The sequence below is a fragment of the Gopherus flavomarginatus genome, chromosome 12 (genome assembly GCF_025201925.1).
Source record: "Gopherus flavomarginatus isolate rGopFla2 chromosome 12, rGopFla2.mat.asm, whole genome shotgun sequence".
NCBI classification, from domain to species: Eukaryota; Metazoa; Chordata; order Testudines; family Testudinidae; genus Gopherus; species Gopherus flavomarginatus.
Window position 1 is genome coordinate 1,664,640 of NC_066628.1, and position 130,932 is coordinate 1,795,571.

At 66.1% G+C, this 130,932-nt stretch overlaps 9 protein-coding genes and 6 long non-coding RNA genes across 55 annotated transcripts in view; 7 read left to right on the forward strand and 8 right to left on the reverse strand.

Annotated features, from left to right (window-relative positions):
• Positions 1-2,331: 2,331 nt before the first annotated feature.
• Positions 2,332-13,456, reverse strand: AGPAT1 (1-acylglycerol-3-phosphate O-acyltransferase 1). Its single transcript, XM_050919660.1, has 6 exons — positions 13,233-13,456; positions 9,276-9,409; positions 6,594-6,769; positions 6,330-6,425; positions 5,238-5,310; positions 2,332-2,918 (listed from the first exon to the last, which is right to left on the reverse strand). Exons 1-6 carry the CDS (start codon positions 13,415-13,417, stop codon positions 2,758-2,760), a joined length of 825 nt encoding a protein of 274 aa, XP_050775617.1. The 5' UTR covers positions 13,418-13,456; the 3' UTR covers positions 2,332-2,757.
• A 4,562-nt stretch (positions 13,457-18,018) lies between these two features.
• LOC127032423 (uncharacterized) lies at positions 18,019-20,965 on the reverse strand. 11 transcript variants are annotated; one of them, XR_007768795.1, is made up of 5 exons: positions 19,784-20,965; positions 19,182-19,636; positions 18,724-18,877; positions 18,336-18,571; positions 18,096-18,181 (listed from the first exon to the last, which is right to left on the reverse strand). It is a non-coding gene; the product is annotated as an uncharacterized LOC127032423 (long non-coding RNA). The 11 variants fall into 11 exon arrangements; XR_007768796.1 differs by lacking the exon at positions 19,784-20,965 and having other exon boundaries at positions 18,724-18,883; positions 19,111-19,202; XR_007768797.1 differs by lacking the exons at positions 19,182-19,636; positions 19,784-20,965 and adding an exon at positions 19,105-19,157.
• On the forward strand, positions 18,049-19,246 carry LOC127032430 (uncharacterized). 2 transcript variants are annotated; one of them, XR_007768816.1, is made up of 3 exons: positions 18,049-18,151; positions 18,306-18,552; positions 19,169-19,246. It is a non-coding gene; the product is annotated as an uncharacterized LOC127032430 (long non-coding RNA). The 2 variants fall into 2 exon arrangements; XR_007768815.1 differs by lacking the exon at positions 19,169-19,246 and adding an exon at positions 18,865-18,925.
• A 13,161-nt stretch (positions 20,966-34,126) lies between the features above and the next one.
• RNF5 (ring finger protein 5) lies at positions 34,127-44,429 on the forward strand. Its single transcript, XM_050919680.1, has 6 exons — positions 34,127-34,313; positions 37,709-37,727; positions 37,963-38,075; positions 40,670-40,724; positions 41,220-41,328; positions 43,906-44,429. The coding sequence occupies exons 1-6, from the start codon at positions 34,177-34,179 to the stop codon at positions 43,995-43,997; spliced, it is 525 nt and encodes a 174-aa protein (XP_050775637.1). The 5' UTR covers positions 34,127-34,176; the 3' UTR covers positions 43,998-44,429.
• A 2,544-nt stretch (positions 44,430-46,973) lies between these two features.
• PBX2 (PBX homeobox 2) lies at positions 46,974-59,122 on the reverse strand. 19 transcript variants are annotated; one of them, XR_007768785.1, is made up of 11 exons: positions 58,919-59,122; positions 58,309-58,382; positions 55,472-55,716; positions 55,137-55,327; positions 53,016-53,254; positions 52,853-52,888; positions 52,728-52,758; positions 51,085-51,133; positions 49,224-49,312; positions 48,564-48,650; positions 48,088-48,186 (listed from the first exon to the last, which is right to left on the reverse strand). XR_007768785.1 is itself a non-coding variant. In XM_050919632.1 (10 exons), exons 3-10 carry the CDS (start codon positions 55,664-55,666, stop codon positions 48,094-48,096), a joined length of 1,077 nt encoding a protein of 358 aa, XP_050775589.1. In that variant the 5' UTR covers positions 55,667-55,709; positions 58,309-58,382; positions 58,919-59,122; the 3' UTR covers positions 46,974-48,093. The 19 variants fall into 19 exon arrangements, 14 of the variants coding, with proteins under 14 accessions (XP_050775589.1, XP_050775576.1, XP_050775584.1 ...); XR_007768786.1 differs by lacking the exon at positions 52,728-52,758 and adding an exon at positions 52,759-52,789; XM_050919632.1 differs by lacking the exon at positions 52,853-52,888 and having other exon boundaries at positions 46,974-48,186; positions 50,980-51,133; positions 53,018-53,254; positions 55,472-55,709.
• Positions 59,123-61,310: 2,188 nt separating this feature from the next.
• GPSM3 (G protein signaling modulator 3) lies at positions 61,311-67,182 on the forward strand. Of its 4 annotated transcripts, none has more exons than XM_050919654.1 (5): positions 61,311-61,464; positions 62,242-62,463; positions 62,684-62,867; positions 63,468-63,670; positions 65,040-65,936. In XM_050919654.1, exons 2-5 carry the CDS (start codon positions 62,245-62,247, stop codon positions 65,382-65,384), a joined length of 951 nt encoding a protein of 316 aa, XP_050775611.1. In that variant the 5' UTR covers positions 61,311-61,464; positions 62,242-62,244; the 3' UTR covers positions 65,385-65,936. The 4 variants fall into 4 exon arrangements, with proteins under 4 accessions (XP_050775611.1, XP_050775610.1, XP_050775612.1 ...); XM_050919653.1 differs by lacking the exon at positions 61,311-61,464 and adding an exon at positions 61,501-61,667 and having other exon boundaries at positions 65,040-65,931; XM_050919655.1 differs by lacking the exons at positions 61,311-61,464; positions 65,040-65,936 and adding exons at positions 61,804-62,166; positions 65,977-67,182.
• NOTCH4 (notch receptor 4) lies at positions 67,175-79,828 on the reverse strand (the record flags this gene model as incomplete). Its single annotated transcript, XM_050920894.1, is given in 22 exon segments — positions 67,175-67,576; positions 68,110-68,207; positions 68,364-68,511; positions 68,948-69,150; positions 69,153-69,197; positions 69,587-69,741; positions 70,035-70,142; positions 70,144-70,863; positions 71,420-71,703; positions 71,705-71,990; positions 72,224-72,282; positions 72,437-72,631; positions 72,782-72,894; positions 73,015-73,303; positions 73,746-73,972; positions 74,178-74,455; positions 74,743-74,750; positions 75,900-76,086; positions 76,171-76,497; positions 76,698-76,989; positions 78,631-78,807; positions 79,531-79,828. Coding segments are annotated over 22 exon segments (4,899 nt in total), but the record flags the coding sequence as incomplete, so codon positions are not given.
• Positions 74,657-75,319, forward strand: LOC127032437 (uncharacterized). Its single transcript, XR_007768831.1, has 3 exons — positions 74,657-74,676; positions 74,915-75,004; positions 75,252-75,319. It is a non-coding gene; the product is annotated as an uncharacterized LOC127032437 (long non-coding RNA).
• A 6,282-nt stretch (positions 79,829-86,110) lies between the features above and the next one.
• On the reverse strand, positions 86,111-97,445 carry ATF6B (activating transcription factor 6 beta). 5 transcript variants are annotated; one of them, XM_050919613.1, is made up of 17 exons: positions 97,324-97,444; positions 96,700-96,776; positions 96,406-96,487; positions 95,844-95,935; positions 95,604-95,745; positions 93,787-93,963; positions 93,473-93,660; positions 92,235-92,420; positions 90,868-90,959; positions 90,398-90,562; positions 90,216-90,323; positions 89,558-89,645; positions 89,246-89,322; positions 89,019-89,130; positions 88,288-88,372; positions 86,786-87,054; positions 86,111-86,746 (listed from the first exon to the last, which is right to left on the reverse strand). In XM_050919613.1, exons 1-16 carry the CDS (start codon positions 97,406-97,408, stop codon positions 86,819-86,821), a joined length of 1,992 nt encoding a protein of 663 aa, XP_050775570.1. In that variant the 5' UTR covers positions 97,409-97,444; the 3' UTR covers positions 86,111-86,746; positions 86,786-86,818. The 5 variants fall into 5 exon arrangements, with proteins under 5 accessions (XP_050775570.1, XP_050775571.1, XP_050775569.1 ...); XM_050919614.1 differs by having other exon boundaries at positions 86,111-87,054; positions 89,246-89,316; positions 97,324-97,445; XM_050919612.1 differs by having other exon boundaries at positions 86,111-87,054.
• LOC127032428 (uncharacterized) lies at positions 87,368-88,281 on the forward strand. Of its 2 annotated transcripts, none has more exons than XR_007768811.1 (3): positions 87,368-87,546; positions 87,604-87,734; positions 87,980-88,281. It is a non-coding gene; the product is annotated as an uncharacterized LOC127032428 (long non-coding RNA). The 2 variants fall into 2 exon arrangements; XR_007768812.1 differs by having other exon boundaries at positions 87,604-87,677.
• Positions 97,446-98,825: 1,380 nt separating the features above from the next.
• LOC127032425 (uncharacterized) lies at positions 98,826-100,806 on the reverse strand. Its single transcript, XR_007768804.1, has 3 exons — positions 100,744-100,806; positions 100,480-100,569; positions 98,826-99,095 (listed from the first exon to the last, which is right to left on the reverse strand). It is a non-coding gene; the product is annotated as an uncharacterized LOC127032425 (long non-coding RNA).
• Positions 100,807-101,619: 813 nt separating this feature from the next.
• On the forward strand, positions 101,620-103,387 carry FKBPL (FKBP prolyl isomerase like). Its single transcript, XM_050919656.1, has 2 exons — positions 101,620-101,684; positions 102,272-103,387. Exon 2 carries the CDS (start codon positions 102,366-102,368, stop codon positions 103,281-103,283), a length of 918 nt encoding a protein of 305 aa, XP_050775613.1. The 5' UTR covers positions 101,620-101,684; positions 102,272-102,365; the 3' UTR covers positions 103,284-103,387.
• An 11,135-nt stretch (positions 103,388-114,522) lies between these two features.
• PRRT1 (proline rich transmembrane protein 1) lies at positions 114,523-123,985 on the reverse strand. The gene is made up of 5 exons (XM_050919694.1): positions 123,928-123,985; positions 117,016-117,156; positions 116,731-116,918; positions 115,730-115,900; positions 114,523-114,935 (listed from the first exon to the last, which is right to left on the reverse strand). Exons 1-5 carry the CDS (start codon positions 123,944-123,946, stop codon positions 114,759-114,761), a joined length of 696 nt encoding a protein of 231 aa, XP_050775651.1. The 5' UTR covers positions 123,947-123,985; the 3' UTR covers positions 114,523-114,758.
• Positions 123,986-126,051: 2,066 nt separating this feature from the next.
• Positions 126,052-130,932, reverse strand: part of LOC127032379 (carnitine O-acetyltransferase-like) — a 10,779-nt gene continuing 5,898 nt past the window's right edge. Inside the window, exons 7-14 of one of the 3 annotated variants that reach the window (XM_050919609.1) lie at positions 130,733-130,911; positions 130,344-130,444; positions 129,550-129,669; positions 129,205-129,327; positions 128,990-129,125; positions 128,251-128,313; positions 127,790-127,927; positions 126,052-126,624 (exon numbers count right to left, since the gene is read on the reverse strand). In XM_050919609.1, coding sequence (XP_050775566.1) covers positions 126,376-126,624; positions 127,790-127,927; positions 128,251-128,313; positions 128,990-129,125; positions 129,205-129,327; positions 129,550-129,669; positions 130,344-130,444; positions 130,733-130,911 — 1,109 coding nt within the window. In that variant the 3' untranslated portion in view covers positions 126,052-126,375. The remainder of the gene's footprint in view (positions 126,625-127,789; positions 127,928-128,250; positions 128,314-128,989; positions 129,126-129,204; positions 129,328-129,549; positions 129,670-130,343; positions 130,445-130,732; positions 130,912-130,932) is intronic. The other 2 variants (XM_050919610.1, XM_050919611.1) reach the window with 2 other exon arrangements.
• LOC127032433 (uncharacterized) lies at positions 126,651-127,668 on the forward strand. Of its 2 annotated transcripts, none has more exons than XR_007768827.1 (3): positions 126,651-126,969; positions 127,066-127,149; positions 127,578-127,668. It is a non-coding gene; the product is annotated as an uncharacterized LOC127032433 (long non-coding RNA). The 2 variants fall into 2 exon arrangements; XR_007768826.1 differs by lacking the exon at positions 126,651-126,969 and adding an exon at positions 126,970-127,060 and having other exon boundaries at positions 127,092-127,149.

The following is a 130,932-nucleotide window of genomic DNA, read 5'->3' on the forward strand; positions in this document are numbered from 1 at the left end:
CGTGGCAATGGGGCTCTACACAGGCCCCCACCCCCTCCATGATCCAGGGGTAGGATGTCACCCCAGAGCTATGACATCATCCTTTGCTGCGTGACATCACAGCCTGCTGTCCCTGCCAGGCTCAGAGGGCATGTGATCATATCACTCCCTGGGTGACATCATCATCCCTGCATGATGTCACAGTCCTCTGCGGAGATCATGCCCCCAAACTCCCTCACCTCCTCAGCCTTTCCCCAGGCAGGCCCAACCATGGCATGACATCATCCCCCATGTGTGACATCACCAGTCTGTGTGTAATGGCAGCACTCCCCTCCTCTGGGCCAATGAGGTCATCACTCTGCATGACCTCAGTGCCCCACCCCCTCTGACATCATCAGCCTCTTTGCCCCCCCCCCCCCCCGACAGTGCTTCATCATTGTGATGTCACAGTCTCCCTTGGACCTTGGAGACAGGGACTGGAACAGAACTCAAGAGGCCACGCCCTTTCCCCTGGGGTGCGCCCCACAGGGGAGGAGCCAGAAGGCCAGGGCCCCACCCCCTCAGGTGACTGCCCCATATTGGCCTGGGATGGACATGAAGGGGAGTGACCAAGGGGGGGGGTTTCTGTAACAATTCTAATACCCCTAAGCGTGCCTCAGTTTCCCCCCTCGGTACTCACCACTGCAAAGGCTCTGGGGGCAGGTGAGGGGCAGCGTGTGGGCCCTGCCACTGGCAGGGGCCATTAACAGCCAGGCTGGGACTGACCCCAGGGGGCTGGAAAGCCAAGGGAGCCCCCCTGGCCAGGCCGGCATCCCTAGCCCAGGAAGCAGAGCAGGGCCCTGACTGGGGAGTGAGGGAGGAAGGCAGAAGGGTGACAGGGCTCCAGGGACATGGCCCAGCCCATTCGCTGCAGCAAGCCCCACAGCCGGACCCTGGGCAGCAGTGGGGCACAGGGGGTCAGTCTGCTATCCTAGGAGCCTGGGCACAGACCAGAGCCTGGTGGTCCACTACCAGGGGGAGGAGCTCCTGGTCCAAGCCCCACCCCCAGTGACCAGAGGGAGGAGCTCCCAGCCCTACCATGCCCCCACCCCACCTGCAAAGACCAGGGGAAGGAGATCCAGGCCCAAGCCCCACCCCCACCCCTCCCACAGTGACCAGGGGGAGGAGCTCCCAACCCAAGCCCCACCCCCACCCCACCCCAGTGACCAGGGGGAGGAGCTCCCAACCCAAGCCCCACCCCCACCCCACCCCAGTGACCAGGGGGAGGAGCTCCCAACCCAAGCCCCACCCCCACCCCCACCCCACCCCAGTGACCAGGGGGAGGCACCGTGGGGCAGCCACGTTCTATGGTGTTTATTAAAAGCAGAACGGTCACGGGTGCAGGGACCCAACACCCCCCCGATAACCCCCCCAGGAGAGGGTGCCCTGGGGGATCCCTAGGGCGCTGGGTGCCCCCCTCACCCCAGGTCCCCCCATGGAGCAGATGGGGCAAGGAAAACAATTGGCAAGTTCCTCCCTCCCCCCAAGTTACAAAGAAACAGTTAATAAATACATACCATGGCCCCCTACTCTTGGGGGCGTGGCCTATCCTGACAGCCAATCAGAAGCTAGCACTCCCCCCCCCCCCCCCGCCAAAATCTGAACCAAGGAGCCCCGGCACAAATGAAAAACCTCCATCAGAAGCCAGGGTTCCCGGCCAGCCCCCATCACCCCCTCTCTGCCCCCCATCAGCCCCCCATTCCCCCAGCCAGCCCCCACCAGCCCGCATCACCCCACTCAGCCCCCCATTGCCCCAACTTCCCTCCCCATCCCTCCCCCACCAGCCCCCACATCCTGAACTCCTGCCCTCCACCAGCCTCATAACCCCCTCCAATCCTCTTCCCTCCCCCCCCACCAACCCCCTTCCTTCCTCTGACCCTCCCGTTCATGGCGCAAACCCCTCCCCCCAGCTAGGGGGGACTCCAGGGCCACCCTCCCCATTGCCCCGGGGGGGGGATTATGCCACCTCCCCTCAACCATCCCGCAGCATGTCCGCCTCTGGGGGCATCGACAGGGGGCACAACACCCCCTTCCTGGGCAGGACCCATGGGGGGGGTAATAAACATCCATGCCTCCCTGGGGAAGATTCTTCCACTGATGAGCAAATCTGGGGGGGGGGATTTGTCTCTCGTGTCCACTCCCCCCCACCACATGGCACCATCCATCGTGTCCCTGGCACGGACTCCCTTCCAGGGAGTGCCACAGCTGGGGGGCAGAGGGCACATGGGGGAGGAACAAACGTCTCTTCCCTGGCTTCCCCCCCCCAGCAGGAGGGTGGAGTGGAACAGTCCCTGGCTTTCTTTCGCTGCTCCCCCAAAGGCTGAAGTGGAACAGTCCGCAGCTTACTTTCTTCCTGGGGGAGGTTGTAGTGGAACAGTCCATGAGGTCCTTTTTTTTTCCCCCGGCTCCCCCGAGTGGGAGGCAGGAATGGGTTGGTCCACAGCGTCTGTTCTTCCTCCCAGCAGGAGGCTGGAATGGATTATTTAATCCTCCTCCCCCCCATAGGAAACTGGAATGGATCAGTCCATGGTTTAGGCTGGAGTGGATCAGTCCATGTTGATAAGACTGGGGGGAGGTGATGGGGGAGGGAGCAGGAGATACCAAGTGGCTAAGGCAGGAGGGGGGTGTCAGAATGCTGGGTTACTCCATCTGGTCCGTGGCTGCCCAGCTTGGTGGGCGTGGCTGGAGCTGGCTCCGCCCACTCCGCAGAGGCTCCGCCCCAGCTGGCTGGTGGGGGTGTCACTGTGGGGCGGGGGGGTCCCGGCCGGGGCTCAGCTCCCCCGACAGGCTGTCGAAGGCCTCGAGCATGGCCTGGCGCACGCGCTCCGTGAGCTCCGGCACCGCCTCCGGGCCCAGCCCCCGCGTGGGCATCGGCGCCAGCACCCGGATCAGACAGCGCCCTGCGGGGGAGGGGGCACGTCAGGGGGGAGGGGGCCGGCCCGCCCCACCTCCGGCGCCCCACCCCGCCCCACTGCGCACGGCCCCTTCCCCCGCCTACGGCCCCCCACGGATCCCTTCCCCCGACCCTGCGCGCACGGCCCCTTCCCCCCCCTCCGGCCCCCCACGGATCCCTTCCCCCGACCCAGCGCGCACGGCCCCTTCCCCCGCCGCCGGCCCCCCACGGATCCCTTCCCCCGACCCTGCGCGCACGGCCCCTTCCCCCCCTCCGGCCCCCCACCGCGCACGGCCCCTTCCCCCGCCGCCGGCCCCCCACAGATCCCTTCCCCCACCCCACCGCGCACGGCCCCTTCCCCCGCCGCCGGCCCCCCACCTCCGACCCACCACGCACGGCCCCTTCCCCCGCCTATGGCCCCCCACGGATCCCCTCCCCTGACCCAGCGCGCACGGCCCCTTCCCCCCCCTCCGGCCCCCCACGGATCCCTTCCCCCGACCCAGCACGCACGGCCCCTTCCCCCGCCGCCGGCCCCCCACCGTGCACGGCCCCTTCCCCCGCCGCCGGCCCCCCACCTCCGACCCACCACGCACGGCCCCTTCCCCCCCCTCCGGCCCCCCACGGATCCCTTCCCCCGACCCAGCACGCACGGCCCCTTCCCCCGCCGCCGGCCCCCCATCATGCACGGCCCCTTCCCCCGCCGCTGGCCCCCCACAGATCCCTTCCCCCGCCCCACCACGCACGGCCCCTTCCCCCGCCTACGGCACCCACGGATCCCTTCCCCCGACCCAGCGCGCACGGCCCCTTCCCCCGCCTACGGCCCCCCACCCCCGACCCAGCGTGCACGGCCCCTTCCCCCGCCTACGGCCCCCCACCCCCGACCCAGCGTGCACGGCCCCTTCCCCCGCCTACGGCCCCCCACAGATCCCTTCCCCCGCCCCACCGCGCACGGCCCCTTCCCCCACCCCCGACCCACCGCGTACAGCCCCTTCCCCCGCCTACGGCGCCCCACCCCCGCCCCACCGCGCACGGCCCCTTCCCCCGCCTCCAGCCCCCCACAGATCCCTTCCCCCGCCCCACCGCGCACGGCCCCTTCCCCCACCCCCGACCCACCGCGTACAGCCCCTTCCCCCGCCTACGGCGCCCCACCCCCGCCCCACCGTGCACGGCCCCTTCCCCCGCCTCCAGCCCCCCACAGATCCCTTCCTCCATCTCTGGCGCCCCACCCCCGACCCACCGCGCACGGCCCCTTCCTCCGCCTATGGCCCCCCACAGATCCCTTCCCCCCAACCCACTGCGCACGGCCACTTCCCCCACCTCCGGCCCCCCACAGATCCCTTCCCCCCAACCCACTGCGCACGGCCACTTCCCCCACCTCTGGCCCCCCACAGATCCCTTCCCCCCAACCCACTGCGCATGCCCCCTTCCCCCACCTACTGCCCCCCACAGATCCCTTCCCCCACCTACAGCCCCCTATAGACCCCTTCCCCCCCACAGCCCCCCATAGATCCCTTCCCCCGTGTACGGCCCCCCACAGATCCCTTCCCCGCGACCCACCGCACACACCCCCCTTCTCTAACCTCCGGCCCCCAACAGGTCCCATTTCCCACCGCACACCCCCTTCCCCCACCTATAGCCCCTCACAGATCCCTTCCCCCACCTACAGCCCCCTATAGATCCCTTTCCCCACCTACAGCCCCCCACAGATTCCCTTCCCCGCGACCCACCACGCACGCCCCCCTTCTCTAACCTCCGGCCCCCCACAGCTCCGATTTCCCACTGCAAGCCCCCTTCCCCCCCCTACAGCCCCCCATAGATCCCTTCCCCTGTCTACGGCCCACCACAGATCCCTTCCCCCCGACCCACCGCGCATGGCCCCTTCCCCCACCTCCGGCCCCCCACAGATCCCTTCCCCCACCTCCGGCCCCCCACAGCTCGTTTCCCCCGACCCACCACGCACGCCCCCCTTCTCTAACCTCCGGCCCCCCACAGCTCCCTTCTCCCACCGCACACCCCCTTCCCCCACCTCCAGCTCCCCACAGCCCCCTTCTCCCGCATACAGCCCCCCACAGGCCCCTTCCCCCCAACCCACCCCGCACAGCCCCCTTCCCCCGCCTCCAGTACCCCACAGCTCCCTTCTCCCACCGCACGCCCCCTTCCCCCATCTACGGCCCCCCACAGATCCCTTCCCCCCTGACCCACCACACACGGCCCCCTTCTCTAACCTACAGCCCTCCACAGCTCCCTTCTCCCACCTACAGCCCCCCACCAAGTCCCCCCCCAACCCCCCTCTATCAGCCCCTCCCTGACCCCTGGGGTCACTCACCAGTTGTGAATCTTCTCTCCTTCTTGCTGTAGAAATCGTGGTACGAGGACATCACGATGGGGATCACGGGCACCTGGGAGGGGGGGGGGGGTCAGAATCCCAGCCCGTACCTCAAAGCAGCGCCCTGTACCCCCGTCTCCGTCACCTCTCACCCAGCGCCCGTGAGCTGCTGAGCCCCCTGGCCTGGCCCGGCGTGGGCAGCGCTGGGGGGCTACGGGGACCAGCGCTGACCCACCCCCAGGCAGCTGGATTTGCAAGTCCCCGACGGCTGCCCAAGCCCCACACGCCGGGGCTGCTCCGTGTAATAAACCTGCTTCTGCCTGTCCCTCAAGCAGGGGGTTTGCTGGGGATCTCGGCTCCAAACCAGGGCTGGGGCGTGTCCTCCCCACAGCGAGGGGGGGGACGGGTGGCCAGGCTCTGGGGTGCAAGGCCGGGGCGTGTCCTCCCCACAGCGAGGGGGGCGGACGGGAGGCCAGGCTCTGGGGTGCAAGGCCGGGGCTGGGGCGTGTCGTCCCCACAGCGAGGGGGGCAGACGGGAGGCCAGGCCCTGGGGCGCAAGGCCGGGGCGTGTCCTCCCCACAGCGAGGGGGGCGGACGGGAGGCCAGGCTCTGGGGTGCAAGGCCGGGGCTGGGGCGTGTCCTCCCCACAGCGAGGGGGGGAAGGGTGGCCAGGCTCTGAGGTGCAAGGCCGGGGCGTGTCCTCCACACAGCGAGGGGGGGGACGGGTGGCCAGGCTCTGGGGTGAAAGGCCGGGGCTGGGGGGCACTGGCTGGGGCCTGTCTGTGTGTGTCGGGAGGGGCTCAAGCCGCGTGTGGGGCTCCCCATCGGGCTGAGTGATCACAGCCCCCGGGGGGGGGGGTGCTGCAGGTCACTGGCCTAGCTCTGGGGAGGGAAGGGGGCCCAGCGGTGCCACGGGCCCAAGCTGCACCCTGGGGACCCCGTCACCCCCCCGCCACCCCAAGTAACTCACTGCAACCAGCCCAGCCAACATGGGGCTGAGAATCTCTCCGGTACTCGCCTCCCATCAACCTGCTACCTGCCCAACGGGGGGCAGACCCCCACACCGCGATGGGGGGCGCTCAGAGGACGTACCTGGGCCTGCACGGCCAGGTGGAAGGCCCCACGTTTGAAGGGCAGCATGGAGCCGTTGTGGTTCCTGGTTCCTTCGGGAAACACCCAGACCCGGACCTGCCAGAGAGCGTGCGGTGAGAGCAGGGACACATGCAGCACAACCCCCCGAGTGCCCCCCAGACCTCCCACCTCCACACAGATACCCCCACAGAGCCTCCCCACCCCAGAAACCCCACGGTGCTGCGCCCCCCCTGCCCACATGCGCCCCCCGACTGTGCACCCTACGTTGTCGCGAAGCATGGTCTGTGCCGTCTCCGACATGACGCCGATGGCGTCGTCCGTCTTCTTGCGGTTGATGAAGATGATGCCGCCGAGCCAGCAGGCCAGCCCCACGGAGCCCATGTACATCAGCTCCTTCTTGGCTATGGGCACGCAGCGGTCGGGCAGCACCTCCATCATCCCTGCAGGAAGCGCGGGGTTAACAGGCTGGGAGACCTCCCCCACCACCAGCCCTGTGGGGAGCGCGGGGTTAATGGGCTGGGAGAGCCCCCACCGCTTCCACCAGCCCTGCGGGGAGCGCAGGGTTAACAGGCTGGGAGACCTCCCCCACCACCAGCCCTGTGGGGAGCGCGGGGTTAACGGGCTGGGAGACCCCCCACCGCTTCCACCAGCCCTGCAGGGAGCGCAGGGTTAACAGGCTGGGAGACCCTCCCCCCACCGCTTCCACCAGCCCTGCGGGGAGCGCGGGGTTAACAGGCTGGGAGACCTCCCCCACCACCAGCCCTGTGGGGAGCGCGAGGTTAACGGGCTGGGAGACCCCCAACTACCACCAGCCCTGCGGGGATCGCGGGGTTAACGGGCTGGGAGACCCCCCACCACCACCAGCCCTGCGGGGAGCACGGGGTTAACGGGCTGGGAGACCCCCAACCACCACCAGCCCTGCGGGGAGCGCGGGGTTAAAGGGCTGGGAGACACCCCCCCACCAGCCCTGCGGGGAGCACGGGGTTAACGGGCTGGGAGACCCCCAACTACCACCAGCCCTGCGGGGAGCGCGGGGTTAAAGGGCTGGAAGACCCCCCCCCACCAGCCCTGCGGGGAGCGCGGGGTTAACAGGCTGGGAGACCTCCCCCACCACCAGCCCTGCGGGGAGCGCGGGGTTAAAGGGCTGGGAGCCCCGCCCCCACCAGCTGGCCCCACCCAACCGCTCCACCAGCCCTACGGAGACCCCCCACCAGCTGACCCACCCCACTCCCCACAGTGCCCTCTGTTGGGCCCAGCAGGGACTGCAGTAGCTGGGAGCTCCCAGCCCGTAGCCCCGCCCCAGCCCAGAACCCCGCCCCCAGCCCCATCCCTGCCCCTAGCCCAGAACCCCATCCCTGCCTGCAGCCCAGAGCCCCGCCCCCAGCCCAGAACCCCGCCCCCAGCCCGCAGCCCCACCCCAGCCCAGAACCCCGCCCCCAGCCCGCAGCCCCGCCCCCAGCCCGCAGCCCCGCCCCCAGCCCGCAGCCCCACCCCCAGCCCGCAGCCCCACCCCCAGCCCAGAACCCTGCCCCCAGCCTGCAGCCCCACCCCAGCCCAGAACCCCATCCCTGCCTGCAGCCCAGAGCCCCGCCCCCAGCCCAGAACCCCGCCCCCAGCCCGCAGCCCCACCCCAGCCCAGAACCCCGCCCCCAGCCCGCAGCCCCGCCCCCAGCCCGCAGCCCCACCCCCAGCCCCCAGCCCCACCCCAGCCCAGAACCCCGCCCCCAGCCCGCAGCCCCACCCCAGCCCAGAACCCCGCCCCCAGCCCGCAGCCCCACCCCAGCCCAGAATCCCACCCCCAGCCCCATCCCTGCCCCCAGCCCAGAACCCTGCCCCCGGCCCACAGCCCCGCCCCCAGCCCAGAACCCCATCCCTGCCTGCAGCCCAGAGCCCCGCCCCCAGCCCGCAGCCCCACCCCCAGCCCAGAACCCCATCCCTGCCTGCAGCCCAGAGCCCCACCCCCAGCCCGCAGCCCCGCCCCAGCCCAGAGCCCCGCCTCCAGCCCGCAGCCTGTAGCCCCTCCCCCAGCCCAGAACTCCGCCCCTTCCTGCAGCCCAGAACCCCACTCCTGCCCCCAGCCCAGAGCCCTGCCTCCAGCCTGCAACCTCACCGCTGCCCCAAGTCCAGAGCCCCGCAGCCCCACCCCCCAGCCCGTAACCCCACCTCCAGCCCCCAACCAAGAGCTCCACCCCCAGCCCGGAACCCCACCCCTGCCCGCAGCCCACAGTCCCGCCTCCAGCACTCAGCCCAGAGCCCCGCCCCCATTCCCAGCCCTGCCCCAGCCCATAGCCCCAGCCCCAGCACTCAGCCCATAGCCCCACCCCCATTCCCAGCCCTGCCCCAGCCCATAGCCCCAGCCCCAGCACTCAGCCCATAGCCCCACCCCCATTCCCAGCCCTGCCCCAGCTGGTAGCCCCACCCCCAGCACTCAGCCCATAGCCCCACCCCCATTCCAAGCCCCGCCCCAGCCCGTAGCCCTGCCCCCATTCCCAGCCCCGCCCCAGCCCGTAGCCCCACCCCATTCCCAGCCCCGCCCCAGCCCGTAGCCCCGCCCCCATTCCCAGCCCCATCCCAGCCCGTAGCCCCACCCCCATCACTCAGCCCATAGCCCCACCCCCATTCCCAGCCCCACCCCAGCCCGTAGCCCCACCCCCATTCCCAGTCCCACCCCAGCCCATAGCCCCACCCCCAGCACTCAGCCCAGAGCCCCACCCCCATTCCCAGGCCCGTCCCAGCCCGTAGCCCCGCCCCAGCCCGTAGCCCCGCCCTCATTCCCAGCCCCGCCCCAGCCCGTAGCCCCACCCCCAGCACTCAGCCCATAGCCCCACCCCCATTCCCATTCCCACCCCAGCCCGTGGCCCCGCCCCCATTCCCAGCCCCGCCCCAGCCTGTAGCCCCGCCCTCATTCCCAGCCCCGCCCCAGCCCGTAGCCCCGCCCCGGCGCACCCAGCAGGTCCAGGGAGCTCTGGTGGTTGGACACCACGACGAAGGGCTCGGGCAGGTTGAAATGCTCCAGGCCGCGCACCTCGATGCGGATGCCGTACAGATACTTCACATGGTGCAGCATGAACCGGATGATCCTGGGGGGGAGCAGAGACACATTGGGGGGGCTGGGAGGCCCCCAAACAGCCAGAGCCTGTGGTCACCAACCCCCCCCGGGCTAGATTCCAGCCCCAGGCTTCACCAAGACGGGGCCCCATCCCTCCGCCGGCTACAGCCCTGCCCCCACTGTATCCCGCCTCCGAGCCCCCGATCCCTGAGACATGGCCCCTCCCACCCACAGATCCCCCGAGCCCTGAGACATGACCCCTCCCACCCATAGATTCCCCCCCGAGCCCTGAGACACGGCCCCTCCCACCCACAGATCCCCCCCGACCCCTGAGACACGGCCCCTCCCACCCACAGATCCCCCCCGACCCCTGAGACACGGCCCCTCCCACCCATAGATCCCCCCCTGAGCCCTGAGACACGGCCCCTCCCAGCCCCCCCGATCCGAGACACAGCCCCTCCCACCCATAGATCCCCCTGATCCCTGAGACACGGCCCCTCCCACCCATAGATCCCCCTGATCCCTGAGACACGGCCCCTCCCACCCATAGATCCCCCCCGAGCCCTGAGACACGGCCCCTCCCACCCATAGATCCCCCCCGAGCCCTGAGACACGGCCCCTCCCACCCATAGATCCCCCCGAGCCCTGAGACACGGCCCCTCCCACCCATAGATCCCCCCGATCCCTGAGACACGGCCCCTCCCACCCATAGATCCCCCCTGATCCCTGAGACACGGCCCCTCCCACCCATAGATCCCCCCCGAGCCCCGAGACACGGCCCCTCCCACCCATAGATCCCACTCCAAACCCCCGATCCCTGAGACACGGCCCCTCCCACCCACATATCCCCCCCCGATCCGAGACACAGCCCCTCCCACCCATAGATCCCCCCCGAGCCCTGAGACACGGCCCCTCCCACCCATAGATCCCCCCCCGATCCCTGAGACACGGCCCCTCCCACCCATAGATCCCCCCCGATCCCTGAGACACGGCCCCTCCCACCCATAGATCCCCCCCCGATCTGAGACACGGCCCCTCCCACCCATAGATCCCCCCCCCGATCCCTGAGACACGGCCCCTCCCACCCATAGATCCCCCCCGATCCCTGAGACACGGCCCCTCCCACCCATAGATCCCCCCGATCCCTGAGACACGGCCCCTCCCACCCATAGATCCCCCCGATCCCTGAGACACGGCCCCTCCCACCCATAGATCCCCCCCGATCCCTGAGACACGGCCCCTCCCACCCATAGATCCCCCGAGCCCTGAGACACGACCCCTCCCACCCATAGATCCCCCCCTAGCCCTGAGACAGCCCCTCCCACCCATGGATCCCCCCGAGCCCTGAGACACGGCCCCTCCCACCCATGGATCCCCCCGAGCCCTGAGACACGGCCCCTCCCACCCATGGATCCCCCCGATCCCTGAGACACGGCCCCTCCCACCCATAGATCCCCCCCGAGCCCTGAGACACGGCCCCTCCCACCCATAGATCCCCCCCGAGCCCTGAGACACAGCCCCTCCCACCCATAGATCCCCCCCGATCCCTGAGACACGGCCCCTCCCACCCATAGATCCCCCCCGAGCCCTGAGACACGGCCCCTCCCACCCATAGATCCCCCCGATCCCTGAGACACGGCCCCTCCCACCCATAGATCCCCCCCGAGCCCTGAGACACGGCCCCTCCCACCCACAGATCCCCCCCGACCCCTGAGACACGGCCCCTCCCACCCACAGATCCCCCCCGACCCCTGAGACACGGCCCCTCCCACCCACAGATCCCCCCCGACCCCTGAGACACGGCCCCTCCCACCCATAGATCCCCCCGAGCCCTGAGACACGGCCCCTCCCACCCACAGATCCCCCCCGACCCCTGAGACACGGCCCCTCCCACCCATAGATCCCCCCGACCCCTGAGACACGGCCCCTCCCACCCATAGATCCCCCCCGAGCCCTGAGACACGGCCCCTCCCACCCATAGATCCCCCCCGAGCCCTGAGACACGGCCCCTCCCACCCACAGATCCCCCCCGACCCCTGAGACACGGCCCCTCCCACCCACAGATCCCCCCCGACCCCTGAGACACGGCCCCTCCCACCCATAGATCCCCCCCTGAGCCCTGAGACACGGCCCCTCCCAGCCCCCCCGATCCGAGACACAGCCCCTCCCACCCATAGATCCCCCTGATCCCTGAGACAAGGCCCCTCCCACCCATAGATCCCCCTGATCCCTGAGACACGGCCCCTCCCACCCATAGATCCCCCCCGAGCCCTGAGACACGGCCCCTCCCACCCATAGATCCCCCCCGAGCCCTGAGACACGGCCCCTCCCACCCATAGATCCCCCCGATCCCTGAGACACGGCCCCTCCCACCCATAGATCCCCCCTGATCCCTGAGACACGGCCCCTCCCACCCATAGATCCCCCCGATCCCTGAGACACGGCCCCTCCCACCCATAGATCCCCCCCGAGCCCCGAGACACGGCCCCTCCCACCCATAGATCCCACCCCAAACCCCCGATCCCTGAGACACGGCCCCTCCCACCCACATATCCCCCCCCGATCCGAGACACAGCCCCTCCCACCCATAGATCCCCCCCGAGCCCTGAGACACGGCCCCTTCCACCCATAGATCCCCCCCGAGCCCTGAGACACGGCCCCTCCCACCCATAGATCCCCCCCCGATCCCTGAGACACGGCCCCTCCCACCCATAGATCCCCCCCGATCCCTGAGACATGGCCCCTCCCACCCATAGATCCCCCCCCGATCTGAGACACGGCCCCTCCCACCCATAGATCCCCCCCCGATCCCTGAGACACGGCCCCTCCCACCCATAGGTCCCCCCGATCCCTGAGACACGGCCCCTCCCACCCATAGATCCCCCCCCGATCCCTGAGACACGGCCCCTCCCACCCATAGATCCCCCCGATCCCTGAGACACGGCCCCTCCCACCCATAGATCCCCCCGATCCCTGAGACACGGCCCCTCCCACCCATAGATCCCCCCCGATCCCTGAGACACGGCCCCTCCCACCCATAGATCCCCCGAGCCCTGAGACACGACCCCTCCCACCCATAGATCCCCCCCTAGCCCTGAGACACGGCCCCTCCCACCCATATATCCCTCCCGAGCCCTGAGACACGGCCCCTCCCACCCATATATCCCCCCCGATCCGAGACACGGCCCCTCCCACCCATAGATCCCCCCGAGCCCTGAGACACGGCCCCTCCCACCCATGGATCCCCCCGATCCCTGAGACACGGCCCCTCCCACCCATAGATCCCCCCGATCCCTGAGACACGGCCCCTCCCACCCATAGATCCCCCCCGAGCCCTGAGACACAGCCCCTCCCACCCATAGATCCCCCCCGATCCCTGAGACACGGCCCCTCCCACCCATAGATCCCCCCCGAGCCCTGAGACACGGCCCCTCCCACCCATAGATCCCCCCCGAGCCCTGAGACACGGCCCCTCCCACCCATAGGTCCCCCCCCGATCCCTGAGACACGGCCCCTCCCACGCACAGATCCCCCCCCCGAGCCCTGAGACACGCCCCCTCCCACCCATAGATCCCCCCGATCCCTGAGACACGGCCCCTCCCACCCATAGATCCCCCCCGATCCGAGACACGGCCCCTCCCACCCATAGATCCCCCCCCGATCCCTGAGACACGGCCCCTCCCACCCATAGATCCCACCCCAAACCCCCGATCCCTCAGACACGGCCCCTCCCACCCACATATCCCCCCCCGATCCCTGAGACACGGCCCCTCCCACCCATACAGCCTCCCCAGCTGTATCCCAGCCCCTGGGACCCCCAGCACTTTGACACCCAGCCCCCCAGCCACACTCACTTCATGTTGCCCACGCTGCGGCCCCGCAGGGCGCACAGCGGGATGACCAGCACGGCGAGCGTCAGGATCCAGCCGTTGTAGAAGCCCATCTTGCAGAAGTACCTGAAGGTGGCGCTGCACTCGTAGAGCAGGGGCACCGCCAGCAGGAGCAGGGCGAGCGCCCACTGGGACAGCGACAGCTCCATGGCCCTGCGGGGACACGGCCGTCAGCCGCCTGCCGGGGGCTGCGGGTCGGGGGTGAGGGCCACCGGCAGAGCTGGGGGGGCAGGGGACTGTGGGTCAGGAGTGAGGGCCACCGGCAGAGCTGGGGGGGCAGGGGACTGTGGGTCAGGAGTGAGGGGCACCGGCAGGGCTGGGTGGGCAGGGGACTGTGGGTCAGGAGTGAGGGGCACCGGCAGGGCTGGGGGGGGCAGAGCTGGGCTGGCAGGGGGCTGCAGGTTGGGAGTGAGGGGCACAAGCGGTGGGGGGGGCAGGGCTGGAGTAGCAGGGGCTGCGGGTCGGCGACTCTGTCAGCCGCGAGGCTCTGTGGAAAATCGTTTCCAAAAGTTTGGCTGCCCGAGCAAACATATCAGCACGGTAAGTCTCCTGCGAGGCCAGATGCCTGCCTCCATCCCGGGCAGTGGCTCTGCCCTGAGCCCTGTGTCAGACCAACTGGCGTGAAACCTTCTCTCCATTTTCTTAGCAGCAATGAAAACACCGACACAAGCCTGCCTACCGTAGGGCATTGGCAGCCAACGACGGATAGACGGCCACCTCTTCAGCCTCTCTCATCTCTGGGCCAGAACTAATATCGGCAACAATGACCCAACTCCGGTACACAGGTGGTTGTGCTGTAGTTGCACACTCAAAGGAGGACCTACAACCAGCCCGTAATTGCTTCTCTGAAGCTTACAAAAACCTCGGGCTGACTCTGAACATCGGCAAACCAAAAGTTCTCCACCAGCCAGTCTCCGGTCAGGCATCAGACCCAGCTAGGAAGAGCGATCCTGACAAAGAGGAAGTGGAAAATGTCGAATTCTTTGCCTATCTTGGCAGCCAGCTCTCAGAGTGGGCAGAGAGAGACGTCGACACTCAGCACAGGCCGGCCCGCCGGGCGTTCAACAATCCCAACCTCAGAACACACCCAAGACTTCTAGTGCACAAAGTGGTGGTCACCCCAACTCCTCTCTCCAGCTGCGAGACGTGGGTGACCGACAGAAAACACCTGGACAACCTGGACCGTGAGCACCAGCACTTCCTTCGGAAGATCCTCCACACAACGTGGGAGGCTTGTTGCACTAAAGTCAGTGTCTTCACTGATTATCCAGCCCCGGCTGAGGCGGAGTGGGCCCCGCACGCGCACGCCTGAGGTGCGCTCACCAGAACAATGACTGTACGCCCAGCTCACCAGGAGAAAGGACACGGAGAGGCCAAAGAAATGCTTCAAAGACACCCACAAGATAAACATCAAGAGATGTGGCATCGGCACAGCACGCGGGACACAGCAGCCCAGGAGAGGGGTAACTGGCCAAGACTTGTCAGGGAGGAAACATCCACTACTGAGGAAAACCGCCTTGCCCTAGTCGCAGAAAAACACTGTCCAAGAAAGGAAACACAACGGTCACGCAGCGATCGCGGGCCAGCCCGGGCTTCCAACACTACCCGCAATGTCTGCCACGGATCAGACTCCTCAGTCACCACAGGACCCATGAAAACTAAAACCTGTGAAAGATCATCCTAGAGGGATTGCCAACGAGTACACGTACATACGGTGTGTACAACTGTACACATGCACAGCTTGTCCGGAACATGTGTACACACCATGTGTACAACTGTACACACGCACGGCTTGTCCGGAGCACGCGTACACACCGCCTGTACAACTGTCCACAAGCACAGCTCGTTCGCACTATGTGTACACATCCTGTGTACAATTATACACACACACAGCTTGTCTGCAGTACATTACACACGGTGTGAGTAATATTGACACCACCGGACTGTGCCTGCACTGTATGCACATGCACGGGGGGCGTGCCCTAGAAGGCAGATTGCACACCCAGAGTGTGGCTGCAGCGTCCATGCTCACGCGGTGTCCCCATAATCCTAGAATATCACGGTTGGAAGGGACCTCAGGAGGTATCTAGTCCAACCCCTGCTCAAAACAGGACCAACACCAACTAAATCATCCCAGCCAGGGCTTTGTCAAGTCTGACCTTAAAAACCTCTAAAGTAGGAGATTCCACCCCCTCCCTAGATAACCCATTCCAGTGCTTCACCACCCTCCTAGTGAAATAGTGTTTCCTAATATCCAACCTAGACCTCCCCCACTGCAACTAGAGACCATTGCTCCTTGTTCTGTTATCTGCCACCGCTGAGAACAGCCGAGCTCCATCCTCTTTGGAACCCCCCTTCAGGTAGTTGAAAGCAGCTATCAAATCCCCCTCATTCTTCTCTTCTGCAGACTAAACAATCCCAGTTCCCTCAGCCTCTCCTCAGAAGTCATGTGCTCCAGCCCCCTAAGCATTTTTGTTGCCCTCCGCTGGACTCTTTCCAATTTTTCCACAGCCTTCTTGTATTGTGGGGCCCAAAACTGGACACAGTCTCTAGATGAGACCTCACCAATGTCGAATGATCACGTCCCTCGACGTGCTGGCAATGCCCCTACTTATACAGCCCCAAATCCCGTTAGCCTTCTTGGCAACAAGGGCACACTGCTGACTCCTATCCAGCTTCTCGTCCAGTGTAACCCCCAGGTCCTTTTCTGCAGAACTGCTGCCGAGCCACTCGGTCCCTAGTCTGTAGCAGTGAATGGGATTCTTCTGTCCTAAGTGCAGGACTCTGCACTTGTCTGTGTTGAACCTCATCAGGTTTCTTTTGGCCCAATCCTCTAATTTGTCTAGGTCCCTCTGTATCCTATCCCTACCCTCCAGCATATCTACCACTCCTCCCAGCTTAGTGTCATCTGCAAACTTGCTGAGCGTGCAGCCCACGCCATCCTCCAGATCATTAATGAAGATATTGAACAAAAACGGCCCCAGGACCAACCATTGGGGCACTCGGCTTGATACCGGCTGCCAACTAGACATGGAGCCGTTGATCACTACCCACTGAGCCCGACGATCTAGCCAGCTTTCCATCCACCTTATAGTCCATTCATCCAGCCCAGACTTCTTTAACTCGCCGGCAAGATACTGTGGGAGACCGTGTCAAAAGCTTTGCTAAAGTCAAGGAATAACACGTCCACTGCTTTCCCCTCATTCGCGGACCCAGTTATCTCCTCATAGAAGGCAATCAGGTTGGTCAGGCATGATGTGTCCTTGGTGAATCCATGCTGACTGTTCCCGATCACTTTCCTCTCCTCTAAGTGTTTCAGAATTGATTCCTTGAGGACCTGCTCCAGGATTTTTCCAGGGACTGAGGTGAGGCTGACTGGGCTGGAGTTAAAGACGGGCACTACATTAGCCTTTTTCCAGTCATCCGGGACCTCCCCCGATCGCCAGGAGTTTTCAAAGATAATGGCCAATGGCTCGGCAATCACATCCGCCAACTCCTTTAGCCCCTCGGAGGCAGCACATCCGGCACCATGGACTTGTGCTCGTCCAGCTTTTCCAAATAGTCCCGAATCACTTCTTTCTGCACAGAGGGCTGCTCACCTCCTCCCCGTGCTACGCTGCCCTGTGCAGCAGGCTGGGACCTGCCCTTGTCTGTGAAGACCGAGGCAAAAAAATCATTGAGTCCATTAGCTTTTGCCACATCCTCTGTCACTAGGTTGGCTCCCTCATTCAGTGCGGGGCCCACACTTTCCTTGACTCTCCTCTTGCTGCTAACACACCTGTGGAAACCCTTCTTGTTACTTGTAACATCTCTTGCTCGCTGCAACTCCAAGTGGGATTTGGCCTCCTGATTTCACTCCTGCAGCCTGAGCAGGATTCTTATCTCCTCCCTGGTCATTTGTCCGACCTCCCACTTCTTGGAAGCTGCTTTTCCGCGTTTCAGACCAGCGAGGATTTCACTGCTAAGCCAAGCTGGTCGCCTGCCAGATTTCCTGTTCTGTCTGCACAGCGGGATGCTTTGTCCCTGCACCTCACTAAGGAGTGTTTGAAATTCATTTAAAACAATGCAGGGAACGTCACCCCGCAGCCGATCAGTCCGTCGGAGCACGTCCCTTTACAGTGCACTATGCACTCACGGGCAGGATGTTCACAAGCGCCTCTCGCACGCTGGATCTGCACACGCCGTGCGTCTCCACTGCAAAGGCCCAGTGCAGTTTAAACTCACTGTGAATTCCCACGCACGCAGCGTGTACATCCGGAGCCGGTGCCATCGACACAGCCTGTGCCCAGCGGCCTGTAACCCCCCGTGTGTCGCCAGCCCTGAGCTCTGGGGCGCCCCAGGGACCCTTCCCCAGCCCCTTGGCTCTCTCCCTGCTAGGACCCTCCACGGGCCATGGCCCCAGCGATCCCCCTGTGCCAGAGGCTGTGTGCTGGCCTGTGCCCGCTGGCAAGGCAGGCAGACGGTGGGGGTTCCCGGGGGCCGGACGTGCAGTCAGCTGCCCCCCTTGCAGCACCCCCAGCGTTCCCAGGCGCGGAGGCTGCCCTGGAATCTGGCTCTGTTCGGGTCAGCGCTCACGTCCAGCTCGCCCTTTGCCCGGACCCCCAGAGCACCACGGGGGGGATGGGAAAACAACGCCTGGCTTTAACACTCGCTGTCAACCGGAGCTGAGAGTCTGTACGTCCCCCCGTCCCACCACGGCCTCCTGCTCAGTACAACACACCCACGGGGCGTGTAACACAATGTGAGTGTACAGACACACCTCACACCCGTACCTAACACACAGAGCGTGGCTCACACCCCTGGGGCGTGCAACACACTGTCAGCGTACAGACACACCTCACACCCGTAACTAACACACAGAGCGTGGATCACACCCCTGGGGCGTGCAACACACTGTCAGCGTACAGACACACCTCACACCTGTACCTAACACACAGAGCGTGGCTCACATCCCCGGGAGGTGCAACACACTGTGAGTGTACAGACACACCTCGCACCCGTACCTAACACACAGAGCGTGGCTCACATCCCCGGGAGGTGCAACACACTGTCAGAATACAGACACACCCCACACCCGTACCTGACACACAGAGCATGGATCACACCCCCGGGGCGTGCAACACACTGTCAGCGTACGGACACACCTCACACCCGTACCTAACACACAGAGCGTGGATCACACCCCCGGGGCGTGTAACACACTGAGTGTACAGACACACCTCACACCCGTAACTAACATACAGAGCGTGGATCACACCCCCGGGGCGTGTAACACACTGTCAGTGTACAGACACACCCCACACCTGTACCTAACACACAGAGCGTGGATCACACCCCTGGGGCGTGCAACACACTGTCAGTGTACAGACACACCTCACACCCGTAACTAACACACAGAGCGTGGATCACACCGCCGGGGTGTGTAACACACTGAGTGTACAGACACGCCTCACACCCATACCTAACACACAGAGCGTGGATCACACCCCCGGGGCATGTAACACACTGTCAACGTACAGACACACCCCACACCCGTACCTAACACACAGAGCGTGGATCACACCCCCGGGGCGTGTAACTCACTGTCAGCGTACAGACACACTTCACACCTGTACCTAACACACAGAGCGTGAATCACACCCCAGGGGTGTGTAACACACTGTCAGCGTACAGACACACCCCACACCCGTACCTAACACATAGAGCGTGGATCATACCCCCGAGGCGTGCAACACACTATTAGCGTACAGACACACCTCACACCCGTACCTAACACAGAGTGTGGCTCACACCCCCGGGGCGTGTAACACACTGAGCGTACAGACACACCTCACACCCATACCTAACAGACAGAGCGTGGCTCACACCCCTGGGGCGTGCAACACACTGTCAGTGTACAGACACACCTCACACCCGTACCTAACACAAAGAGCGGGGATCACACCCCCGGGGCGTGTAACACATTGTCTATGCACATGGTATATATAATATGTTGACACTTTCTCACACACGTGCTCACACACATACAAACATACAGAGTATGTCATATTGTGTCAATACACACAGCGGGTAGGTAATATACTGATGCTATACATACGTCTCCCCCCGCCTGCACACATAGTATACAATGTACACACAAACACGCAGGGTGTATATTGTCTACATACTCACACACAAGGTTTGCATATAGCACACTATCTATACAGCCATCTGCACAGTATGCTATATACACCCATGTGCGTATCTAGAGACAGCACAACACACTGCCATCAACACGCCCAGAAGATATATAATATACTGTCTCTACACACGCCCACAGTGTAACATACCACACTACACACTATGTGCGAGTGTAACACACACACACACTGAACAGCCAAACGCTCTCAGTACTTGCCCAAATGAGGGTGTGTATACAACAGAGACTGTACACAACCCCTCCACACACACGCTGTAACATACCACCCTACACACTGTGTGCGAGTGTAACACACACACACACACACACACTGAACAGCCAAATGCTCTCAGTACTTGCCCAAACGAGGGGGTGTATACAACAGACAGAGACGTACACAACCCCCAGCCCACAAACTCGCCCAGCCACACCAAGTTGTTGGGCTGAGAATTTCCTACGGTTTTTCTAATCCCAGCGGGGTGACACCAGGGGCGTGGCCGGCTGGAAACACGGCTCGGAGCGGGACCAAGCGAGCAGAGGGGCAGGGAATTTCCTCGCCTGGGGCTGGAAGAAAGCCCGATGCTGGCGCAGAAGGGGGCCAGCCGGGGATGGAGACGGGGGTAAGTCAGGGCGCTCTGGGGAATGGCGCGAGCAGCTCGCACTGGGCCAGGCGACCGCCCAAGTCCCGCCGGGAAAGCCTGGCTGGCCACATGGTCCACATTCACGAGACTCCAAATTCCCGAGATGGGGCTGCCGGCCACGAGAGCGTCTCATCCGCGCGTGGGCCTCTGTCGGGCACGCTGCCAGGCCGCGCCCACAGCCTGCAGGGCTAGAAACTTTGGGAAGGGAAAGCAAGAGGTGCCGCCCGCAAGCCCTGACTCCAGGATCTGGGGCTTCCAGGGACGCTGGGCACCCCACGCTATGAGCACCGCACAGGACTGGAGAGAAACCAAGTGAAGGAGCCACTCCCGGCCGGGCAGCACCTCGTGCCAGTCCCTGGCAGTTCCACCGTGAGACGGGCAAAGCCACACCGGGCTTTGCCAAATGCAGAGCCGGGGGCACGTCGCAGCCTGGCACACGCACCCCCGCCCCGGTGTGCAGGGGAGAAGGGCAAAGCCGCACCGGGCCTTGCCAAACGCAGAGCCGGGGGCACGTCGCAGCCTGGCACACGCACCCCCGCCCCGGTGTGCAGGGGAGAAGGGGAAAGCCCCACCGGGCCTTGCCAAACGCAGAGCCGGGGGCACGTCGCAGCCTGGCACACACCCCCCCTTGGTGTGCAGGGGAGAAGGGCAAAGCCCCACCGGGCCTTGCCAAACGCAGAGCCGGGGGCACGTCGCAGCCTGGCACATGCCCAGCCCGTCTGGTACAACAGTGTGTCCATCGCACAGACTGTGCCACAACCCCCGGCCGTGGGGCAGCAGGGGCAGCAGAGCTGTCACCCACACACAGGCCCCGGCCCCTGTCTGCACCCCCAGCTCCCACCCGGCACAGCCCCTGTCCCGCACCCGGGGCACCAGCCGGGCCGGGGGGGGCTCTGTGCCACAGGCCCGTGGGGCAATCGCCGAACGGGGGCAGGAAGAGATAAAAGGGGGGAGGTGAGGGGGAGCGAGGGGGGATGGGCTGACAGTGACCCCCCCAGTCCCAGCCCCTCCGCCCCCAGGGACATGCCCAGCTGGAGGGACCCCCGAACTCCACACCTCCCCAGCCCCCAACCCCCCCCACAGCCCGGCCTCTGCCACCAAGGCCCCCACAGCCCCCCCGCCCGGCCTCTGCCTCCAACCCCCCGCCCGGCCTGTGCCCCCCACAGCCCCCCAGGCCTCCTCCAACCCCCCGCCCGGCCTGTGCCCCCCCACAGCCCCCCCGGCCTCCTCCAACCCCCCGCCCGGCCTGTGCCCCCCCCACAGCCCCCCCGGCCTCCTCCAACCCCCCGCCCGGCCTGTGCCCCCCCCACAGCCCCCCCCGGCCTCCTCCAACCCCCCGCCCGGCCAGTGCCCCCCCCACAGCCCCCCCGGCCTCCTCCAACCCCCCGCCCGGCCAGTGCCCCCCCACAGCCCCACCGGCCTCCTCCAACCCCCCGCCCGGCCTGCGCCCCCCCCACAGCCCCCCCGGCCTCCTCCAACCCCCCGCCCGGCCTGTGCCCCCCCACAGCCCCCCCAGCCTCCTCCAACCCCCCGCCCGGCCAGTGCCCCCCCCACAGCCCCCCCAGCCTCCTCCAACCCCCCGCCCGGCCAGTGCCCCCCCCACAGCCCCCCCGGCCTCCTCCAACCCCCCGCCCGGCCAGTGCCCCCCCCACAGCCCCCCCGGCCTCCTCCAACCCCCCGCCCGGCCAGTGCCCCCCCCACAGCCCCCCCGGCCTCCTCCAACCCCCCGCCCGGCCAGTGCCCCCCCACAGCCCCCCCGGCCTCCTCCAACCCCCCGCCCGGCCAGTGCCCCCCAACAGCCCCCCCGGCCTCCTCCAACCCCCCGCCCGGCCTGTGCCCCCCCCACAGCCCCCCCAGCCTCCTCCAACCCCCCGCCCGGCCAGTGCCCCCCCACAGCCCCCCCGGCCTCCTCCAACCCCCCGCCCGGCCTGTGCCCCCCCACAGCCCCCCCGGCCTCCTCCAACCCCCCGCCCGGCCTGCGCCCCCCCACAGCCCCCCCCGGCACCTGGGGCTGGTGGGTCGGGCGCCCCCCGCCGGGCTCTACCCCCCGCGCCGGGATCGGGGCCGGGATCGGGGCCGGGCCATGGCGCCGGGGCGGATGCTGCGGCCGATGGAGGATGCGGAGGATCCGCTCCGGCTCCGGCTGCTGCGGCCCCTCCCCCCGCGCCTGGGGGGCCCGCAGGAAGTGGGGGGGCGGGTGACGGGCGGCGCCGGCAGCCAATCAGCCCCGCGCCCGCCGGCCCCGCCCCCGGACCCCCTGGGCCCCCCACCCCCCGCCTGTATCCCCAGCCCCCGCCCCCCCTTGTGTCCCCCTCCCGCCCCTTCCTCCACCCCCCAGCCCCCTTCCGCCCCCCTGTGCCCCCCTCTTCTATCCCCCACCCCCCGGGCCCCCCACACCCCGTCCTCCACCCCCTCCCTGTATCCCCAGCCCCCGCCCCCCCTTGTGTCCCCCTCCCGCCCCTTCCTCCACCCCCCGCCTGTATCCCCCGCCCCCCCCCCGGGCCCCCCACCCCCCGCCTGTATCCCCAGCCCCCGCCCCCCCTTGTGTCCCCCTCCCGCCCCTTCCTCCACCTCCCAGCCCCCTTCCGCCCCCCTGTGCCCCCCTCTTCTATCCCCCACCCCCCGGACCACCCACCCCCCGCCTGTATCCCCAGCCCCCCCGGGCCCCCCACCCCCCGCCTGTATCCCCTGCCCGTATCCCCCGCCCCCCGGACCCCCCACCACCTTGTGTGCCCCTCCCGCCCCTTCCTCCACCCCCCATCCCCCTTCCGCCCCCCTGTGCCCCCCTCTTCTATCCCCCACCCCCCGGGCCCCCCACCCCCCGCCTGTATCCCCAGCCCCCGGACCCCCCTTGTGTCCCCCTCCCGCCCCTTCCTCCACCCCCCATCCCCCTTCCACCCCCCTGTGCCCCCCTCTTCTATCCCCCACCCCCCGGGCCCCCCACCCCCCGCCTGTATCCCCAGCCCCCGGACCCCCCTTGTGTCCCCCTCCCGCCCCTTCCTCCACCCCCCATCCCCCTTCCACCCCCCTGTGCCCCCCTCTTCTATCCCCCACCCCCCGGGCCCCCCACCCCCCGCCTGTATCCCCAGCCTCCGGCCCCCCCCTTGTGTCCCCCTCCCGCCCCTTCCTCCACCCCTCATCCCCCTTCCGCCCCCCTGTGCCCCCCTCTTCTATCCCCCACCCCCCGGCCCCCCCCAGCCGCTTGTGTGCCCCTCCCGCCCCTTCCCCCACCCTCCGCCTGTATCCCCCCTGGGCCCCCCACCTCCCCTTCCTCCACCCCCCACCTGTATCCCCCACCCCCCGGCCCCCCCACCCGCTTGTGTGCCCCTCCTGCCCCTTCCCCCACCCTCCGCCTGTATCCCCCCTGGGCCCCCCACCTCCCCTTCCTCCACCCCCCGCCTGTATCCCCCGCCCCCCGGGCCCCCCACCCGCTTGTGTGCCCCTCCCGCCCCTTCCTCCACCCCCCATCCCCCTTCCGCCCCCCTGTGCCCCCCTCTTCTACCCCCCGGGCCCCCCACACCCCGTCCTCCACCCCCTCCCTGTATCCCCAGCCCCCGCCCCCCCCCTTGTGTCCCCCTCCCGCCCCTTCCTCCACCCCCCGCCTGTATCCCCCACCCCCCTGGGCCCCCCACCTCCCCTTCCTCCACCCCCCACCTGTATCTCCCGCCCCCCCTGGGCCCCCCACCCCCTTGTGTCCTCCTCCCGCCCCTCCCTCTTGTATCCTCCTCCCACCCCTTCCTCCACCCACCATTCCCCCTTCCGCCCCCCTGTGCCTCCCTCTTCTATCCCCCTCCCCCAGCCCCCCTGGGCCCCCCACCCCCCCTTCCTCCACCCCCTGCCTGTATCCCTCGCCCCCAGCCCCCCCTGGGTCCCCCACCCCCTTGTGTCCTCCTCCCTCCCTTTCCTCCACCCCCCATCCCCCTTCCGCCTCCCACCCCTCTCCTTCCCCTTGTATCCCCCCCTTCCACCCCCCCACCCTCTACCCCCCTCCTCTCTTCTCTCCCCCGCCCCTCTCTCCCTCCAGCCCTGCTCCAGGCCCCCATCCCTCCAGCCCCCTTCCTCTTATCCCCGCAGCCAGCCAGCCCCCGTCCCCCTTCTATCCTCCCACCTCATCCCCCCAGCCCCCAACCCTTCCCCACTCTGTCGCTCCTCTGGCCCCATCCCATCCCTCCATCATCCCCCTCCCCCGATCTGTCCATTTGCCCAACCCCCTTCCCACTGCCTGGCCCAGCCCGATGTGGCTTCTGCCCGTCAAGACCTAGGGCCAGACTGGGCCAGCACAGCCGGCCTCCCACCCGGCCTCCGCTCTGGCAGCACCGGCGCCAGACGCCTCCGAGGGCAGGACCGGAGCAGGGCAGTTCTGGGGCTCCCCGTCCCGTCAGCCTCCGCTCGGTCTGTGTCCTTCGGGTCCAGCCTGCATCCTCGCCCGGTCTGTGTCCTTCGGGTCCAGCCTGCATCCTCGCCCGGTCTGTGTCCTTCGGGTCCAGCCTGTATCCTCGCCCGGTCTGTGTCCTTCGGGTCCAGCCTGCATCCTCGCCCGGTCTGTGTCCATGGGGTCCGGCCTGCATCCTCGCCCGGTCTGTGTCCTTCGGGTCCGGCCTGCATCCTCGCCCGGTCTCTGTCCTTCGGGTCCAGCCTGCATCCTCGCCCGGTCTGTGTCCTTCGGGTCCAGCCTGCATCCTCGCCCGGTCTGTGTCCTTCGGGTCCGGCCTGCATCCTCACCCGGTCTCTGTCCTTCGGGTCCAGCCTGGATCCTCGCCCGGTCTGTGTCCTTCGGATCCAGCCTGCATCCTCGCCCGGTCTGTGTCCTTCGGGTCCAGTCTGCATCCTCGCCCGGTCTGTGTCCATGGGGTCCAGCCTGCATCCTCGCCCGGTCTGTGTCCTTCGGGTCCAGCCTGTATCCTCGCCCGGTCTGTGTCCTTCGGATCCGGCCTGTATCCTCGCCCGGTCTGTGTCCATGGGGTCCAGTCTGCATCCGTGCCCGGTCTGTGTCCTTCGGGTCCAGTCTGTATCCTCGCCCGGTCTCTGTCCTTCGGGTCCAGCCTGCATCGTCGCCAGGTCTGTGTCCTTCGGGTCCAGCCTGCGTCCTCGCCCAGTCTGTCCTTCGGGTCCAGCCTGCATCCTCGCCCGGTCTGTGTCCTTCGGGTCCAGCCTGGATCCTCGCCCGGTCTGTGTCCTTCGGGTCCAGCCTGCGTCCTCACCCGGTCTGTGTCCTTGGGATCCAGCCTGCATCCTCGCCCGGTCTGTGTCCTTGGGGTCCAGCCTGCATCCTCGCCCGGTCAGTGTCCTTCGGGTCCAGCCTGCGTCCTCGCCCGGTCTGTGTCCATGGGGTCCAGCCTGCATCCTCGCCCGGTCTGTGTCCTTCGGGTCCAGCCTGCGTCCTCGCCCGGTCTGTGTCCTTCGGGTCCAGCCTGCGTCCTCGCCCGGTCTGTGTCCATGGGGTCCAGCCTGCGTCCTCGCCCGGTCTGTGTCCTTCGGGTCCAGTCTGCGTCCTCGCCCGGTCTGTGTCCTTCGGGTCCAGCCTGCATCCTCGCCCGGTCTGTGTCCTTCGGGTCCGGCCTGCATCCTCGCCCGGTCTGTGTCCTTCGGGTCCGGCCTGCATCCTCGCCCGGTCTGTGTCCTTCGGGTCCGGCCTGCGTCCTCGCCCGGTCTGTGTCCATGGGGTCCAGCCTGCGTCCTCGCCCGGTCTGTGTCCTTCGGGTCCAGCCTGCGTCCTCGCCCGGTCTGTGTCCTTCGGGTCCGGCCTGCATCCTCGCCCGGTCTGTGTCCTTCGGGTCCGGCCTGCATCCTCGCCCGGTCTGTGTCCTTCGGGTCCGGCCTGCATCCTCGCCCGGTCTGTGTCCTTGGGGTCCAGTCTGCATCCTCGCCCGGTCTGTGTCCTTCGGGTCCAGCCTGCATCCTCGCCCGGTCTGTGTCCTTCGGATCCAGCCTGCGTCCTCGCCCGGTCTGTGTCCATGGGGTCCAGCCTGCGTCCTCGCCCGGTCTGTGTCCATGGGGTCCAGCCTGCATCCTGGCCCGGTCTGTGTCCATGGGGTCCAGCCTGCATCCTGGCCCGGTCTGTGTCCTTCGGGTCCAGCCTGCGTCCTCGCCCGGTCTGTGTCCATGGGGTCCAGCCTGCATCCTGGCCCGGTCTGTGTCCTTCGGGTCCAGCCTGCGTCCTCGCCCGGTCTGTGTCCATGGGGTCCAGCCTGCGTCCTCGCCCGGTCTGTGTCCATGGGGTCCAGCCTGCATCCTCGCCCGGTCTCTGTCCTTCGGGTCCAGCCTGCATCCTCGCCCGGTCTCTGTCCTTCGGGTCCAGCCTGCATCGTCGCCCGGTCTGTGTCCATGGGGTCCAGCCTGCATCGTCGCCCGGTCTGTGTCCTTCGGGTCCAGCCTGCATCCTCGCCCGGTCTGTGTCCTTCGGGTCCAGCCTGCATCCTCGCCCGGTCTGTGTCCTTCGGGTCCGGCCTGCATCCTCGCCCGGTCTGTGTCCTTCGGGTCCGGCCTGCATCCTCGCCCGGTCTGTGTCCTTCGGGTCCGGCCTGCATCCTCGCCCGGTCTGTGTCCTTCGGGTCCGGCCTGCATCCTCGCCCGGTCTGTGTCCTTGGGGTCCAGCCTGCATCCTCGCCCGGTCTGTGTCCTTCGGATCCAGCCTGCGTCCTCGCCCGGTCTGTGTCCTTCGGGTCCAGTCTGCGTCCTCGCCCGGTCTGTGTCCTTCGGGTCCAGCCTGCATCCTCGCCCGGTCTGTGTCCTTCGGATCCAGCCTGCGTCCTCGCCCGGTCTGTGTCCATGGGGTCCAGCCTGCGTCCTCGCCCGGTCTGTGTCCATGGGGTCCAGCCTGCGTCCTGGCCCGGTCTGTGTCCATGGGGTCCAGCCTGCATCCTGGCCCGGTCTGTGTCCTTCGGGTCCAGCCTGCGTCCTCGCCCGGTCTGTGTCCATGGGGTCCAGCCTGCGTCCTGGCCCGGTCTGTGTCCTTCGGGTCCAGCCTGCGTCCTCGCCCGGTCTGTGTCCATGGGGTCCAGCCTGCGTCCTCGCCCGGTCTGTGTCCATGGGGTCCAGCCTGCATCCTCGCCCGGTCTCTGTCCTTCGGGTCCAGCCTGCATCGTCGCCCGGTCTGTGTCCTTCGGGTCCAGCCTGCATCGTCGCCCGGTCTGTGTCCATGGGGTCCAGCCTGCATCGTCGCCCGGTCTGTGTCCTTCGGGTCCAGCCTGCATCCTCGCCCGGTCTGTGTCCTTCGGGTCCGGCCTGCATCCTCGCCCGGTCTGTGTCCTTCGGGTCCGGCCTGCATCCTCGCCCGGTCTGTGTCCTTCGGGTCCGGCCTGCATCCTCGCCCGGTCTCTGTCCTTCGGGTCCGGCCTGCATCCTCGCCCGGTCTGTGTCCTTCGGGTCCGGTCTGCATCCTCGCCCGGTCTGTGTCCTTGGGGTCCGGTCTGCATCCTCGCCCGGTCTGTGTCCTTCGGATCCAGCCTGCGTCCTCGCCCGGTCTGTGTCCTTCGGGTCCAGTCTGCATCCTCGCCCGGTCTGTGTCCTTCGGGTCCAGCCTGCATCCTCGCCCGGTCTGTGTCCTTCGGGTCCAGTCTGCATCCTCGCCCGGTCTGTGTCCTTCGGGTCCAGCCTGTATCCTCGCCCGGTCTGTGTCCTTCGGGTCCGGCCTGCATCCTCGCCCGGTCTGTGTCCTTGGGATCCAGCCTGCATCCTCGCCCGGTCTGTGTCCTTCGGGTCCAGCCTGCATCCTCGCCCGGTCTGTGTCCTTCGGGTCCAGCCTGCATCCTCGCCCGGTCTGTGTCCATGGGGTCCGGCCTGCATCCTCGCCCGGTCTGTGTCCTTCGGGTCCAGCCTGCATCCTCGCCCGGTCTGTGTCCTTCGGGTCCAGCCTGCATCCTCGCCCGGTCTGTGTCCATGGGGTCCGGCCTGCATCCTCGCCCGGTCTGTGTCCTTCGGGTCCAGCCTGCATCCTCGCCCGGTCTGTGTCCATGGGGTCCGGCCTGCATCCTCGCCCGGTCTGTGTCCTTCGGATCCAGTCTGCATCTTCGCCCGGTCTGTGTCCTTCGGATCCAGCCTGCGTCCTCGCCCGGTCTGTGTCCATGGGGTCCAGCCTGCATCCTGGCCCGGTCTGTGTCCATGGGGTCCAGCCTGCATCCTGGCCCGGTCTGTGTCCTTCGGGTCCAGCCTGCGTCCTCGCCCGGTCTGTGTCCATGGGGTCCAGCCTGCGTCATCGCCCGGTCTGTGTCCATGGGGTCCAGCCTGCATCCTGGCCCGGTCTGTGTCCTTCGGGTCCAGCCTGCGTCCTCGCCCGGTCTGTGTCCATGGGGTCCAGCCTGCGTCCTCGCCCGGTCTGTGTCCATGGGGTCCAGCCTGCGTCCTCGCCCGGTCTCTGTCCTTCGGGTCCAGCCTGCATCCTCGCCCGGTCTCTGTCCTTCGGGTCCAGCCTGCATCCTCGCCCGGTCTGTGTCCATGGGGTCCGGCCTGCATCCTCGCCCGGTCTGTGTCCTTCGGGTCCGGCCTGCATCCTCGCCCGGTCTGTGTCCTTCGGGTCCGGCCTGCATCCTCGCCCGGTCTCTGTCCTTCGGGTCCGGCCTGGATCCTCGCCCGGTCTCTGTCCTTCGGGTCCGGCCTGGATCCTCGCCCGGTCTGTGTCCTTCGGATCCAGCCTGCATCCTCGCCCGGTCTGTGTCCTTCGGGTCTAGCCTGCATCCTCGCCCGGTCTGTGTCCATGGGGTCCAGCCTGCATCCTCGCCCGGTCTCTGTCCTTCGGGTCCAGCCTGCATCCTCGCCCGGTCTCTGTCCTTCGGGTCCAGCCTGTATCCTCGCCCGGTCTGTGTCCTTCGGATCCGGCCTGTATCCTCGCCCGGTCTGTGTCCATGGGGTCCAGTCTGCATCCGTGCCCGGTCTGTGTCCTTCGGGTCCAGTCTGTATCCTCGCCCGGTCTCTGTCCTTCGGGTCCAGCCTGCATCGTCGCCAGGTCTGTGTCCTTCGGGTCCAGCCTGCGTCCTCGCCCAGTCTGTCCTTCGGGTCCAGCCTGCGTCCTCGCCCGGCCTGTGTCCTTGGGGTCCAGCCTGTATCCTCGCCCGGTCTGTGTCCATCGGGTGCAGGCTGCGTCCTCGCCCGGTCTGTGTCCATCGGGTGCAGCCTGCGTCCTCGCCCAGCCTGTGTCCTTGGGGTCCAGCCTGCGTCCTCGCCCAGCCTGTGTCCTTCGGGTCCAGCCTGCGTCCTCGCCCGGTCTCTGTCCTTCGGGTTAGTCTGCATCCTCGCCCGGTCTGTGTCCTTGGGGTCCAGCCTGCATCCTGACCCGGTCTGTGTCCTTGGGGTCCAGCCTGCATCTTCGCCCGGTCTCTGTCCTTCGGGTCCAGCCTGTATCCTCGCCTGGTCTCTCTCCTCCACCCGGTCTGTGTCCTTCGGGTCCAGCCTGCATCCTCGCCCGGTCTGTGTCCTTCGGGTCCAGCCTGCATCCTCGCCCGGCCTCTGTCCTTCGGGTCCAGCCTGCGTCCTCGCCCGGTCTGTGTCCATGGGGTCCAGCCTGCATCCTGGCCCGGTCTGTGTCCTTGGGATCCAGCCTGCATCCTCGCCCGGTCTGTGTCCTTCGGGTCCAGCCTGCGTCCTCGCCCGGTCTGTGTCCATGGGGTCCAGCCTGCATCCTCGCCCGGTCTGTGTCCTTCGGGTCCAGCCTGCATCCTCGCCCGGTCTGTGTCCTTCGGGTCCAGCCTGCATCCTCGCCCGGTCTGTGTCCATGGGGTCCGGCCTGCATCCTCGCCCGGTCTGTGTCCTTCGGGTCCGGCCTGCATCCTCGCCCGGTCTGTGTCCTTCGGGTCCGGCCTGCATCCTCGCCCGGTCTGTGTCCTTCGGATCCGGCCTGTATCCTCGCCCGGTCTGTGTCCTTCGGGTCCGGCCTGCATCCTCGCCCGGTCTGTGTCCATGGGGTCCAGCCTGCATCCTCGCCCGGTCTGTGTCCTTCGGGTCCAGCCTGCATCCTCGCCCGGTCTCTGTCCTTGGGGTCCAGCCTGCATCCGTGCCCGGTCTGTGTCCTTCGGGTCCAGGCTGCATCCTCGCCCGGCCTCTGTCCTTCGGGTCCAGCCTGTATCGTCGCCCGGTCTGTGTCCTTCGGGTCCAGCCTGCATCCTCGCCTGGTCTCTCTCCGCCTGGTCTCTGTCCTTTGGGTCCAGTCTGTATCCTCGCCCGGTCTGTGTCCTGTGGGTCCAGCCTGTATCCTCCCCCAGTCTCTGTCCTTCGGGTCCAGCCTGCATCCTCGCCCGGTCTGTGTCCTTCGGGTTCAGCCTGAATCCTCGCCCGGCCTGTGTCCTTCGGGTTCAGCCTGAATCCTCGCCCGGCCTGTGTCCTTCGGGTCCAGCCTGTATCCTCGCCCGGTCTGTGTCCTTCGGGTTCAGCCTGTATCCTCGCCCGGTCTGTGTCCTTCAGGTCCAGTCTGCATCCTCGCCCGGTCTCTCTCCTCCGCCTGGTCTCTGTCTTTCTGATCCAGCCTGTATCCTCGCCCGGCCTCTGCCCTTTGGGTCCAGCCTGTATCCTCGCCCGGTCTGTGTCCTTCGGATCCAGCCTGCATCCTCGCCCGGTCTGTGTTCTTCGGATCCAGTCTGTATCCTCGCCCGGTCTGTGTCCTTCGGATCCAGCCTATATCCTCGCCCGGTCTCTCTCCTCCACCCGGTCTCTGTTCTTCGGGTCCAGTCTGCACCCTCGCCCGGTCTGTGTGTTTCGGTTCCAGTCGGTATCCTTGCCTGGTCTGTGTCCTTCGGGTCCAGTCTGTATCCTCGCCCAGTCTCTGTGTTTCGGGTCCAGCCTGTATCCTCCTCGGTCTGTGTCCTTGGGGTCCAGCCTGTATCCTCGCCCGGTCTGTTTCCTTGGGGTCCAGCCTGTATTCTCACCCGGTCTGTGTCCTTAGGGTCCAGTCTGTATCCTTGCCCGGTCTCTGTGATTCGTATCCAGCCTGTATCCTCGCTCGGTCTGTGTCCTTGGCGTCCAGCCTGCATCCTCGCCCTGTCTCTGTCCTTCGGGTCCAGCCTTTATCCTCGCCCGGTCTGTGTCTTTCGGGTCCAGCCTGCATCCTCGCCCGGTCTGTCTCCTTCGGGTCCCGCCTGTATCCTCGCCCGGCCTCTGTCCTTTGGGTCCAGCCTGCATCCTAGCCCGGTCTGTGTCCTTGGGGTCCAGCCTGCATCCTCGCCCGGTCTGTGTCCTTGGGGTCCAGCCTGCATCCTCGCCCGGTCTGTGTCCTTCGGGTCCAGCCTGCATCCTCACCCGGCCTCTGTCCTTCGGGTCCAGCCTGCGTCCTCGCCCGGTCTGTGTCCTTGGGGTCCAGCCTGCATCCTCGCCCGGTCTGTGTCCTTCGGGTCCAGCCTGCATCCGTGCCCGGTCTGTGTCCTTCGGGTCCAGGCTGCATCCTCGCCCGGTCTCTGTCCTTGGGGTCCAGCCTGCATCCGTGCCCGGTCTGTGTCCTTCGGGTCCAGCCTGCATCCTCGCCCGGTCTCTGTCCTTGGTGTCCAGCCTGCATCCTCGCCCGGCCTCTGTCCTTCGGGTCCAGCCTGTATCGTCGCCCGGTCTGTGTCCTTCGGGTCCAGCCTGCATCCTCGCCTGGTCTCTCTCCACCTGGTCTCTGTCCTTTGGGTCCAGTCTGTATCCTCGCCCAGTCTGGGTTCTTCGGGTCCAGTCTGTATCCTCGCCCGGTCTCTCTCCGCCTGGTCTCTCTCCTTTGGGTCCAGTCTGTATCCTCGCCCGGTCTGTGTCCTGTGGGTCCAGCCTGTATCCTCCCCGGGTCTCTGTCCTTCGGGTCCAGCCTGTATCCTCGCCCGGTCTGTGTCCTTCGGGTTCAGCCTGAATCCTCGCCCGGTCTCTGTCCTTCGGGTCCAGCCTGTATCCTCGCCCGGTCTCTGTCCTTCGGGTCCAGCCTGTATCCTCGCCCGGTCTGTGTCCTTCGGGTTCAGCCTGTATCCTCGCCCGGTCTGTGTCCTTCAGGTCCAGTCTGCATCCTCGTCCGGTCTCTCTCCTCTGCCTGGCCTCTGTGCTTTGGGTCCAGTCTGTATCCTCGCCCGGTCTGTGTCCTTCGGGTCCAGTCTGTATCCTCGCCCGGTCTGTGTCCTTCGGATCCAGCCTGCATCCTCGCCCGGTCTGTGTATTTTGGGTCCAGTCGGTATCCTTGCCTGGTCTGTGTCCTTCAGGTCCAGTCTGTATCCTCGCCCGGCCTCTCTCCTTCGGGTCCAGTCTGTATCCTCGCCCAGTCTCTGTGTTTCGGGTCCAGCCTGTATCCTCGCCCGGTCTGTGTCCTTGGGGTCCAGCCTGTATCCTTCCCGGTCTGTGTCCTTCGCGTCCAGCCTGTATCCTCACCCGGTCTGTGTCCTTGGGGTCCAGTCTGTATCCTAGCCCGGTCTCTCTCCTCCGCCTGGCCTCTGTGCTTTGGGCCCAGTCTGTATCCTCGCCCGGCCTCTCTCCTTCGGGTCCAGTCTGTATCCTCGCCCAGTCTCTGTGTTTCGGGTCCAGCCTGTATTCTTCCCGGTCTGTGTCCTTGGGGTCCAGCCTGTATCCTCGCCCGGTCTGTTTCCTTGGGGTCCAGCCTGCATCCTCGCCCGGTCTGTGTCCTTCGGGTCCAGCCTGCATCCTCGCCCGGTCTGTTTCCTTGGGGTCCAGCCTGTATCCTCGCCCGGTCTGTTTCCTTGGGGTCCAGCCTGCATCCTCGCCCGGTCTGTGTCCTTCGTGTCCAGCCTCCATCCTCGCCCGGTCTGTGTCCTTCGGGTCCAGCCTGCATCTTCGCCCGGTCTGTGTCCTTCGTGTCCAGCCTCCATCCTCGCCCGGTCTGTGTCCTTGGGGTCCAGCCTGCATCCTCGCCCGGTCTGTGTCCTTGGGGTCCAGCCTGTATCCTCGCCCGGTCTGTTTCCTTGGGGTCCAGCCTGCATCCTCGCCCGGTCTGTGTCCTTCCGGTCCAGCCTGTATCCTCGCCCGGTCTGTGTCCTTGGGGTCCAGCCTGTATCCTCGCCCGGTCTCTCTCCTCCGCCCGGTCTGTGTCCTTCGTTCGTTCTCTCTCCTCTGTCACGTCTGTCTCTTTCGTTCTCTCCCCCCGGCCGGCCGGGGGCCCCAGGCAGACAGAGGGCGCTGAGGTTGCTGGAGGTTTGGGGGGGGGGGGTACCATGACAGGTGGGGCGGGGGCGCAAGGAGTGGAGCGGCCGGTTACTCTAAGGGTGTTGGCCTGGTTGCCGCAGACCATGGCGATAGGGCTGGGTTGATGGGCATGGGGCTGGTAGTTGTCACGGTAACGGCGATGAAGGTGACACGGTGGTGTTGGTGGTTGCCCTGGCATGGTGGGTGGTTGCTATGGTGACATGGACCGGATGACCGGTTGCCATGTTGGAATTGGTGGTTGCTGTAGTGACACACCAGGCTGGGTGTGGTTGCCATGGTTGCACAGTGGCCATTTTACTCAGGCCACTCTGGCCACTGAGGGGCTCAGGCTTCGCGCTGGGCACTAGGCCCCAAACCGGAAGTGTCTCCCACCCTATCAGAGCATCTCCCAACACACACCCCCTCCCCGCCATCAAGTCCCTCCTCCTGTCTCTTCTGCGCCCCTGAGGCAGTTGACGCTGATTGGATCAAGCGAATGTCGATCAATCCTTATCCCGGCCTTTTACCCTGCCGCAGCCAATTAGTCTTCTTGCTGGTAGAGTGACAGAAGCAAAGTCCAATAACAATTCGTCTGGCTGCGGCAGGACCCGCCTCTTGGTCGGTGATGGCCGGCGGATCGGTACTGTCAATCAAGGTTTCACCCGCCTAGCGCCAATGCCTGCCTCTTTCCTGTCAGCCAATCAAATACAGCGGAGTTGAGAGACAAGAGTAGAAGCCAATAGTGATTTTCTGTGTCTCCGTTCTCTAGATAAGGGTCTAAACAGCTTTGCCCAATAGGCGATAGACAGTCTCTGATTGACAACTACCAGACCCAATAGAAATGTTAGTGGTTTTAAAGCACGTTATAAGGGCAGCAGCCAGTGGATTACGGCTCTATTTTTGATTGACAGCAGCTGTGTCCATTGAGCGATAGGGACAGTTGATTGGCCGTCTCCGTGGCCAATGGGAATATCTAGAGGAAGGAGGAAACGTTCCCGTTCAGGAGGGGGGGAAAATGGCGGCTGGAACGGGCCCGGGGGTCCCGGACGGGGGCCCCGAGGTGCCAAACCGCGACCGTGGCGCCTTCGAATGTAACATCTGCCTGGAGCCGGCCCGGGAGGCGGTGATCGGGCTTTGCGGGCACCTGTACTGGTGAGCGGGGCACGTGGGGGCGGGGCGAGTCAGGGGGCGGGGCTGGGTGAAGGGGGGCTGGGGAGGGGTGTGTCGGGGGCGGGGCTGGGTGAAGAGGGGCACGTGGGGAGCGGGGCGTGTCAGGGGGCGGGGCTGGGTGAAGGGGGGTTGGGGAGGGGTGTGTCGGGGGCGGGGCTGGGTGAAGGGGGGGCTGGGGAAGGGTGTGTCGGGGGCGGGGCTGGGTGAAGGGGGGGCTGGGGAAGGGTGTGTCGGGGGCGGGGCAGGGTGAAGGGGGGCTGGGGAGGGGTGTGTCGGGGCGGGGCTGGGTGAAGGGGGGCTGGGGAGGGGTGTGTCGGGGGCGGGGCAGGGTGAGGGGGGGCTGGGGAGGGGTGTGTCGGGGCGGGGCTGGGTGAAGGGGGGCTGGGGAGGGGTGTGTCGGGGGCGGGGCTGGGTGAAGGGGGGCTGGGGAGGGGTGTGTCGGGGCGGGGCTGGGTGAAGGGGGGCTGGGGAGGGGTGTGTCGGGGCGGGGCTGGGTGAAGGGGGGCACGTGGGGAGGGGTGTGTCGGGGGCGGGGCTGGGTGAAGGGGGGCTGGGGAGGGGTGTGTCGGGGCGGGGCTGGGTGAAGGGGGGTTGGGGAGGGGTGTGTCGGGGGCGGGGCTGGGTGAAGGGGGGCTGGGGAGGGGTGTGTCGGGGCGGGGCTGGGTGAAGGGGGGGTTGGGGAGGGGTGTGTCGGGGGCGGGGCTGGGTGAAGGGGGGCTGGGGAGGGGTGTGTCGGGGGCGGGGCTGGGTGAGGGGGGCTGGGGAGGGGTGTGTCGGGGCGGGGCTGGGTGAAGGGGGTTGGGGAGGGGTGTGTCGGGGCGGGGCTGGGTGAAGGGGGTTGGGGAGGGGTGTGTCGGGGGCGGGGCTGGGTAAGGGGGGTTGGGGAGGGGTGTGTCGGGGGCGGGGCTGGGTAAGGGGGGCTGGGGAGGGGTGTGTCGGGGGCGGGGCTGGGTGAAGGGGGGGCTGGGGAGGGGTGTGTCGGGGCCGGGGCTGGGTGAAGGGGGGCTGGGGAAGGGTGTGTCGGGGGCGGGGCTGGGTAAAGGGGGGCTGGGGAGGGGTGTGTCGGGGGCGGGGCTGGGTGAAGAGGGGCTGGGGAGGGGTGTGTCGGGGGCGGGGCTGGGTAAGGGGGGCTGGGGAGGGGTGTGTCGGGGGCGGGGCTGGGTGAAGGGGGTTGGGGAGGGGTGTGTCGGGGGCGGGGCTGGGTAAGGGGGGGTTGGGGAGGGGTGTGTCGGGGCGGGGCTGGGTGAGGGGGGGCTGGGGAAGGGTGTGTCGGGGGCGGGGCTGGGTGAGGGGGGGCTGGGGAAGGGTGTGTCGGGGGCGGGGCTGGGTGAAGGGGGGCTGGGGAGGGGTGTGTCTGGGCGGGGCAGGGTGATGGGGGGTTGGGGAGGGGTGTGTCGGGGCGGGGCTGGGTGAAGGGGGGCTGGGGAGGGGTGTGTCGGGGGCGGGGCTGGGTGAAGGGGGGCTGGGGAGGGGTGTGTCGGGGGCGGGGCTGGGTGAAGGGGGGCTGGGGAGGGGTGTGTCGGGGCGGGGCTGGGTGAAGGGGGGCTGGGGAGGGGTGTGTCGGGGCGGGGCTGGGTGAAGGGGGGCTGGGGAGGGGTGTGTCGGGGCGGGGCTGGGTGAAGGGGGGCTTGGGAGGGGTGTGTCGGGGCGGGGCTGGGTGAAGGGGGGGCTGGGGAAGGGTGTGTCGGGGGCGGGGCCGGGTAAAGGGGGGCTGGGGAGGGGTGTGTCGGGGGCGGGGCCGGGTGAAGGGGGTTGGGGAGGGGTGTGTCGGGGGCGAGGCTGGGTGAAGGGGGGGCTGGGGAAGGGTGTGTCGGGGGCGGGGCTGGGTAAAGGGGGGCTGGGGAGGGGTGTGTCGGGGGCGGGGCCGGGTGAAGGGGGGCTGGGGAGGGGTGTGTCGGGGGCGGGGCTGGGTGAAGGGGGGCTGGGGAGGGGTGTGTCGGGGGCGGGGCTGGGTGAAGGGGGGTTGGGGAGGGGTGTGTCGGGGCGGGGCTGGGTGAGGGGGGGCTGGGGAGGGGTGTGTCGGGGGCGGGGCTGGGTGAAGGGGGTTGGGGAGGGGTGTGTCGGGGGCGGGGCTGGGTAAGGGGGGTTGGGGAGGGGTGTGTCGGGGCGGGGCTGGGTGAGGGGGGGCTGGGGAAGGGTGTGTCGGGGGCGGGGCTGGGTGAGGGGGGGCTGGGGAAGGGTGTGTCGGGGGCGGGGCTGGGTAAAGGGGGGCTGGGGAGGGGTGTGTCGGGGGCGGGGCTGGGTGAAGGGGGGCTGGGGAGGGGTGTGTCTGGGCGGGGCAGGGTGATGGGGGGTTGGGGAGGGGTGTGTCGGGGCGGGGCTGGGTGAAGGGGGGCTGGGGAGGGGTGTGTCGGGGGCGGGGCTGGGTGAAGGGGGGCTGGGGAGGGGTGTGTCGGGGCGGGGCTGGGTGAAGGGGGGCTGGGGAGGGGTGTGTCGGGGGCGGGGCTGGGTGAAGGGGGGCTGGGGAGGGGTGTGTCGGGGCGGGGCTGGGTGAAGGGGGGCTGGGGAGGGGTGTGTCGGGGCGGGGCTGGGTGAGGGGGGGCTGGGGAAGGGTGTGTTGGGGGCGGGGCTGGGTGAAGGGGGGCTGGGGAGGGGTGTGTCGGGGGCGGGGCTGGGTGAAGGGGGGCTGGGGAGGGGTGTGTCAGGGGCGGGGCTGGGTGAAGGGGGGCTGGGGAGGGGTGTGTCTGGGCGGGGCAGGGTGATGGGGGGTTGGGGAGGGGTGTGTCGGGGCGGGGCAGGTTGAAGGGGGTTTGGGGAGGGGTGTGTCGGGGGCGGGGCTGGGTGAAGGGGGGCTGGGGAGGGGTGTGTCGGGGCGAGGCTGGGTGAAGAGGGTTGGGGAGGGGTGTGTCGGGGGCGGGGCTGGGTGAAGGGGGGCTGGGGAGGGGTGTGTCGGGGCGAGGCTGGGTGAAGGGGGGCTGGGGAGGGGTGTGTCGGGGCGAGGCTGGGTGAAGGGGGTTGGGGAGGGTTGTGTCGGGGGCGGGGCTGGGTGAAGGGGGGCACGTGGGGAGGGGTGTGTCGGGGCAGGGCTGGGTGAAGGGGGGCTGGGGGGGGTGTATCGGGGGCGGGGCTGGGTGAGGGGGGGTTGGGGAGGGGTGTGTCGGGGGCTGGGTGAAGGGGGGCTGGGGAGGGGTGTGTCGGGGGCGGGGCTGGGTGAGGGGGGGTTGGGGAGGGGTGTGTCGGGGGCGGGGCTGGGTGAAGGGGGTTGTGGAGGGGTGTGTCGGGGGCGGGGCTGGGTGAGGGGGGCTGGGGAGGGGTGTGTCGGGGTTGGGCTGGTGAAGGGGGGGTTATCGAGGGCTGTGTTGGGGTGGGGGGTTGGGGACGGTGTGTTGGGGGGCAGGACACACATAATTCCTTCTCTCTCTCCCCCCCCCCCGCAGCTGGCCCTGCCTGCACCAGGTGAGTCCGGGGGGGGGCAGGTTTCGGGAGGGTGGGGCCGGAGCGAGGTCGTTAGACGGGGGAATCGGCCTAAAGCCGGCGCTGTCCCCTCCCGTAATCCTTCAGTGCCCCCCAGCAGCCCCTCTGCCGGGAACTCCCTCGGGCCCCCCAAAGCCTGTGCCTGCCCCTTGAACTCCCTTGGGGGGGCAAGCGGAAACGGTGGGGGGCTGCTGCTAACCTCCCCCCCCCCCCGCAGTGGCTGGAGACCCGCCCCGAGCGCCAGGAGTGCCCCGTCTGCAAAGCTGCCATCAGCCGCGACCAGGTCATCCCGCTGTACGGCCGGGGCAGCGCGGGCCAGCAGGACCCCAGGTGCGGGGCGGGGGGGCAGGACCCCAGGTGCGGGGCGGGGGGGCAGGACCCCAGGGGCGGGGCAGGAGAGGGGGCAGCAGGACCCCAGGGGCGGGGCGGGGGGCCAGGACCCCAGGGGCGGGGCAGGAGAGGGGGCGGCAGGACCCCAGGGGCGGGGGGGCCAGGACCCCAGGGGCAGGGCAGGAGAGGGGGCGGCAGGACCCCAGGTGCGGGGCGGGGCGGCAGGGCCCCAGGGGCGGGGCAGGAGAGGGGGCGGCAGGACCCCCGGGGCGGGGGGGCCAGGACCCCAGGGGCGGGGCAGGAGAGTGGGCGGCAGGACCCCAGGGGCGGGGCGGGGGAGGGGGCGGCAGGACCCCAGGGGCGGGAGAGGGGGCGGCAGGACCCCAGGGGCGGGGCGGGAGAGTGGGCGGCAGGACCCCAGGGGCGGGGCGGGGGGGCCAGGACCCCAGGTGCAGGGCGGGGCGGCAGGGCCCCAGGGGCGGGGCGGGGGAGGGGGCGGCAGGACCCCAGGGGCGGGGCGGGGGGGCAGGACCCCAGGGGCGGGGCAGGAGAGCGGGCGGCAGGACCCCAGGGGCGGGAGAGGGGGCGGCAGGACCCCAGGGGCGGGGCGGGGGGGCAGGACCCCAGGTGCGGGGCGGGAGAGAGGGCGGCAGGACCCCAGGGGCGGGTCGGGGGAGCAGGACCCCAGGTGTGGGAGGGGGGGGAAGGGCTCCAGGGGCAGGGCAGGAGAGGGGGCAGGACCCCAGGTGCGGGGCGGGGGAGCAGGACCCCAGGGGCGGGGCGGGAGAGGGGGCGGCAGGACCCCAGGGGCGGGAGAGGGGGCGGCAGGACCCCAGGGGCGGGGCGGGAGAGAGGGCGGCAGGACCCCAGGGGCGGGGTAGCAGGACCCCCGGGGCGGGGCGGGAGAGGGGGCAGCAGGACCCCAGGTGCGGGGCGGGGGAGCAGAACCCCAGGGGCGGGGCGGGAGAGAGGGCGGCAGGACCCCAGGGGCGGGGTAGCAGGACCCCCGGGGCGGGGCGGGAGAGGGGGCGGCAGGACCCCAGGGGCGGGGCGGGGGAGCAGAACCCCAGGGGCGGGGCGGGAGAGAGGGCGGCAGGACCCCAGGGGCGGGGTGGGGGAGCAGGACCCCAGGGGCGGGGCGGGGGAGGGGGCGGCAGGACCCCAGGGGCGGGGCGGGGGGGCAGGACCCCAGGGGCGGGGCGGGAGAGAGGGCGGCAGGACCCCAGGGGCGGGGCGGGGTAGCAGGACCCCAGGGGCGGGGCGGGAGAGGGGGCAGCAGGACCCCAGGGGCGGGGCGGGGGAGCAGAACCCCAGGTGTGAGGGGGGGGAAGGGCCTCAGGGGCAGGGCAGGAGAGGGGGCAGCAGGACCCCAGGGGCGGGGCAGGAGAGTGGGCGGCAGGAGCCCAGGTGTGGGTCGGGGGGGCAGGACCCCAGGTGTGGGGGGGGAAGGGCCCCAGGGGCAGGGCAGGAGAGGGGGCAGGACCCCAGGTGCGGGGCGGGAGAGAGGGCGGCAGGACCCCAGGGGCGGGGCGGGGGGGCAGGACCCCAGGGGCGGGGCGGGAGAGAGGGCGGCAGGACCCCAGGGGCAGGGCGGGGGGGCAGGACCCCAGGTGCGGGGCGGGAGAGAGGGCGGCAGGACCCCAGGGGTGGGTCGGGGGAGCAGGACCCCAGGGGCGGGGCGGGAGAGAGGGCGGCAGGACCCCAGGGGCGGGGCGGGGGGGCAGGACCCCAGGGGCGGGGCAGGAGAGAGGGCGGCAGGACCCCAGGGGTGGGGCGGGGGAGCAGGACCCCAGATGTGGGGGGGGGGGAAGGGCCCCAGGGGCAGGGCAGGAGAGGGGGCAGCAGGACCCCAGGGGCGGGGCAGGAGAGTGGGCGGCAGGAGCCCAGGTGTGGGTCGGGGGGGCAGGACCCCAGGTGTGGGGGGGGGGAAGGGCCCCAGGGGCAGGGCAGGAGAGGGGGCAGGACCCCAGGGGCGGGGCGGGAGAGAGGGCGGCAGGACCCCAGGGGCGGGGCGGGGGGGCAGGACCGCAGGGGCGGGGCAGGAGAGAGGGCGGCAGGACCCCAGGGGTGGGGCGGGGGAGCAGGACCCCAGATGTGGGGGGGGGAAGGGCCCCAGGGGCAGGGCAGGAGAGGGGGCAGCAGGACCCCAGGGGCGGGGCAGGAGAGTGGGCGGCAGGAGCCCAGGTGCAGGATGGGGGTCAGGGCCCCGGGGGTGGGGCAGGAAAGGGGGTGGCAGGGCCCCAGGTGTGGGATGGGGGGGCAGGGCCCCAGGTGCGAGGTGGGGGGGCGGCAGGACCCCATGGGTGGGACGGGGGGCAGACCCTGGAGGCAGGGCAGGAGGCGGGCAGCAGGAGCGAGGGGGGCAGCGCGGTCCAGGAGGACCCCAGGTTCGGGGTGGGGGGGGTGGCAGGACCTAGGGCCGGGGGGGGCAGGATGTGAGTAGGGGAGGCGGGGCTGAGGGAGGGGGGCAGAACCCAGATATGGGGCAGGGAGGGCGGGAGAGGAGGGGATAGATGGGAGGCATTGGGGAGATGGGGGACAGAGAGGGGGGTGTTATTCTGACCCATCCCCCATGCTGTCTCTGCCCTCCCCAGGTTGAAGACCCCCCCTCGGCCGCGGGGGCAGCGCCCAGAGCCCGAGAGCCGTGGGGTGAGTGCGAGGCAGCAACCCCCCCCATGCTCCTAACGCCCCCTCTCCGCAGGGCTGTGCCCCCCAGCCCCCCCACGGTGCTAACGCCCCTTTCTCCCCGCAGCCGTGCCCCCCAGCCCCCCCACGGTGCTATCACCCCCCTCTCTGCTGAGCCGTGCCCCCCAGCCCCCCGACGGTGCTAATGCCCCTTTCTCCCCGCAGCCGTGCCCCCCAGCCCCCCCCACGGTGCTATCACCCCCCTCTCTGCTGAGCCGTGCCCCCCAGCCCCCCGACGGTGCTAATGCCCCTTTCTCCCCGCAGCCGTGCCCCCCAGCCCCCCCACGGTGCTATCACCCCCCTCTCTGCTGAGCCGTGCCCCCCAGCCCCCCGACGGTGCTAATGCCCCTTTCTCCCCGCAGCCGTGCCCCCCAGCCCCCCCACGGTGCTATCACCCCCCTCTCTACTGAGCCGTGCCCCCCAGCCCCCCCATGGTGCTAACGCCCCCTCTCTCCATAGGGCCTGCGCCCGCCCTACCACGACGCCGGCTTCCACATGGCCTTCGGCATCGGAGCCTTCCCCTTTGGGGTCTTCACCACCGTGCTGCGGGGGCCCGAGGCCAGAGCAGGTACGGAGCCCCCCAAACGCACACCACGACCCCCCGATCCCTACCCCACTGCCGCTACCCTCTGACCCCCCAGATCTCCCTGCTGCTACCCCCAGATCCCCATGGAGCCCCCCGCCGCTACCCTCTGACCCCCCAGATCTCCCTGCTGCTACTGCCAGCCCCCCCATCTCCCTGCCGCTACCCCCAATCCCCATGGAGCCCCCCAAACGCACACCACGACCCCCCGATCCCTACCCCACTGCTGCTACCCTCTGACCCCCCAGATCTCCCTGCCGCTACCCCCAGATCCCCATGGAGCCCCCCAAACGCACACCACGACCCCCCGATCCCTACCCCACTGCCGCTACCCTCTGACCCCACAGATCTCCCTGCCGCTACGCCCAGATCCCCATGGAGCCCCCCAAACGCACACCACAACCCCCAGATCCCTACCCCACTGCCGCTACCCTCTGACCCCCCAGATCTCCCTGCCGCTACTGCCAGCCCCCCCATCTCCCTGCCGCTACCCCCAGATCCCCATGGAGCCCCCCTAGATCTCCCTGCCGCTACCCCCAGATCCCCATGGAGCCCCCCAAACGCACACCACTACCCCCAGATCCCTACCCCACTGCCGCTACCCTCTGACCCCCCAGATCTTCATGCCGCTACCCCCAGATCCCCATGGAGCCCCCCAAACGCACACCACTACCCCCAGATCCCTACCCCACTGCCGCTACCCTCTGACCCCCGAGATCTCCCTGCCGCTACCGCCAGCCCCCCCAGATCTCCCTGCTGCTACCCCCAGATCCCCATGGAGCCCCCCGCCGCTACCCTCTGACCCCCCAGATCTCCCTGCCGCTACCGCCAGCCCCCCCAGATCTCCCTGCTGCTACCCCCAGATCCCCATGGAGCCCCCCGCCGCTACCCTCTGACCCCCCAGATCTCCCTGCCGCTACCGCCAGCCCCCCCAGATCTCCCTGCTGCTACCCCCAGATCCCCATGGAGCCCCCAGCCACTACCCCAGATCACCCCAGATATCCCTGCCGCTACCCCCAGATCGCCACAGAGCCCCCTGCCTCTACCCCCAGCCCCCATATCTCCCTGACACTACCCCCATATCTCCCCGCTACTACCTCCAGATCCCCACAGAGCTCCCCACCGCTACCCCAGCCCCCCATATCTCCCTGCCACTACCCCCAGATCTCCCTGCCACTACCCCCAGATCGCCACAGAGCCCCCTGCCGCTACCTCCAGCCCCCCATATCTCCCTGCCACTACCCCCAGATCTCCCCACTGCTACCCCCAGATCTCCCTGCCACTACCCCCAGATCCCCACAGAGCCCCTAGCCGCTACCCCCCGATTTCCTTGCCGCTACCCCCAGATCCGCACAGAGCCCCCTGCCGCTATGCCCAGATCCCCACAGAGCCTCTAGCTGCTATCCTCAGATCTCCCTGCTGTTACCCCCAGATCCCCATTGAGCCCCCAGCCAAAACCCCAGATCCCCCCAGATATCCCTGCCGCTACCCCCAGATCGCCACAGAGCCCCCTGCTGCTACCCCCAGCCCCCCATATCTCCCTGCCACTACCCCCAGATCTCCCCACTGCTACCCCCAGAGCCTCCTGCCACTACCCCCAGATCTCCCTGCCGCTACCCCTAGATCGCCACAGAGCCCCCTGCCGCTACCCTCAGCCCCCCATATCTCCCTGCCACTACCCCCAGATCTCCCCGCTGCTGCCCCCAGAGCCTCCTGCCACTACCCCCAGATCCCCACAGAGCCCCCAGCCCCCCCAGATCTCCCCACTGCTACCCCCAGATCCACAAAGAGCCCCCAGCCGCTACCCCCAGCCCCGCGATCTCCCTGCCGCTACCCCCAGATCCCCACAGAGCCCCCAGCCGCTACCCCCAGCCCCCCATATCTCCCTGCCACTACCCCCAGATCTCCCCGCTGCTGCCCCCAGAGCCTCTTGCCACTACCCCCAGAGCCCCCTGCCGCTACCCCCAGATCGCCACAGAGCCCCCTGCCGCTACCCCCAGATCTCCCCACTGCTACCCCCAGATCTCCCTGCCACTACCCCCAGGTCTCCCCGCTGCTGCCCCCAGAGCCTCCTGCCACTACCTCCAGATCCCCACAGAGCCCCCAGCCCCCCCAGATCTCCCCACTGCTACCCCCAGATCCGCACAGAGCCCCCAGCTGCTACCCCCAGCCCCCCCAGCTCTCCCCACTGCTACCCCCAGATCCCCACAGAGCCCCCAGCTGCTACCCCCAGCCCCCCCAGATCTCCCTGCCGCTACCTCCAGATCCCCACGGAGCCCCCAGCCGCTACCGCCAGCCCCCCCAGATCTCCCTGCCGCTACCCCCAGATCCCCTACCCTCCATGGACCCCCAATTTTTCCCCAGCTTCCCACCATACGCTGCTCATTCCAACTCCTCCTATCCCAACCCCCCGCAACTTTCCACTTCTCCCTGCTACCCCCCCTGTGCCCCCCACCCCCTCCATTGCACCCCATGCTGGACCCAGCCCACCGCTTGGCATGGGGGGGCACAGAGCTGAATTCCCCCAGCCCCCCCCTTCCACTTACCTCTCTCTCCCCCCAGATGAGGCCGGTGCCCCCCGCCCCTCGGGCTGGCAGGATTCGCTCTTCCTCTTCCTGGCCATCATCATCTTCTTCTGGCTTCTCAGCGTGTGACCCCGGGGGGGCCTGGGACTGCCGGACTCACTCCCTGCCCTGCCCAGCCCCACCCACAGAGATGGGGAGGGGGTCTCCCCCGGGGCAGCTCTGGAGTTTGGGGAGGGGGTGAGAACGGGGGACTGATGGCTGGCTTGGGGGTGATGTGGGCCCCCAGCAGGCTGGGCTGACACCCCCTTACACTACACAGTATAAATGCCCCCCCCGGATTGAGCCCGTCTGTGGCACCCCCTGCGGGCAGGCCTAGGAACTGCAGCTGGACAGGATCACAGCCGGGGGATGCCCCGGGTTGGGGGGCAGCAGGAGCCCGGCAGGGGGGCCTCTGGCCATTGATACAATGGTGGTGAAGAGCAGCTGGGAACGGGGGGTGGGGGAGATTTGGGGTTCACAGTGTACGTTCCCAGCGCTGATTAAAACACCAGTGAGTCTTCAGTCCCCTGCGAAGTGTGGGGGGAGGGAACGAAGGGGGCTGGGGGGCTCGGCCCCCGTGCCCGAGAAACTGTGAACTGTCAGGCCTGGGCCCGAGGAAGACGAGGCTGGAGCCAGGGTGGGGGGGGAAGCGGGGGGCTGGAGGGAGGAGAGAGGAAAGTGGGGGGCTGCAGGGAGATGGTGAGCAGGGGGCAGTGGGGGGGCTGTAGGAGGCCAGGAGGCAGGGGAACATGGGGGGCTGGAGGGAGGAGAGAGGAAAGTGGGGGGCTGCAGGGAGAGGGTGAGCAGGGGATAGTGGGGGGCTGTAGGAGGCAGGGGAACGTGGGGGGCTGGAGGGAGGAGAGAGGAAAGTGGGGGGGCTGCAGGGAGAGGGTGAGCAGGGGGTAGTGAGGGGGCTGTAGGAGGCCAGGAGGCAGGGGAACGTGGGGGGCTGGAGGGAGGTGGCCGGCAGGGGAAAGCAGGGGGTGGTGGTGGGCGGGGGGGCCAGAGGAAGGCCGGGGGCCGAGAGGATCTGTGACCGGCCCAGGGCAGCCCGAGATGGAGCTGAGCCGGGGGGTCCAGCAGTGCCCACGGGGGGGGGGGGGCAGGCAGCTCCCCGGGGAATCTCAGCCTTGGCCCCCGGGGCAAAGGGCTGCGACCGGCCAGCACAGGGGGGACGTGTCTCTGGCTGGGGAGCACCACGGGGGAGCTGGAGAAACGGGAACAGCAGGGGCTGCGGGTCAGGAGTGAGGGGCACCAGCATGGCTGGGGGGGGCAGGGCTGGGCTGGACTGCCAGGGGCTGCGAGTCGGGAGTGAGGGGCACTGGCAGAGCTGGGGGGAGGGTGCAGGGGCTGCGAGTCGGGAGTGAGGGGCACTGGCAGAGCTGGGGTGGGCAGGGCTGGGCTGGCAGGGGCTGCGGGTCAGGAGTGAGGGGCACTGGCAGAGCTGGGGTGGGCAGGGCTGGGCTGGCAGGGGCTGCGGGTCAGGAGTGAGGGGCACTGGCAGAGCTGGGGTGGGCAGGGCTGGGCTGGCAGGGGCTGCGGGTCAGGAGTGAGGGGCACTGGCAGAGCTGGGGTGGGCAGGGCTGGGCTGGCAGGGGCTGCGGGTCAGGAGTGAGGGGCACTGGCAGAGCTGGGGTGGGCAGGGCTGGGCTGGCAGGGGCTGCGGGTCAGGAGTGAGGGGCACTGGCAGAGCTGGGGGGGGCAGGGCTGGGCTGGGCTGCCAGGGGCTGCGAGTCGGGAGTGAGGGGCACTGGCAGAGCTGGGGTGGGCAGGGCTGGGCTGGCAGGGGCTGCGGGTCAGGAGTGAGGGGCACTGGCAGAGCTGGGGTGGGTAGGGCTGGGCTGGCAGGGGCTGCGGGTCAGGAGTGAGGGGCACTGGCAGAGCTGGGGTGGGCAGGGCTGGGCTGGCAGGGGCTGCGGGTCAGGAGTGAGGGGCACTGGCAGAGCTGGGGTGGGCAGGGCTGGGCTGGCAGGGGCTGCGGGTCAGGAGTGAGGGGCACTGGCAGAGCTGGGGTGGGCAGGGCTGGGCTGGCAGGGGCTGCGGGTCAGGAGTGAGGGGCACCGGCATGGCTGGGGGGGGCAGGGCTGGGCTGGGCTGCCAGGGGCTGCGAGTCGGGAGTGAGGGGCACTGGCAGAGCTGGGGGGGGCAGGGCTGGGCTGGCAGGGGCTGCGGGTCAGGAGTGAGGGGCACTGGCAGAGCTGGGGGGGATGCAGTTCCCCTCACCCCAGTGTCCCCCCACCAGCTCTCCCCCAGCTATGCCCAAGTTGGGGGGCTGGTAGTGAGAGCAGATGTGCCCCCTTTGGGCAGCCTGGGCTCTAGGGTCCAGGTTGGAGGAATTGATTTAGAGACACAGCAAGTTTCAGGGAACACCCCCCCCCCCCGAAATCCATGGACCTGAAATAAGCAGCAGGTGGAAAAAATATATTTTATTATATAGGCAAAAAAGTCTGTACAACAGCAAAGGGGGGAGGCAGAACCCCGGGGGGGACCCCCAAACCAACACAGCTGGCCTGTGCTGCGCCCCCTCCCCCACTAATTCATTCCAGGCCTAGTTCCCCCAAGAGGCCCCCAGGTTGCTCCTGGGCTCCCCCCCATGCAATGGCCTGCGTGTCCCCCCCCACACACACACACTTCCAGCCTCCCCAAAGTGGCCCAGGCGCCAGCATTGATGCGAGACAAGATGGCTGCCCTCAGCCATGCAAAACAGGATGGGGGGAGGACCCAAAGGGGTTGGGTAGGGGACAGACCCCCCCCTCACTAACTGATAGAGGGGGCAGGGTCCCCCACACACAGCTGGGGGGGGCATTTCTCAAGGAGAGAAACATGGACAATGGCCCCATGACAGGGATGGGGAGCGAGTTGCTGGGGGGGAGAGATCAGAGGGGAAGGAGGGTGATGGCTCAAGGCAGGTCAGCCACGGGGAGGGGGGGTTGGCAGAACGGGAGATCCAAGGGGTTGGGGTGATGGGGCATTGTGTGGGGCGGGTGAGGATTGGGGTGATGGGAGGGAGGTCTGAGGGGGGAAGCAGCGGGGGAGGGGGTTACATTCCAACCAGCTGCCCCCAAACCACAGTAACTCCTGGGGAGAAGCCAGGGACCACCCCCCCGCCAAGAGCCACAGGGGGACCCCCAGAAAAACATTAAGAAAAATGACAAAAAAGTTTTTTTTTTTTTTACATTCTAAACGTTCCCCCTCCCCGCACTGCGGGAGACACGTCAGGTGTGATGAGCCCCCCAATCACTGAACTCGCCCCACAGCCCCCATCCAGTCCTGCCCCCTTAGCCAAGAACCCCCTCCTCCCCTCCAGCCCCCTTCCCTCAACTATCCCCCTCTCCAGCCTCCCCCCTGGCAGACACACACTGTAGCTGCAGACCCTGGACAGGGGCGGGGGAAGGAGTGGGGGCCCAGCACCCTCCACCTTGCTGTGGGGCTGGGGGTCAGAGGTAGAAGATCCCATGGTCTCCGGCTCAGAGTCCGAGTCTCTATTGGTGTCGCACTGAGGTAAATGAACAGGGGCCGGCGGTGCCGGGCGAATCCCAGTCCCCTTCCTGCTCCTTGGGGCTTCGGCCCGGCACTGGCGCCTGGCTCGCGCGGGCCGGCCCTGCGCCCGTCACCGGCCTGCAATGGCTAGAGTTCAACCGGTCGGTCTGACGCCGTCTGCGCTGCTCCTCTTCTCCCGCCGGCCCGGCTCCGCGGGGCAGCCCCCCTCCCCATCCTGTCTTTCCTTCCCCCACTCCCCCATTTCCCGCGGTGGGCAGGTTGCTGAGGCTCTGCTCCCCCAAACATCCTGCCCTGCAGCCCCACGTGCTCAGGGGCTTGGGGGGGCACAGTTGGCAGCCGGCCAGAGCAGGTGGGGGGGGGGCTAGCGAGAGACGGCTGCACACGGGCCGCGCCAGGGAGCTGAGAAAGCGGGGAGAACCTGGCCGAAACGGGAGTGAAAACGGCGAGGCCGGCGCACGGGGCGAGAAGGGAACACCCTGAAGAGTGAGAAATCTTGGGGGGGTCTTGGCCCCACATGGGGGGGTCGGTGTTGCTCATTCAATACCAAAATGCCCAGGGAGCCTGGATTCAGCCCACAAAGCGACGCCAGCGAGGGGTCCCCATGGGCACCACTTTGGCTTGTTTCCCACGGCGAGACGCCAGCCCCCCGCCCCCCATGGGACTGGGGCTCGGCCGGGGGGCGGGATCAGTTGGAGGTGTCAGAGTGGACACTGCCGGGTCCTTCTGTGGGGGACGTCACCGAGGAGGGGGTAGCGGCTTCCTGCCACCCGCCGTTAGCCTGGGGGGTCAAAGGTCACAGGTCACGTTGGGCCAAGCCCCTACCTCCCCCAGTGGTTATGGGGGATCCCCTGCCCCCCACCCCACTGAGAGCAGCGAGCTCTGGAGCAGGGATCAGCCCTGGGATGCACAGGAGGCAGCAAGTGGGGGGCGGGATGGACTGGGGGGGCAGGAGGCAGCGGATGTGGGGGTTGGGGGTTGGATGCAGCAGCTGGGCAGGGGATGGAGGCAGGACAGATGGGGGGCGAGAGGCAGCAGCTGGGCAGGGGATGGGCAGGAGGCAGCAGCTGAGTGGGGTATGGGGGGCAGGAGATAGTAGCTGAGTGAGGGATGGGGGGCAAGAAGCAGCAGCTGGGGGGTTGGGGGGCACGGACTCACCCTCACGTCACGGGGGCTGTACAGCTGGCCGGACGCCAGGCCCTCCCCATACGGCCCCTGGCTCATGGAGTGACGCAGAGACTCCACCTGTGGGGGGGGCGGGGAGACTGAGGAGCCGGACCCATGGGGGGGAGGGGGAGCAGGTACATGTCCCCAATCCAGGGGGCTGTGACGGGGGGTTCACCTGGGAGGGGGAGGTTCGTGACCCTGATCTGGGGGGGCTCACCTGGGAGGGGGGTTCATGTCCCCAATCTGGGGGGGCTGCGATGGGGATTACCTGTCCCTAATCTGGGGGGGGGGTCCCTGGGAGGGGGGGTAAGTGTCCCTGATCCAGGGGGGCTCACCTGGGAGGCAGGGGGTACATATCCCCGATCTGGGGGTCTCCCTGGGGGGATGTGTCCCTGATCCGGGGGGGGCTGTGACAGGGGGTTCACCTGGGAGGGGGAGGTTCGTGACCCTGATCTGGGGGGGCTGCGATGGGGATTACCTGTCCCTAATCTGGGGGGGTTTCCATGGGAGGGGGGGTAAGTGTCCCTGATCCAGGGTGCTGTGATGGGGGGTACGTGTCCCCGATCCGGGGGGGGCTGTGATGGGGGTTGTGTGTCCCAGATCTGGGGGGGCACCTGGGAGGGGAGGTGTCCCCAATCCGGGGGGCCTCACCTGGGAGGGGGGGTACGTGTCCCCGTTGAGTCCCGGTAGCCCCAGGAACATGTCACTGGAGCTGGAGAGGTTGAAGGAGCCGCCGGACCCTGGGGGGGGGGCACAGAAACAGGAGGGAGACGCTCAGAGCTGGACGCGGATTAAACACCAGTAGCGCCTGGCCAGCAGGGTCCTATGGGGGGGCTCCCAGCCTGGCAGGGCAATTGCCTACGGGGGGGGGGGCGGGGCAGCCGGTGGGGGTGGAGCAGTTACCTGCAGGGGAGGAGGGGGTGGGCAGGGCAGCTGGCGGGGGCAGAGCAGTTACCTATGGGGGGAGGGGAAGCCGGTAGGGGCGGGGCGGTTACCTGCAGAGGAGGGGTGGGTGGGGCAGCTGGTGGGGGCAGGGCAGTTACCTGGGAGGTGGGGAGGGCGGGGCAGTTACCTGCAGAGGAGGGGTGGGTGGGGCAGCCGGCAGGGGCGGGGCAGTTACCTGCGGGGGAGGGGTAGGCGGGGCAGCTGACGGGGACGGGGCAGTTACCTGTGATGGAGGAGTGGGTGGGGCAGCCGGCGGGGGCAGGGCAGTTACTTGCGGTGGGGGGGTGGGCGGGGGTGGGGCAGTTACCTGCCAAGGAGGGGTGGGTGGGGCAGCTGGCGGGGGCGGGGCAGTTACCTGGGAGGTGGGGAGGGCGGGGCAGTTACTTGCAGAGGAGGGGTGGGCGGGGCAGGCGGCAGGGGCGGGGCAGCTACCTGCGGAGGAGGGGAGGGCGGGGCAGTTACCTGCGGAGGAGGGGTGGGTGGGGCAGCTGGCGGGGGCGGGGCAGTTACCTGGGAGGTGGGGAGGGTGGGGCAGTTACCTGCGGAGGAGGGGTGGGTGGGGCAGGCGGCGGGGGCGGGGCAGTTACCTGCAGAGGAGGGGTGGGCGGGGCAGGCAGCAGGGGCAGGGCAGTTACCTGCGGAGGAGGGGTGGGCGGGGCAGGCAGCAGGGGCGGGGCAGTTACCTGCGGAGGAGGGGTGGGCGGGGCAGGCGGCAGGGGCGGGGCAGTTACCTGCGGAGGAGGGGTGGGCGGGGCAGTTACCTGCGGAGGAGGGGAGGGTGGGGCAGGCAGCAGGGGCGGGGCAGTTACCTGCGGAGGGGGGGTGGGCGGGGCAGTTACCTGCAGAGGGGGGGTGGGCGGGGCAGGTGGCAGGGGTGGGGCAGTTACCTGCGGAGGAGGGGTGGGCGGGGCAGGCGGCGGGGGCGGGGCAGTTACCTGCAGAGGAGGGGTGGGTGGGGCAGGCGGCAGGGGCGGGGCAGTTACCTGCGGAGGAGGGGTGGGTGGGACAGGCGGCAGGGGCGGGGCAGTTACCTGCAGAGGAGGGGTGGGTGGGGCAGGCGGCAGGGGCGGGGCAGTTACCTGCGGAGGAGGGGGTGGGCGGGGCAGTTACCTGCGGAGGGGGGGGTGGGCGGGGAGTCGCCCCCGCTCTGGGTCCCGTGGGTGACGCTCATGGCGGTGGGCGGGGCAGTTACCTGCGGAGGAGGGGAGGGAGGGGCAGGCAGCAGGGGCGGGGCAGTTACCTGCAGAGGAGGGGTGGGCGGGGCAGGCGGCAGGGGCGGGGCTGTTACCTGCGGAGGAGGGGTGGGTGGGGCAGTTACCTGCGGAGGAGGGGTGGGTGGGGCAGGCGGCAGGGGCGGGGCTGTTACCTGCGGAGGAGGGGAGGGTGGGGCAGGCAGCAGGGGCGGGGCAGTTACCTGCAGAGGAGGGGTGGGCGGGGCAGGCGGCAGGGGCGGGGCAGTTACCTGCGGAGGAGGGGGTGGGCGGGGAGTCGCCCCCGCTCTGGGTCCCGTGGGTGACGCTCATGGCGGTTTTCACGGTGTAAATATTCGCCTCCTCCTGGAACTTACCAACGTTCTTCTTGTAGCGAATGCGCTTGTTGCCAAACCAGTTGGAGACCTGGGGAGGGCGGGGGGGGGCAATAGACACAGGAACCGCTGAGCAGGGCACGACCCCCCCCCCCGTCCGCACCCACGCTCGGCTGAGGCAGCCCGCCCCCCCGCCGCTGGGAGGTGGTGATCCTGCCCCCCCACACACACCTGGGAGATTGTGATCCCAGTCCCCCCCTGCACACCTCGGAGACGGTGATCCCCCGCTGCACACACACCTGGGAGACGGTGACCCCCCCCGCACACACACACACCGGGGAGATGGTGACCCCCCCGCACACACACACCGGGGAGACGTGACCCCCCCCCTGCACACACACCTGGGAGACGGTGACCCCCCCCCGCACCCGCACACCTGGGAGTCGGTGATCCCCCCCCTCACACCTGGGAGATCGTGACCCCCCCCGCACCCCTGGGAGACGGTGATCCCCCCCCCCGCACCCCTGGGAGACGGTGATCCCCACCCCCACCCGCACACCTGGGAGACGGTGATCCCCACCCCCCCTGCACACCTGGGAGACGGTGACACCCCCCCCCCGCACACACACACCTGGGAGACGGTGATCCCCACTCCCCCGCACACCTTGGAGATGGTGACCCCCCCCGCACACACACACCTGGGAGACGGTGAAACCCCCCCCCGCACACACACCTGGGAGACGGTGACACGCCCCCCGCACACACACACCTGGGAGACGGTGATCCCCACCCCCCCGCACACCTTGGAGATGGTGACCCCCCCCGCACACACACACCTGGGAGACGGTGACCTCGCCCCCCCTGCACACCTGGGAGATGGTGACCCCTCCGCACACACACACCTGGGAGACGGTGATCCCCACCCTCCCCGCACACCTGGGAGACGGTGACACCCCCCCCGCACACACACACCTGGGAGACGGTGACACCCCCCCCGCACACACACACCTGGGAGACGGTGATCCCCACCCTCCGCGCACACCTGGGAGATCGTGACCCCCCCCGCACACACACACCTGGGAGACGGTGACTTCACACACACACACACACCTGGGATACAGTGATCCCCACCCCCCCGCACACCTGGAAGACGGTGACCCCCCCGCACCTGCACACCTGGGAGACGGTGACACGCCCCCCGCACACACACACCTGGGAGATGGTGACCCCCCCGCACACACACACCTGGGAGACGGTGATCCCCACGCCCCCCGCACACTGGGAGACGGTGACCCCCCCCCCGCACCCGAACACCTGGGAGACGGTGACACCCCCCCCCCGCACACCTGGGAGATGGTGACCCCCCCCGCACACACACACCTGGGAGATGGTGATCCCGCCCCGCACACACACACCTGGGAGACGGTGATCCCCGCCCTGCACACACACACCTGGGAGACGGTGATCCCCACCCCCCCCGCACACCTGGGAGACGGTGACACCCCCCCCGCAAACACACACCTGGGAGACGGTGACCCCTCCCCGCACACACACACCTGGGAGACGGTGACCCCCCCGCACACACACACCTGGGAGACGGTGACCCCCCCGCACACACACTGGGAGATGGTGACCCCCCCGCGCACACACCTGGCAGACGGTGACCCCGCCCCGCACACACACACCTGGCAGACGGTGACCCCCCCGCACACACACCTGGCAGACGGTGACCCCCCCGCACACACACCTGGCAGACGGTGACCCCCCCCGCACACACACACCTGGCAGACGGTGACCCTGCCCCGCACACACACCTGGCAGACGGTGACCCCCCCCGCACACACACCTGGCAGACGGTGACCCCCCCCGCACACACACACCTGGCAGACGGTGACCCCCCCCGCACACACACACCTGGCAGACGGTGACCCTGCCCCGCACACACACCTGGCAGACGGTGACCCCCCCCGCACACACACCTGGCAGACGGTGACCCCCCCGCACACACACACCTGGCAGACGGTGACCCCCCCGCACACACACCTGGCAGACGGTGACCCCCCCCCGCACACACACCTGGCAGACGCTGATCCCGCCCTGCTTGGCCAGCTGCTCCTTGGCCCGCTCGCTGGGGTAGGGGTTGCTCAGGTGGGAGTAGAAATACTCGTTCAGCAGCTCGCTCGCCTGCTTGCTGAAGTTCCGGCGCTTCCGCCTGCGGGGCGAGGGGGTGAGGGCGGGGCCAGGCTCAGGGGGCGGGGCCAGGCTCAGGGGGCGGGGCCGGGGGCGGTACCTGACGTCCAGGAAGCGGGAGCGCAGGATCATGACGGCCTCGTACGTGCTCTGGGGTCAGTGGGGGTGGAGGTTGGGGGCAGGGCTGTGTGATGGGGCGGGGCCAGGCACAGGGGGCGGGGCCAGGCTCAGGGGGCGGGGCTGGGGGCGGGACCTGGCGTCCAGGAAGCGGGAGCGCAGGATCATGACGGCCTAACACGTGTTCTGGGGTCAGAGGAGTGGAGGCTGGGGGCGGGGCTGTGTGATTGGGCGGGGCCAGGCTCAGGGGGCGGGGCCGGGGCCGGTACCTGGCGTCCAGGAAGCGGGAGCGCAGGATCATGACGGCCTCGCATGTGCTCTGGGGTCAGGGGGGTGGAGGTTGGGGGTGGGGCTGTGTGGTGGGGCGGGGCCGGGTGCGGGGCCAGGCTCAGGGGGTGGGGCCAGGCTCAGGGGGCGGGGCCGGGGCCAGGCACAGGGGGCGGGGCCAGGCACAGGGGGGCGGAGCCGGGGGCAGTACCTGGCGTCCAGGAAGCGGGAGCGCAGGATCATGACGGCCTTGCACGTGCTCTGGGGTCGGGGGGGTGGAGGTTGGGGGCAGGGCTGTGTGATGGGGCGGGGCCAGGCTCAGGGGGCGGGGCCAGGCTCAGGGGGCGGGGCCAGGCACGGTACCTGGCGTCCAGGAAGCGGGAGCGCAGGATCATGACGGCCTCGCATGTGCTCTGGGGTCAGGGGGGTGGAGGTTGGGGGCGGGGCTGTGTGATGGGGCGGGGCCGGGGCGGTACCTGGCGTCCAGGAAGCGGGAGTGCAGGATCATGACGGCCTCGCACGTGCTCTGGGGACAGTGGGGGTGGAGGTTGGGGCGGGGCCAGGCTCAGGGGGCGGGGCCATCCTCAGGGGGCGGGGCTGGGGGCGGTACCTGGCGTCCAGGAAGCGGGAGCGCAGAATCATGACGGCCTCGCACGTGCTCTGGGGGCGGGGGGGGTGGTGGAGGTTGGGGGCTGGGCCAGGCTCAGGGGGCGGGGCCAGGCTCAGGGGGCGGGGCCGGGGGTGGTACCTGGCGTCCAGGAAGCGGGAGCGCAGGATCATGACGGCCTCACACGTGCTCTGGGGTCGGGGGGGTGGAGGTTGGGGGCGGGGCTGTGTGGTGGGGCGGGGCCGGGGGCGGGGCCAGGCTCAGGGGGCGGGGCCAGGCTCAGGGGGCGGGGCCAGGGGCGGTACCTGGCATCCAGGAAGCGGGAGCGCAGGATCATGATGGCCTCGCACGTGCTCTGGGGACAGTGGGGGTGGAGGTTGGGGCGGGGCCAGGCTCAGGGGGCTGGGCCAGGCTCAGAGGGCGGGGCCAGGCTCAGAGGGCGGGACCAGGCTCAGAGGGCGGGGCAGGGGGCGGTACCTGGCGTCCAGGAAGCGGGAGCGCAGGATCATGACGGCCTCGCACGTGCTCTGGGGTCAGGGGGGTGGAGGTTGGGGGGGGCTGTGTGGTGGGGCGGGGCCAGGGGCGGGGCCAGGCTCAGGGGGCGGGGCCAGGCTCAGGGGGCGGGGCCGGGGCGGTACCTGGCGTCCAGGAAGCGGGAGCGCAGGATCATGACGGCCTCGCACGTGCTCTGGGGACAGTGGGGGTGGAGGTTGGGGCGGGGCCAGGCTCAGGGGGCGGGGCCAGGCTCAGGGGGCGGGGCCGGGGGCGGTACCTGGCGTCCAGGAAGCGGGAGCACAGGATCATGACGGCCTCGCACGTGCTCTGGGGGCGGGGGCGGGGGGGGTGGAGGTTGGGGGCGGGGCCAGGCTCAGGGGGCGGGGCCAGGCTCAGGGGGCGGGGCCGGGGGCGGTACCTGGCGTCCAGGAAGCGGGAGCGCAGGATCATGACGGCCTCGCACGTGCTCTGTTTCAGCTGTATCTGGATGGAGCTGAACTTGCGGTGAATGATCCCAACCATCCGCTCGATCTCCCGGGGCGCCACCGGGCGCGTGCGGCTCTGCTCCCGCAGCAGGTTCATCACGTGGGTCGTGAACTCGTTACACGCCTGTGGGGGGCGGGGCTCAGCACAGCACCGACTCCGCCCCCGTCAGGCTCCTGGCCCCGCCCCAACTCCCCCCACAGCCCCACCTGCCAGCAGGCAGGCCCCCCCATGGTTCCAAGCCCCGCCCCCAAGCCAGGCCCCGCCCACCTGCTCGTATTTCTCCAGCTCGGCGTGGTAGATCTGGCGGATCTGCGCCAGCTTGTGGCGATAATCCGAGTGCTCGATGGAGCTATCGGGGGAGACGCCCCCCGAGGCCGCCACCACCGCCGCCGCCGCCACCAGGCCGCCTCCCTTCTCGGGCCCGGCCACCCCCTCGGCCAGCAGCATGTTGTCCAGGCGCATCAGCTGCGGGTCCACCGGCTCCTCCTCCTGGCTGCTCCGGACGCTGAGCCCTGCCGGGAGGGGCAGGGGGTGAGACACACGGCGCCCCTCCCTCCCGACCCACAGCCCCCGCCCGGCCAGCGCCCCTCACTCCCGACCCGCAGCCCCCTGCTCCATCGACGCCCCTCACTCCCGACCCGCAGCCCCCCGCCGGGCCGGCGCCCCTCACTCCCGACCCGCAGCCCCCCGCCTTGCCAGCGCCCCTCAGACCCGCAGCCCCCTGCTCAATCGGTGCCCCTCCCTCCCGACCCGCAGCCCCTTGCCCTGCCGGCGCCCCTCCCTCCTGAGCCGCAGCCCCCCCCCCCCGGCCCAGCCAGCACCCCTCACTCCCGACCCGCAGCCCCCTGCTCCGCTGGCGCCCCTCACTCCCGACCTGCAGCCCCTTCAGCTGCTGCTGTCAAAAGTTGTGCCCCCCCCTCGCTGGCCCCATGGTCGCCATGGTGACGACCTCACAATGACTCTTCCTCTCCTGAACCTGACAAAATGGGAATGGGGGAGGGGTTGAGGGGGGCTGTGTCCTGAGCTCATCGCCTGCCCCCCCCCGTGCACTCAGGGGACCCCCAGTAACTCCCTGGGTGAGTTGTAGGGGGTCAGGGGGGCTTCACGTACAGATCCCAGGCCCGGAGACCTGTGTAAACAGGCACACGTGGAACCGATGCCAATTCCCCCCCAAACACACATCCCTCCTGTGCCCCCCCGTGGTTCCCCCGCTCGCTGCCACACCCTCCCATGGCCACACCCGGCTACTCCGTGTTTCTGTGTACGACCGACACCCCCCCCCCGAGATCTGCGAGGCTGCGTGTGTGTCTGTGTCCGTGCAACACGTGTGCATCCGTCTATTAGAACAGTGTGTGTCACACACACACAACCAGCTGTGACACGAGCAACATTGTTGTCCATTCACCTCCCCTGCCCCCCCGTATGTCTTTAGACCCCTGGGCCCGATCTCAGGTGGGCTCTGGACAGCGCCGGGCCCTACAGAGCCCCCGCCCCGGCTGGGTAGCACCCGGCCCACCCGGCTGGGGGGTCTGGGCAGTGCCAGGCCCCACAGAGCCCCCCCCCGCACCCGACCAGGGGGTCTGGGTAGCACCCGGCCCACCCAGCTGGGGGGTCTGGGCAGCGCCCAGCCCCACAGAGCTCCCCCCCCGGCTGGGTAGCACCCGGCCCACCCGGCTGAGGGGTCTGGGCAGTGCCAGGCCCCACAGAACCCCCCCCCCCCCGCGCCCAACCAGGGGGTCTGGGTAGCACCCGGCCCACCCAGCTGGGGGGTCTGGGCAGCGCCCAGCCCCACAGAGCCCCCCCCCGCGCCCAACCAGGGGGTCTGGGTAGCACCCGGCCCACCCGGCTGGGGGGTCTGGGCAGCGCCCGGCCCCACAGAGCACCCCCTCGCCCCTGGCGCCAGGCCAAGGGGTCTGGGTAGCACCCGGCATGGCAGGGCCCCAATCACGGACCGGGGATGGCGGGTCTGGGCAGCACCCAGGGTATTTTCTCTTCCCGACACCAGCCCGGCAAACAGCCCCCCCACACACACACCGTTCGGGGGACAGGACTCTGGCCGGGTTCGTACAACACCCAAAACCAGCCCGATCGACAGGCCCCAGCCGAGAGCTGGAAATAGCTGAACCCACAACAACCCCCGTGCCAGGCATCCAGAGACACATGCGCACACTAGGAAACGGGGGTGTAACACCCCCCCACACACACACACGGTTTCCTACAGACACAAACACATAAACCCCATTTATTCCCTGAGATTTTCTACACACTTGCACGTACCCGCTCGCACACGTTTCACCCACACGATTGTACGCACACAGACCGGGCCCAGGTATCTTATGGAAATACAGCCACACAACACCCCTGTAGTATAGACACCCCCGACACAGACACACAAAATATTACACGTTGTATAAACAGCAGCTGCAGATAAACACCCACATCGACACACACGGTGTTACTCATGTTCCCTGAGACGCTCACACACGGTACCTCCATGGACTTCCACGCACACAGCAACGCACGTGAATCCCGCGTCCCCCATATGGACACACGGGATTTCTGTGTTTTAAACACCCCCGCCACAGAACATCCGTGCACCCCGTGCCCCCCCACCAGTGACCCGCACACCCCTGGGGGCACGTTCAACATACAAACAAAAATCTCACATTTCAGCAGCCACGGACTGGCTCAGGGGCCCCCGGCCTGGGCAAACTCCAGGCAAATTTCACCCCCCAGGCCCGAGCCAGGAACACCCCCCCAGGCCCCCCAACACAGGGCGCTGCCTGCCTGGCTGTGAGCACGCACACACACACACACACACACACACACACACACACACACACACACACACACACACACACACACACACACACACACACACACACACACACACACACACACACACACACACAGAGAGTTTAATTCAGGGGTGTGCAGGGTCCTGTTGCACACGCAGACCCAGCTGCCCAGCCCCCCCCCCGGCATGTGGGGCAAAGGGTGCGGGGGACAGATGCTCAGTGCCCGGAGCCCCCCAGGCCTTGCTCTGGCTCCAGGCAGGGGCTGCCCAGGCTGAGGGGGGCAGGGGGGCCCGGGCCCTCCCCCACCTGTTTTCTCCTTGATCTCGCACAGGACGGAGTACAGGGCCGGCTTCATGCGCTGGCAGTTCAGGGCGTGTTTCCTGCGGGGGGGGGGACGAGAGAACAGATAAAGCAGCTTTATGGGGGGGCCACAAAGGGTTAACTCAGCTCCAGCCCCCCCAGTAATTCCACACTAAGACCCACAATCCTTTGGTCCAGGACTCCTGGGTCCTCTCCGCAGCTCTGGGAGAGGAGTGGGGGCGGGGTGAGCCCGGACTCCTGGGTCCCTGCCTGGCTCTGGGAGGGGAGTGGGAGCGGGGGGCGGGGTGAGCCCGGACTCCTGGGTCCCTGCCTGGCTCTGGGAGGGGAGTGGGGGCGGGGGGAGGGGTGAGCCCGGGCTCCTGGGTCCCTGCCTGGCTCTGGGAGGGGAGTGGGGGCGGGGGGAGGGGTGAGCCCGGACTCCTGGGTCCCTGCCTGGCTCTGGGAGGGGAGTGGGAGCGGGGGAAGGGGTGAGCCCGGACTCCTGGGTCCCTGCCTGGCTCTGGGAGGGGAGTAGGAGCGGGGGGAGGGGTGAGCCCGGACTCCTGGGTTCCTGCCCGGCCCAGAGCGGGGAGGGGGGCACCGGGACCCCCCATACTTGGCCTGCGCCTCGTCCAGGCTCTGCTCCGCGATGCCCACGATCTGCTGCAGGATCTCGCCGAGCTCCTGGCGCCGGGGCTCGCCGGGCTCGGGCCGGCCGGGGGGGGGCAGCAGCCGCCCCTGCTCCTCCATGGCCCGACGCGCGCCGGGGGGGCCCCGGGAGACTCCGGGGCTGCCAAGATGGAGCCGGGGCGGGAGGCGGAGCAGGGGGGTCGGGGCTCGCCGGGCTCGCTGCAGCCGCCGCGTATCGGTGCTGCCCCCTGGCGGCCGCGCGGGGAACGGCGGGGGGGGCCTTAAAGGGACAGGCCAAGAATGTCCGGGGGGCGGCCAGGACTCCTGGGTTCTCTCCCCAGTGCTGGGGCCGGCAGCCAGGACTCCTGGGTTCTCTCCCCGGCTCTGGGTGGGGGAGGGACCGGGATCCAGGACTCCTGGGTTCTCTTCCCAGTGCTGGGAGGGGGAGGGGCCGGGATCCAGGACTCCTGGGTTCTCTCCCGGCTCTGGGTGGGAGAGAGGCCGGGAGCCAGGACTCCTGGGTTCTCTCCCCAGTGCTGGGAGGGGCCGAGAGCCAGGACTCCTGGGTTCTCTCCCCAGTGCTGGAGCCGGCAGCCAGGACTCCTGGGTTCTCTCCCCGGCTCTGGGTGGGGGAGGGACCGGGATCCAGGACTCCTGGGTTCTCTTCCCAGTGCTGGGAGGGGGAGGGGCCGGGTGCCAGGACTCCTGGGTTCTCTCCCCAGTGCTGGGGCCGGCAACCAGGACTCCTTGGTTCTCTCCCCGGCTCTGGGTGGGGGAGGGACCGGGATCCAGGACTCCTGAGTTCTCTTCCCAGTGCTGGGAGGGGGAGGGGTCGGGAGCCAGGACTCCTGGGTTCTCTCCCCAGTGCTGGGAGGGGCCGAGAGCCAGGACTCCTGGGTTCTCTCCCCAGTGCTGGGGCCGGCAGCCAGGACTCCTGGGTTCTCTCCCCAGCTCTGGGTGGGGAGGGGCCGGGAGCCAGGACTCCTGGGTTCTCTCCCCGCTCTGGGTGGAGGAGGGGCCGGAGCCAGGACTCCTGGGTTCTCTCCCCGGCTCTGGGTGGGAGAGAGGCCGGGAGCCAGGACTCCTGGGTTCTCTCCCCAGTGCTGGGGCCGGCAGCCAGGATTCCTGGGTTCTCTCCCCAGCTCTGGGTGGGGGAAGGGCCGGGAGCCAGGACTCCTGGGTTCTCTCCCCGGCTCTGGGTGGGAGAGGGGCTGGGAGCCAGGACTCCTGGGTTCTCTCCCCTGTGCTGGGGGGAGGGGCCGGGACCCAGGACTCCTGGGATCTCTCCGCGGCTCTGGGTGGGGGAGGGGCCAGAGCCAGGACTCCTGGGTTCTCTCCCTGCGCTGGATGGGGGAGGGGCCAGGAGCCAGGACTCCTGGGTTCTCAGCCAGCTGGGACCAGCGGACAGAAAATTTCCTTTCATTTCCTCCAGAGGAGGGTGGGGACCAGGGCCCCTTATCACTCCCCACCAGCAGCGATTGGGGGAGGGGAGAGCAGGGAACAGCCAATCACGAACAATGCAGCGAGGGCCCCTCCCCCCCGCGGCCCCCTGGAGGGGGAGGGCCTGTAACCGGACCCCTCAAAGGCGCCTGGGAAGGACGGGGAGGGGGGGGCGCTGCTCCCTGGCCTCCTCCCTGCCATAGGGGAAAAGCCGGGGGGGGCTGAGCTGTGGGGCTGTCTCTAGTTCACCCCCAGATTCCATGGAGAAGCTACTTGGGGATCCAACGCCCCCATAACCACTAGACCCCACTCCCCTCCCAGGGCTGGTGCCCCTCACTCCCGACCCGCAGCCCCGCCCTGCCGGTGCCCCTCACTGCCGACCTGCAGCCCCCTACTAGCCAGGCCTATCCCACCCAGCTCTGCCGGTGCCCCTCACTCCCGACCCGCAGCCCCCTGCCAGCCCAGCCCTGTCCCCCAGCTCTGCTGGTGCCCCTCACTCCCGACCCGCAGCCCCCTGCCAGCCCAGCCCTGCCCCCCAGCTCTGCTGGTGCCCCTCACTCCCGACCCGCAGCCCCCTGCCAGCCCAGCCCTCCCCCCCAGCTCTGCTGGTGCCCCTCACTCCCGACCCGCAGCCCCCTGCCAGCCCAGCTCTCCCCCCCAGCTCTGGCGGTGCCCCTCACTCCTGACCTGCAGACCCTGCCAGCCCAGCCCTGCCCTGCCCAGCTCTGCCAGTGCCCCTCACTCCTGACCTGCAGCCCCTGCTAGTCCAGCCCTGCCCCCACCCCCAGCTGTGCCGGTGCCCCTCACTCCCGACTCGCAGCCCCTGCCAGCCCAGCCCTGCCGGTGCCCCTCACTCCCGACCTGCAGCCCCTGCCAGCCCAGCCCTGCCCCCCAGCTCTGCCGGTGCCCCTCACTCCTGACCTGCAGCCCCTGCTCCCCCCAGCCCTGCCCTGCCCAGCTCTGCCAGTGCCCCTCACTCCTGACCTGCAGCCCCTGCCAGCCCAGCCCTCCCCCCCAGCTCTGCCAGTGCCCCTCACTCCCTGCGGCTGACTGCCTTGGCAGGGCGCCCCCTGTGGCCCGCGCCCTGCGCTGGTCGTTGCTGAGGGGGAAGTGGGTTATTGGGGGCGGGGGGGGGATTGTGCAAAGTGGAAACCGCGTCTCTTTGGGCGCAACATCCTGTGACGTGGGGGTGCGGGGGGGCGGGCGCCAGCCAATGGGGCGCTGGCAGGAAGGGCCGTGGTGGGGCAGCCAGGGCCCCGAACGGGGCGCGGCAGAGGGGCCAGCCAGGAGCCGCGGTGAGGGGGGAGCTGGGGGGCAGCAGGGGGGGCTGGGTGCTCCCCCGGGTGCACGGGGCAAGTGGGTGGGAACTGTTGGGTTTGTGGGGGGAGGGGCAATGGGGGTCTGGTGGGGGAGGGGCAGGGGCGATGAGGAGGTCACGGGGTGGGGAGGGGAGGGGGTCTCACAGTGGGGGGCTGGTTACTCTCGGCAGGTGAGCCCGGCTCCCAGCCCCAACCCCCGGCCTGCCCTGCCCTGACCCCCTCCCAACCCCTCCCCCAGCCCCCTGCCCTGCCTTCCCTGCCCCCCTCCTGAGCCCCTCCCCCGCCTGCCCCAGGCCCTAGTCCCAGACCTCTCCCCTCCCCCAGCCCTCCTGTCCCCCATTTCCCATCTGGCTGGGGCAAGGGCAGCGTCTGGTGGTGGGATTTGGGGAGCCCATGAGGGGCAGGGTGGGGGCGAGCGACCCCCCCCGAGAGGGATGGGGGCAGCTGGAGAGAGATGAGGCCGGCCCCGGCCAAGGTGAGCACCAGGGCGCAGCGGGATGGGAACCCCCATATCTCTGCTCCGTACATTTCTGCCCCCTTCCTGTTCCAGGCCATGACTAGTTTGGAGAGTGAGGGGGCAGCGGGGGACAACGCCCAGCCAGGCTCCCCCAGCCCAGCTTCCTTGGGGGGCTCGGCCCCCACGACTGACCCCCTGATGCCCCCAGACGAGGCCGTTGAAGGGAGGGACCCCAGGGGCATCCTGGCAGGACAGGACCAGACCAGCAACGACCCCCCAGCCTCGGACAGATCCGACCCCCCCACACCGACAGAGGTGAGGAATGGAACCCAGGTGTCCTGGCGCCCCCCCCTCCCCCACGCCAGGCAGGGAACCCAGGCATCCTGGCATCCCCTCTCCCCCGCGCCGGGCAGGGAACCCAGGCGTCCTGGAGTCCCCTCTCCCCCATGCCAGGCAGGGAACCCAGGCGTCCTGGCACCCCCCCTCACCCGCGCCGAGCAGGGAACCCAGGCATCCTGACCCCGCTCTCCCCCAGGCCGACCCACTGGACCCCTTCAACCGGGAGCGTCTCTTCGACCTGCTCTTCCGCTCCCAGAGCCGGCGGCTGAACGAGCAGCGCTGCCCCCTGCCCAGCCTGCGGGGGGCGCCCCGCCACGACCCCGCCCGGCCCTGGCGCTCGCTGCCCGGGACCCCCACCGAGGGCCTGCTGGGGGGAGCAGGTAAGGAACCCGACCCCGTGCCGGCCTCTCCTGTGCCCCCGACCCATGCCCCGACCCCCAACCTTCCCCTGTGCCCCTCCCCCAGTCCCCTCTCCTGTGCCCCCGACCCCCAACCTTCCCCTGTGCCCCTCCCCAGCCCCCTCTCCTGTGCCCCCTCCCCCATGCCCTGACCCCCTCCACCAACCCCTCTCCTGTGCCCCCTCCCTTGGCCCCCCAACCCCTGCCCCTGAACCCCTCCCCCAGCCCCTAACCCCTTTTCTCTGTCCCCCTGACCCACCCCCTCCTTCAATCCCTCTCCCTGTTCCATGGCCCCCATCCCCTTCCCCCCTCCCCCGGTGCCCCTCTCAGCTCCTGCCATCCAGCCCCCCCATTCCAAGCCTCCTTCCTCTTCCCCCCACACCTCCATCCCTCTGCCAGCCATGGGGGGGAGGGTGCAGTCTGGCAGGGGGGTGCAGCCAGGGGGTGCAGTTGGGGGAGGAGTAGCGGGGGGTAGAGCTGGGGGTGCAGTGAGGGGTGAAGTGGAGGTGCAGCTGGGGGGTAGCAGGGGGTAGAGCTGGGGGGGCACCGTCCAGGCCTGTCTAAGCCCCCTGGCCCCCCCAGGGAAGTTCTGCTCGCTCACCTCGCTGCAGGCTGAGCAGTTCTTCGAGCTGGTGGCCACGGCCCAGGCCCGGCGGCTGGACGACCAGCGGGCTGACTTTGTGGGGGACCCCGGGGCTGAAGAGGGGGTCGAAGAGGGGGCCAAGGGGCCCCCGGAGGCCCCTGACCAGGAGGAGGAGCTGTACAGCACCATCCTCACCCATCAGGTAAGAGGTGGCCCCCCAGGACCTCCACCCCTGAGTTCTGCTTGACCCCCAGTCCCTGAGATCCTCACCCCATAACCCCTCCCTCCAGGCCCCCCGAGATCACAGAATCCTAGAATATCAGGGTTGGAAGGGACCTCACCAGGTGTCTAGTCCAACCCCTGCTCAAAGCAGGACCAAACCCAAAAAATCATCCCAGCCAGGGCTTTGTCAAGCCTGACCTTAAAAACCTCTAAGGAAGGAGATTCCACCACCTCCCTGGGTAACCCATTCCAGTGCTTCACCACCCTCCTAGTGAAACAGTGTTTCCTAATATCCAACCTAGACCTCCCCCACTGCAACTAGAGACCATTGCTCCTTGTTCTGTCATCTGCCACCGCTGAGAACAGCCGAGCTCCATCCTCTCTGGAACCCCCTTCAGGTAGTTGAAAGCAGCTATCAAATCCCCCCTCGTTCTTCTCTTCTGCAGACTAAACAATCCCAGTTCCCTCAGCCTCTCCTCAGAAGTCATGTGCTCCAGCCCCCTAAGCATTTTTGTTGCCCTCCACTGGACTCTTTCCAATTTTTCCACAGCCTTCTTGTATTGTGGGGCCCAAAACTGGACAGAGTCTCTAGATGAGACCTCACCAATGTCGAATGATCACGTCCCTCGACGTGCTGGCAATGCCCCTACTTATACAGCCCCAAATCCCGTTAGCCTTCTTGGCAACAAGGGCACACTGCTGACTCCTATCCAGCTTCTCGTCCAGTGTAACCCCCAGGTCCTTTTCTGCAGAACTGCTGCCAAGCCACTCGGTCCCTAGTCTGTAGCAGTGAATGGGATTCTTCTGTCCTAAGTGCAGGACTCTGCACTGTCCTTGTTGAACCTCATCAGGTTTCTTTTGGCCCAGTCCTCTAATTTGTCTAGCTCCCTCTGTATCCTATCCCTACCCTCCAGCATATCTACCACTCCTCCCAGCTTAGTGTCATCTGCAAACTTGCTGAGCGTGCAGCCCACGCCATCCTCCAGATCATTAATGAAGATATTGAACAAAAACGGCCCCAGGACCAACCATTGGGGCACTCGGCTTGATACCGGCTGCCAACTAGACATGGAGCCGTTGATCACTACCCACTGAGCCCGACGATCTAGCCAGCTTTCCATCCACCTTATAGTCCATTCATCCAGCCCAGACTTCTTTAACTCGCCGGCAAGATACTGTGGGAGACCGTGTCAAAAGCTTTGCTAAAGTCAAGGAATAACACGTCCACTGCTTTCCCCTCATCCGCGGACCCAGTTATCTCCTCATAGAAGGCAATCAGGTTGGTCAGGCATGATGTGTCCTTGGTGAATCCATGCTGACTGTTCCCGATCACTTTCCTCTCCTCTAAGTGTTTCAGAATTGATTCCTTGAGGACCTGCTCCAGGATTTTTCCAGGGACTGAGGTGAGGCTGACTGGGCTGGAGTTAAAGACGGGCACTACATTAGCCTTTTTCCAGTCATCCGGGACCTCCCCCGATCGCCAGGAGTTTTCAAAGATAATGGCCAATGGCTCGGCAATCACATCCGCCAACTCCTTTAGCCCCTCGGAGGCAGCACATCCGGCACCATGGACTTGTGCTCGTCCAGCTTTTCCAAATAGTCCCGAATCACTTCTTTCTGCACAGAGGGCTGCTCACCTCCTCCCCGTGCTACGCTGCCCAGTGCAGCAGGCTGGGACCTGCCCTTGTCTGTGAAGACCGAGGCAAAAAAATCATTGAGTCCATTAGCTTTTGCCACATCCTCTGTCACTAGGTTGGCTCCCTCATTCAGTGCGGGGCCCACACTTTCCTTGACTCTCCTCTTGCTGCTAACACACCTGTGGAAACCCTTCTTGTTACTCGTAACATCTCTTGCTCGCTGCAACTCCAAGTGGGATTTGGCCTCCTGATTTCACTCCTGCAGCCTGAGCAGGATTCTTATCTCCTCCCTGGTCATTTGTCCGACCTCCCACTTCTTGGAAGCTGCTTTTCTGCGTTTCAGACCAGCAAGGATTTCACTGCTAAGCCAAGCTGGTCGCCTGCCAGATTTCCTGTTCTGTCTGCACAGCGGGATGCTTTGTCCCTGCACCTCACTAAGGAGTGTTTGAAATCCAGCAGCTCCCCCGGCCTCCCCCCCACCCCGTGTTATCCTGCCTAGGAGGAGACAGTGTCTGAGATCCCCCTGCAGACCCCACGTCGCTCCCCCCCAGCCCTGCCAACCCCTGCGCCCCCACCCATGACCCCTGACACCCCACATGCCCTCTGAGCCCCCCTCCCCCACAGACACTAACCCCTCGTCCCCCACCAGAGCCAGCGGCTGGAGGAGCAGCGCAGTGACCCCCCCATCCCATTGGGGGCCCAGGAGCTCTTCGACCTGCTGCTGCGGGTGCAGGGGGGACGCATGGAGGAGCAGCGCTCGGAGCTCCCCCCTGCCCTGCTGTCCCACCCCTGCTGAGACCCCCCCCCCGATGGGCAGGGGAAGGGGAGGCCGAGACCAGGCCCAGCTCGCTGCAGGAATGGGGCAGACAGCAGCTGAAAGGGGGGGGCTCATTCCCTCCCCAGACCCCACTGATGGCTGAGAACCGACACAACTCGCTGCAGAAATGGGGGTCCCCAGGCCCCCTGCTTACACCTGGGGGATGGAAATGGGGACCCCCCACAGGAAGCCCCAACTGACGCCGCTGACTGAGACAGGCCCCAACTCGCTGCAGGAACTGGGGGGGCCCGGGAGAGCTCAGCTGAGGCCTGGGGGCTCGGTGCACGGACAGGGGACCCCAGCCACGTCCCCCCAACCACAGCAACGACCAGGGGCTGAGACCAGGCCGAACTCCCTGAGGAAGGGGGAACCCCCACCACCCCTGAGACCAGACACGACTCCTGACGCCCCCAGTGGGGCCGGAGCAGGGCAAAGAGCAAAGGCGGGGGCTTCTGCCGCCCCCCACAGAGCCGCCCTGGGCGGGGGATGGGCCCAGAGACTCCGAGTATTCGAAGCTAATTCCTGAAGTTTGTGAAAAAGTAAAAACCACTGGGGCAAAGGGGGGTGACGGCCTCTGCTTGGGGGGCGGGAGCCAGGACTCCTGGGTTCACTGCGGGGTCTGGACTGGGCAGCGTCTCCCTGTGCCTCAGTTTCCCCCTCTGTGCCCCCAGACATTTTATCCCAGCCAGAGACAAAGGCATCAACTCTCTTTATTCTCCAGCTGTGTGGGGGGGGGGGCACGGGGGTATAAATATGTGGGGGAGGGGGCAGGGCAGGGGAGGAAGAGGGGTTGGGGCTGGGGGGTCACCCCCACCTGTCCCTTTGTGATGTGGGGGGGTTGCAAAGCCCCGCCTCTTACTGTTCCATGACATCAGCGCAAGGCCCCACATGTGACAGCATCAGCGCCTGGGTGTGTGACATCACTTCCTGCCTGTCGTGCTGTCCCATCAGGCGCATCTGTCAATGACATCAGCACCCCCGAGCTGCCAGTGTTCTGCGTGACATCATTTCCTGTTCATCAAGTTGCACATTATGACATCGCCGTCTTCTGTGTGACATCACTTCCTGTCTCTGACATCATCCTCCGGCACTCACCTGCCCGCCTGGTGATGTCACAGGCCGGCACAGCCACACCCTTCCGCCATCCAATCCGAGCCCCCTCCCCAGCAGCGCCTGGGGGCGGAGTCACTGCACCAGGGTGCCGGCCGATTGGCCGGGAGCCCAGGGCTGGTGGGGCGCGAGGCAGGGGGCAGGGTGCCCAGGCGGGGGTCGTCCCGCAGGCGCAGCAGCTTGTGGTGGGCGCGGGCAGGGCAGCGTCGCGCGGCAGGTGACCCAGCTCGTTCGGGAGCTGCCGACTCGCCCGGTGCCGGAGCAGGAGCCGTGCCACATCCACGCTGCCCTCCCGGGTCGCCAGGAACAGCGGGGTCTGCGCCTGCGGGCACCCGGACGCCTGGGTTCTCTTCTGGCTCTGGAAGGGGACTGGGGTCTAGTGGTTAGAGCGGGGGGGCTGGGAGCCAGGACTCCTGGGTTCTCTCCCGCCTCTGGGAGGGAAGTTGGCTCGTGGCTAGAGCAGGGGGGGTTGGGAGCCAGGACTCCTGGGTTCTCTCCCCGGCTCTGGGAGGGGAGTGGGGGCTGGTGGTTAGAGCAGGGGGGGTTGGGAGCCCGGACACCTGGGTTCTCTCCCCGGCTCTGGGAAGGGAGTGGGGGCTGGTGGGTCAGAGGTGGGGGGAGTTGGGAGCCCGGACGCCTGGGTTCTCTCCCCGGCTCTGGGAGGGGAGTGGGGGCTGGTGGTTAGAGCAGGGGGTTTGGGAGCCAGGACTCCTGGGTTCTCTCCCGGCTCTGGGAGGGGAGTGGGGGCTGGTGGGTTAGAGCAGGGGGGGTTGGGAGCCAGGACTCCTGGGTTCTCCCCTGGTTGTGCTAATGGAGGACCCCCCACCCCGACTGCCCCTGTCCTGGCCCCGTTACCTGGTTGTCCTGGGCATCCTTGCTGGCGCCGCTCCGGAGCAGGGTGAGGGCGGCCCGGGCGTTATTCACAGCGGCAGCCCAGTGCAGGGCCGTCTTCCCTGGCGGGCCAGAGGGGTGAGACAGCGGATCCAGGGCCCCCGGCCAGCCCGTTCCCCCCCCCCCCGGTGCCCAGTGCCCCTGCTGGCCCGTGCCCCCTCCTGGCCCCAGCCCGGTGCCCCCTGCTGGCCCGTCCCCTCCCCGTGCCCCCTGCTGACCCCGCTTGTCGGTGGCGTTGACGGCCGCCCTGCCCCACAGCAGCTCCTCCATCCCACTCTCCACCTCAAGGCGCGCGGCCAGGATCAGGGGGGTGGCGCCGTCACTCATCCGGGTGTCCAGGTCTGTCTGCCGGCAGCGAATCAGGAGCTGGGAGAGGGATGGGGTGTGGGACATTAGGGGCAGGGCCTCCAGCTCCATTCCCCGTCCCCTTGCCCCATGTGGTGTGGGGCATGGCTCTGTGGGGCAGCCATCTTGGATTGCCCCCCATTCCCCAGCCAGGGCCCCCTGGGATCTGTCCCCTGCCTGGAATTTCACCCTTGATTTCTGTCCCGGGAATGGGGGGGCGTACCGGGGGGGGCTGCGGGTTCAGGAATGGGGGGCCATCTGGGAGGGGTAGCTTAGGGGGTGGTGGCTGGAGGCTGCAGCGGTCGGGGTGTGGTTTCCACCAGCTATCAGTAGGGCTCAGAGTGAACAACCCAACTCGGGGGGTGGGGCAGAGTGCAGGGCTAGACAGGGATTTGGGGGACTGATCCCCCATTCCTGTCCCCCACCTCCCCACATGCTCCCCACCTTCCCCCCACACCTGGCAGGCCCCCAGGGCGTCAGCCCCGATGGCACTGTGCAGGGGGCTGCGCCCTGCCCGGGCCCGCACGCTGGGGTCTGCACCGGCGTCCAGGAGGCTGCAGACGGCGCTGGCCTGGGCAAAGCGGGCGGCCAGGTGCAGGGCCGTCTCCCCCGTCGCGTCCGTCTGGGCGTCCAGCCGTGCCCCCTGCGCCAGCAGCTCCCCCACGGCGCCCCCGCGCACACCACTGCCATCAGCGGCGTCACCCCATCTGCCGTGGGGCCAAGAGACAAGCATCAGTGTGGGGGTGGGACTTCCCCCTTTCCCTGCCTGCCCTGGGGCGGGGCTTCCTGTTTTCCCACTTCCTGCGGGCGGCACTTCCCCCTCTCACCCAACCTCTAGCGTGGGACTTCCCCTTCCATTGCAGGGCAGGACTCCCCCCTTTCACCATCTTCCTGCAGAGCAGGAATTCCCACATCTAGTGGGTGGAACTTCCTCCTCTCCCCTGGCTCCTGTGGGTGGGACTTCCTGTTTTCCCACTTCCTGTGGGCAGGACAACACCCTATCATCTCACCCCTGTCGGGTGGGACGTCCCACTTCCTGTGGGCGGGGTTTCCAGATACTGGCTCTGTGTATGTTTGACCCCACCCTGCCCCTCACCTGGCCCCCTGGCGTCGAGGTCCCGCCCCTCGGGGGCCTCATCCTGGGGCGGGGTCAGCATGATGCATTGTGGGACGGGAGCCCCGGCACTTGGGTGCTTGCGTGTCCAGTGCCGGCAGTCCCGGTCCGAGGGGGGAGGGGCGTCAGCCTGCCAGGAGGGGGATGGGGATTAACAGACCAGAAAAGAGCCCCCCAAGTGTTATCGCCTCCCCACCAACCCCTGGCTCTGGGGTCCCAGCCCCTCCCTCCAGGCGATGCCCCCCAACCTCTCAATGTGAAGGGTGGGGTCCCTGGCTGGCCCCCCAGGGTCCCCAGCCAGGGTCACCCCAATACCTCGATTTGCTGAGGGGTCGGCTGCTTGGGGAAGTGGGGTGTGTCCCCCAGCCTGGCCCCCCGGTGGGCGCCGTGGGGAGCAGGGCAGGGTCGTGGGGGTCGCTGTGTCACTCACTTCAGGCCAATGGCGTCCTCCCCGATTGGGTCCCGGCGGCGCCGGGCGTTGGGGTCCCGGGGGCGGGCGAACCCCACGGGGAGCCAGAGCACCCCATTTTCTTGTCCCCCGGCGGCACAGCCAGAGCCCGACCACGGCCCCCAGGGCCAGCGCCAGCCCCCCCGCCAGCAGGCTCCCGAGCAGGGGCCAGGGCAGCTGGGGGGGCGGAGGCCTGGGGGTCTGAGGGGGAGAGGCAGGCAGGCGGTGAAATTGGGGGAACAGGCTGACCCCCAATAATGGATCCACCCCCACACCCCTCTTGGGACCCCTTCCCAACCTGGCCTCGCTGTCCCAACCCCTCCCTGACCCCCCCCGGCCTGCAACCCCCTCATTGTCTGCCCCCCCCAGAGTATCCCTCCCCAATCCCCCCAGGCCTCTGCCCCCCACATCACCTGCCCCCCCCCCACTGCCCTGACCCCTCCCCAACCCCCCGTTACCGCTGCTGGCCTCTTCGACCCACACGGCCGCCACGGGGTGGGGGGTCAGCACCCCCAGAGCGTTGGAGACGGCCAGAGCCCCCAGGAAGCGCCGGGCACCCTCGGGGGTCTTCAGGCAGCGACCGGCGCAGCGGGACCCATCCACCACCAGGAACACGACGGACCTGGGGGGTGATGTGGGGTCAGGCTGGGTACGGGGGGGGACCCTCCCCACAGGGACCTCCTGGGGGGCAGCTGTAAAGGGAAGTTTTGGGGGGCAGAGTCCCCACATGGGGCTGTTTCTCCCTATGGGGGTGAGGTCCATTTTCAGGCAGGGTGTTGATTGGGGGGGGATCGGGGGGGATTTGAGGGGGTCTCACCCGATGGTCTCCCTCTCCCCAGTGGGTCCCTGGGGTTGCTTGGAGGTTCAGGGGGTGGGGAGATCGGGGGTGGGAGAATGGAGTATTTGGGGGTTCACGGGTGTGGATATTGGGGTGTGGGAATGGGGAATTTGAGGGGTCGGGATTTGGAAGGTGTGTGGCGGTGTGGAGATTGGGGTGTGGGAATGGGATATTTGAAGGGTCGGGGATTTGGGGGGTCAGGAGTGTGAATACTGGGGTGTGGGAATGGGGGATTTGGGGGGGTCAGGGGTATGGAGATTGGGCTGTGGGAATGGGGGATTTGGGGGGTCAGGGGTATAGAGATTGGAGTGTGGAGATTGGGGTGTGGGAATGGGGGATTTGGGGGGTCAGGGGTTTGGAGAGTGGGGTATGGAGTTTGGGGTGTGGGAATGGGGGATTTGGGAGGTCAGGAGTATGGAGATTGGGGTGTGGAGATTGGGGTATGGAAATGGGGGATTTGGAGAGTCAGGGTTTGTGGATATTGGGGTGTGGGAATGGGGGATTTGGGGGATCGGGGGGTCTCACTCACCCGACGGCATCCGACTCCCCCTCCTGGCCGGCCTCGGTGGGCGCGGGGTGCGGGGCAGGGCGAGGGGGCTCCAGGGGGGGCCGCCAGCCGGTGCGGTTCCCCCCGCCTGGCCCCTCACGCCCCGTGTAGGGGTAGAGCCTGGGCCGGCCCTGGGGCTCGCGCTGGGGGCTCAGTCCCACACGCAGGGCCAGCGCTAGGGTGTAGAGCAGGCCAGGGAGGGCCCGGGGGGGCAGGGCGGCCGCCAGCCCCAGGGTCCCGCCCCTCCCTGGGGCACAGTCCCCCCCCGTCCCAGCCGCACTCGGGGGACAGGCAGCCCCGGTCGCAGTGTCCGTTGGCAAAGTGGTCGTGGCAGTAACGGGCATAGGCCGGGCTGGGGGCAGAGACACGGGTTGGGGGTACCCTGGAGAGCTCCCCGGACCCACCCCCCACAGCCCCCCCGGTCCCCCCAAATTCTCCCCCAATCCACCTCCACAGAGCCCCCCCAGATCTGTCCCCACAGCCCCCCTGGATCCCTCCCAATCCACCCTTCACAGAGCCCCCCTGGATCTGCCCCCACAGCCCCCACTCACACCTGGAGAAACCCCCTGAACCCCCACTCCCTCTCAGCCACCCAATGTTCCCCCATCCTGCAGCCCCCCAGATCCACCCACTCGCCAGTCCCCCGATGAGACCTCCCATCCCAGACCCCATCCACCCACCCCACCAGCGAGTCCTAGCTCGGAGCCAGTGCCCCCCAGAGGGGACAAGCCCCTGCCCCATTCCCTGCCCCCTGCCCCGGCCCGGCACCCCCCGGAGGCCCCTCACCTGCAGGGAGCCGGGGGCCGGCAGTCGTACCCGTTGTAGAGACAGGCCTCGCTGTCACACTGGGGGTGGCAGTGCCCGTCGCGGAAGCCCAGCTGGCATGGCTCCGGGCACCCCGCCCAGGGGTCCAGCACCCCCAGTGAGCAGTCGCCCCCGTCCCAGGCACTGGAGGGGGAGCTGCAGGCTGGGTGGCAGATCCCTGCAGGGCCCCCCTACCCCAGGCCGGGGGCAGGCCGAGCTGCCGGGGGAGCAGGGAGCCGCGGGGCGGGGCTGGAGGCAGTCGGGGCCCCCGTAGCCCCCCAGGCAGAGGCAGCGGGGACCAGCCAGATGCTGGACACACACCCCGTTGTGGTGGCAGCAGTGGGATCCGCAGGGGGGCAGCTGGACGTCACAGGTGGCATCGCTGTAACCCTGGGGGGTGCGGAAAGAGGTGGGGCTCAGATGGATACTGGAGAAAGGGACCCAGGCGTCCGGCCGGGGAGGGGGAGCGGGAAAAGGGACCCAGGCGTCCGGCCGGGGAGGGGGAGCGGTGAAAGGACCCAGGCGTCCGGGGGAGCTCACCCGAGGGCAGTGACAGGTGAAGTCGGAGGGGGTGCTGCCCGTCACTGCACAGGACCCCCCATTGGCACATGGGTTTGATTGGCAGCTGTCAGTCACTGACTCACACCTGGACCCTGGAGGGGGGGGCACAGGAGAGTTAGAACAGGTCATCCCCGGAGCCCCCCTGCCCCCAACCCCCTCGACCCCCCCTCCCAGCGCCCCTGCCCCTATCCTGCCCTCCCCCCCGCCCTTACCTTGAGTACCGGAGGGGCAGGCGCAGTGGGGGCCGGTGGGGTGCAGGGTGCAGGTGCCCCCATTCTGGCAGGGCTGGGGGTGGCAGGGCCCCCCGGGCCCCAGCTCTGAACAGTTCACCCCGCACTGCCCAGGCAGGCACTGCAGTGGGGAGAAGTCGGGGGTCAGCCCAGGCAGGGTCCCCCCCCAAGAGCAGGGCCGAGGAACCCCGGCATCCGGGGAGGGACCCCGGCGTCCGGGGAGCTCACCTGGCAGACGTAGCCCCCGGGCCGGGCCAGGCCGGTGGCCCCATGTTCACAGGGGTCCAGTTGGCACCGATCGGCCTCCTCGCAGCAGGATGGGCCCCCTCAGCCTGGGGGGCAGGAGCAGCGCGGGGTCCCCCCCCTCGTCCATGCAGTGCCCCCCGTTCCCACACAGCTCCTCCAGCGGCACCCCTGGGGGCACAGCAGGCCAATGAGCCCCCGGCTCGAGCTGACCCCCATATCCCCCCAGAGCCTCCCTTCCCCCCCACTGCCCCTCCCCCTGGCCCCCCCTCAGCACCTCGTCTCTGGGCGGCTGCCTGGCAGGGGCTCTGTGGTTGCTGGCATAGGGCCCCGCCCCAGGCTGGGGGGCAGCGGCAGCGGGGTGGGGAGGGGCCACCCAGCTGGCAGCGCCCCCCGTTCTGGCATGGGGGGCAGCGAGGGGGCAGTGGCGTCTGGGGGAGAGAGAGAGACTGTCAGGGAGAATCCCCAGCCCCCCAGTGGGGAGACACTGTACCCCCCTCCCCCCTGCCCCTCCCACTCGTACTCCATCCTTGCTCCCCTCCCCCCATGCCCCTCACCTGGCAGCACTCCCCTCCCCCATCCCTGCCCCCTCCCCCCATGCCCCTCACCTGGCAGGGCTCCCCCCTGAACCCCGGGGGGCAGAGGCAGGTGAAGGCTCCGGCCCCGTCCAGGCAGGGCCCACCGTTCCCGCAGGGATCTGGGGGAGAGACAGGGTCAGCGCCAGCCCCCCACAGTGCCCCCTGGCCCCAGCACCCCCCCGGTACCGGCCTCCCTGCCCCCCAGCCCTGAGACCTCCCAGCCCCCCCAGTACCAGCCTCCCTCCCCCACACCCCCGTAGTCCCCCCCCATGCCCCTCAGCCCCTGCACCCCCTTGGCCCCACCCCCCAGTACACCCCACTCACTGGGGGTGCACTGCTCCAGGTTGCTCTCACAACGCTCCCCGCCGAACCCCGGGGTGCAGAGGCAGAGGTACCCCACAGGGCTGTTCTGGCAGGTGCCCCCGTTCCGACACGCCCCCCCCCAGCACCCATCCAGCTCCTCCTCGCACGGCACACCTGGGGGCAGAGACAGTGGGGAGATCCCAGGGCTGGGCTGGCAGAGGCTGCGGGTCGGGAGTGAGGGGCGCCGGCAGAGCTGGGGGCTGCAGGTCAGGAGTGAGGGGCACCAGCTGAGTTGGGGGCTATGGGTCGGGAGTAGGGGGCGGAGTGAGAGGCACCAGCAGAGCCAGGGAGCTGCAGGTCAGGAGTGAGGGGCACTGGCGGAGCCGGGGGGGCTGCAGGTTGGGAATGGGGGGCACCAGCAGAGCTGGGGGCTGCAGGTCGGGAGTGGGGGACACCAGCAGAGCTGGGGGGGGGCTGCAAGTCAGGAGTGGGGGGCACCAGCAGAGCCGGGGGGCTGCAGGTCAGGAATGAGGGGCACCAGCTGAGCTGGGGGCTGCAGGTCGGGAATGGGGGGCACTGGCGGAACCAGGGGGGCTGCAGGTTGGGAATGGGGGGCACCAGCAGAGCTGGGGGCTGTGGGTCAGGAGCGGGGGCACCAGCGGAGCCAGGGGGCTGCAGGTTGGGAGTGGGGGACATCAGCAGAGCTGGGGGGCTGCAAGTCGGGAGTGGGGGGCACCAGCAGAGCTGTGGGGCTGCAGGTCAGGAGTGAGGGGCACAAGCTGAGCTGGGGACTGTGGGTCTGGAGTGGGGGGCAGAGTGTGGGGCCCCAGCAGAGCTGGGGATTGCAGGTCAGGAGTGGGGGGCACCGGCGGAGCCAGGGGCTGCAGGTCAGGAATGGGGGGACACTGGCAGAGCTGGGGGGGGGGCTGCAGGTCAGGAGTGGGGGGCACCGGCAGAGCCAGGGGGCTGCAGGTCAGGAATGGGGGGGACACTGGCAGAGCTGGGGGGGGCTGCAGGTCAGGAGTGGGGGCACCGGCAGAGCCAGGAGGCTGCAGGTCAGGAGTGGGGGGCACCGGCAGAGCCAGGAGGCTGCAGGTCAGGAGTGGGGGGCACCAGCGGAGCCAGGGGGCTGCAGGTCAGGAGTGGGGGGGACACCAGCGGAGCCAGGGGGCTGCAGGTCAGGAATGGGGGGGACACTGGCAGAGCTGGGGGGGGCTGCAGGTCAGGAGTGGGGGGCACCGGCAGAGCCAGGGGGCTGCAGGTCAGGAATGGGGGGGACACTGGCAGAGCTGGGGGGGGCTGCAGGTCAGGAGTGGGGGGCACCGGCAGAGCCACGGGGCTGCAGGTCAGGAGTGGGGGGCACCGGCAGAGCCAGGGGGCTGCAGGTCAGGAATGGGGGGGGCACTGGCAGAGCTGGGGGGGGCTGCAGGTCAGGAGTGGTGGGCACCGGCGGAGCCAGGGGGCTGCAGGTCAGGAGTGGGGGGGACACCAGCGGAGCCAGGGGGCTGCAGGTCAGGAGTGGGGGGGACACTGGCAGAGCTGGGGGGCTGCAGGTCAGGAATGGGGGGGACACTGGCAGAGCTGGGGGGGGGCTGCAGGTCAGGAGTGGGGGGCACCGGCAGAGCCAGGGGGCTGCAGGTCAGGAGTGGGGGGCACTGGCAGAGCCAGGAGGCTGCAGGTCAGGAGTGGGGGGCACCAGCGGAGCCAGGGGGCTGCAGGTCAGGAGTGGGGGGGACACCAGCAGAGCTGGGGGGGCTGCAGGTCAGGAGTGGGGGGGACATTACCTGTAAACCCCTGGGGGCAGGTACAGGTGTAGCCATGGGGCTGGGGCTGGCAGGTCGCCCCCTGGGGGCAGGGCCCCGAATCGCAGGGGTTGATCTCGGCCGAGCAGTCCTGGCCTGTCCAGCCGGGGGCGCAGACGCACAGAGCCCTGTGTGGGGCAGGGAGGCAGGGTCAGTGTGAGGCTCCGCCCCCTCCTGCCCCCCGGCCCAGCCCCGGTCCCGGCCCCCCTTACCCCTGCGGGTGGGTCTGGCAGGTGCCCTGGGCGCAGGGCCGCTGGCTGCAGGCGTCGCTCCAGGGGGCACAGTCGGGGCCCGAGAAGCCTGGGGGGCAGAGGCAGGAGAAGCCGCCCACGACCTCCAGGCAGGTGCCCCCCTGGCAGGGGTCACTGGTGCAGGCTCCCGCCTCCTCCAGGCAGCACGGCTCCTTGAACCTTGAAGCAACAGGGGTGGGGTTAGGGGGGCTCCAACCCAGACCCTCCAGCCCCCCAGCCCCTCCTCCATGTTCCCCAGGGGAGTCTACCAAAACCGCCCCCCCATGCCACTGTCCCCTGGGTCCCTGTCCCCAAATCTACACTCTCCCCACCCCACTTCTAATATCCCCGAAGAGACAGATCCCCCAAATCCCGGTCCATGCCCAGCCCCCCCTGACAGCCCCCAGCCCCCCAAATTCTGGTCAATACTCAGCCCCCCCCATGACAGCCCCAGCCCCCCAGCTCCCAGTCCATGCCCAACCCCCGCTGGGCCCCTGGGGTCATCTCACCGGGGGGGCAGTGGCAGTGGAAGGCCCCCGCCCCAGCCTGGCAGCGCCCCCCGTTCCCGCAGGGGTGGTGGCGCAGGTGTCCGCCTCCCCCTCGCACATGGGCCCCTGGAAGCCGGGGGGCAGAGGCACTGGAAGTGGCCCAGCAGGTCCAGGCAGGGCGCCCCCCGCAGGCAGGGCTGGCGCAGGCACTCGTTCACGTCGGCCTCGCAGCGGGACCCCTTGTAGCCAGCCGGGCAGCAGCACCAGAAGGAGCCCACGACGTTCTCACAGCGCCCCCCGTGCTCGCACAGCTCTGCGCCTGGGGGGGGGTCAGGGCGCTGGGGTGGGGCCGACACAGCAGTGACACGCACCAACCTGCAATGCACATGCCTGGACAAGGGCCATGTGCAGACACAGGATGAACACGCCTGGACTCGGGGGGGCACTCACTGACACATGATCAACGTGCCTGGACGTGGGGGGGGATGCACTGACATGGGATGAACACGCCTGGAAATGGGAGGCCATGCACTGACATGGGATGAACATGCCTGGAAACGGGGGCCATGCACTGACATGGGATGAACACGCCTGGAAATGAGAGGCATGCACTGACATGGGATGAACACGCCTGGAAACGGGGGCCATGCACTGACATGGGATGAACACGCCTGGAAACGGGGGCCATGCACTGACATGGGATGAACACGCCTGGAAATGAGAGGCATGCACTGACATGGGATGAACACGCCTGGAAACGGGGGCCATGCACTGACATGGGATGAACACGCCTGGAAACGGGGGCCATGCACTGACATGGGATGAACACGCCTGGAAACGGGGGCCATGCACTGACATGCGATGAACATGTGTGGACTTGGGGGGCCACGCACCGACACACAATGTACACATGTACACAGAGACACACATGGAAAATATGCCCAGACATGTAATGCTCACACACTGTCACAGCTGTGACGGGAAGGGAAATGCCCTGCTGTGTCCAATGCTCTAAACCCACCCGGCCAGACACCAACGTCCTTTTACCTGCCGAGGGTTACGCAGCCCAGGGACCCTGGCTGACACCGGACCCAAAGGCCCAGTAAGGGGACAGGAGACTTTCAGATCGGGGGGGGGCGGGGGGTTCTTCGCTCTTGGCACTGAAAGGGGCCAGACGTCAGGCCAGGCCCCCCGTCTTTCTGGACCCGTCTGGTGTATTTCAGACGTGTCAGTAACCGCCAGGCCGGGCGGGTCAGCGTTCAGCTTTGTTTGCTGCACTCCTACATGTTCCCTTGCTAGAGGGTTTGAGCCGTTTGCTGTAACTGTGAACCCTGTTCCTCTGGGCTCTAGGAACCCGACCGCCCGGGAGAGCTACGTTCCAGCCTGATTCACAGAGAGCACTTTTCCTTTTCTTTTCTCTAATTCAAACCCTTCTTTTTAAGAGCCTGATTGATTTTCCCCAGGGGGCTGGCTCTGGACTCCCCAGGAACTGGTGGGGGAAAGGGGGGATGGTTAAATTCTCCCGGTGTTAAGACCCAGGGGCTGGAGCGGTGTTCACCAGGGACTCGGTGGCGAAGTCTCCCAAGACTAGCCGGGGAAGGGAGCTTTCCAGATAACTCACAAATCTGGATGGTGGCAGCGAGACCAGATCTAAGCTGGTAATTAAGCTTAGAGGTTCTCATGCAGGTCCCCACACTGTACCCTGACGTTCAGAGTGGGGAAGGAACCTTGACACACACCGTCGTGTGATGCAAATGAAGAGAGACACAAACAACACACACGTGCACATCCATGCAGACACACGGGATGGTGCATAAACGTGCAAAGCACACGCACAGACACGGGGAACAGGCAGATATTTAATTCACAGGCCCTGCACCAACGTGCCGTTCCCATGACATGCGGGGAGAGACACGCAGCTCATCGTGCCCTGCCTGGAGCCCGCGGGCTGTGCCCGGCCCTGGCCCCCACTCACCCAGCTGGCACTCGTCCAGGTCCTGGTGGCAGGTGGGCCCGGTGTAGCCTGGCTGGCACAAGCAGACGGCCGAGCCCGTCAGGGGGTTGGTGTCGCACGAGGCCTCCGCGTGGCAGGGGCTGCTCAGGCAGGCGTCACTCAGGTGGCACAGGAGCCCTGGGGGCGTCGGACGGGGTGAGAGACGCCCCCATGCAGAGCCAGCTGCACCCAGATCACGGTCAGCACCCTCCACAGGGGACAGGCCCCTGCCCCATTCCCTGCTGCCCCCCAAAGCCAGGGGCCGGGTGGGAGCTGGTTCTCCCTAGAGGGGCCAGGCCCCTGCCCCATTCCCTGCCCCCCAAAGCCAGGCAGGCCCTGCCCTGGGGCCGGGTGGGAGCCGGTTCTCCCTAGAGGGGCCAGGCCCCTGCCCCTGCCCCATTCCCTGCTGCCCCCCAAAGCCAGCCAGGCCCTGCCCTGGGGCCGGGTGGGAGCTGGTTCTCCCTAGAGGGGCCAGGCCCCTGCCCCATTCCCTGCTGCCCCCCAAAGCCAGCCAGGCCTTGCCTTGGGGCCGGGTGGGAGCCGGTTCTCCCTAGAGGGGCCAGGCCCCTGCCCCATTCCCTGCTGCCCCCCAAAGCCAGCCAGGCCCTGCCCTGGGGCCGGGTGGGAGCTGGTTCCCCCTAGAGGGGCCAGGCCCCTGCCCCATTCCCTGCCCCCCAAAGCCAGCCAGGCCTTGCCTTGGGGCCGGGTGGGAGCTGGTTCCCCCTAGAGGGGCCAGGCCCCTGCCCCATTCCCTGCCCCCCAAAGCCAGCCAGGCCCTGCCCTGGGGCCGGGTGGGAGCTGGTTCTCCCTAGAGGGGCCAGGCCCCTGCCCCATTCCCTGCCCCCGCAGGCCGGGCCCCACCCGTGCGCCCCGGGGGGCACTGGCACAGGAAGGTGCCCACGCGGTCGAGGCAGGTGGCGCCGGGGAAGCAGGTGGCCGAGACGCAGTCGTCCACGTTGTGGGTGCAGCTGGTGCCCGACCAGCCGTTGACGCAGACGCAGCGGGAGCCCCCGGGCAGGTTGTGGCAGGTGCCGCCATGGTGGCAGGGTGAGGGGCCCAGTGCCAGATACTCGTCCTCGTCCCCCGAGCAGTCCCAGCCTGCGGGGAGCACGTCAGGACGCCGGGGTTCCCGCCCAGCCCCACCGGGCGTGTGGGTGCTGGGGCGTTAGAGCCATGCGGGGGCTGGGAGCCAGGACACCTGGGTTCTCTCCCGGCTCTGGGAGGGGAGTAGGGGCTGGGGGGTCAGAGCGGGGGGGCTGGGAGCCAGGACACCTGGGTTCTCTCCCCGGCTCTGGGAGAGGAGGGAGGGGGAGTGGGTGAGGGGGGGGGGCCTGGGAGCCAGGACTCCTGGGTTCTTTCCCCGGCTCTGGGAGGGAAGTGGGGGCTGGTGGGCCAGAGCACCCCCAGCTCCCCACCCCCGGCTCTAACCCACCAGTCCCCACTCCCCTCCCAGAGCCAGGGAGAGAACCCAGGAGTCCTGGCTCCCCGCCCCTCCCCCGCTCTAACCACCAGTCCCCACTCCCCTCCCACAGCCAGGGAGAGAACCCAGGAGTCCTGGCTCCCCCCCTGCTCTAACCACCAGTCCCCACTCCTCTCCCAGAGCTGGGAGAGAACCCAGGAGTCCTGGCTCCCCGCCCCTCCCCCGCTCTAACCCACCAGCCCCACTCCCCTCCCAGAGCCGGGAGAGAACCCAGGAGTCCTGGCTCCCAGCCCCCCCTGCTCTAACCACCAGTCCCCACTCCCCTCCCAGAGCCGGGAGAGAACCCAGGAGTCCTGGCTCCCAGCCCTCCCCCCGCTCTAACCACCAGTCCCCACTCCCCTCCCACAGCCAGGGAGAGAACCCAGGAGTCCTGGCTCCCAGCCCCCCTGCTCTAACCACCAGTCCCCACTCCCCTCCCACAGCCAGGGAGAGAACCCAGGAGTCCTGGCTCCCAGCCCCCCTGCTCTAACCACCAGTCCCCACTCCCCTCCCAGAGCCAGGGAGAGAACCCAGGAGTCCTGGCTCCCCCCCTGCTCTAACCACCAGTCCCCACTCCCCTCCCAGAGCCAGGAGAGAACCCAGGCGTCCTGGCTCCCCCTCCGCTCTAACCACTAGCCCCTACTCCCCTCCCAGAGCTAGGAAAGAACCCAGGAGTCCTGGCTCCCATCCCCCCCTGCTCTAACCCACCAGCCCCCACTCCCCTCCCAAAGCCAGGGAGAGAACCCAGGAGTCCTGGCTCCCAGCCCTCCCCCTGCTCTAACCACCAGTCCCCACTCCCCTCCCAGAGCCAGGGAGAGAACCCAGGAGTCCTGGCTCCCCCCACGCTCTAAACACCAGTCCCCACTCCCCTCCCAGAGCCGGGAGAGAACCCAGGAGTCCTGCCCCCCCCCCGCTCTAACCACCAGCCCCCACTCCCTTCCCAGAGCCGGAAGAGAACCCAGGAGTCCTGGCTCCCAGCCCCCCCTGCTCTAACCCACCAGCCCCCACTCCCCTCCCAGAGCCAGGAAAGAACCCAGGAGTCCTGGCTCCCAGCCCCCGCTGCTCTAACCCACCAGCCCCCTCCCCCCTCCCAAAGCCAGGGAGAGAACCCAGGAGTCCTGGCTCCCAGCCCCCCCTGCTCTAACCCACCAGCCCCCACTCCGCTCCCAGAGCCGGGAGAGAACCCAGGCGTCCGGGCACCTACCTGTCCATCCTTCCATGCACATGCACCGGTAATGGGCGCTGGGCAGGCACTGGCAGGTGCCCCGTTTCTGGCAGGGCGAGGGGAAGCAGGGGTCGCCCACGGCCCCTGGCACTCGTCCCCAGTGAACCCTGGGGGGCAGGAGCAGGTGTAGGTGGGGGGCTCCGAGGGGTGGAAGAGCCAGGGGAAGCAGGTGCCCCCATTCTGGCAGCGCTCGGGACAGCACGGGTCCTGGAACTGGCACAACTCCCCCACAAAGCTGGGAGGGCACCTGGGGAGCGAGAACCCAGGAGTCCGGTGAGGGGGGGAGGGAGTTAAGGCCCCCCCATTTCCCCTTCCCCCAAAGCCCACCAACCATCTCCCTCCTGCTGTGTTCCCCTCAACTCACAGGCAGGAGCGGCTCCCATCGGGGTGTGCCAGGCAGGTGCCCCCGTTCACGCAGGGATCCCGGGTGCAGGTCAGACCTGGGTGGGGGGACAGACGGACGGGGGGGTCAGAACACCCACAGACACGGAGACCCCATCTCCCCGGCCCTCCTCCCCTACCCCAGACCCCCGGCTGTACCTTGCCCAGGGGTCCTTATCCTGGGATAATCTCCCGGTGCGGACAGCCTTATCCCGGGATAAAGGGGCCAGTCCCCCTTTAGCTCCTTCCCCTACAGGGACAGATCCGCGCTGACCCCCAGCCGGGCAATCTCCCCTCCAGCACAATCCCAGCCCAGGGCCCAATGGGGACGGAGCAGCCAGCCCCACTATGGGCACAGAGAACCCAGGAGTCCTGCCAGGCAGGGGGGCAGCATTTCTGTTAATTTGGTTTCCAGTTGGAATATTGGGTGTGACGTAGCCCAGGGGAGCTTTACAATGTGACAGAAAATCCAGCCCATCGCCGAGGATCCAGCGTTCAAACGTGTTGCATCCGGCCAGGTTCGGATTTCAGATATTGCACATCCCGGGCAGAGCGCATAGATCGCAGCTAAGTTTACGGGAGGCTTTTAATTTAACAGTACATAGAATCCGAAACCATTAAATAACCTTCAAGTTCACAAATCCATTGTACTGTTTAAATATTACAGCGTGAGACAAATGAAACATATGATATCTAATATTTTAATATGAACCACATTTGAAATAATCATATATCAAATATATTGCAATATTATATGCCGCAAATAGTATATTCAATATTTTAATATATCATAGATAATCTTCAACATAGATACATATAATATTAACACAGTAGATCTATTTAATATTGATCTCGAGATGACTAGATCATATGAAATGTAAAATATAGAATTAATTTTAAGATTAGATTTTTGTATTGACCATTTTAATATATGATACTTCTACAACGGTGATTCTATGTAATATTGATTCTAACATACATGAAGTGTAATAGTATATTCAATATTTAAATAACATCTTCAGGAATACCTATAGATCTAATTCTACATACTGAAGGCGATTTCAATAGTACGGATATTTAAAACGCTAAGATGGTCTATATTAGTACAGATTGTCTAGAATGGCTGTATTGCATGTTAGAGCTGTAATGAAATACGTTACCTCTTTGAATCTAGCCGTACACAGAGAACACGAAAGACGAGGCCCCTCGCTCTCCCCCCAGGGTTTGCCAGTCAGGAATGAACGACACCGCACGCTAGCGTCCCCCAGGACACCATTCACTAGCACTGCACCCAATAGCTTAGGCCAGCGGAGCGCGACACCGGCTCGTACACATGGTGCTAGCAGTGGTGGTCACTAGGCCGTGTAAACGGAAGCGAAGTGACCCCCTTGAGCACGCGGACGCGACATGATTTTACCCGAGCAGAAGGAGTGGTTGGAAACAGCCTGACGGGCCTTTCCTGGCCGCCATGGCCCTCCCCTCATCCCATCCCCCAGCATCTGCATTTTGAGGTCTCTGTGTTTCTGTTTCCCAGCTGGAGCCGAAAGCCGGGGGATGCTGAACAGTCACGGCCCTGCAGGCCCATTAGTGTATCGAGTCCGACCTGCTGTACGGCCCAGGCCTGAGAGCGCCCCCCCTGCTGCCCTGCCCCACACAGACACACCGCCCCCAATACATCACCAGCTCCTTGGGCACAGGGCTGGCTGCGAGCAGGCACAGGGGATTTTGCAGCCAGGAACTCGCCAGGCAAACACGACTTAGAGCCATTTCTTCTCCTGAGACCACCCAAGGACTGGCCACTGCTGCCCCCTCCCCAACACTGGCGAAAGGCCCCTTTATCCTGGGACAAGGGCCGCACACTCGGGACTCTCCCAGGAGAGCAAAACCGGGAGGCCACGTGAGGCCAAGGCCAGCGTTTAACCATCGGACATAGTCCTTCACCTGCGAAGTGCCGCCCCGCATCCGGCCCATGGAGCCAGCATCCATCGCCCACCTGGGACCTCCTCAAAAACCAAGAGAACCCCAGAAAACCCACCGAGCTACCTCACAACCCTCCTGCTTTGCCATGGTGACCACAGGAGTCTCCTGCCAGTGCCCACCGCTGCCTTATGCCACCTGCCCACGATCGTCGAGCCAAGGAAGGTGCCCGGGTGTTCAGCGAGTGGCCAGTGGCCCAGCTCCAGGGGCACAGGATCAACCTAGACGTCCTGGGTTTCAGGCCCTCGAGGTGGCAGCTCTCACGATCCAGTGGAGAGGGGGGGACATGGGCATCGTGACCGAGCATTAGACTCGCACTGTAACAACTCAAGGAGGGCTGGCTCCCGGGACCCCCAGACTCAGCCACTGGCCAAGTCACTCCTCTGTGCCTCAGTTTCCCCACCTGGACACTGGGGAGAATGAGCCCCACCTGCGTTATAAGGTGCTCGGAGCTGTACGGACGAAGACCTGGCGCTTTACAAAGGAGGCCGACATTTTAATCCCAATTGCCCAGATGGGGAAACTGAGGCACAAGGCAGGGAAAGGGACTTGACCAAGGTCACCCAGCACGGCAGTGGCACAGCTGGGAATGGAACCCAGGAGTCCTGGCTCCCAGCCCCTCCCCCTGGCACTAACCCACCAGACCCCACTCCCCTCCCAGAGCCAGGAGAGAACCCAGGAGTCCTGACACACTGGCCATTCCACCCCCCCCCAAATTACACAGCACTAATTATGCCCCCCCCAGGCCGCATTACCTTTACTCCTCTTGCTGCCCCTGGTGTTTGTTGTCCCCTCCCTCGCCCACCTTGGCACCGGCTTCCTCTGCCCATTAATTAACTTTGTTTCCTTCGTTACCATTAATTCCCTCTCACCCGCCCCCCCGTGCAATAAAACTCCCACCCGTCAATTCTTTCATTCGCATTCACTAACCGGCAATAATTGCAGGCGGGGGCGCGGGCACCCCCCCTCCTGTCACTACCCGTCCACCTCTGCTAACGAACGGGCACCAATTATCCCCCAAACCCCCCGCAGCCTTTTAATTTTTTATTAATCCAATCCGGCATCGGCCTGTGCCTAACCCCCTCGCCCCCACTCCCGCCCGGCCACCCGCGTCCTGCCTCCCCCCTCCCCCTCCCAGTTCCTGTTGTTTTCCAGTTGTTCCGGATTCTGACCCTGTCCCAGCGGCATCCGGACCTCGGGGAGGGGTTCCGGGGGGGCAGCGCTGAGCGTCGGAATCAGTTGGGGGGGGGAGAACCGATCACCCCCACTACATACACAAGTGGTGCCAGCCGGACACAGACACACATGGACACACACACATGGTGCCAGCTGGGCACAGACACACACAGACACACACAAACACACACGGTGCCAGCCAGGTACACGTACACACACACACACACACACACACAGAGTGCCAGCCAGGTACACACACACACAGTGCCAGCCAGGTAGTGCCAGCCAGGTACACACACACACAGGGTGCCAGCCGGGAACACACACACACACACACACACGGTGCCAGCCAGGTGTACACACACACACATGCACACGGTGCCAGCCAGGTACACACAGACACGGTGCCAGCCGGGTACACACAGACACACACACACACACACACACTCAAGGGCCCAGCCAGGTACACACAGATAGGGTGCCAGCTGGGTACACACACACACAGACACGGTGCCAGCCAGGTACACACAGACACAGTGCCAGCCGGGTACACACAGACACACACACACACACGGTGCCAGCCAGGTACACACACACACACACACACACACACGGTGCCAGCCAGGTACACACACACACAGGGTGCCAGCCGGGTACACACACACACAGGGTGCCAGCTGGGTACACACACACACGGTGCCAGCCGGGTACACACACACACACACACACGGTGCCAGCCGGGTACACACAGACACACACACAGACACGGTGCCAGATGGGTACACACAGACACACACACACACACACAGAGTGCCAGCCATGCCCACCCCCAGGCAGCAGGTGCCCAGCCAAGCCAGGGGGCTCCCGGGGGTCCTCCCCCCCGTGCGTCCCCCCCGTACCTTGGGCCAATGGCGGCAGCAGGGGCAGCAGCGGCCCCATCGCTGAGCGCGGAGCCCCCCAGCCTCGAGCCCGCCCCCCCGCCCCCGGCCATTGTCCAGAGCTTCCTGAGCCCACAAGGCGGGGAGGGACCCGCGACCCACCCCCTTCCTGTCCCCCATCCTCCCGGGCCAACGCGCCCAGGAGCACTCTGCCCCCGCACGGACCCCGCGGCAGAGCGACCGGCAGGGCCAGAGGGGGGTGCGGGGGTCACCCTCCCCCACCTGCCCAGACTGGGGCCCCGCTGGGTTTGGGGGTCACCCCCCACAGGACAGGAGCCAGGCGGGTCACAGTCACCTCTCGCTTTTATTTATAGCTGTTAAAAAAGCCCCCGGGGCAGGATCTGGCAGGGGGGAGCCCTGTGGGAGGGAGGCGCTCCATAGGCAGGGAACCCCCCCAGTCCCTCATCATGGCCCCCCCAGTCTATAAATATCCACAGGGGAAGACAGTGCAGTACAGGGGTAGGGGGGCAGGATCACCCCCCCCAAGGGACTGGGGGCCAGGTACTAGCACGGGGGGGATCCCCCAGCCCGTCTAGGCTGGGGGCGGGTCTCCCTCAGGGGCGGGGCTAAGTGCTGCCTCATGTGGGAGGGGTGGTCACTAAGGGGGCAGGGCCAGCCCTCACCCGGGGGAAGGGGAAGGGGCAGTGCCTGAGGGGGCGGGGCTAGGCTCATAGGGAGGAGGAGTTCTCTGAAAAGGGGCGGGGTTAATGCTGCTCAGGTGGGAGGAGCTATCCACAAGGGCAGGATGAGCCTGAAAACAGGCGGGGCTGTTACCAATGGGGCGGGGCCAGCCACATGTAGGCGTGGCCAATGCCAAGATGGCATATCGGGGGCCAGGCGAGGCCCAGGTGGGCTTGGCTGTCACCAAGGGGCGTGACCAGCTGTGGGTGGGCGTGGCCCTCCCTGAGGGGCGTGGCTAGCCTGGGTGAGCATGGCTCACATGGAGGGGGCGTGGCTAGCCTGGGTGGGCGTGGTTCCCATGGAGGGGCGTGGCTAGCCCTCACCCTGCTCCCCGAGGTAGAAGGTGCGGGGGCGCCGGGCAGAGCGCAGGGGGCCCCGGCCTGGGCGGGGCGGAACCGAGGGCGCCTGGGTGCGGTTGTCGGGCGCTGGGGGGCGGCGCAGGGAGGGTGGCACCGTGGAGCTCTTGATGTGGATCACACGTGTGTCCATCACCTCACAGTCGATCTGCATCATCACCTCGAAGCCCCGCGACGCGTTGTACAGGCTCTCTGGGGAGAGACGGGGGTCAGCCCGGCGCCGGGATGTGGCTGGCTCTGGGGCAGGGCGGGTGATACAGGGACCCCTCTCCCAATGCCGGGACATGGCTGGCTCTGGGGTGAGGCACGTGATACAGGCACCCCTCTCCCAGTGCTGGGATGCGGCTGGCTCTGGGGTGGGGCTGGCTCTGGGGCAGGGCGGGTGATACAGGGACCCCTCTCCCAGTGCCGGGATGCGGCTGACTCTGGGGCAGGCCGGGTGATACAGGGACCCCTCTCCCAGTGCCGGGACATGGCTGACTCTGGGGCGGGGCGGGTGATACAGGGACCCCTCTCTCGGTGCTGGGATGCGGCTGACTCTGGGGCGAGGCGGGTGATACAGGGACCCCTCTCCCAGTGCTGGGATGCGGCTGGCTCTGGGGTGGGGCTGGCTCTGGGGCAGGGCGGGTGATACAGGGACCCCTCTCCCAGTGCCGGGACGCGGCTGACTCTGGGGCAGTGCGGGTGATACAGGGACCCCTCTCCCAGTGCTGGGATGCGGCTGGCTCTGGGGTGAGGCAGGTGATACAGGCACCCCTCTCCCAGTGCTGGGATGCGGCTGGCTCTGGGGTGGGGCTGGCTCTGGGGCAGGGCGGGTGATACAGGGACCCCTCTCCCAGTGCCGGGATGTGGCTGACTCTGGGGCAGGGCGGGTGATACAGGGACCCCTCTCCCAGTGCTGGGATGCGGCTGGCTCTGGGGCGAGGCGGGTGATACAGGCACCCCTCTCCCAGTGCTGGGATGCGGCTGGCTCCCGGGCAGGGCTGGCTCTGGGGCAGGGCGGGTGATACAGGGACCCGTCATCCGGTGCTGGGACGTGGCTGGCTCTGGGGCGGGGCTGGCGATACAGGGACCCCTCTCCCAGTGCCGGGACAGGGCTGACTCTGGGGCAGGGCAGGTGATACAGGGACCCGTCATCCAGTGCTGGGACGCGGCTGGCTCTGGGGCAGGGCTGGCTCTAGGGCAGGGCGGGTGATACAGGGACCCCTCTCCCAGTGCTGGGATGCAGCTGGCTCTGGGGCAGGGCGGGTGATACAGGGACCCCTCACCTGCTGCTGGGATGCGAGGGCCTCTGAGTTGGGGCCGGCTCTGGGGTGGGGCGGGTGACACGGGGACCCCTCGCCCGGCGCCGGGACGCGACTGGCTCTGGGGCGGGGCGGGGGGCCGGTTATCGCGGTTCCCAAGCACAGGGAGCCAGGGCCGTACCATTCAGCGCCATGGCCGGCATCACCAGCGACATCTTGGGCCGGGTGGTTTTGTTGTGGCTGATGGCCGGGAGCAGGAGGTGATCCTGGGGCCGGGAGCCAGACAGACCAGAATGAGAGACAGACAAACAGAGAGCGCCGCCTGCTGCCTGCCTGTTCCCTACTGCCCCCCACCCCGATCCCTTCTGCTCCCCTGCCCCGCCCGCTCCCTGCTGCTCCAGCCCCCTGCTGCCCGCCCGCTCCCTACTGCCCCCCACCCCGATCCCTGCTGCTCCCCTGCCCCGCCCCCTGCAGCACTGCCCCTAGTGCCCCCATGGGGCAATGGGGAGCCCTGACTGCCCGGGCAGAGCCCCCTGCTGCCCCCCCCCCGCAGCCCAGCCCCTAGTGCCACCCTGGGGCAATGGGGAGCCCTGACTGCCTGGGCAGAGCCCCCTGCTGCCCCCGCCCCCTGCAGCCCAGCCCCTAGCGCCGCCCTGGGGCAATAGGGAGCCCTGACTGCCAGGTGGGAGCCCCCTGCTGCCCCCCCCCCCCCCCCCGCAGCCCAGTCCCTAGCGCCGCTCTGGGGCAATGGGGAGCCCTGACTGCCCGGGCAGAGCCCCCTGCAGCCCAGTTCCTAGCGCCGCTCTGGGGCAATGGGGAGCCCTGACTGCCCGGGCAGAGCCCCCTGCTGCCCCCGCCCCCTGCAGCCCAGCCCCTAGCGCCTGACTGCCCGGGTCCAGGCCCCCGGCTCACCCTACGGAAGGACACCACGTAGAAGGTGTCCTCCCGCCGGTCGATGGCGTCCATGAAGTGGTGCTCCGTGCGGTCGGGGCGCTGGTAGACCTGCAGCTCGCTCAACGAGTCCCTGAAACCGGAGACGGGCATCAGGGAACAGGGCCTGTCCCTGCGGGGGGCACCGGCCCCGATCTGGGCACAGGGCGGGGCCTGGCTGGCTTTGGAGGTATCGGGGGGCCCCTTACCTCTCTGGGCGTTCGAAGGGGCTGGCTGGGACGTATCGCGACGGGCTGGGCGCCTCCCTCTGCGGCGACTCCTGTGACTGGGATCGGGAAGAAGGTCAGTGGGGGGCACCGGGGAACCCCCACAACAGCCCAGCAAAGGCTGCCACTTGGCACCCCCAGAGGATTGTGGGTAAAACCACCCAGGATTCTGGGTAACGCCCTGTGGCCCGGGCAGCTCCCAGCCCCCCCTCCATGCAGTCCAGACACAGACAGACTGGGCTCCTCCCCCAGTGGGTGGAGCCACCCTAGCTTGCTCCGCCCCTCCGGCCTCACCTGATTGGCCCGTGGCTTGCGGGCCTGCAGGGGCTTCCTGTGGTTGATCTGGTGCCGACGCACCCAGCCGCTGAGCTCGTCCGCCAGCCTGGGGGACAAAGCGGGAGGGAGAGGGTTAAAGTGGGACTCGGGGCGGTGCCCAGGGGACTGTGGGATAGGTTACTCCCAATGCCTCACAGCCAGGGCTCCATTCATGTGTGCACAGGACCAGGGGCGGCTCCAGGTCCCAGCGCGCCAAGATACGGGGGGCGCTCTGCCGGTTGCCGTGAGGGCGGCAGGCAGGTTGCCTTCGGCAGCATGCCTGTGGGAGGTCTGCCAAATCCGCAGGACCGGGGACCTCCCGCAGCAAGCCGCCGAAGGCAGCCTGCCTGCCATGCTGGGGTGGCAAAATATCTAGAGCTGCCCCTGCACAGGACTAAAGGGGGTACTCCCCAGAGGAACTAGGGGATCTGTTACCCATAATTCCTCACTGCAGCAGCTCTGCTACTGCCCATCCAAGGGCAGTTTGCAGAGGTTTCTGGAAGATGTTACCCACAATCCCTTACCCAGGGGGTCCCTGCTCATTGGCAGCCCCCAGGGGATTGTGGGATATGTTACGGACAGTCCCCGCCCAGGGCCCTTTCCCAGGGGCCAGGCCGGAGGGATGCAGGGAACCCACCGCAGCGACTCGGTGCGGTTGAAGTGGCGGCAGTCGGACGCCAGGAACAGCTTGTCCAGGTCCCGCAGCATCAGGTCCTTCATGCCGGAGAGGGCGGCTGTGAGGTTCCTGTGGGAGAAGAGAGCAGTGTCACCGGGGGCTTTGGGGGTCCACAGGGGTGGGGGAGCCCCTTGTGCTCTTACCTGAACCTGGTCTTGCTCACGCTGGCAGGGGCCAGCTCCTCCCTCAGCTCCCCTGGCTCCTCCTTCGGTGGCTGCTCCACCACACCCAGCAGGTGCCGACGGCTCTGCCCGGCCCCCGCCCCCTGGCTGGGCGGCACCGTCTCCACAGCCTTCTGCTCACTGATGCTGGGGGGGAAGAAGGGGTCAGACAGGCCAGGCTGCTCCCAGGGAAGAGTGGGATACATTACTCACAATCCCCTGTAGGCAGGAGTGTGATGGAGGGCTAAGAGGGCAGCTCCTTGAGGATGCTCGGACACATTACTCACAATCCCTTGCAGTCAGGAGTGTGATAGGGGGCTAAGAGGGCAGCTCCCGGAGGATGCTGGGACACGTTACCCACAATCCCATGCAGGCAGGAGTGTGATTCAGGGGCTAAGAGGACAGCTCCCGGGGGATGCTGGGACATTAACCACAATCCCCCAGGGCCTCACCTGACGGGCCCGAAGTTGAAGGCGATGAAGAGCAGCACGACCATGACGCAAACGACCTTCCGGTTCCCAGGGCTGAACTTCAGCTCCCTGCTCTGGAGATGAGGGGGGCAAGAGGGTGTCAGAATTGTGCAGCCTGAGCGAAACCACCCTCCCAACTAGGGCTGCCTCCCTCCCGCAATATCATAATGGTACATCCCAGCCAAAGGCAGAGCTCCCCTTCCAAACGAGGCAGCCATGATGGTGTGTCCCACCAACTTCCCCCCAATATCATAATGGCACATCCCAGCCAAAGCTTTCCCCCCTACAATGGTATGTCCCACTGACTCCCCTCTGCCTAAACTGCTATCATAAAGGAACATCCTATCAAAGATAGACACCCCCCCACACACACTATAATGGACCCTCGTAGCATGGAACACAATTTTCCTGCTCCCCGCACCGTTACTATCATAATGGAACACCCCTCCAAAAGTTTGGTGTCTCCCACCTTAGGGGTGCTAATGGAATGTCCCAAAGGGACGGCCTAAACTCCCCTTTTACAAGGAATATAATGGTACACCCCTAAAGGTTCTCAATATCCCTCCCCTCAGAGATCATAATGGAATCTCCCAGGACACCCCTCTAATGGACTTCTCCAGAAATTTCCCCCCTCACACAGTGGAGCTAATGGAACATCCCAGGAGAAGACTTCACAATCCCTTCCCCTCTCAGGGGCCATAGCGTCCTCCCCCGCCCCACAGATGACAATGGAATGTCCCACAAGGGGGTTGCTCCCTTCTCCCTCCACATGGGCCACAATGGAACATCCTAAAAACAGACAATATGAACAGCTCCCCCCCGCCCAAAGGGATCACAATGGGACATCCCAGCAGAAAGCATCTACCATTATCACCTCTGATGTAGGGGGGGAAGGGATTTAGAATGTACCATTATGAACTCTACAAGAGGAAGGAGGGAACAGCACCTTGCAGGGATGTACCACTATGGTCCTGTTCCGCCTGCTACTAGATATACCACCATGACCCCGGGGGGGAGGGTGTTATGGGATGTACCACTATGATCATTAAATGGGGGGAACACCTTACGTCTGAAATGTACCATTATGATGGGGAAAGGCAGATACTGTGGCTGCAAGAATGTACCATTATGACATGAGAAGCAGCTTCGTGTTGGAATGTACCATTATGATCCCTGCATGGGGGGAGAGAGAGAGCTGATTGCTGGGATATACCATTATGCTACCTATGGGGGTCAAATATTTACTGCCGAGATATACCATTATGTATCGCATATGGGGGGTATGTTTGGTGTTGGAATGTACCATTCTGATCTACCCTGCCCTGGCTCGCCCGCCGGGGGGCGCTCACCTCGCCCAGGACGCAGTCCAGCCGACGGCGCAGCAGGACGTTCTCCCGCCGCAGCCGCTCGTTCTCAGCCAGTGCCTCCCGCAGGCGGCACTCCAGCCCGTGCAGGTACTCCTTCTTCTTCCGGCGCGACTGGCAGGCCGACTCCCGGTTCTTGATCATCCGCTGCTGCCGCTTCAGCACCTTCACCTGGGGGCAGGGGCAGGCAGAAAGGGGGGGCTGTGGGTCAGGAGTGTGGAGCACGGAGGGGGGGCTGAGCTAGCAGGGGCTGCAGGTCGGGAGTGAGGGGCACCAGCAGAGATGGGGGGGGCAGGGCTGGGCTGGCAGGGGCTGCAGGTCAGGAGTGAAGGGCACTAGCAGAGCGACGGGGAGCGGGGGGGCAGGGCTGGGCTGGCAGGGGTTGCAGTTCGGGAGTGAGGGGCACCGGCAGGGCTGGGGGGGCAGGGCTGGGCTACCAGGGGGCTGCAGGTCAGGAGTGAGGGGCGCCAGCAGAACTGGGGGGGGGCAGGGCTGGGTTGGCAGGGGGCTGCGGGTCAGGAGTGAGGGGCATTGGCAGAGTTGGTGGGGGGGCAGGGCTGGGCTGGCAGGGGCTGCGGGTCAGGAGTGAGGGGCACCAGCAGAGCGGTGGGGAGCGAGGGGGCAGGGGAGCTGGGGGGGCAGGGCTGGGTTGGCAGGGGCTGCGGGTTGGCAGTGAGGGGTACCGACAGGGCTGGGGGGGGCAGGGGCGGCGGGTTGGGAGTGAGGGGCACCAGCAGAGCTGGAGGGGGCAGGGCTGGGTTGGCAGGGGCTGCGGCTCAGGAGTGAGGGGCATTGGCAGAGTTGGTGGGGGGCAGGGCTGGGCTGGCAGGGGCTGCGGGTTGGCAGTGAGGGGCACCGACAGGGCTGGGGGGGGCAGGGGCGGCGGGTTGGGAGTGAGGGGCACCGGCAGAGCTGGGGTGGGCAGGGCTGGGCTGGCAGGGGGCTGTGGGTCAGGAGTGAGGGGCATTGGCAGAGTTGGTGGGGGGCAGGGCTGGGCTGGCAGGGGCTGCGGGTTGGCAGTGAGGGGCACCGACAGGGCTGGGGGGGGCAGGGGCGGCGGGTTGGGAGTGAGGGGCACCGGCAGAGCTGGGGTGGGCAGGGCTGGGTTGGCAGGGGCTGCGGGTCAGGAGTGAGGGGCACCGACAGAGCTGGGGGGGCAGGGCTGGGCTGGCAGGGGGCTGCGGGTCGGGAGTGAGGGGCACCAGCCGCAGTCTGTTACTCACGTCAATCTCTGGGTTGCAGGGTCCGAGCTGGCTCGGGGCCGGGACGATGGTTTTGGCCTCGGGTTTGGGGGCGCTGGGGGGGAGCCTGGCCGGGGGGCCGTCCTTCCCCGGGGGCTGGACCTTGAGGAGCCCCGAGAGCGGGAGGTGCAGAAGGTCACTCTGGGAGATGACGACAGAGGGTGCTGGGACTGCAGGGAGGGACGTGGGTCAGTGTCTCCCACACGCACGAGCCCCATGTCCCATGTCCCCGCCCCGAGCCAGCCAATGCCTGCCCTGGGGCGCCCCCTAGAGGGGCCCAGCCCCTGGCCCAGTACCTGTGATGGCCGGCTTGAGGGGCTGGGCCTGGGCTCCCGGCACCGTCTGCAGTAGGATGGTGGGGCTGGGGGTGGCCGCAGGCTGCACCGGGACAGTGGCCACCACCACCGGCTTTGGCTGGATGGGCGGCTTCCGGCTCAGGATCGACTCAGCCTTGATGGGAGTCACCGGCTTCCCTGCAAGAAATGCAATGTACTTCCCCCAGCACCCCCACCCCGGCGAGCCCCATAGCCAACCCCTCACCCCACTCCCCCAGCACCCCATACCCTGCTCCCCCCCAACAGCCAGCTCTCACCCTGCTCCCCCAGCACCCCCGAACCCTGATCCCCCCCACAGCTAGCCCTCACCTTGCTCCCCCAGCACCCCTGAACCCTGAACTCCCCCCTCAGCCAGCCCCTCACCCCGCTTCCCCACCACCCCTCTACCCTGCCCCCCCCCACAGCCAGCCCTCACCCCTCTCCCCCAGCACCCCCGAACCCTGAACTCCCCCCTCAGCCAGCCCCTCACCCCACTTCCCCACCAACCCTCTACCCTGCTCCCCCCCACAGCCAGCCCTCACCCTGCTCCCCCAGCACCCCCGAACCCTGATCCCACCCACAGTCAGCCCTCACCCCGCTCCCCCAGCACCCCTGAACCCTGAACTCCCCCCCTCAGCCAGCCCCTCACCCCACTTCCCCACCACCCCTCTACCCTGCTCCCTCCCACAGCCAGCCCTCACCCCGCTCCCCCAGCACCCCCGAACCCTGATCCCCCCCCTCAGCCAGCCCCTCACCCTGCTTCCCCACCACCCCTCTACCCTGCTCCCCCCCACAGCCAGCCCTCACCCCGCTCCCCCAGCACCCCCGAACACTGATCCCTCCCCTCAGCCAGCCCTCACCCCGCTCCCTCAGCACCCCCGAACCCTGATCCCCCCCACAGCCAGCCCTCACCCTGCTCCCCCAGCACCCCTGAACCCTGAACTCCCCCCCTCAGCCAGCCTCTCACCCCGCTTCCCCACCACCCCTCTACCCTGCTCCCCCCCACAGCCAGCCCTCACCCCGCTCCCCCAGCACCCCCGAACCCTGACCCCCCCACAGCCAGCCCCTCACCCCGCTTCCCCATCACCCCTCTACCCTGCTCCCCCCCACAGCCAGCCCTCACCCCGCTCCCCCAGCACCCCCGAACCCCCATATCCTGATCCTCTCCACAGCCCGCCCTCACCCCGCTTCCCCAGCACCCCCTACCCCGCTCCCCCCCACAGCCAGCTCTCACTCCGCTCCCCCAGCACCCCCGAACCCTGATCCCCCCCACAGCCAGCCCCTCACCCCGCTTCCCCACCACCCCTCTACCCTTCTCCCCCCCACAGCCAGCCCCTCGCCTCGCTCCCCCCACAGCCAGCCCCTCACTCCACTCTCCAAGCACCCCCATACCCTGCTCCCTCCCACAGCCAGTCCCTCACCCCACTCCCCCAGCGCCCCCTACCCCGCTCCCCCCCACAGCCAGCCCCTCGCCCCGCTCCCCCAGCACTCCCATACCCTGCTCCCCCCCACAGCCAGCCCCTCGCCTCACTCCCCCCACAGCCAGCCCCTCACTCAGCACCCTCGTACCCTGCTCCCCCACCACAGCCAGCCCCTCACCCCCCTCAATGCCCCGCTCCCCTGCTCCCCCCCAGCCAGCCCCACAGCCAGCCCCTCGCCCCACTCCGCCAGTGCCCCCCACCCCGCTTCTCCTCACAGCTAGCCCCTCGCCCTGCTCCCCTCACTGCCCCCTGTTGGCCAGACCTAGAGTCACCACAGCCCCTCCCCCACAGCAGACCCTACCCTCCGGTGCTGGTTACCTGGCATGGTCTGTGTCTCTGGGGCTGGCAGAAGGCTGATCTGGACAGTGCCAACTGGGGGGGCCAAGACGTCCCCAAACATGCAGGGTGGGGTTGGAGGGTGCTCGGCTTTCACTCTCATCACGTCGTCCGGGCTTGCGGCCTGGGGGGAGCCACAGCTGAGTGTCGGGGCCGGGGAGGGGGGCACAGAGCTGAGTGTGGGGGCTGGGGATGTCTCCCAGGCAAAAGGGAGGCACGTACCGGTCTCGGGGGGTCGGGGGTCATGGAGAGGATGGAGGAGTCTGAGCTGTGGGAGGAAGCGGGGGACATGGGCTCGGACTTCACCTGGAGGTCTGTGCGGGGGGTGGAAAGGGGTTAGAAAATAGTCCTTCATCAATATTCCTCCACCCCCAACGTCCACCTGCCCCAGGGCAGCCCCACTGCACACAGATATCCCTCCGCCCCCTACATCCACCCACACGAGGGCAGCCCCACTGCATAGATATCTCTCCACCCCCAACGTCCACCTGCCCCAGGGCAGCCCCACTGCACACTGATATCCCTCCGCCCCCTACATCCACCCACACGAGGGCAGCCCCACTGCATAGATATCTCTCCACCCCCTATGTCCACCTGGCCAGGGAAGCCCCAATGCACAGAGATATCACTCCGCCCCCTACGTCCACCTGCCCCAGGGCAGCTCCACTGCACAAATATCCCTCCGCCACCTATGTCCACCTGCCCCAGGGCAGCCCCATTGCACAGATATTCCTCCACTCCACCTCACCATCTGTCCCAAATGCTGTGGGGAACCTGGACTCACCCGGGAAGAGGCTGGTTGGCATCTGGTCCCACAGCGGCTCTGGGGGGCTGGTGTCCATGCCCAGGTCAAAACCATCGTCAAACTGCAGGGAGAAGGGGGGAGATGAGGGGTGAAGTGGGGGGTCACCCGTGTATCTCTCCGGGGCCCAATCCGGCAGCCCCCAGGGTACAGAGGGCCCTGCTCTGAGGGAGAGCTGGGGCCCTTCTGCCAGGGGGATGGGTAGTGGGGGTGCTATGGAGCAGGTGGGTCACTGGGGGCACCCCCCAGGCAGGGTGGGGTGAGGGAAGGGCTCACCAATGCACTGGGCTCCAGGCAGGGGAAGAGGGCAGTGGGCTCCTCCCCATCGTCCAGGCAGCTGTAGAGAGCAGCATCTGGGGGCGGGAAGCAAGCAGGGCAGTCAGTCCCACTGCTCCAGTACCCAGCCCAGCCCACTCTTCCAGGCCCCTCCCCCTCTGGTACCCAGCCCCTCCTCCTCCTGCAGGCCCCTCCCTCTCCAGTACCAGCCCCGCCCACTCTTCCAGGACCCTCCCCCTCTGGTACCAGCCCCTCCTCCTCCTGCAGGCCCCTCCCTCTCCAGTACTAGCCCCGCCCACTCTTCCAGGCCCCTCCCCCTTCAGTACCCAGCCTCTCCAGTACTAGCCCCGCCCACTTCTACAGCCCCCTCCCCCTCCTGTGCCAGCCCCGCCCATTCTTCCAGGCCCCTCCCCCCAGTACCAGCCCCTCCCTCTCCTGCAGGCCCCTCCCCCTCCAGTACCAGCCCCTCCCCCTTCAGTACCCAGCCCCTCCAGTACTAGCCCCGCCCACTCCTGCAGGCCCCTCCCCCTCCCGTACCAGCCCCGCACCCAAAGCGCCTCCAGCCCCTCGCCCCACCGCGCTCCTGCCATTCAGACCCCTGGCCCCGCCCCCGGCCCCGCCCACCCCAGTCCTCGCTGCTCAGCAGGTTGTCGGCCAGGAACCGGCCCGAGTCGTGGAGCACCAGCAGCTCCGGGGCCACCGCCGCCATCTTCCCCCGGCCCCGCCCCCTCCGGCTGCCATGACAACCGCCCCACCCAATCGCAGCGCCGAATAGGCCCGCGCCAGCCAATCACAGCGCTCGGGAGGCGGGGCCGAGGCGAGATCAGCCAACGGGAAAGCGACTTCCGGTCCGGTCTTCCGGAATGGGCGTGGCCGCGGCAGCATGGCGAGAGCGGCGCACGCGCGGAACGGGGACACTGGGGCGGGGCGGAGCTCAGCACGGCGCATGCTCACAGAGCGGGAGCCCCTCACGGCGCCGGCCTGAGTTGGATGAGCCTGAGACACGTCTGGGTGAGTGTGGAGACAGCGACGCGCATGCGCGAAGCGAGGTGGACAAGCGGCGCGTGGATAGGTCTCCAAAGGGCGCATGCGTAGCTTTGAGACGCACAAACCCCTCCCAGCTCCCCCGCCGTGTCCGTGCTACGCGTGCGCAGTCTCGCACTGCCTCCTGGGATATGTAGTTCCGGGCCCCCTTAAAGGGCTAGTAGCGCCTCATGCCCCAGGCCGGCTCCCAGAGGGACTCAGCCGCCCCCGCATCCTCGTTCCCGCCTGGCCGGCCCCCAGCTATAGGCTAGAGCCGGTGGGTGAGGTCACAGCCTGCTGTGATGTCATCAACATCCCATATGCTGACATCACCACCCTCCCTCTGTGACATCACACTATGCCACCAGCACAAATGGTGATGTCATAAGGCTGCATGACATCATCAGCTCACCCCCTAAAGGGGACAGGCCCCTGCCCCATTCCCCACCCCCCCGAGCCAGCCAGTCCCTGCCCTGGGACCGGGTGGGAACCATTGCCCCCCAGAGGGGAAAGGTCCCTGCCCCATTCCTGCCCCCCTGAGCCAGCCAGTCCCTGCCCTGGGACCAGGTGGGAGCCGGCGCCCCCCAGAGGGGACAGGCCCCTGCCCCATTCCCCACCCCCCTGAGCCAGCCAGTCCCTGCCCTGGGACCGGGTGGGAGCCGGCGCCCCCCAGAGGGGACAGGCCTCTGCCCCATTCCCCACCCCCCCGAGCCAGCCAGTCCCTGCCCTGGGGCCGGGTGGGAACCATTGCCCCCCAGAGGGGACAGGTCCCTGCCCCATTCCTGCCCCCCTGAGCCAGCCAGTCCCTGCCCTGGGACCAGGTGGGAGCTGGCGCCCCCCAGAGGGGACAGGCCCCTGCCCCATTCCCCACCCCCCTGAGCCAGCCAGTCCCTGCCCTGGGACCGGGTGGGAGCCGGCGCCCCCCAGAGGGGACAGGCCCCTGCCCCATTCCCCACCCCCCTGAGCCAGCCAGTCCCTGCCCTGGTGCTGGGTGGGAGCTGGCGCCCCCTAGAGGGGACAGGCCCTGTGTCCCATTCCCTGCCCCCCTGAGCCGGCCAGGCCCCCAGCAGCTCCAATCCACTAAGAACCCCTCAGATGGCTCCTTTCCACAGTGGCCTCCAAAACCTCTTTATTCTGAATTCCTTTTTGGGGTACAGTGAGGTCGGGGAGGGGGTCGGTGTCTCGGGTCCGTCCGCTGCCCACGACTCTGGGAGTTGCCAGATGAACCGTCATTGGCCCCCACCAACCCCACTGTGAGCCTCAAGCAGGCCGCCCCGATGCCCCCCGTTCTGCTGGGAGCAGGGGGGTGTGCCTTGGTGGATAGAGTCCAACGGAGCCACCGCTGGCCGGGGGGGTTACATCTTTCTTGTCACCTATGGGGGGAAGAAAGAGGGGTGCCTAGCGAGTTACTTGTGGTGTTAACAGGCACCCCCAAAATCCACTGTCTCCCAATATTGTCCCTGTCAGTCTCCCAATGGGATGTGCTCCCCTAATATATTGGAGGGCCCCCAGAAATCACCAATCTATTGTGGGGGGTGCTAGGAGCTAGCATCTTGAAGCAGTGAACATCTTGGGGTGCATGCAAAGAGCAGAACAGGGAGTTTCGGATTCTAGGACAGAGGTGATTTCCAGATGTGGCAGGATATGAGGGACTACGATTACAGACACCTCAAGGGGTTGCATTTGCAAAGATGTGGAGCGATTCTGGGGTGCAGAATTGGGAACCCAGAGATTAGGAGGCATTTTGTGGTGCAGGGAGAGCACAAATCAGAGTATACAAGAGTGGGTAACCCCAACAAAGATCTGGAGGGTGTAGGTCAGTTTGAGGGTTTGGAACAAGAGGCTCCCCCAAATTATGGAAAGATTTGGGGCTACAGAATAGATGCAGAACAGGCCAGTGGGCCCCAGAAAGATGTTAAAGGATTCTGGGGTACAGCTTCAGTTTTGAGGTGCAGAAGAGGGAGAATCTCTACAAAGAGACCTGGCCGGGGGGGTAGATCCAGGAAGACCCTTTATGAATATGGAGAATTTTGGAGGTTCGGAAAAGGGGGAATCTCTGCCCATAGATAGGAGAATATGGGGAGGTCAAAACCAGTGACTTTGGGGGTGCACAAAGGGGCCCCTCACAAAATCAAGAAGGGATTGGGGGACAAAATGAGTGAAAACTGGGGTGCAGGACAAGGTGACGGCCAAATGGGGGTACAGAACAGCTACATATTGGAAGGGCAGATCAGGGAGTTTTGGGGGTGAGCCGTAGGGAGGTGGAGGAGTTTGGGGTGTGAACTTAGGATCCAGCCAGTGGGGTTCATTCTCTTGTTTAGGGGTGACTGCATAAAGGGGTGCCCGGTGGGTGTATTATGGATGAATTGGGGTGCTGGACAAGCGGGTACCTACTAAGTATCCAGGGGAAGTTTGTGGGGTTCAGCATTAGAAATTAACCTATGGGGAGAATGGGGGAGTTTGCGGGGCTGATAAAGGCGTGATCCAGTGAGGGAATTCAGGGCCATTTGGGGGCATGAACTGGGGACCCCAAGAGTTGGTGTGTTGCAACAAGGAGGCATGGGAGTTTGGGGGTACAGGAGTAGAGGGGCAGCTTCCTGGGAACAGAGGAGGGGATTTTAGGGTGCAGAACTGGGGATCCTTCGAGGGCAGACTGGGAAGTTCACAGAGGTGGGACACCCCACAGGGACTCAGATTGCTTCCAGGGGGCTGCGTGGGGACAGGGGTCCCACGAGCGAAGAAAGGGGGTGCACTTACCTAGGTCCCTGCGCCGGCTGGGGGGCAGGGGCGCCCCAGGGTCGTCCCGACGCAGAGCCGAGGCGATCTGCCGCCCCACATAGCGGCAAGCTGCTGGGAGAGAGGCGGGGACCCATTGAGGGGTGATCTGGGGGCGCAATGCACTCCCTTCTTTCACCCCCCGTCCCACTCGCCAGGACCCTCCCGCCCCTCGGATTCCCCCCAGCCCCAGTCTAGAGCCCCCCCGGGTCCCCCTCCCCCTCTGTCCTGGGGCGCCCCACGCACCCCCAATGACCAGTCAGACCATGCCGGACCCAGCTGGGCGCTGACGTAAGCGGGAGGGGGAGGGAGAGCAGGGGATTCTGGGAAATGTAGTCTTCAACGCTGCCCCCTCTGCTGGCCTCCCTCTCCCCCGGACGCCTGGGTTCATACCCCCCCCGCGCGTGCCCCTGCATCAAGGGGTGAACTAATGAACACTTAACCCTGTCTCTCCCGGATGCCTGGGTTCGCATCCCTCCCTCACCCTGAATTAGGGGGTACAGAGCCCCCCCAAAAACTCCATCTTCCCTGGACACCTGGGTTCACACTCCCGAATTAGGGGCACGGTCTCCCCTCCCTTAACCCCATCTTGCCCTGGCCCCCGGGGGGTTCCCACTCCTGCTTCCCCTCCCCCCTGGTCTTGCACAGCTGGGGTACGATCTACCCCCCAACCCCTGCACCCCAGAACCCACCCTCCCTGTCCCCCCATTCCTGCCCTCTCCCACCCCCAAATCCCACCCCTCTGCCCCATCCCCCAACAGCCCCTTCCACCCCATCCCCATCTGCACCCCTTCTGCCCCCTCAATCTTGGGGTGCCCCCAGATCTCCCCAGCTGCAACCCAGGGCCCCCCCATGCGGGGTCCGTCCCCGGCAGCCATCTTGTTCGGCCAACCCCGGCGCCCAGCCCCAATCCCCTGATCCCTGGGCGCCGCCCCCCCAGCTGCGCCCCAGCCCCCCCACATCGTGTGCTGCTTGTTAACAAACTGATGGAGCAGGGGGTCCCATCCCCCCCTTTCTTTGTGGGGGGCAGGGGGGTCTGGGCCTGGCCCCTCCCCAGACGGCTCAGCCTGGCTAATCGAGGGGCCGTCCCCAGGAAGTGATGCAAAGACAAGGAGGGGCAGTGGGGGGAGGCCAGAGGAGCGGGGCCAGAGCAGCTGGATCCCCCCAGTCTGCGCCCCCCGCCTGGGGTGAGGGGGGGGGCAAGGAGGCACAGCTTGGGGGGAGGAGCAAGGGCGCAGGGCAGAGACAGACAGCACAGCGCGGGGAGGGAGCCAGGACTCCTGGGTTCTCTCTGTGGGGGGAGGGCTTGGAGCCAGGGCTCCTGGGTTCTCGTAAGGGGGGAGGGCTTGGAGCCAGGACTCCTGGGTTCTTTTAGGGGGGATCTGCTTGGTTGGGGGGGGGCTGGAAGCCAGGACTTCTGGGTTCTTTTATGGGGGGATCTACTGGGTTAGAGGGGTGGCCGGGGGCCAGGATTTCTGGGTTTTCTGGAGGGGAGGGGCTAGGAGCCCGCATGCCTGGGTTCTCGGCAGGGGTGGGTGTCTAGCAGATTAGGGGAGGGAGCTGGGAGCCAGGATGCCTGGGTTTTCTTGGGGGGAGCCTTGGAGCCAGGACGCCTGGGTTCTTTGGGGGGGGTGTGGTATCTAGAGGTTTACTGGGGGGCTAGGAACCAGGACTCCTGAGTTCTCTGGGGAGGTCTAGCAGATTGGCGGGGGGAGCTGGGAGCCAGGACACCTGGGTTCTTTCTGACCCGTTCCCCCTGCCCTCTGGTTCACAGGAGCTGCTCATCCCTGAAGCCCCCGGCCCCACCTGGCTTCACCTTGTGGGGGTGCCGTGCCAGAGCCCCGCACTCCCCGCTTGGCCGAGGGCAGATGGAGGCAGCAGCAGTGGCCAATGGGAAGGCAGAGGGCGGCGGAGCGGCCAATGGGATGAGTGGTGCCAGCAGAGGCGCTGAGCCCCGGGGCGCGGGGCCAGAAGACCAGAGAGAGAACCTGGAGGTGCCCAATCAGCCGGCGGACACCTGGGTGGCACCAGACGGTGCCTTCACCAAGCGGATCCTGCGGCCGGGCGCAGAGCTGGACAAGCCAACGCTGGGCGCCCTGTGCCAGGTCTTCCTGGAGGCGCCGCCAGGGGCACCCCTGGGGTACCCCACCGACTGCTGGGCCCAGCTGCAGCTGGGGGAGGGGGATGCTGCCTGGGACGGCCTGGTGGACGCCTGCTTGGAGACCATGGTGCCGGGGGAGCGGGCCGAGCTGTGGGCCCCAGGCGGAGCTGTCCTGGGGCTGCACCTGGCCTCCTTCGCCCCCGCCCCGGAGCCCTGGCAGCTGGACCCGGCAGAGAAGTGGGCGCTGGCCCTGAGGCACAAGGAACGCGGCTCGGAGCGCTACCGGGCCGGCGAGGTGGGGGCGGCTGCCCGGCGCTACGCCCGGGCCCTGCAGCTGGCCATCGCCGCCGGCCCGGCCCCCCCAGATCCAGAGCACACCCGCCTGCGGGCCGACCTGCACGCCAACCTGGCCGCCTGCCAGCTGCGGCTCGCCCAGCCGGCCCACGCCGCCCGCAACTGCACCAAGGCACTGGCGCTGCGGCCCCAGCACGCCAAGGCCCGCTACCGCCGCGGCCTGGCCCGCGCCGCCATGAACGACCTGGAGGGGGCAGCCGAGGACTTCCGGGGGCTGCTGGCGGCCGAGCCAGGGAACACGGCCGCCCGCAGGGAGCTGGACAGGGTGGGGCAGCGGGCGCGGGAGCGGGACGCCCGCCTGGCCCGAGCCATGAGCAAGCTCTTCTCTTGAGCGTGCGTGTGCGGTGGGGCAGGGGCCCTTCCCCTCTAGGGCGCGCCAGCTCCCCCCATCCCCAGGGCACGGACTGGCTGGCTCAGGGGGGCAGGGAATGGGGCAGGGCCTGGCTGGCTCTGGGGTGGGAATGGGGCAGGGACTGGCTGGCTCAGAGGGGCAGGGAATGGGGCAGGGACTGGCTGGCTCGGGGGTGGGAATGGGGCAGGGACTGGCTGGCTCAGAGGGGCAGGGAATGGGGCAGGGACTGGCTGGCTCGGGGGTGGGAATGGGGCAGGGACTGGCTCTGGCAGTGGGAATGGAGCAGGGCCTGGCTGGCTCTGGTGGCAGGAATGGGGCAGAGACTGGCTGGCTCAGGGGGCGGGAATGGGGCAGGGACTGGCTGGCTCAGAGGGGCAGGGAATGGGGCAGGGACTGGCTGGCTCGGGGGTGGGAATGGGGCAGGGACTGGCTCTGGCAGTGGGAATGGAGCAGGGCCTGGCTGGCTCTGGGGGCAGGAATGGGGCAGAGACTGGCTCGGGGGGTGGGAATGGGGCAGGGACTGGCTGGCTAGGGGGGCAGGAATGGGGCAGGGACAGGCTGGCTCATGGGGGCGAGAATGGGGCAGGACCCAGCTGGCTCGGGAGGCGGGAATGGGGCAGGGACTGGCTGGCTTGGGGGAGGGGAGAATGGGGCAGGGACTGGCTGGGGGGGACAGGAATGGGGCAGGGACAGGCTTTCTCCGGGGGTGGGAATGGGGCAGGGACCGGCTGGCGAGGGGGACAGGAATGGGGCAGGGACTGGCTGCTCGGGGGAGGGGAGAATGGGGCAGGGACTGACTGGGGGGGACGGGAATGGGGCAGGGACTGGCTGGCTCGGGAGAGGGGGGAATGGGGCAGGGACTGACTGGCTCAGGGGGGCAGGGACTGACTGGGGGGGACGGGAATGGGGCAGGGCCTGGCTGGCTCGGGGGAGGGGGGAATGGGGCAAGGACTGGCTGGCTCGCGGGGGGGCAGGGACTGACGGGGGGGCGGGGGGGTCTGCAGCCCCAAGAATTCATCAGTTTCAATAATAAAATTAATTTCTTAAAATACAAAGAACCTTTTGTTGTTGAAACAGGAAAATGATGAAGTTGGGAGCAGGTCAAAGGTCGTGGTCAGGCCCTTCCGATTGGCCGCTGGTTGACAGAGTTCAAAGGTCAGCCCCCAGCTGACTGGATGGTGGGGTGTGCTGGATCAGGGGGCAGAGCACTGGGGTCAGAGGTGACATAACCTTAGTCCCAGATTTGGACCTTAGCGTCCAAAATATGGGGGTTAGCATGAAAACCTCCAAGCTTAGTTACCAGCTTGGACCTGGTACCTGCTGCCACCACCCAAAAAATTAGAGTGTTTTGGGGCACTCTGGTCCCTCTGAAAAACCTTCCCTGGGGACCCCAAGACCCAAATCCCTTGAGTCTCACAACAAAGGGAAATAATCCTTTTTCCCTTCCCCCCTCCAGGTGCTCCTGGAGAGATACACAGACACAAGCTCTGTGAAACTACACAGAGAGACTCCCCCTCTCTGTTCCCAATCCTGGAAACAAAAAGTACTTTCCTATTCCCCCAGAGGGAATGCAAAATCAGGCTAGCAATCCAACACACAGATCTCCCCTTGATTTCTTCCTCCCACCAATTCCCTGGTGAGTACAGACTCAATTTCCCTGAAGTAAAGAAAAACTCCAACAGGTCTTAAAAGAAAGCTTTATATAAAAAGAAAGAAAAATACATACAAATGGTCTCTCTGTATTAAGATGATATAACACAGGGTCAATTGCTTAAAAGAATATTGAATAAACAGCCTTATTCAAAAAGAATACAAATCAAAGCACTCCAGCACTTATTCATGCAAATACCAAAGAAAAGAAACCATATAACTTACTATCTGATCTCTTTGTCCTTACACTTAGAAACAGAAGACTAGAAAGTAGAACTACTTCTCCAAAGCTCAGAGAAAGCAGGCAGGCAGAAAACAAAGACTTAGACACTTAATTCCCTCCACCCAAAGTTGAAAAAATCCGGTTTCCTGATTGGTCCTCTGGTCAGGTGCTTCAGGTGAAAGAGACATTAACCCTTAGCTATCTGTTTATGACACGCCCCCCAAATTGCAGACAGTGGGGAAGCTCACTGGCGGCGATTTCCTTCTAGAACTTGAAAATAAACAGATTAATACAACACATAGACCTTTACATATACTCCTAAGTATATAACTAACAGACTTCTACATTTTAAGAACACTTTTTAACTACTGAATTCTGGGAAACTCTCACGGGAGAGTGCATCAGCTACTTTGTTAGAAGCTCCTGTGATGTGTTGAATTTCAAAATCAAAATCTTGGAGAGCTAAACTCCAACGAAGAAGTTTCTTGTTGTTCCCCTTGGCAGTATGAAGCCACTTTAGTGCAGCATGGTCAGTTTGTAGTTGGAACCGCCGTCCCCAAACATATGGGCGTAGCTTTTCCAGGGCGTACACAATGGCATAGCATTCCTTTTCACTGACTGACCAGTGACTTTCCCTCTCAGACAGTTTCTTGCTGAGAAACACGACAGGATGGAAGTTGTGATCTGTTGCTTCCTGCATGAGCACTGCTCCTATACCACGCTCAGATGCATCCGTGGTTACTAGGAATGGCTTGTCAAAGTCCGGGGCCCTGAGCACAGGGTCAGACATGAGCATCGCCTTAAGCTGGGTAAAGGCCTTTTGACACTCATCAGTCCACTTAACTGCATTTGGCTGGGTCTTTTTGGTCAGGTCGGTCAGTGGGGCAGCGATTTGGCTGTAGTGTGGTACAAATCGCCTGTAGTATCCGGCCAAGCCTAAGAAGGATTGGACCTGCTTCTTGGACCGTGGGACAGGCCACTTTTGGATAGCATCCACCTTGGCCTGTAGGGGGTTTATGGTTCCTCGACCCACCTGGTGCCCCAGGTAAGTCACTCTGTTTTGGCCTATTTGACACTTTTTGGCCTTAACAGTTAGTCCTGCCTGCCTGATGCGCTCAAAGACCTTTTCCAGGTGTAGTAGGTGTTCGGGCCAGGAGTCTGAAAAAATGGCCACATCATCGAGATAGGCAACTGTAAATTCTCCCAGTCCAGCTAGTAGACCATGTACCAGCCTCTGGAAGGTGGCGGGTGCATTTCGAAGGCCGAAAGGAAGGACATTGAATTCATACACCCCCGCATGGGTGACGAATGCTGACCTCTCCTTGGCAGGTTCATCTAGCGGTACTTGCCAGTACCCCTTGGTTAAGTCTATTGTAGAGATGAACTGGGCACGTGCCAACTTTTCCAATAGCTCATCGGTACGTGGCATTGGATAGTTGTCCGGACGAGTTACAGCATTTAGCTTACGGTAGTCCACGCAAAAGCGTATTTCCCCATCTGGTTTGGGTACCAGAACCACTGGAGATGCCCATGCACTGGTAGATGGGCGGATTATACCCATCTGTAGCATGTTCTGGATCTCCCGTTCTATAGCAGCTTGGGCATGAGGAGACACCCGGTAGGGTGGGGTTCTGATTGGGTGAGCATTACCTGTATCAATGGAGTGGTATGCCCGTTCAGTCCGTCCTGGGGTGGCTGAGAACAATGGGGCGAAGCTAGTGCACAGCTCCTTGATTTGTTGCCGCTGCAGACGTTCCAGGGTGGTTGAGAGGTTCACCTCTTCCACGCCACCGTCTTTTTTCCCGTCGTAGTAGACACCGTCAGGCCACTCAGCATCATCTCCCTGGACTGTAAACTGACAAACCTGTAAGTCTCTGGAATAGAAAGGCTTGAGAGAATTAACATGGTACACTTTAGGCTTTAGTGAGGAATTGGGAAATGCTATGAGGTAGTTTACAGCTCCCAGGCGCTCTTGGACCGTGAATGGCCCTTCCCATGATGCTTCCATCTTATGGGCCTGTTGCGCCTTCAAGACCATAACCTGGTCTCCTACCTTGAAGGAACGTTCTCTGGCATGTCTGTCATACCAGGCCTTTTGCTCTTCTTGAGCATCCTTTAGGTTCTCTTTAGCAAGGGCTAAAGAGTGTCGGAGGGTGCTTTGTAGGTTGCTTATAAAGTCCAGAATGTTAGTTCCTGGAGAAGGCGTAAACCCCTCCCATTGCTGCTTCACCAACTGTAATGGCCCCTTAACCTCGTGACCACACACAAGTTCAAATGGTGAAAACCCTAAACTGGGATGTGGTACAGCCCTATAGGCAAACAGCAACTGCTGCAACACTAGGTCCCAATTATTGGAGAATTCGTTGATGAATTTTCGTATCATGGCCCCCAAAGTTCCATTGAACCTTTCCACCAGGCCATTGGTTTGATGGTGGTACGGGGTGGCAACCAAGTGATTCACCCCATGAGTTTCCCACAGTTTTTCCATGGTCCCTGCCAGGAAATTAGACCCTGAATCTGTAAGGATGTCGGAGGGCCAACCTACCCTGGCAAAGATGTCTGTTAGGGCCAGGCACACAGTGTTAGCCCTGGTGTTGCCTAGAGCTACTGCTTCTGGCCATTGGGTAGCAAAGTCCACTAAAGTCAGTACGTACTGCTTTCCTCTGGGTGTCTTTTTTGGGAAAGGGCCCAGAATATCCACAGCTACTCGCTGAAATGGGACCTCAATTATGGGGAGTGGCTGGAGAGGGGCCTTGACCTGGTCTTGAGGCTTTCCCACTCTTTGGCATACCTCACAAGACCGGACATACTTGGCAACGTCCTTGCCCATCCCCTCCCAGTGGAAGGACTTCCCCAACCGGTCCTTGGTTCTGTTCACCCCAGCATGGCCACTGGGATGATCATGGGCTAAGCTTAAGAGCTTCCCCCGGTACTTAGTTGGAACCACCAACTGTTTTTGCGGCTGCCATTCTTCCCGGTGTCCACCAGAAAGAATTTCCTTGTATAAAAGTCCTTGGTCTATAACAAACCGGGATCGATTAGAAGAGCTGAGAGGCGGTGGGGTGCTCCGTGCCGCCGCCCAAGCTTTCTGTAGGCTGTCATCTGCTTCCTGCTCAGCTTGGAACTGTTCCCTTGAGGCTGGGGTCACCAGTTCTTCCTCAGACTGTGGACTTGGTCCCTCTGGAAGCGATGTAGGTGATGGGGTTGTTTCCGTTGCTGGTGAACCGCTCTCCGCTGGTGCACCTGAGGGTATTTCAGGCTCTGGCTGAGCCTTTTGGGTATGGCTGTCTGTGGCTTCTGCCAGTTCTGGCTCGCTGGCGCCCTCTGGCGTTGAGTTTGAAGATGTGGTTGCACTTGCTGGTGCTGGTTGCTGTTCCAGTTCCGGGCCTGGGACTGGAGGTGCTGTGGCTGTTTCAGTGGTTGGCATGGAATCTGGGTCCACTACCTCTGTCTGGGTCTCTGGTAACACAGACGGGGCCTCTGTGGACGGCTCAGGAACAGGAATGGGTCTGGAAGCTTGCCTGGTTTGGCTACGTGTAACCATTCCCACTCTCTTGGCCTGCTTCACCTGGTTGGCCAAGTCTTCCCCCAGTAGCATGGGGATAGGATAATTGTCATAGACTGCAAAAGTCCACATTCCTGACCAGCCTTTGTACTGGACAGGCAGTTGAGCTGTAGGCAAGTCTACAGCTTGTGACATGAAGGGGTAAATTGTAACTTTGGCCTTTGGGTTGATGAATTTGGGGTCAACGAAGGATTGGTGGATAGCTGACACTTGTGCCCCCGTGTCTCTCCACGCAGTAACCTTCTTTCCGCCCACTCTCAAATTTTCCCTTCGCTCCAAGGGTATTTGAGAGGCATCCGGGCCTGGGGATCTTTGGGGTGATGGTGGTGTAATGAATTGCACTCGCATGGTGTTCTTTGGACAGTTGGCCTTGATATGTCCCAGTTCATTACACTTAAAGCATCTTCCATCTGATGGGTCACTGGGCCGAGGTGAGTTACTGGAGACTGGTGAGGTTGAAGGGTAGGGTATCTGTGGCTTTACTTGGGTGGTATGTGGGGTCTTTGGCTGTCCTCGGTTGTAGGGTTTATGGTCTGTGTGCCCCCTGGGGTAATCGTTCCCCTTGACAGTAGCTTTCTTGCTTTCTGCCAGTTCCATCCATTTGGCTCCAATCTCCCCCGCCTCAGCGAGATCTTTGGGTTTTCCATCTTGTATGTACCGTGTGATGTCTTCAGGAACACCATCCAAGAACTGCTCCATTTGTATGAGGAGGTTCAGTTCTTCCAAGGTTTGAATGTTGTTTCCTGTTATCCAGGCCTCATAGTTTTTTGCAATGTAGTAGGCGTGTTTGGGAAATGACACCTCGGGTTTCCACTTTTGGGTTCTGAAGCGCCGACGGGCATGATCTGGGGTTATCCCCATTCGGTATCTGGCCTTGGTTTGAAAAAGTTTATAGTCATTCATTTGCAGCTTAGGCATTTCAGCTGCCACCTCGGCTAAAGGTCCACTGAGCTGTGACCTCAATTCTACCATGTACTGGTCTTCGGGGATGTTGTACCCAAGACAGGCTCTTTCAAAATTTTCCAAGAAGGCCTCGGTGTCATCACCTGCCTTGTAGGTGGGAAATTTCCTGTGCTGTGGAGCAATATTTGGCGCCGGGTTGTTAGGGTTGGCTGGCACAGGCAGCCCAGCTTTTGCCAAGTCCAGTTCATGTTTTCTCTGTTTTTCCTTCTCTTCATTCTCTTTTTGTTGTTTTTTCCATTTCTTTTTGTTGTTTTTCCATTTCTTTTTGGTGTTTTTCCATGTCTCGGCGGTGGGCCGCCTCTTCTTCTTCTTGCTTCCTTCTGTGGGCCAACTCTTCTTCTGCTTGTTTCCTTCGGTAGGCCACCTCTTCTTCTTCTAGTTTTCTTTTGTGTGCTGCCTCTTTGGCTGCCTGTTCTCTTTGGTAGGCTGCCTGTTCTCTTTGGTAGGCTGCCTCTTTGATCTGTTCTTCTCTTTCTTTCATCTCCATCTCTTTTTGTTTTATTTCCAGTTGTCGCCTGTGTTCAGCTTCTTTGATTTGTTCTTCGGCATCAATTTTTGCCTTAGAAGTCATGATTCCTGTTTTCTTGTGTTGGGGTGCCCTCCGGTGTTTATCTTCTGAACTGCAGGTTCTCTGTTGCCTCCTGAAGTCTGCCTAGCAACAGTGCCTTTAGCTAATTTTCCTTTTCTCTCTCTAGCTAATGTTCAATGAAGGGAAACCAGAAAAACCACTTTATTTGCATGCATATAAGTGCTGGTACTTGCCTCCTAATGGGAGGGCTATTGCATGACAAAAGACCCTCAACAGTTTGGTAATGGCTTCTCGCTTAACATGCAAGCCACAAACTGCCAGAGAGAGCAGAAAAAAAAAATTCTCTCTGGTTCCCTTTTAAAACCAACTGTTTCTCTCTGCTAAAAAGCCCTTAGCAGAGAAGAGAAAAATATAATATTCCTACTGGCTTCTGGATTCTGTCTATATCCCACCCACTGCCACTCATGTCATAACCTTAGTCCCAGATTTGGACCTTAGCGTCCAAAATATGGGGGTTAGCATGAAAACCTCCAAGCTTAGTTACCAGCTTGGACCTGGTACCTGCTGCCACCACCCAAAAAATTAGAGTGTTTTGGGGCACTCTGGTCCCTCTGAAAAACCTTCCCTGGGGACCCCAAGACCCAAATCCCTTGAGTCTCACAACAAAGGGAAATAATCCTTTTTCCCTTCCCCCCTCCAGGTGCTCCTGGAGAGATACACAGACCCAAGCTCTGTGAAACTACACAGAGAGACTCCCCCTCTCTGTTCCCAATCCTGGAAACAAAAAGTACTTTCCTATTCCCCCAGAGGGAATGCAAAATCAGGCTAGCAAATCCAACACACAGATCGCCCCCTGATTTCTTCCTCCCACCAATTCCCTGGTGAGTACAGACTCAATTTCCCTGAAGTAAAGAAAAAACTCCAACAGGTCTTAAAAGAAAGCTTTATATAAAAAGAAAGAAAAATACATACAAATGTTCTCTCTGTATTAAGATGATATAACACAGGGTCAATTGCTTAAAAGAATATTGAATAAACAGCCTTATTCCAAAAGAATACAAATCAAAGCACTCCAGCACTTATTCATGCAAATACCAAAGAAAAGAAACCATAGAACTTACTATCTGATCTCTTTGTCCTTACACTTAGAAACAGAAGATTAGAAAGTAGAACTACTTCTCCAAAGCTCAGAGAAAGCAGGCAGGCAGAAAACAAAGACTTAGACACTTAATTCCCTCCACCCAAAGTTGAAAAAATCCGGTTTCCTGATTGGTCCTCTGGTCAGGTGCTTCAGGTGAAAGAGACATTAACCCTTAGCTATCTGTTTATGACAGAGGTCACTGGGAGTTGAGGTCTTTTCCTGCTTTAATCAGACCCCTGGGCTCATCGACCACAGGTCAGAGGTCACAGCCATTAGCTGGGCTGACAGGTTTCAGCCAAGCCCATTAGCCGAGATGCTGCTTGCAGGGTTAGGGTCAGAGGTCAGAGGTCATCCATAGCAACATTGGTCTGTACCATTTCCTTGCACCCAGGTCAAAGGCCTGAGGCCTCAGGTGCCATTTCAGGTCAGAGGTCATCAGTCAGGGGTGTTGGCCAAACCCCGACAGGGCTGGGTCAAAGGTCATGGGTGGACAGACCCAAAGAAAGATGGGACATGTAGGTCAAAGGTCACGGGAAGTGGCCAGCCCCATTGGTCGTGCTCTGGCCAGCCTGGGTCGAACAGCAGGCGCTGAGCAGGGAGCCAATCAAGCTCTCAGGTCGAAGGTCAGAGGTCACGGATGGACGCAGGCAGGCGGCAGGGCTCCCTATGCAGCCCCCAGCCGCTGCTCCGGTTAATGGGGCCTGTCCCAGGGTGGGGGGGGCCCTACATGGGCCAGGTGGCGGGAGGTTCAGCAGCCCCCAAATCCAACTCGGAGCCCTTCCCCCACGCCTGGGAGAGCCAGGAGTCAGGAGTGCCCCTCACTCCCGACCCGCAGCCCCTGCCAGCCCAGCCCTGCCGGTGCCCCTCACTCCCAACCCGCAGCCCCTGCCAGCCCAGCCCTGCCGGTGCCCCTCACTCCCGACCCGCAGCCCCTGCCAGCCCAGCCCTGCCGGTGCCCCTCACTCCCAACCCGCATCCCCTGCCAGCCCAGCCCTGCCGGTGCCCCTCACTCCCGACCCGCAGCCCCTGCCAGCCCAGCCCTGCCCCCCTCCCCAGCTCTGTTAGTCTGTGACAGGTCTCCAACCCGCAGCTGCCTCCCCCACCCTGGCCCTACATGCCTGGAGCCATCACATGGTCCCTCCATCCTTCCGTAGCCAGGCAACCGTCACCATGGATACATCAAAGCTGCAGGATGCTGGGGGGCGGCGCGGGGCAGCCCTACAGGGACACAGAGAAGGGAGCTGAGGGAGGGGGAGAGGGGCTCAGGATGGGGGCAGGGATTTGGGGGGCTGGAAGAGGTATCCGGCAGCCAGGGAGGGAAAGTAGCGGGAGGGCAGCTGGGGCAGACGGAGCCGCACAGGGAGGCTGCTTAGGGAGTGAGGAGCAGTGAGGTGGGGCCAATGGGGCTGAGGGAGGGATATCGGGGCAGGAGGTGGGAGACGGGGTGGGGAACAGGGAGGCAGAGCTATGGGCTTCGAAATTTCCTTCTGTCGCCTGTGATGGGAGTGTAACACCCCCCCCCCGCTATTCCCCTCCCTTAGCCAATCCCCACCCTGGGGCCGGATGGGAGTCGGCGCCCCCTAGAGGAGACAGGCCCCTGCCCCAATCCCAGTCCCCCCTCCCCACCCCACCCCAGTTCCCATGCAGCCGGCCAGGGCCAGGGAGGACTCTGGCGTCATTATCAATAGAGATTTATTAACCCGGGTGACTTGCAAACAGGAACGTCGCCATCCAATGGGGAGAGGAATCGGGGGGCTGGATCGCACAGGGACCAGGGCCATGTAGGGGGGCTATGAGGACCATACAACACTGCACCCCCCCAGCTCTGCCGGCGCCCCTCACTCCCAGCCCACAGCCCCCCCGCTAGCCCAGCGCACCTGTCCTGTTCTGGGGTCACTGCAAGGGCTCCCCAGATGTCTAGGCTTTGGGGCAGCGTGCTGGGTGGGGGTGACTTAGGGGAACCCTGATAATGAACAGTGTCTCTCTCACCCCAGTGATTCTGCCCCCAGACTTCAAACACCCTGAACCCCAGAAATGCAGCATTGGACCCTCAAACGTCTCGTCTCCCTGCCCCCAGTGTCCCCCGAACCAGGAACCCCCCATAGGGGGGCGGAGGTAGCATCCCAGAGGGGTAGCATCACTCATTTGGGGGTGTGGGAAAAGAGGGGTCTCATTGTAGCGGGGGCTGTGTCACAGATTTGGGGGGGCTCATGCTGGAGGTCACACCTTGGCAAGGGGGTTATTTCACTGCAACGTACAGCTGGGGGTTCTGTGATATATTGGGGTTTGCACCCCCCCCTCCAATCTGGAGCAAAATGTTTACAGGGGAGGGGCTAAAAGGGGTGGGGCAGTGGGGAAAGGCCAGAGGGCAGCAAGAGGGCGGAGCCTGTTCTGAAGAAGGCAGAGCCAATTGGGGAGAAGCCAACTGGGGCTTTGGAGGAGCAATCAAGGCATGAAGCTATTGGGGGGATGAGGGGGCGGAGCCTGATATGGAGGGGCGTGGTCTGATGGGGAAGCTCAGGAATATATTTAGGGAAAGACGGGCGTGGCCTGAGCCAATGGGTGTGGCCTAGTAGTGTGGGCGTGGCATCAGACCCAGGATTGGGGGGATACGGTGCCTGCAAAGCATTATGGGTAGCATTCCATTGGAGGGGGTGAGGCCAGGGGGCAGAGCCCAGGTGCTGAGGGGGAGAATGACAGTTGCAAAGGACTATGGGAATTGCTCAGTTGGGGGGGGCTGTGGGGCTGCTGAGGGGGCGGAGCCAACGATGCCAGCGGGGAGGGATGGGAGGCAATGGTTGCAGAGGATCATGGGAAAGGTTCTGCTGGGCAAGGGGGGTGTTGCATGGATACAGGGCTTTGCAGGGGCGGAGCCAGGAGAGGGAGGGGCTGCAGGGGATTGTGGGTGTCGCTGGCTAGAGCAGGGCTTGCAAAGCCTCATGGGTAGCCCAAGGGACTGTGGGGCTGGTGGGCGAGGCCTGCAGGGGATTATCAGCCTGCCTGGCAGGTGAGGCTGGCACTGGGCGGGGCCTGGTTGGCAGGCAGGACAGGTAGTGGGCGGGGCCGGCGGGGGGCTGGGGCGGGGCTAGAGGTCGCAGTCGTTGTCATGGTGCTGGGCGGGCCCAGTTGGCAGGCGGTGGGCGGGACCCGGTTGCTAGGCGGGGCTGGGGCGGAGTTAGGGGTCCCAGTCGTTGTCATGGTGCTGGGCGGGCCCGGTTGGCAGGCAGTGGGCGGGGCCCGGTTGCTAGGCGGGGCTGGGGGCGGGGTTAGGGGGTCCCAGTCATTGTCATGGTGCTAGGCGGACCCGGTTGGCAGGCAGTGGGCGGGGCCCGGTTGCTAGGCAGGGCAGGCGGTGGGCGGGGCCGGCGGGGCTGGGGGCGGGGCTAGGGGTCCCAGTCGTTGTCGTGGTGCTGGGCGGCGATGATGATGACGACAGTCAGGATGGTGCACAGCACCATGGCGGCGATGCCCACGGCCAGGCTGATGAAGGAGAAGTTCCGGGCCTCGCGCGACGCGATCTCGGCCGACACGATGTCCCCCCGCGCCACGGCCGTCCGCACCTGGGGGGGACACGGCGTTGGGGGGGACTCGGTGTGCTCCCGGCGCTGGCCCGCTCCCCCGGCGCCCCCTGCCCCCTGCCACCCCCACGCCCCCATCCCCCCCCGGCGCCCCCTGCCCCCTGCCACCCCCACGCCCCCATTCCCCCGCTCCGCCCGTCTCCCCTGCCCCATCACCCCCACGCCCCCATTCCCCCGACAACCCCTGCCCCATCACCCCCACACCCCCATTCCCCCACTCCCCCCATCTCTACTGCCCTGTCACCCCCACGCCCCCATTGCCCCGCTCCCCCCATCACCTCTGCCCCCCGGCATCCCCACGGTCCCCATTCCCCTGCTCCCCTCGACACCACCTGCCCCGTCACCCCATGCCCCCATTCCCCCGCTCCGCCCGTCTCCCCTGCCCCCATCATCCCCACACCCCCATTCCCCCGCTCCCCCGTCTCCACTGCCCCGTCACCCCCATGCCCCCATTCCCCCACTCCCCCGTCTCCACTGCCCTGTCACCCCCACGCTCCCCATTCCCCCGCTCTCCCCATCACCCCCTGCCCCCGTCACCCCCACAGCCTCCATTCCCCTGCTCTCCCCATCTCCCCTGCCCTATCAACCCCATGCTCCCATTCCCCTGCTCGCTCGTCACCCCCTGACCCTGTCACCCCCATGCCCCCATTCCCCTGCCCTCTCTATCGTCCCCTGCCCTGCCACATATCCCAGCTCCCCTCTGCTGCACCCCAAATCAGCCCCCTCGCCCCCTATCTCCCACTCCCCCCACATGCCCCCAGCCCCGCCCTGCCAACCTGCACGGCTTTGATGATGGCGATGATGCCCGTGGGCCAGAAGCAGCAGATGGTGGTGAGCACTGCAATGGGCAGGTAGTCATGGGGTGGCCGGCGCGGCTCCAGGATGGCGATTCCTGGGGGCATCTGCGGGGGGGAGACCCCTGGGGGAGAGTTGCCGGAGGGGTACGGCTGGGGGGGTCGAGAGAGAGAGTGAGTTAAACAGGAGTCCACAGCCAGGTGGGAAGCCACACCCACTTGAGTGAAGCCCCGCCTCCAGCAGCAGGGGAAGCCTCACTCCAGGGAAGCCCCGCCCCCAGCAGCAGGGGAAGCCCCACTCCAGGGAAGCCCCGCCCCCACCAGCATAGAGAAGCCCCGCCCCCAGCAGCGGGCGGAAGCCCAACACCACGGAAGCCCCGCCCCCAGCAGCAGAAGGAAGGCCCACTCCAGGGAAGCCCCACCCCCCAGCAGCAGGGGGAAGCCCCACCCCAGGGAAGTCCCGCCCCCAGTAGCAGGGGGAAGCCCCACCCCAGGGAAGCCCCGCCCCCAACAGCAGAAGGAAGCCCCGCCCCCCAGCAGCAGGGGGAAGCCCCACTCCAGGGAAGCCCCGCCCCCACTAGCAGTAGGAAGCCCCGCCCCCACCAGCAGGGGGAAGCCCCGCCCCAGGGAAGCCCCGCCCCCATCAGCAGAAGGAAGCCCCGCCCCCACCAGCAGGGGGAAGCCTCACTCCACGGAAGCCCCGCCCCCAGCAGCAGGGGGAAGCCCCACTCCGGGGAAGCCCCTCCCCCACCAGCAGAAGGAAGCCCCACTCCAGGGAAGCCCCGCCCCCAGCAGCAGGGGGAAGCCCCACTCCAGGGAAGCCCCGCCCCCACCAGCAGAAGGAAGCCCCGCCCCCACCAGCAGGGGAAGCCCCACTCCAGGGAAGCCCCTCCCCCACCAGCAGAACGAAGCCCCGCCCCCAGCAGCAGGGGGAAGCCCCACTCCAGGGAAGCCCCGCCCTTTCCCAGGACTCCCTCACTTACTGTGCCTACGGGGTACACAGGGACGTAGGCTGTGCAGGGCTGCAGCTGCACAGGGTAGCCGGGGTGCATGTACCCCCCGATGGGCAGGGTCCCCATGGGCGGGTGCGTCTGGACCATGTACCCCTGGGGGGGGGCATTGAACTGGGTCTCCTGCATGTAGGGGTCGGGGGGCAGGCGTGGCAGGGTGGCTGAGTGGTGGTGGGGGGGGCCGGGGCAGAGTGGCCGAGGTGGGGGGCGGCCGGGGCAGGGTGGCGGCCCCCCCGAGGCGGGGCAGGGTGGCAGTGCCAGAGTGGTGGGGCAGGTGCGGTGGGTCACTGTAGCCGGGGATGAGGGGGGCATTATTGGGGGCATCGGGTGGGGGAGGGGGTGGCTGCAGTGGGGCATTGTAGGGAGGGGGGGAGGTGTGGGGCCCAGAGTCCGGTAAGCCTGGGAAAGAAAGGGGGTAAGGTTAGAGACCCCCCTATATACACAGCACCCACTTATACATACACAGACAGTGCCTCCTATATGCACAGCACCCCTATATACACACCCAGAGTGACCCCTCTATGTACAGCACCCCCCTATGCACACCACCCCTATATACACACCCAGAGTGACCCCTCTATGTACAGCACCCCCCTATGCACAGCACTCCTGTATACACACCCAGAGTGCCCTCTATATGCACAGCACACCCCTATGCACACCACCCCTGTATACACACCCAGAGTGACCCCTCTATGTACAGCACCCCCTATGCACAGCACCCCTATATACACACCCAGAGTGACCCCTCTATGTACAGCACCCCCTATGCACAGCACCCCTATATACACACCCAGAGTGACCCCTCTATGTACAGCAACCCTATGCACAGCACCCCTATATACACACCCAGAGTGACTCCTCTATGTACAGCACCCCCCTATGCACAGCACCCCTATATACACACCCAGAGTGCCCTCTATATGCACAGCACCCCCCTATGCACAAACACCGAGGGCCCCCTCGTCCTGGGGGGCTCCGGGGGCACCCACCCCAGAATGGGGGGCACTGGTTCCCGGGGATTCTCTCTTGTGAGCACCCATCCGGTGCCGCTCTCATTTTTTAGGTCACCTTCCTTGGTCGCTTGGTCTATTTATAGAGGGAGATAGAGGAGACACAGAGCCTGGGGGAGCGGGGGGAGCAAACAGCGAGAGATAGAGAGAACCAGGATGTGTGTGTGGGGGGGGAGATGGATGCATGACACGCCCCCGCACACACACCCAAAGCTTTGCTGGTGCCTCTCAATCCCACCCCACAATCCCCTGCTATCCCAGCCCCGGACTCCCCCACGGCCCCTGCCCCCAGCCCCGGTTAATGGAGCACAGCTCGGGGGTGTCACGAGTGGGGGTAGAAATCACTGGGCTGGGGCTATGGCAGAAGGCTGGAGTGGGCCGACGTGGAGGAGGGGTGGCATTAGGGGTTACGGCTAGATGGCAAAAATCAGCGAGACTCAGAGCCTGGGTCTAGCTTGTGCTACAACGCTGTGTTTGGGGCTGGGAGACCCCACCCCCTGTCAAGCCCCCAAGGCTTCCAAGTCGAACCCCAATGTGTGCACAGCGCTTTGAGTGCTTGTGGGCAGCGTTTCACAACGCCGAAAGCCATGATGAGGCAAAGCAGCGGGCAGGAAGAATTTCATCAGAAAAATATTAATGTTCATTAGGAATTGTTTGCTAGAGGCCCAAACAGCCACAATTGGGAAAGGAGGCCGAACTGGTTAAAAAAAATAACCAGGCTTAGAGGGGAAGTGTAGGCAGCTATATAAAATAAAACAAGAGGAAACCGATAGTAATGAATATGAATCAGAAACTAGGAACTGTAGCAAATTTATAAGGGAAGCGAAAGGACACAAGGTGAAATCTTTGGCTGCAGAGTTAAGGACAATAAGGAGTATTTGAAATATATTAGCATTACAGAGAATCCTGACAATGCTATTTGTCCATTGCTAGATGGAAATGGTAGAATTATTGATAATAGTGCAGATGAAGCAGATGGGTTCAATAAATATTTCTGTTCTCTATTTGAGAAAAAAGCCAAATGATGTTGTCGTCTCAGATGATCATGGTGAAGAATCACTTTCTATTCCACTAGTAGTCAGGACAATGTTAAACAGCAGCTGCTAAAGTCAGACATTTTTTAATCAGTGGGTCTAGATAACTTTCTTCCAAGAAGTTTAATGGAGCTGGCTGAGGAGATCGCTGGATTGTTAATGCTGATATCCAACATGTCTTGGGCACTTGGGAAGTTCCAGAAGATTCTGAGAATGCTAATGTTGTGCCGATATTTAACAAGGGTCAATGGGATGACCTGAGTAATTATAGACCCATCACCTGACACTGATCCCAGGCAAGAGAATGAAACGTGGGATATGGGGACTCCATTAATAAAGCACTAAACTAGCGTAATGTATTAATGCCACTGCACAGGGGGCTGTGGGAAGTAGATCTTCTCAAACTGACTTGATATCTTTTTGTGATGAGGTTATAAAGCTGGTTGATAAAAGTGATAGTTCGTCTTGGAAGGATCCTATTTCCACTGGTAAATGGCGATTTCACCACACACACAAACCAATGAACAGATATTTCCACTGATCATAAACACAATGTGCAGACAGCCAAAGTAAAAAAATGCAGCTTGAGAACTGAATCGAGTTTGCTTTAAGAACGTTGACTTTGGATATTCTGGCATGATGTTGGCGATTTCAGTTTTAATGCTTGTAAATCGTAGAATCAGAGACCTTGTCCCGTCCTCAGAGGTTGAGGAGAACAATTTACCTCCCGCCTCCTTGTGACAAAGCTTGAAGTTTTTGAATCGTAACCTCTACGCTCGTTCCGTAATTACTGTCTGACTGCCCTGATCGTTACCTGCAACTGTGAACGCTGAAATCGGTGAACACTACCAAATGCCTCAAACCCATCGTGTTGCACAAATGTGAATATGTAATTTGATGGAAATATTTTCAAAATTAAAAACCACCTGGATATTATCAAAAAGCAAAACTCGCTGTCTGCCCAGCCTACTCTTAGTGCCGCTGTGAACAAGGAACAGAAGGCCAGTGGATGTGATATTCATCCGTGGCTGGAGAGCCACTCAGCCTTCCGTGAGGCGTCCACCTTGGTCCCGCACGACATTGTGCAGTTCAGCCTGGATAACACCGGGGCCAGCCATTCTCGGGGCATGAAACAGTAAAGCCCTGACTGAAGTCAGTGAAAACAGGGCACAGCCTGTGGCTTTGACAAGGAAGCCCCAGAAGTACTACGGAATTGGGAAGACACGAGCCAGCACTGGTTGGCCTCTTCATGTCACTCGTCGTGCGTGATACCCGCGAGGTGGCGGAAAGCCAAGGTGAAGAGACAGCCACCGCCAGCAGCCAGCTCTCAGCAGCGTCACAAATTCTCACAGAGCCTCCCGCCTAGGGCGGAACACCATTGGCGCGGCGCTCCGGCAGATTTCCGCCCAAAGCAAAGCACCCACTGACCAGTGCTGGCCCTCGCTACGCGCACTGAGAATGGATTTCAGGAGAAGATGGAACCGGGGCTCCCTTGTGAGCTGACAGCAGCCAGTGGCACCAGCCAGCACACCGGTCGGCTGACAAGATATCACGGGTTCTTCCTCGAAGATGGGTTGTCATTGTGGAAACTGAGCTGATGCTCTGAGGTTGATGTTTCCAGGTGGCTCTGGGCCACCACCAAGCGCCTGGAGATTCCAGCAAACCAGACTCTCCCAAGGCTGGCACCACGTCCAGCGCATCCACCACGGACCTGCCGAACACGTCTCCAGCCGGCTCATGTCCGCTGACGTCTGCGTGGCCTCCAGGGCCGTGACTTGTGAAAGGCTGAGGAGGACCTGAAGAGTCTGTGGGCTGCCACCCATGACTGGTGCGAGAAATAGGGCACTGCTCCGGGATAGGAGACGCACCTGCCCCCGAGTGTAGCAGGACTCCCACCAGGACGGCGCTGCACGCCCCCAGCAGCAACTCTCCGGGGTGGACAGGCTGGGAGGGAGCCCCAGCCGCCCCCGGGAGCTCCCACACCAAGGCCCTGGCTTTGGGCTCCCCTGTCGCCAGCAGCCCACAGTCAGGTGGGGCGCGGTTCTCTGGGCCAAGGCCACCCATGCCTGCGGCATCCAGGACAGCCCCCTGTGCATCCAGACGACGCGCTTCATGCTGGACACGGCAGACTCGGAGCCCATCGCGGGGCTCAAGAGCATTTTGCATTCCCGCTCCCCCCATAACTTTGCCTTGCCCAAGCATCATCGTTAGCTAGCTAGATACCGGCTCAAAATGTTCCTGCAAACGGGGACGCCCCACCCAGCCAGGGGTGTCCAGTGGGTCCCGCAAGGATCCGTTCTTGGCCCTCTGCTCATTCATATTTTTCTCAATGACTTGGGAGAAAACACAAAACGGTGACGGATAAAACAGGCCGACGACACAACCCCGGATAGCGGAACCAGCGGAGAGGCAGGGCCTGGATCCCGAGGGTCCGGTGGGGCGCAGGGTCACTGTGCCGGAGCCAACAATCTGCATGTCAATCCGGCACCGGGTGAACGTCTCCGCGGAGGAGCAGCGCGTGGCGGCCGTAGGGCCAGGCTGGGGGCCGCAGGGCCGCCGACCCCGACTGCGGGCGATGGTGGGGAATCAGCCGGGGCAGCGCTGGGGCGAGGGGCGAACGCTGTCCTGGGACGTGCTGGGGGGTCTCGGGTAGGAGCCGGGAGGGGAATTTCCCCTGGCTGGAGCCTGGCTCCGTTCTGGTGCCTGCGATTTGAGGGGGACGTGGGGCACTCGGGGAGGAGCCCCCGGGATGATGAAAGGGTTAGAAATCGGCCTCAACGCGAGACCCCCCAGGAGCTCGGTCCATGAGCTGAGCACGGCCAGCAAGGGGGGGACGTGTCCCCGGCTGGAGACACCGACAACGGGAACCAAACATGCCCCCCCCGGGATCCTCAGGCCGGCAGGGGATTGAACCCCAGCCTGGCCGGGAGCCGGAGCCGGAGCTGGGCAGAGCCAGCCTGGGAACAAGGTGTCGGCTTGTGTCGGGAGGGGAATGACCCCACCCTCACCTGTTCTCCCATCATCCCCTGCTCTGCCCACCCCATCACTGCTCCCCCACCTGTTACCCATCATCCCCTGCTCTGCCCACCCCATCACTGCTCCTCCACCTGTTCTCCCATCATCCCCTGCTCTGCCCACCCCATCACTGCTCCTCCACCTGTTTTCCCATCATCCCCTGCACTGCCCACCCCATCACTTCTCCCCTACCTGTGCCCCCATCATCCCCTGCTCTGCCCACCCCATCACTGCTCCTCCACCTGTTCTCCCATCATCCCCTGCACTGCCCACCCCATCACTGCTCCCCACCTGTTACCCATCATCCCCTGCTCTGCCCGCCCCATCACTGCTCCCCCACCTGTTCTCCCATCATCCCCTGCTCTGCCCGCCCCATCACTGCTCCCCCACCTGTTACCCATCATCCCCTGCTCTGCCCGCCCCATCACTGCTCCCCCACCTGTTCTCCCATCATCCCCTGCTCTGCCCGCCCCATCACTGTTCCCCCACCTGTTACCCATCATCCCCTGCTCTGCCCGCCCCATCACTGCTCCCCCACCTGTTACCCATCATCCCCTGCTCTGCCCGCCCCATCACTACTCCCCCACCTGTGCCCCCATCATCCCCTGCTCTGCCCGCCCCATCACTGCTCCCCCACCTGTTACCCATCATCCCCTGCTCTGCCCGCCCCATCACTGCTCCCCCACCTGTTACCCATCATCCCCTGCTCTGCCCGCCCCATCACTGCTCCCCCACCTGTTACCCATCATCCCCTGCTCTGCCCACCCCATCACTGCTCCCCCACCTGTTCCCCCATCATCCCCTGCTCTGCCCGCACCATCACTGCTCCCCCACCTGTTCTCCCATCATACCCTGCTCTGCCCACCCCATCACTGCTCCCCCACCTGTTACCCATCATCCCCTGCTCTGCCCGCCCCATCACTGCTCCCCAACCTGTTACCCATCATCCCCTGCTCTGCCCACCCCATCACTGTTCTCCCATCATCCCCTGCTCTGCCCGCCCCATCACTGCTCCCCCACCTGTTCTGCCATCATCCCGTTCCCCCCCACACCTCCGCCCCCATGTGCCCACACACAAACCCACCCCGCATGCCCACTCCCCCATCCCCACTCGCTCCATCTCCATCCTGATCTGCCCCCATGTCCTCCATCCCCTCTCCTACACATGCCAACCCACCCGTTCCTCAATCACCATCCCCCGCACACTCCCACCCCTTCATTCATGCCCCCACCTACCCCCATTCCCCATCCCTACTACCGCTGCCCTCCATTCCCGCCCCCTATGACCACAACCCTACTTCCCCCAAATCCATTCCTGCCCCTTCCGTCTGCCCCACACACCCCATTCCTGCCGCACCCTCACCTGCCCCCATGACCCCATCTCCACTCCCCCAAATCCATTCCTGCCCCCTTCCCTCTGCCCCCCACACCCCATTCCTGCTGCACTCCCACCTGCCACCTCCCCGCTCCCACCCCATTCCTGCTCCTCTCAAACCTGCCCTCTCCCCTCCCCTCTCTCCCTCCACATCCCATTCCTACTCCCCACACACCCTTGCCCCCGCCTCACTCCGCCACGCCCCATTCCTGCCGCACCCTCACCCGCCCCCCATGACCCCATCTGTACTCCCCCAAATCCATTCCTGCCCCCTTCCCTCTGCCCTCCACATCCCATTCCTACTCCCCACACACCCCTGCCCCCGCCTCACTCCGCCACGCCCCATTCCTGCCGCACCCTCACCCGCCCCCCATGACCCCATCTGTACTCCCCCAAATCCATTCCTGCCCCCTTCCCTCTGCCCTCCACACCCCATTCCTGCTGCACCCTCACCTGCCCCCCATGACCCCATCTCTATTCCCCCAAATCCATTCCTGCTCCTTCCCTGTGCCCTCCACACCTCATTCCTGCCACACCCTCACCTGCCCCCCATGACCCCATCTCTACTCCCCCAAATCCATTCCTGCCCCTTCCCTGTGCCCCCCACACCCCATTCCTGCTCCTCCCAAACCTGCCCTCTCCCCACTCCCCCCACAACCCATTCCTGCTCCCAACACCCCCCATGTCCCACCCCCACTGCCCCCAAATCCCTCCCGGCCCCCCAGCCCCTCACCTGTTTTCTCGGAGCTCATCTTGCGGGGGTTGGCTCCGCTCGTCTCTTCTGCGAAGCAGCCGGGCTGGGGGGGCGGGGGGAACTAGCGGTAGCGGCTACAGCGTCACCGCCCCCCCCCAACAGAGCTGGTACCCGGATCCCCCCCCCCCAGCGCCTGAGCTGCCGAGACAGGGACCCGCCAGCCAGAGAGATGGAGCGTGAACAACCGCCCCACAGCCCCTGCCCCCCGCTGCCCCTCACTCCCGACCCACAGCCCCCTGCCCCCCCGCTGCCCCTCACTCCCGACCCACAGCCCCTGCCCCCCGCTGCCCCTCACTCCCGACCCACAGCCCCCTGCCCCCCCGCTGCCCCTCACTCCCGACCCACAGCCTCTGCCCCCCCGCTGCCCCCATTCCTGATCCCCGACCCCACCCCTGCGGTGCCCCTCACTCCCGCCCCACAGCCCCTGCCCCCCGCTGCCCCTCACTCCCGACCTGCAGCCCCCTTCCCCCCCGCTGCCCCTCACTCCCGACCCGCAGCCTCTGCCCCCCCGCTGCCCCTCACTCCTGACCTGCAGCCCCTGCCCCCCGCTGCCCTTCACTCCCGACCTGCAGCCCCTGCCCCCCGCTGCCCCTCACTCCCGACCCGCAGCCCCTGCCCCCCCCGCTGCCCCTCACTCCCGACCCGCAGCCCCCAGCGCGTCCGGTGCCCCTCACTCCCGACCCGCAGCCCCTAGCCCCCCCGCTGCCCCTCACTCCCGACCCGCAGCCCCTGCCCCCCCGCTGCCCCTCATTCCTGATCCCTGACCCCACCCCTGCGGTGCCCCTCACTCCCGCCCCACAGCCCCTGCCCCCCCCGCTGCCCCTCACTCCCGACCCGCAGCCCCCAGCCCGTCCGGTGCCCCTCACTCCCGACCCACAGCCCCAGCCCGTCCGGTGCCCCTCACTCCCGACCCACAGCCCCAGCCCGTCCGGTGCCCCTCACCCCCAACCCGCAGCCCCAGCCCGTCCGGTGCCCCTCACTCCCGCCCCGCAGCCACGTGCCAGCCCAGTCCTGGCCTCTCCGCAGCATGTGACAGTTTGTGTCTCGTTTCACACCTGCAGGTGACGAGCTGAGACCCACACAGCTCATGACAGTGGTGGTTTGTGTTCTCATGTAGGGGATCCCCGGGCAGTCAGGCCTCCCCATTGCCCCAGGGCAGTGCGAGGGGCTGGGCTGCAGGAGGGGGGACGGGGGGGTGCTGTCCCCAGGCAGTCAGGGCTCCCCATTGCCCCAGGGCAGTGCGAGGGGCTGGGCTGCAGGAGGGGGGACGGGGGGCGCTGTCCCCAGGCAGTCAGGGCTCCCCATTGCCCCAGGGCGGCGCTAGGGGCTGGGCTGCAGGGGGGGGGGGCAGCAGGGGGCTCTGCCCGGGCAGTCAGGGCTCCCCATTGCCCCAGGGCAGTGCGAGGGGCTGGGCTGCAGGGGGGGGGGCAGCAGGGGGCTCTGCCCGGGCAGTCAGGGCTCCCCATTGCCCCAGGGCGGTGCTAGGGGCTGCAGGTGGCGGGGCAGGGGGGCTAACAGGGGGCTCTGCCCAGGCAGGCAGGGCTCCCCCTGGCCTCAGGGCGGCGCTAGGGGCTGGGCTTCAGGGGGGGCGGGGGCAGCAGGGGGCTCTCCACAGGCAGGGTGGGGCTGAGGGTGCTGCCCCCCAAAATTCCCTGTGGGCCTGGCTGTCCTGGGAAGAGGGGGTGCAGGGGGTACTGGTAGGCACCATGCCCCTGGGAACAGTGGGTCACTAGGTGTTGCCACACCCCATGGAGGGGGGTATTGGGGGGTTCCTGGGGGCACAGAGCTCCTGGAAGAGGGAGTTCAAGGGGTCACTAGGAGGCACCACACCCCCAGGAAGTGGACAATTGGGGGGTCACTGCTAGACACCATGCAGCCAGGAAGGAGGGATTCGGGGGGGGGGTGTCACTGGTAGGCACTGTGCCCCCAGAAACAGCGGGTCACTAGGAGATGCCACACCCCCAAGAAGGGGGGAGATCAGGGGGTTACTGGGGGCACCACACCCCCAGGAAGGGGGTTGATTGGGGGTCATTGGGGGCACCGCACCTCAGGGAATAGGGTAATCGGGGGGGGTCCCCACGCTCAGAGCTGACACCACATGGCTACAAATCACACCATGATTTTTATTCATTTTCCATCCGTCAGAAAATAAGTTAGATTTGTCTCCCAATTACCTGTCTGAAGGGGGGGGCTGCCCCCTGTGCAGAGGGGATTGTGGGTAAGGCACAGAAGGGGATATTGGGTGCGGGGGGGTCAGAGGGGTTCTGGGCAGTGGGATTCTGGGTAGGGAGCGAGGGGGCACAGAAGGGGATGCTGGGTGGGGGGGTCAGAGGGGTTCTGGGCAAGAGGATTGTGGGTAAAGGGATGTGAGGTGCTGCAGAGGGGCACTGTGGGTACATGGAGTGTGTGGTGGCAGGTGGGGGGCCGTCAGGGCTGCCCCTCCACGTCCCCGCCCCCCTCCCCGCCGGTGCCCCCCGGGCTCTCCCCCAGCAGGCGGGCGAGCTGGTCCAGGACCCGCTGCAGGGTGTGGGCCAGGCGCTGGGCGTGGGTCTCGCGGCAGCAGTTGAAGGCCGTGATGGCGAAGTTGACGTGGGCATCCAGCGGGTTGTAGCAGACCCCGTAGCCGTCCGGCACCTGCGGCCCGTAGACCATCAGGCAGTCGGAGCGCGAAGCCACCTGGGGGGTGGGGAGAGCAGGGTAAGGGGGGCGGCCAGCCCCAAGTCCCCCCCGCCTGCACCCCAACCTACACCCAACCTGAACCCCCCACCACTGATGACCTCCAGTGAGGAGGCAGGATAAGAGCCCACTACTGCCACCTTTGAAGGGATCTCCCCCCAACACCCCTGGGCAGGGAGAGGGGAGGGAGCAGGAATGGGTGTTAGTTGGGGGGCAGGGGCCCATATCTGCCTGCTGAGCAGCCATCAGTGGATGGCAACAGTATAGGGGGTAGCAGGGAGGTCCATACCTGTCTGGTAAGCAGCCGGCAGTGCGTGGCGATGGCGTAGGGGCGCTGTGGGGCGGGTCAGGGTGAGGTGGGGGGCGCCGTGGGGCAGTACCTGGCCGGTGAGCAGCCGGCAGTGCGTGGCGATGGCGTAGGGGCACCGTGGGGCAGGTCAGGTGAGGTGGGGCGCACCGTGGGGCAGTACCTGGCCGGTGAGCAGCCGGCAGTGCGTGGCGATGGCGTAGGGGCGCCGTGGGGCAGTACCTGGCCGGTGAGCAGCCGGCAGTGTGTGGCGATGGCGTAGGGGCGCCGTGGGGCGGGTGAGGGTGAGCTGGGGGCGCTGTGGGGCAGTACCTGGCCGGTGAGCAGCTGGCAGTGCGTGGTGATGGCATAGGGGCGCCGTGGGGCGGGTGAGGGTGAGGTGGGGGGCGCCGTGGGGCAGTACCTGGCCGGTGAGCAGCCGGCAGTGCTTGGCGATGGCGTAGGGGCACCGTGGGGCAGGTGAGGGTGAGCTGGGGGGCGCCGTGGGGCAGTACCTGGCCGGTGAGCAGTCGGCAGTGCGTGGCGATGGCGTAGGGGCGCCGTGGGGCGGGTGAGGGTGAGCTGGGGGGCGCCGTGGGGCAGTACCTGGCCGGTGAGCAGCCGGCAGTGCATGGCGATGGCGTAGGGGCGCCGTGGGACGGGTGAGGGTGAGCTGGGGGGCGCCGTGGGGCAGTACCTGGCCGGTGAGCAGCCGGCAGTGCGTGGCGATGGCGTAGGGGCGCCGTGGGGCGGGTGAGGGTGAGCTGGGGGGCGCCGTGGGGCAGTACCTGGCCGGTGAGCAGCCGGCAGTGCATGGCGATGGCGTAGGGGCGCCGTGGGACGGGTGAGGGTGAGCTGGGGGGCGCCGTGGGGCAGTACCTGGCCGGTGAGCAGCCGGCAGTGCGTGGCGATGGCGTAGGCCGTGTCCATGAAGATCCCTGGCAGCCGCTGCCCGTCCCCGATGGCCGCCAGCTTCAGGCCCAGGAGGTGCCGGTCGATGCCCTGCCCGGCCAGCACCTGCGGGGAGAGGGTCACCGCCCGGACGCCTGGGTCCCCTCCCTCCGCGTGGGGAGAGGGTCACCGTCCGGACGCCTGGGTCCCAGGCCCGCCCCACCCCTGCCCACGTAGGGAGAAGGTCCCAGCCCGGACGCCTGGGTCCCCTCCCTCCGCGTGGGGAGAGGATCACCGCCCGGACGCCTGGGTCCCCTCCCTCCGCGTGGGGAGAGGATCACCGCCCGGACGCCTGGGTCCCAGGCCCGCCCCACCCCTGCTCACGTAGGGAGAAGGTCCCAGCCCGGACGCCTGGGTCCCCACCCTGCGGGGGATGGGGGTTGTCGCACCTGTTCGGTCCTGGCGCTCTGAGATTCCACAGCCGCCTGCAGCAGGGCCAGCGTCTCCTCGTCCTGGGGGGTGGGGGGACCCGGGTCAGCACGGGGGTTGCTGGGGGGCAGGGGGACAGGGTAGGAACAGGGTGGGTGGGGATCCGTGGGGGGGGGAGGACTCGTGCATGGTGTGGGCCAGGCGCAGAATTAGGGGACCGTGGGGGGGGGAACAGTTACCTAGCCATGGGGGAACACGATACCTGGCTGTGGGGCAGCCGTGGGGTGCAGGGCAGTGGGGGGATTGTGGGGGGCCGGTTACCTGGCTGTGGGATGCGGGGGGCATTACCTGGCTGTGGGGCGTGTCCATGGCCCGGGCCAGGCACAGCACCGGGGGGGGGCCGCAGGGCGCAGTGGGGGGGCTGTGGGGCGCAGGAGTCGGGGGGGGGTTACCTGGCTGTGGGGCGCGTCCATGGCCCAGGCCAGGCGCAGCACCGGGGGGGCCGCGGGGCACGGGGGGGATGTACGGGGGTTACCTGGCTGTGGGGCGCGTCCATGGCCCGGGCCAGGCACAGCACCGGGGGGGCCGCGGGGCGCAGTGGGGGGGTTACCTGGCTGTGGGGCGCGTCCATGGCCCGGGCCAGGTGCAGCACCGGAGGGGCCGCGGGGCGCAGTGGGGGGGTTACCTGGCTGTGGGGCGTTTCCATGGCCCGGGCCAGGCGCAGCACCGGGGGGGCCGTGGGGCGCAGTGGGGGGTTACCTGGCTGTGGGGCGTTTCCATGGCCCGGGCCAGGCGCAGCACCGGGGGGGCCGCGGGGCGCACGGCGTCCGTCCGTCCCAGGTGGAAACGGCGTAGGGACACCACCTCGCTGGTGGCGCAGAGCGAGCCGTGGGTCCTGGGGGGAGACCGGGGTCAGTCAGCCCCACATTGCCCCCCCCACTGCACCCCCCGGCCTGGGCCCCCAGGGCCCCCACCTGTAGTAGGCCAGCTGCAGCGCCACCTGGAAGAGGGAGTCGGGGCGCAGCCCCCAGCGCTTGGGGAGCCCCTGCCCGAACCCCCGGTAGGTGAAACAGCTGATGTCCAGGTCCGTGATCAGGCTGGGGGGAGAGAGAGGTTAGCTGGGGGCTGGACCCTCCGCCCCCCAATGCCCCTCCCCACAGCTCCCCCCTGCCCCCCTCCCCACCCCTCTGCACCATCCCAAGCCCCTGCTCCCCAAAAGCCCCCCACCCCTCCCCAACTTTCCCCTCCCCCCTTCAACGCCCCCTCCCCGCACTGGATTACCTCCCATGCCCCCGCTGCCCCCCGCCCCCGGCTCTCACATGTCCAGGTTCTGCTTGGCTCGCTCGATGTCCCACTTGATCTCGGGGGTGATGTAGAAGTACAGCTTGGGGGGCAGGGGCAGGGGCGTCATGGGGGCGCGCGCCGTGTCAGGGTCCTTGCTGCCAGAGACCCCAGGTCAGATGGGAGGATCCCCCCAAAATCACTGTGCTGGGGGCACGTCACTGCACCCCAAAACCAGCCTCCCCTGGTAGCACATTCTGCCCTCTCCCCCACACACTGCCCTCCCCTTCCCAAGGCAGGAAGTCCCACCCCTTTCCCATTCCCAAAACAGGAAGTTCTGCCCCTCTCACCCACCAGCCTGCTCGAGCCCCACAGAGATGGTACAGGGGATCCCTCACCCCAATCCCCCCCCATGCTTCCCATTTTGGGGTCCCTCCACTACAGGACAAAAATGGGGGATCTGGGGCTGCTGTCCCCTAAGAATGGACCTCCAATTACCCCCCCCACCCGTTCAGGGGCTCCCCAACACACATGTAATTTGGGGTTCAGGGAATGCCATCCCATAGGGAAGGGTGAACTCTGCACCCCATCTTGGGGAGCCCCAACTTTGGCACAGTTTCACTCCCCTTGTGGGGAGATGAAACCCCTAAATCTCCCCTTCGCTCCATTACAAGGGGATCCCTAATTCAGGAGAATATTTGGCGGCTGCCTTATAGGGAGATGTGACCCCCAAATCCTCTGTTTCCATTGGGTCCCCCCAGGCTGGCCCTATGGGATTGATCAGGGGGTCAAGGGTCTGGGGGCACCCCAAATGTCCTAGTTTAGCAGTTACCAGTAATCGAGGACATGGTCGATGATGGTGGCTATGGGGGCCCCGTCGGCCATGGCCTGTTCATACAACACCCCACAAACGCCGTCCTCCCCCACGATGAACTGGGGGCAGGGAAAGAGAGAGAGAGTGAGACAAAACAGGAAATCCCGCCTCTTCCCTTCCACCCTAATCCCAAAACAGGAAGTCCTGCCCCTTTTCTTCCCACAAAACAGGAAGTCCTGCCTCCCTACACACTGTCCCACCCCTGCAGTCCAAACTAGGAAATCCCGCCTCCCTCTCTACCTTTTCTTCACCTCCCACAAATTAGGAATTCCTGCCCCCACCCAATTCTCCAAGACAGGAAGTCCCGCCCCCTTCTCCCAAAGCAGGTAGTCCCGCTCCCACCTCACCTGCAGGGTCTTGTCAAACCACCGGTTGCCGCTGTTGGAGTAGCTGCCGCCCCCGTGCAGCATCTGGGCGGCGACGCGGCTGGGGTAGCGCTCGTCCGACACCTTCAGCACCGGGGCGTCGAGGCAGACGGTGAAGAGGCTGCGCTGGATGCACCGGGCCGACTCCCGGTTCAGCCGGTCTGGGGGCGGGGTCACCGGAC

Excerpts from the sequence above, each read along its gene's own strand:
- AGPAT1 (XM_050919660.1), bottom strand. The coding sequence starts at position 13,417 with ATGGAGCTGTCGCTGTCCCAGTGGGCGCTCGCCCTGCTCCTGCTGGCG. Across the intron at positions 6,770-9,275 it reads GAGCTCCCTGGACCTGCTGG|GGATGATGGAGGTGCTGCCC; the intron begins GTGCGCCGGGGC and ends CGCTTCCTGCAG. Across the intron at positions 6,426-6,593 it reads AGACCATGCTTCGCGACAAC|GTCCGGGTCTGGGTGTTTCC; the intron begins GTAGGGTGCACA and ends GCTCTCTGGCAG.
- ATF6B (XM_050919613.1), bottom strand. The coding sequence starts at position 97,408 with ATGGCGGCGGTGGCCCCGGAGCTGCTGGTGCTCCACGACTCGGGCCGG. Across the intron at positions 89,646-90,215 it reads AACCGCACCGAGTCGCTGCG|GCTGGCGGACGAGCTCAGCG; the intron begins GTGGGTTCCCTG and ends TTTGTCCCCCAG. Across the intron at positions 89,131-89,245 it reads CCCTTCGAACGCCCAGAGAG|GGACTCGTTGAGCGAGCTGC; the intron begins GTAAGGGGCCCC and ends CTCCGGTTTCAG.
- RNF5 (XM_050919680.1), top strand. The coding sequence starts at position 34,177 with ATGGCGGCTGGAACGGGCCCGGGGGTCCCGGACGGGGGCCCCGAGGTG. Across the intron at positions 38,076-40,669 it reads GCGGGCCAGCAGGACCCCAG|GTTGAAGACCCCCCCTCGGC; the intron begins GTGCGGGGCGGG and ends TGCCCTCCCCAG. Across the intron at positions 40,725-41,219 it reads CAGAGCCCGAGAGCCGTGGG|GGCCTGCGCCCGCCCTACCA; the intron begins GTGAGTGCGAGG and ends CTCTCTCCATAG.
- GPSM3 (XM_050919652.1), top strand. The coding sequence starts at position 62,146 with ATGAGGCCGGCCCCGGCCAAG. Across the intron at positions 62,167-62,241 it reads TGAGGCCGGCCCCGGCCAAG|GCCATGACTAGTTTGGAGAG; the intron begins GTGAGCACCAGG and ends TTCCTGTTCCAG. Across the intron at positions 62,464-62,683 it reads ACCCCCCCACACCGACAGAG|GCCGACCCACTGGACCCCTT; the intron begins GTGAGGAATGGA and ends GCTCTCCCCCAG.
- PRRT1 (XM_050919694.1), bottom strand. Across the intron at positions 116,919-117,015 it reads GCACCTGCCCCACCACTCTG|CCACCCTGCCACGCCTGCCC; the intron begins GCACTGCCACCC and ends ACCACCACTCAG. Across the intron at positions 114,936-115,729 it reads CCATCATCAAAGCCGTGCAG|GTGCGGACGGCCGTGGCGCG; the intron begins GTTGGCAGGGCG and ends TGTCCCCCCCAG.
- PBX2 (XM_050919618.1), bottom strand. The coding sequence starts at position 59,052 with ATGGAGGAGCAGGGGCGGCTGCTGCCCCCCCCCGGCCGGCCCGAGCCC. Across the intron at positions 51,134-52,727 it reads GGGGGGTCACCGTCTGCCAG|GTCTCCAACTGGTTTGGCAA; the intron begins GTGTGTGTGTGC and ends CGCCCTCCCCAG. Across the intron at positions 48,187-48,563 it reads ACAGCCCCCGTGACGTGAGG|GCTAACGGCGGGTGGCAGGA; the intron begins GTGAGTCCGTGC and ends TTGACCCCCCAG.
- FKBPL (XM_050919656.1), top strand. The coding sequence starts at position 102,366 with ATGGAGGCAGCAGCAGTGGCCAATGGGAAGGCAGAGGGCGGCGGAGCG.